At 39.8% G+C, this 144,179-nt stretch overlaps 3 protein-coding genes across 5 annotated transcripts in view; all 3 read right to left on the bottom strand.

Annotated features, from left to right (window-relative positions):
* crp (transcription factor cropped) overlaps positions 1-8,984 on the bottom strand; it is a gene marked incomplete at its 5' end in the record, with an annotated part of 388,544 nt that extends 379,560 nt beyond the window's left edge. The window contains one exon of the mRNA XM_071598987.1: positions 8,565-8,984. Coding sequence (XP_071455088.1) covers positions 8,565-8,984 — 420 coding nt within the window. The remainder of the gene's footprint in view (positions 1-8,564) is intronic.
* Positions 8,985-79,573: 70,589 nt separating this feature from the next.
* LOC139700165 (MBT domain-containing protein 1-like) lies at positions 79,574-136,034 on the bottom strand. Of its 2 annotated transcripts, none has more exons than XM_071598735.1 (16): positions 135,845-136,034; positions 135,249-135,391; positions 134,861-135,065; positions 125,271-125,431; positions 120,001-120,279; positions 119,342-119,471; positions 112,238-112,372; positions 111,827-111,944; positions 111,605-111,729; positions 106,766-107,031; positions 105,926-106,159; positions 104,286-104,529; positions 85,612-85,782; positions 84,512-84,678; positions 83,047-83,205; positions 79,574-82,935 (listed from the first exon to the last, which is right to left on the bottom strand). In XM_071598735.1, the coding sequence occupies exons 1-16, from the start codon at positions 135,864-135,866 to the stop codon at positions 82,768-82,770; spliced, it is 2,727 nt and encodes a 908-aa protein (XP_071454836.1). In that variant the 5' UTR covers positions 135,867-136,034; the 3' UTR covers positions 79,574-82,767. The 2 variants fall into 2 exon arrangements, with proteins under 2 accessions (XP_071454836.1, XP_071454837.1); XM_071598736.1 differs by having other exon boundaries at positions 125,286-125,431.
* Positions 136,035-144,046: 8,012 nt separating this feature from the next.
* The window catches only part of LOC139698930 (gem-associated protein 8-like), a 6,474-nt gene continuing 6,341 nt past the window's right edge, over positions 144,047-144,179 (bottom strand). For both annotated transcript variants that reach the window (XM_071597897.1, XM_071597889.1), the window contains exon 5: positions 144,047-144,179. This exon is cut by the window's right edge and continues 156 nt beyond it. In XM_071597897.1, the coding sequence (XP_071453998.1) occupies positions 144,157-144,179 (23 nt within the window). In that variant the 3' untranslated portion in view covers positions 144,047-144,156.

Genomic DNA, 144,179 nt, shown 5'->3' with positions numbered 1-144,179 from the left:
GGAAAGATAAATTTGCAAATTGTACCCGCAACATGTTTCATGAAATTTGAAATCGTGAAAAATCGGGTGAGAACCTCTCCTTTTCAGCGCCGTACACATATATCCATCCTCTTACATGGATTACTATTAGAAGAACCGAAATGGCTGTAATTATATCATAACAGCTTATAGCAGTATATATCGGCTGATACCTCGGCATCACGGCAGTATTATGCTCGGATCTGTAGGTCTTCATAGAGGTGGTCCATTTCCTTCCACCCAATTTCCCTAGCCACATGCTGAGCACACCATTTAATCTTTAGGCTCTATTTCACCGATTCGTCTCCCTCACACCCTTTCCTTTCCCAAACTTTACAATCCATCCTCACCCAACTACAAGCATTCATTTGTTTCCCCACCACCAGCCGCACTCAACGGGAAGAACTTTTGCATTTTTTATCATTAATTTGTGACATATATCGACACAGTGGCGCACACTGAGAATCCAATTCTTTGTTACATAAAACCTTCACTGGATGATAAACGCATCTATGAATAATTGAAAACTCCATTTCAACCGTATATACTTAAGCCACATTTAAGACCGTATGAAAGCTTTAACTAACGAACTGCTCGCAGAAAACGTACACGCAGACGAAGGGCGACAGTTTGCACGACAGGGTAACTATAGCGAAATAATGCCCGAACCAGTCATCGCTTTGTCAACGGTGTTACTAGGAGGCTAACTAACACGGAGAAACAGCGTTTGGTACTACTCACTACAAACATTTCATTAACAACCGCTTCTGGTTTTACTTAATGTAATTTTTCTATCGTGAGAAACAATGGGCAAAAGAATACTTAGCATTCGCATTCACAATATATTTACTCGACAAGGATTTCGCTGACGCACAGCGCAAATCATGATCGTAAGAATGTGGCATAGCAGCGTTTCTTGCCCTTCCTCACTATTCACACCGAAATTATAGAAGAGCCCCCAGGAGAAATATGAACCATTGACTCATAGTCAACCATTTACGGTCTATAACATTAAGCAGTTCACTTAGTTTAGGAGAGACTATTTTATTTGAGCTTTGGACTAGCGGACCATCCATCTGCACAAAACATCCATCCAAATTGACAGTCGACAAAGCAGCCGCCAGTGGCAATTATATAAGTTCTCTTCGGTGGCGGAAGGCTGTTGGTTACCATCGTCCTGAATGGCGGAGTGAAACTGGCAATTAAACGTATTCACTACCACCAAATATGGTATCTCTATAAGATTATGAGACCACTTCTTCCTGGATATCAGGCACGTACCTTTTATGTCCACGACAAAAAAATGGGACGGAGATGGATTGGATGAAAACCAGTGGAATGATTTATCTGAGCACTGGACGAAAAGCGAAATACAATACGGCTACAGGACAGAGTTTTGAGGAGGCATACTTAAATTAGAAAGATGAGGAAATGCTAAGGATGATGCAATTATTATACAAAACGAGCTCGCTTAAAACAAATACGTGGCATAAAACTGATATAATGAAAAGTAGAACGTGGATAATAAGGCAATACGTTAATAAAGAAATTACGCAATAAGGAACTACGGGAGGATAGGGAATAAAAAAGCACGGATAAAGTCAAAGACGATATCATGTATATTAGGTAATAATGATATATTGAGAAGTAAGCGTGGAATGGAAAAGACATAGAAAGAGAATTTGGGAAGGAGACCAAGAGTAAAAGAACGTTCAGGATAGAACGGTAGAGATGTTTGTTGCTTCCTAATAAAAAGCCGAACTTCGTTGAAAGGCGTGGTCACATAGTTTAGTAAAACTGGAAGAAACGACCAAGAGAAAAGAAAAACCAACGACCAACGGCCCGCCGAAAAATATTATTCACCGCGAAGTTCACTGGGGAAGTGTGTATGGCGCCTTGCGAACACGAAACGAAAAGGCAATTAAACATTAAGCAATCTGGCCCACCTCCAGGACTGTGGCTATTGTGGATAGAATCAAATGAAATGGAGATTGAATCGATACGAAATTACTCCACTAGGAATAATGTCACGCGCCATTTTACAAACGGGCGAAGTGACCTCTTGAATGAATCCCGATTCACTCAGCCGTAAAGTGCTAATAACACAATCGAAGAGAACATGGGATGTACTAACAAGTAACAGCTCATAAAAACTAAACATATATGATTGGACATATTCACAGCATTGATAAATGAAAATTATACCAATGGATCACACAACTAAAATGTTTTAAACATTCACACCATCATTTACTTGGGGCAATAAAAATATAATTAGGTCAAAAGCTTAATCTTCCCATTTCACATACTATATTTCTCCAACATCCAATACTTCTGGCCTCGGCAATAATAAATTTAAATTATCGGAATACCAGTTCTGCGATAGTTACGGCATTATTGCTGGAAATGACATCTAGACAGGCCATCACCGCCATCCGATATTCATTAAAATTATTAAATAACATTCAGAATTCCAGCCAAGTACCGCTGAATATTAAACAGCTGATGGCTGAAATTGGCGATAATGATACACACTTTGTCCTCGTTTCACAACTATGCCGTTTTGGAGTTTAACCCACTTTTACAACAGCCCAGACATTCAAGCATTCCCATGACGAATGGACAAAATAATCTTCATTAAGACACAACTCAGACGTTTCATTGGGCAAGCAATATGTGTCTACTAGTAAAACGACTACGGAGAAGCTACACCGTTTTGTAAACATCACAACAGTACGAGACACAGCGAAATGAATACGGCACAGAAAAGAGCTAACGCAACTGACCGGGAGTAAACAGAAACTTAAGGCAAACAGTCTCGGGTGCAATTTTTTTAGCGAGAGAAATAAATATTAACGGAGCCCTCGCGGTTACTCCCCGTTCAAATGAAACGGCCGCAATCAAAACCAACAGCGACTCCCGTGAAACTAAGTGCTCTCTGCAGTGATTACAGCAATATGATACATGATACGGTCGTAAGTTCTTAAGAGAAATGACACCGAGGTGCGGGAGGAACGGCGGCAAAAACGAAGCGCCCGGTGAGAGCGAGAAGTCCGAAGATGAAAAGTTGGTTTACGCGAGGGGCTCGTGTGCTCGCGTAAATTCCAATCAATCACACCTCGGGGGGAAGAGCATCGGAGTCCACACTACCGCGGTTGGCGACCGACTTGGCAGACGAGAAGCGGCGTGAGGGATGACGGAGATCGAGAGAGAAAGAGACAAATACGCGGAGACGAACGGACAAACGTGCACCAGAGAGCGCGAGAGTGCGTGTGTGTGTCAAACAACGTGAGGGTGAAAGGGATTTGAGACAGTTTGGGTGTGCTTTCCCTTCCAACAAATCACGCGGCCGTGCGCGAGCATATACGCGTACAAGCGCGAGCTTCAAGTTCGCGGCATCGGCTATAAGCCTGGGGTAATCACGGAGACTTAATTCAACATCTGCGCGACCTCCCCACCCACCACGCTACGGGGAGGCGGGGGGGGGGGGAGGAGGAGAGCAAGCAGAGGAGAGCAGGTGGAATGCGACCGGGGTTGGGGGGGGGAGGCGGTGGCACAAGGGCGAATCTCATTGGCAGGAGAGGTTGTAACGGATAGAGGAACATAATATATAAAACCAGTTCGGGTGTTAATGGACAGAATGACTACCCTGCAACGGATGATTTTCTTTGATTTGATCACTAAAATACCGTTGGCTAACAGTAGGTGCGTGTCTTTCATGACCATAGGTGAATTTTTCTTCAATAAAAGCAGTACGCAGTGACGCGAAGGTTGAACAGCAAAAAACGAAACTTCACTGAACATAACCAATAGTAATCTTACCTACTACGCATTTAAAGGGTAAAATTGTGATTACATGCTGGCCAATAAGAAAGATTTATGAACATATTATGACATACAGGGGCATTTTTACCAAAGGGGGATCCAAAAACTCTTGGTCTTAAACATCTCATAGCCATAAAAAAACTCAAATGATCATTTAACGTAATAAAGCCGTAAAAAAATGGATGATATCTCATGACAATTTCAGTTCTTAAAATGTTTGACATTATAAATTCTGCATACACAGAGAAGTTATTAGTTGTACAAATTAAGCAGTACAACTGTCAGTTGTACAGAAGTAGTTGTACAACTGACCAGTAATTATTACAATTTTTAGGGTTTTGCTTTTTCGTTGTGATTTTTAAATTTTGGACGCATCCCCATGCGCTCACAGTGGCCGGTTAAGAGATCAAATGCAATTTAAGGGAGGCCGCTATTCAATGCATAAGTGGGCAATCGACGCGACTACATAAATCATGAATGCCTCCTAAATCGTAACTTCCGCGGAACCGAGATGAGTATACAAGTGGGGCCACGATTTGCATTTGACAGTCTACGTTTCCCCGGAAGCAATTGAAACGTGAGACAATTCCTTAACCCATACCAAACACGCCACATGATGTGACGGCAAAATGCAATTTCCAGTGACATAATAAAAGCCCTTACAGGCAATATTTCCATCCCTGGTCGCGGCGAAAAAAAATACCAACGCAATTACAAGGAAGATTGAATTTAAGCCTTTCGCATCGCAATACTTAAGTGGAGTGAGGTGCAGGGGAATGTAATCGTGAACGAATTTTAATCGTGAGGTAACAAAAAAGAAATGTTGAAAACCACGACTAATAGCTCCAACAATAAACAATTCAAGAGAAGATGAGGATCGGTGAAAAAAAATACGCGGGAAGCTCTGAAAGTATCACCAATTAGCAAACGAATTGCCAGAGTGGGCACCTCGACAATTACTGCCGAATGGATGGGAAAGTGGCTGCGACGAGATTCGTTCCGACAAAAATAGAATGGGTTCCCTGCGAGCACCATTCCCATCCATATAATCATCAACGTCACCTCGTTCACCTTTTCACGATTCTCACAACTTATACCCTTCTGTAGGAAGATAAAACACTCGGTATTCCAAGAGTTGTCAAATGAAAAAATATGACACGGGAAGCAGAGCAAGGCAAAGTTGAAGGATAAAACGAGACGGAGAAAGAAATGGACAAAAGGAGGGGATAAGTAAGCAGAGAGGATCTTTATTCAATTATCCAATCAATCAAAACGGGACTTAAATCACGAGAGGGACAGCTGAGGAACGAGAAGAAAAATAGATTTCAGAGAGTTGGTTCGGTGGGATGACGAAAAAATAAATGATATATGTATTAAGTGCCTTGATCCAGCCCACACTGTGGGTTGAGTATGCTAAAAGAAGTGGATGGAAGACGCCCATTCTCCGCAAACTGAAATTTCCAATTGGCCGAGCGGGAGATGGAAATGATAAATGAGCGAAACTGGCTCACTTCGACGATCCCTTCTTTTACCTCGAACTGAAAGTGATCATCAATTGATATCAGCATCACAAACAGCTCAAAAAACGGAACTAATTCTATTTCTTCTCCAAAAATGAGCATTTTGACAGGAAGGATCGGAATCCTCAATCTCGAGAAATGAGACTCATAAATAGCACTCATGGAAACTGTTACGCGAATCTTGAATTTGTCACTCAATATCATGAAGCATTTACGTATAGTCGTTATTTTAAACAGTAAATAGTTCTGTATCGCGTCCTATTTTTAAGTTGAACTGATTCACGAGAGGAATGCGGTGGCCTGCAAGGTCCTCATTCCCCACAAAAACGGCCTTAGAATGGGAAGCATACTGAGATCTGCAGAACTATCTGATTCGCCCATCTGATCCAGACACTACGAAGAACAAAACCGAAGCAACGACGCAATACAACGAACTACGCCATCTACAGGAGAATAATCCATCTTTTTCCGAGCCAATTACCTTAATGCCCTTCGCACGCGTTCCATCTCCACGGACATGTCGAAAAGAACATTATCCCTCTAATGGGATGCGATTTTATGAAAATCGTATCGATGTCTTCCTTCGATTACCAATCCCTCGGGCGTTCGATTTCGGAACGACCGTCCCACTCCCTTAATGACAGCACACGATACCCAACAAACGTGGTGCGCCCAGTCCACGTAATGCAATGAAAAAATATGATAGAGAAGAATGCATTATATAAAACTCCAAATGTAATTTTCACGACTTTTCCCCCAAAACTTCCGGTCTCGACGGAGAGAGGGTGGTACCTCTGTGGGTTAGACATATAGGGGAGAGATAATGATTACTTAAGCTTTAACGGCAGTTAAACCACTCCGGTGTTACTAGGAAAGAAGACAGCAAAATGGAATGGGGCGGAGTGCAGGACGCGGGAGGATCAGAAACAACAAAAACCACAAAAAATAGAGGTATATACGCTTTCATTCTTGGCCTCAACAAGATGCATTACGAAGCATGTTACTCATCAAAATTCCCTCTTCTACAATTCTCTAGAACTGTTCATTCCAGTTTAAAACGATAAAAAAATCGGACAAAAACTATAGCTGCTTTTTTTCGAGTACTGGAGACCCTTTACACATTGATTGCTGCGGGAAGAACTTGAGCGGGCACTGGAATATCAAACTATTTTATTTTCGATGCATTTTCTACGACTTTGAGACCACGATTAAAACCGGCGGTATAAGGAGAGAAACAATAACGTCTCAAAAGGTCAAAAATGTACCTACGTGCAAAGACAAAAGCAGAATTATTAATTACCACTTTAAAATTAAGGACGCAGTTTGAAGTTTTTTTGGCAAGTTTCTTACCCTTTGAATTACCAAAAAAGAACATTCGAGCAGATTTTATCGCAAATTATTACATTTCAACCAATCAAGTGCGAATAATCAGGACGCGAGCTCACCTGGCGAACGTATTATTTAAGGGAACGCATTTCAACAACGGTCCAGATGCGAATACACGAATGGGGTAACGATTGATGTGGTCCCTGGATGACTCTAGCAACGTTGACGGATTACAGTGGGTTGAATCAAATTTCGTCAAACATCCCTGGAACGTGGCTTTTAGGTCCCGACACACCTTACTTAAGAGCGCATAAATAGCTGCGAGAAGAGAGCTGGGCGAACAAGGAAAATCTTGAGGGAGACGGAGGCGGAATAAAAGTGATGGGGGAGGGGAGTCCAGAGACGCGGAAGAGTGTGGGGAGGCGGAAGGAAACGTCCATGTGGCCGGGGAGCGGATAATTGGCAGTAGGCGGTGTGAGGGGGACGGCACGGGAATTATTAAGGGTGTCGAAGTACAGAAGGGCAGACCGCCACCGAGGGAGAAGAAGAAAAAACACCCAACCGCCCTCCCTCCCGCTGCCCCCAGACTCCGCCGCCAGACGCCACGTGACACCCCGAGCACATTACCCACACCCCCCACCCACTAACACCAACCCTTTTGGTCACACTCACACACCAGGGGGCGCGCGCGCGCGACCCTCATCTATCCCCCCCTTAACTCTCACTCCGCCCATCCCACAGGGTCCAAACCGACATTTCAACCCATTTCCCTCCCCCCGTAATGACCTAACGAGGGCGTGAGGAGAGGGGTAGAGAAAAGTGGGGAGAGAGCGGGGGGGTTAGAAACTGAAGAAGGACGGTAGGGGGAGGAGTTGGCGAGAGGGGGATGAGAAAGAGATGAGGACGCAAAAATTGAGCGATAAAAGGCAGAGCGGGGGGAGGACCCAGAGCGAAGATCAGGAATGGGGTCGGGTGGAGGAGGTTGGTGTAATGGGAGTGGGGATAGAGCCATTCCACACTCCATCTACGACCACTCTGACATGACCCAAACCCCAGCTCACCCCACCATTTCCTCGCAGACTTCCTCGCCCATCCCTCAAAACGAGGGCGGGACGGAATGAGAAAACCCTCTTCGTACCCACATACACACACACTCCCCACGGCACTGACTGCGTCGAATGAAACGTGCGCACCACAATAAACGGGGAACTCAAATCGAAGGGGAATACGATAAGCACACTGCCAAGAGTATTAGCAACACGATCTAGGAATTCAGTGTCGGCAGACATACATAATCGTAAATCCGTTTAATTTAATTTTGCGGATTGTATTCGAGTCAAAATACAGCAGATTGATTTATATGTGCTTACAGGCGTTACTTATTGGCGCGAAGGCCCATTCATTCTGTGATAAATAATATAATAAGTATTGCACCCAGAATTCTGACTGCATTTTCTCTGCGGCGCTCCTAATTTATGTGAACATATTTAAAAGGAGGATTAAATTATTATGCCTACAAAACCTTCTTCAGATGAAATTGGAAGTTACACTTACGTGATCTTATAAAAATAAGACCCCCTGATCTTTATTAGTACTTTAAAATATTGCAGATTAATTTCATATTTCGAGTCATCCTCTATCCGCATTAAATCATTCATTCATTGAGGTAAGAAATCAAACACGATAACTTCACGGAATAATTAATTATTTCATTATTCTGAAGGCCGAAGAAGTTTGGATTTCTAAATAAAATGTCATAATGACTACTCGTTAGTGAAAACAGATACTTTTTCTTTTGTGCATTTTAGCATTTTTAGTTCGTGTTTCTGGAGGCGTTATGCATCTCGTATAAGGGAAGAGGGAAACAGAACTGACCTTGCTAAGTTTCTCTCCCTCGTGGTGAGGCAGCAGGGTCCTCAGCGACTGGAAACCGGCGTTGATGCTCTGCATTCGTCGCCTTTCGTTCGAGTTGGCGATCTCTCGCCTAATTCTCTTCTCCTGCTCCATTGGGCGGTGGTGGTCGAGAGCGGACGGGGACTCCGATTGGTGCGACGCACCGCAGTGGTGACTGTGATGATGATGGTGGTGGTGGTGGTGATGGTGGGCGCCGGCCCGGTGGGCCGTCGGGTGCGGGTGACCCTCCTCACCGGGGGCCTGGGGACCGGACCCTAGAGAGGAAGACGACGAGGACGACCTCCTTTTGCAGCGGCGACCGCCGACGGTGGCGAGGGCGGGACCCTGCGCCGCCTTCCGGAGCGAGCGCTGGTCCTCGGGAGGTCGGCTGTTACTTTGTCCCTTCCTCCCCCCGGCGTCTCCCCGCCAGTCAGGAAACTCCCCGCCTTCTCCCCCACTCCCCTCGCCTTCTTCCCACCCGTCCTCCTCCCCCTCTTCCTTTTCTCCGTCACTAGGGAGGAGCCTGGAAGAGTGGCAAACTATTTATTAATTCACATTTTAAAAATTAACATCAACTTAAAACAAAATATAGAGCATTTCTGAACGTCATCGTTCGCGATATTAAATTTTAGAAAATTTTCAAGTGCAAATTATCAAATGCCTAATAAAAAATTAACAGATTCATTACACACGACCTAATTTTCGATACGATGTAAAATACGCAGACCATTTTACCCACTCCTGCAAATGACGCACCGAATAAAACGAAATTTTGTTTACGCATGTGCCTGCATTTAAATTATTTGAGTTATTTGAGAATAAATTAGCATATAATATACGAAAATGGCAAATATAATTATTAGTTGGAAAAATCGACCATTTCAGTTGAAAACAATCCGATACTCAAGTTCTCTCTTAGAAGAGAGTGGGACTATTAGCATGGGGAAATTAAGAGACACAAAATACAAAACAAAATCCACAATACATACTTTCTTCGTCAAGAATAACATACCAACGGCTTCTACATATGGCATTAAATCTCGAAATGATTATTTAGAATTTTGATTTAGTCATCAAATGGATTAATTAAAGTGAATTTTTTAATGCTAAACTTAATTTTAACTTCCTATGCACACAGCTTCCGATAGTGGCATTTTAATAATACTAAGACATTCAAAAATCAAATCAATGTTTAAATAAAATACTGAAAAAATCCTCCCCTATTTCCCAGGAATATTTCCCGAATAAACAGTTTACGGGCACTTCGATCCCATCGAGCGCCGAAAAAATTCGATAGGAAAAAAGAAATAAAAGTTCACTTGGAGGAAGAACTGGAACGACAATGCGATGGTTATATATGAAAACATAACTTGGCCGAGCATAAAAATGTAAGCTATCAAAAAATAGGCCATCGCCATTGCATCCCCTGCCTCTTGTTTTCCTATTCCCCCACCCAAAATTCTCAAAAATAACTCCAACAATAACACACAACCCCAAATCCCCGTCCCAAACAACCTAAACTAAGCGGGAGCGCCGCAAAAACCCAGCGGGAGACTTCCTCAACAAAAAAACCTTCCGGGATATGCTCCGAAAGAGAGGGAGAGATAGAGAAAATAAAAAAATAAAACTTTCCTCCGTCCATCAACAACCTTCAGCGACCCCACCTTCCCAACCCCTACTCTCTCTCTTTCCCAAACGTGAGCGGTGCGTATAAACGTTCCGCCCCAAAGGATTGCCGAGAGATCGAGGCAGATACGGAGAGGACAGGAGAAAGACAACGGTAAAAAACACATGTACGAGGTCACTATCGAGAAGTATGCGGGAGTGGAATGTACGAGCGTCACCTTCGCCCCATACGGGAATGACATTTCATTATGACCCTCGAGATGCCCTTGTATATATGCCCAATGACATTTCATTATGACCCTCGAGATGCCCTTGTACATATGCCCGAGTGCTTGCAATTCAAACAGCAACTTTCCGAATGGGGTAACCAACGATTAAAGCGCATTTCTAAGTAAAGAATATTAACAGCGCTTATTTATTTGTAAAATAAGTAGCCAAACATGCGGCAGACCTCATCATTTTGGCTACCCAAAAGTATAAATGCATTTTTCATTCTAATTACAACTAAGCTCAAATCAAGGGCACATTTGAAAATCCGTATGTTATTATAAAACAATACAGAGACTAGGTTAATTATCTTAAACTGAAAAATTAAACGAAACAACCGCACGATTTATGAGCTACACGTTCATAAAAGCCGACATATTTGCTCGTTAAAATGCAGCAATTTCTAAGTTTAAAAATGGTCAGGAATGTTTTTTAAACTTTGAAATTGTTGCATTACAAGCCATAAATGCGGACGACCCCGTAAAACTTACTGTGGCGGCATCTGCCACTGTTCTTTGAATCATACTTGATCGTACTAACATTAACTGAAGAATTCATAGAATGAAGATCACATTATTTTCTTTTACATTAACTTCTTCTAAACGTGCGCAATTCTCTACGATCACCGAAGCAATGCATTTCAACCACATTTACTATTCTTCAATTGGATCATCTCCCGCACCTTGCCATCGACTCCCAGTGACCACGGCTACACATTACACTACACAGTGCATAAACAAACCAAAAACACACACAAGCACCTGGGTTCATGACCGCCGAGAAGGGAAAGTGTAAACACTAAAAGCAGGGGAACGCACGCTAGGGGTCACGGACGAAAACGAGGGTGTTCGAGAGAAATATAGGTGGGAGGTGGCACGCCCCCCACCCAACCGCGTGATCTCCCCGACCCCTTCCCAGAGCCCGAAACCCCGCTCCTCCCCCCGCCGTCAAACCAGCAGTACCGGGCAAAATGCGCGCATCAGCTGGCTTGGGGTAGGTGAGTCACAGACCCATGCATGGCACTAACACACAAGACTCGACAGCGGGGGTTTCGTAGGGGGAGGGGGCGGGGGGGAGGCGCTCGACGACGGCGGATGGCAGATAAAGGAGCCCTTGGGATGGGGAGAGTGTGATGGAAAGGGAAGAGTGAGGGAGGGGACCGGCTCGAAGAGAGAGAGGCGTGGGGAAGCGGGGACGCGTCCGGCAGGGAAAGCCTCCTCGTTGATGGGTGGGGGTGACCGGTGCCGGTGAACGCAACGAGGGGGGCGGGGGACAGAGGGACTGGGCGACGCAACGCCCGTTTGCCCCCCACGTTTCATCTTCGCGCGTGGGCGGGCGGCGGGAATGGATGGATGTGCGTTCGCGGCAAGAGGGCGTGCGACACCGAAGGGCGTGAGAGGGGCCGATTCGGAACGCTGAATAAGTGGAGGAGGCTGCGGGGAGAGAGAGAGAGTGAGTGGGCGGAAGCGAGGTTTCGGGAAAAGGAGAGAGAGAGTGTGTGTGTGTGGGAGGCGGGAGCGGTAAAAATGTAACTCGGACGCCAACCGAGGCGTGGAAAAAGAAAAACGGGAGAGGCAGGATCCGAAGATGTTACATCCGCGCATTCGTCTTCCCAAACGTCCCTCCCAACTCACTAAAGGGCCATATTTCTCGCCGATAGTGTCTTATCGGTGAAATATCCGTGATCCGGAATATACTTATTCCCCCGTCCCGTCTCTTGAGTGATCAAGGGCGGTCGGTGACGCGAAAGACTTCCTGGGGCTATCAGTTTGAATGAAATAAAAACCGTAGCTGTTGAATAATACCGGAAGCTATTAAGAGAGAAGAATAAGATTTCAAATCCAGCGTTAAAATACTACGGGTCTCGACCATAACCTGGGTGAAAGGACTAGGATATCACATAGGACGAAACGCCAATAAAATTAATAGACACGAAGTTCACCAAAAGGAAAAAAACGAAAAGTAACCATGCCAAATGAACAATATGGGATATTATGATAACATTACAAATGTCAATGAATTAATCGAGAGAAATATCTTCACTGCCCAGACTGATCCTTACGCACTTGACAACGTCTTTGACAACTTCACAGAACTATAATGGATAACCCTTCCCATAGCTGAACTTATAGAGAATGTCTAATTATCCTTAAAAGTGAAACTGCTAAATAAAAGGAAGTACAAAAACCTATTTAAAAAAATATTATATTGCAATACTCAACATAATTTCTAATTATTAATGATGAAATATTAACTAATGATAAGTATACTCGGTTCATGAAACTTCTCTTTTCATAATGTCTATGTCAACAAGGTAATTTCAGCTATAACTAGGATCCTCATTCCCTTGTCAGCGGTTGTCACATCCATAGTGATTACTCTTCAGAAATGTTAAGATACTAAAAACCAATTTGGCTGAGTCAATGCAAAAATTGAAAATTGGAATACTGCCAACGGAAAATTTCAGAAGTGCAACTATTTCTCTGGGAAAGCAGATAATGGTGCGCTGGACAAAGGAGCCCTACTATTCCATATTTGCTTCCATCGAACAACCATACTTCGAAAACGCGTCAGACCAGCGACGAAAAACTCGCGAACCTCAATCCCCCACCACCGTCCCCATATCAGTTTGTCAAACCGCCTCGGCGAGCCCGAGAGTGACCACCACCGCGTGCCAGGCACGACCCGACTCGACCCGTCGTCACTAGCACACCAATCACTTCCTCCCCTCGAAAAAAATACAATAAAACCGCCCCCAACCCAAGATAACAGCAAATAAAAAATATTAAAGAGGAAAAAATACTCGGGCACAGTCAGTATTAATAAATCCTCCTACACTTAGCGAAGTCGGGAGGAGGTTTTCAAGTGAGAAAAGGGATTGACGGGAGAGAGAGAGAGTGGGGGGAGGGCGGGCAAGGATTGGCGGAGAGAGTGGAGAGGAAAAGGAAGGAGGACCGTCCGAAAATTCACGGCGGGGATCCAGGACGGCGGCAGGCGGAGACGGCAAGATAGTCGAGGGAAGAATAAATAAGCAAGCGGCGAGAGGAAGAGAGGGGGGGATGTGCGTGGGCGGATTAAAACGGGACGAGCCCGAGGGTAGCTTACGAAGTAGCCAGAGGTACGGCGGCGGACTGAGGACAAGAGGAAAGGGGAGGGAGGGGGTGTAAAACGGCGAGGCGGGAAAGAGTGATAGGAAGACGCCCGACCGCCTCCGTCGAGAGATTGAGGACGGATCTGAATGGGCGAGATGGATAGGGCGAACGGTAGGGAGGAGGGAAAGGGGTTGGAAGATAGGGGAGCGACCCACGCACGTCAGGAAGAGGAATATTTATTCGTGGCAATTTGGACCGCCAGGAATTGGGCACGACTGCCCGGAACCCTTTTAAACGCTCCAAACAACCGGGGTGGAGTCGTGTCCAATTCTCGCCGGCGTCCATCACATCTAGCGAGCCGCCGCAGCCGGCGACGTCTTCCACCAATGCGCGTGCCCTCTTCACACGCCGGCCTCGGCCAGCTCGCGACTCCCGATTCTTTCGGCCAGTCTTGTTCATGCGGGGCCTTGTGCAACGACACGGACGTGGGTACTCGGCAAATCTCGAGCGGAGAATTTAGGACGGCGAACCATTTAATTGTTTTTATTCCCGATAACTTTTTTAGAATCTAATAGGCGGGTTTTTTTTCCTTAAACTAGTTTCCACTTATTGTCCAGATTTGATGAAAAGGCGATTTTCTTTGGATGTGTTCAACGCGAGTTCGTCCATCAATTTTTAAGATAAACTCTCTTTGGATGTGTTCAACGCGAGTTCGTCCATCAATTTTTAAGATAAACTCTCATTGGATGTGCATATTGGACGAGAGGCAGAATGTACGCGGATTCGAAGGAGGATGTTTATTATGATGAAGGATGCCAGGCTATCTTTTGGACGGAGCTAAAAAATGTGAGGGATGCTTAGTTTGAGTTCACCCAAAACCAACCTAAAACGGTATTCTTCCATATAAATAATTTAATATTCATTTAAATAGTGAAAATAAAGGCTAACTTTTACCGTAAAAATAACATGTTGGCATTATTTTATACCTGAACCGCTTTAAATAAATTTGAGATTCTCTAGTGACCCAGATGTCTAAGCCTGTTCCCTGAATACAAATGATGCATGGAAAACATTTCCAGGCACCAACTTCAACCCACTTCGCCCAAACGAAAGATGGTCTATTCAAAAGACAGTGGTACGTGATAAATATTCGCATCCTTCGACAGTGACGGCGTTTGATTCCGAAGAGTGAGGGAAGGAGGTAGATAAACGAAATTGATAGCCGGGGTTCGGATTCCTTCCTAAACAATCCGAACCTTCTGACATATTAAACAACAAACCAAAACGTTAATTCCATAAAACCATAGTTGCTCTACCGAATTGAGAGGCAGCCGAGAATTTCCGAGGTCCTGAATTGAAAATTATACCAAAATATAATAATCGTCAGTCCGCGAATGTCATTAAAAATTTGGCAACTAATCGGAAGTTCATATTCCATTTCTCAATTTCAAAACCGTCATACATAGTGAACTAATATATATATATATATATATATATATATATATATATATATATATATATATATATATATATATATATATATATTCTGTTCTGTTCCTGAGTTCTGTCCCTCTCCTCCTTGATAAAGGTGGCAACGACCACCGAAAATTCGAAAAATAGTGAGTCTCTTTTTTTGTGTGTTTCTGTGTTTTTGTCTGTGTCCACTAGTGCTAAGTGTTATACATTATTATTCACGTCCGTGAGTCTTTCAAAAAGTGTTATATATATATATATATATATATATATATATATATATATATATATATATATATATATATATATTCACATTCAAGCACGAAATCCCGCCAAACGGTGAACAAATACTCATTTATATAGAAACAGATATACGGAAAAGGGATAGGAATACACATAAAGGACGAACACAGGAGAGGTGGGGAAGGCGGAATCAAGCAGATCACGAATGCAAAAATATTTCCTAGACCAGGATTTGAACTCAGGATCTTTCCACTTGCCGGGCGGAGGCTCTTAATTCCGCCTTCCCCACCTCTCCTGTGTTCGTCCTTTATGTGCGTTCCTATTTCCGTCCTTTACCTTATATCTGTTTATATATATCTATATATATATATATATATATATATATATATATATATATATATATATATATATATATATATATACACACACACACACACATATCAAACGAAGTAGAAGGGGTGTGATGCAAGCATTTTGCAAAACAAACAACAATATTGTCTCATTTGGCAAAAAAATAAGTACGATCGGCAATGTATTCTTCAGGTACAAGGGATTTTTAGGATTAATGCTGTACAATACTCGACAGCTTTCCAAGCTAAGTGCACGCTTTTGCCGGTGCAAATCCCTTTCAATATTTATACAATGATCTACAAAATCATCAAATGAAGGCAAGGGGAAACTCAACTGGTCGACACCCTCGCAAGTGTGTCAGTGTCTCTCATCGTGAATTTATATAAAAAAGGGCTGCGAAAGGAAACCAAACGAGTGCGAAAAGCACTTAAGCTCCCTTTTTTCATCCAAAAGCCTTATTCCACAGTCCCCGAGTTAATTGAGTCGCTGATCCAGAAATAGAACATTCCGAAAGAATGTTAATTGGATATAACCGGAGAGGTTTATAAGACACGATGAAGTAATTATGAGAGAAAATACAGCAAGGGAAGACGAAAGGAGAGGCGGAAATGTCAAGGCATCGGATTAGTATTTGGGTCAAACCCTAAAGAGCTAATAAGATGAAGGAAATGAATGAACTGAAAAGGTTTACTGATGGTGTAACTAGGCGGACTTGGTGATTTCTGTCTAAGAAAGTTCAACTTTGCCAAAAAGTGCATGTAATGTCAGCCTCATAAAAAGCTAAGTTTCGCAGACTACGTTTGACTTAATTTTAGGAGAGTTCATCGACTGTAAGGAGTGCGGCACACTAAGAACGCTGCAAATCTTAAACTTTAGAAACACGTCCGAGAAACGAAAACGGATAAGAAGAGCAAAACAGGTGTATCAAAAACGAAGAAAATTTTATTTAGATCGTCGATTAAAAAAGAAAGTCAAGGGAGACTGTCCTTTCATAAATAAATGTATCAAAGAAAGGACAAATAAAATCAACAGATTAAACAATAAATTTCAATAAAATAAAAACTGATATCCTACTCCAATCGGTAACCAAGAAAGAGGAAACATATTTCATCAAAAGGATCAAAGGCAAACATTTGATTTGACCAGTGTCGAGAAACGCCTCGAAGGAGAGTTAGTAATATCTTATTATATTTATACTTGATTTTTCATAGCATCAAAATTTAGCTTATTAAAAACTTTACGGGAAATTTGCCTTTTAATATATCTCCGAAGCATAAATTACTGATATTGTTTGTGAATGAAAGCAAAATGTTTAAAAGCTTTATCATTTTCAAATGAAATAACATGCACGTTGAAACTGGCTTATTTACCAATCAGTTTAACTTTTTGCTTACACTTACGGATACTTCCATATGTCCGACACGACAGCAATTAGAGCAGATAACGTACAAACGACCACTGCACAGAAGGCGAAACTTCTCCTTTTCAACGCGTCATTACAAGACTGACAAAGGTGTATTGAAATCCTTGAGAAAACTTTGATAACGCCGGGGAGCTCAAAGCTTTGGAGGCGTAAGCCGCCTCATCAAATCTGATGGCCCTATGTCCAAGAAAATAAAACCATAGGGTACATTCAAGGAAGTTATACGGTTGAAACATCGTTAATCCCCCAACGTTAAGACCCAAAGCGCGACTATGAACTCTTTACGGCACGATGACGGAGACGCAAAGGAAGCCATCATATGGGCTTGAACGAAACGCACCGATAAGACACACTGCATGCGAGAATTGATACTACAGGGAGGGTTCCGTGGGTAATGGGACGGCGGGCGAAATGGTCGTAGCCCTTTGGGGATGGATTGGAGACATTATGGTGGGGAGGGAGGATTTTGCGGGAGCCGGAAGGGAACTCACGGCGGCCTAGGGATAGCCGCGGGAGAGACTGGGATTAAAAAAATTAAAAATTGGAGCAAAAAAACCGCCAGCGCGACCCGTTTCCTGGTGCGGCATTTAAAAATACGAGAGGGCCAATGACCGAAATTCGCCATCGGAGAATCTGTTGCCAAGAAGAGTGAGAGTGGACGAGTGACGGAGGACGAGAGACATGTCGCATGTTAGGAAAAGGGGATGCTAAGCACAGAGAGGCCAGCAAATTACACGCTATACATCCTTTGGATTGCAGAACGTTGCCGCAACTACATGCTCGCGAAAACCACAAACAAAAATTAAACAAGAAAATGTTGATTACAGAATTAAAAACAGATTATCTGAAAGCTATCAGAAACGCTCATAAAATATCACATTACCGGGGGCATAACTGTGCGTAAATAAACAAAAATACTCCTCAACGATAAGACCGATCAATATCTTCAAAGTTTTTATAACATTATTTTCCTGTTTACACGGCTATTGTTAATTTCTCCAATTCATTAACAAGCCAGATAACTGACTGCATTATGATTGTCAAAGTGATTTCTTCATCGGATCTCATGGCAAAAAATAAATGCTCCAGCTTTATCAACGAAACACTCTTATCCCATTTCAACACTCCCCAACTGCAACCCATTTAAAAAGAAATCTGCATATAGGCCAATACGCCACGAACGAGAAACAGATGCTGCTAGGCTATTATCTCGAAATGTTTCGCACACGAACTAGCAGAAAAAATATTACCACGTCCAAGTCGCTGAAATATTTGGAACACGCGTAATTCATCGCGAATGCTTTCCTTAAAATCGAAGTGAATCTGTGTGTTTTATGAGCTCCTCACCATCTGCTCCGATACTCGGCATAGACTATTGCTATAAATTCTTAGAGAAATGCTATCGTTAAAAGCAATAATGTGAGGTCAACTAAAAGAGTCCTATCTAAAATAAGCCACTGAAAAGGCAAATTAAAGACCGATGTGCAAATAAAACGCACATAGCAACCAGGAATACTGCAATCAAATGATCTCGTTTTTCAGACATCAAATCTGGTACGTTATCATTAGCAGAATGGGAAGGTGCCGGCTCCTGGAATAAAACGAACGGGGAGAGTGGAGCCAATGGGATATCGCGTGTTTTCCATCCCAAGATAAACCTCACTGCATTTCCGTGACCGCGGAGAAAAACGTCGAGAAAGAGAATCGCAGAAATGACATAATCAAAGTGATGCCGTGAGGAGAGCAGCACTGCAAAACCACTCCACCGGCCATCCCCCTCCCCCACCACCCCCCTCGCGAAAGAAATCCAATGGCAACGCCACGGAACCCCGCATTTATTTCAGCGGATTCCGTGCGGCTGACGACGTCTGGGGGTGGGGGACGGTGGGAACCCTGGAGAGGGGGGTTAGAGAAGGGAGAAAATAAAACCGACAGAGGGAGGGAGGAGGGAAAGACAAGCGGAAAGCGTCATTTCTTTCATCCACACAGCGGTGTCTCCACGTGTTTTTGGGCGACGAGGTCGACGTCGGAAAGCATTAAAAATGCACGCCGACTGCACTTTTTCATTGCCACCATCGCAAAACCCCTTAAAAAACACCCCCCCTCTCTACCCTCCATACACACACAAAACCCATTTAAAACCCCGCTTCGCTCCCGAAAGCTCTCCCCCTCCTCCCCACACACACAACTCATTCTTCCCCCACCCGTCGCCACCCAGACGTCAACATTACCGCCTCCCCTCAAGTCTCCTATAACAGCCCCCCCTCTCCCCACTACCCACAGATTCGCGAACGAAAACAAAAACTTCCGGAGTAAATGAATTAAAAGCACACCGAAAAAAACTCAAAAAAAAAGGGTGGGAAACACAGAAATGCCGCCGTAAACAAAACTCGTGGAGAGAGAAAAAAACGAAGGGGCGGGTCCGCATGCGTGACTCGCCGACGACTCACGATAGGGGGATTGGGGAGTACACGAAATATATGGGGGATGAGGAGGAGTGGGGTAAGGGTGTCCCCCACAAAGGCGAGAGACCCGCCCACTCCCTAAACCGTTAATCCCACCCCCCATCCAGGGCTTTAAAGAGGGTTTGCGCTGAGCGGTGGAATGGCTGGAGGCAAATGCGATGCTGGGTGCAGGGTGAAAAATTGGTGTGCGTTGAAGAGACTTCTGAGGGGGGGGCGTTCTGCCAAAGGCTTGGGCAGGATAGATAGGATGTCTGGTGGATGGGGTGAGAGCGGACGGCAATGGAATTAAAGCAAGGGCAGTGAGGGAGAACGGGGCAGGCAAGCGTCGGTGAAAGCACGAGATGAGGAAGGGAGAAGGTAAGAGAGAAACCAGACGAGGATCGCCCTGACTACGTACGGTTGAGGAGAAAAGGGCGAATCCTACGCCGAAGATAAAAAAAATGAGGAGGCGTGAGGTAACGAGTGGCGTACGAGTTGCTTCTGTAAGCGAGTGAAGACGGGAGACGGCAAGCTTTGGGACGAAACCTACTTCCCATATCTGATTAGATTTTCAGTCAAAGAGAGGGAAGGAAAAAAAGAGGCTTAATAAATGGGGAACTTCTTCATTAAAACCCGCGAAGAGGGAAGGGAGTAATTCCTCCGGAGATAAGATTAGGACATAGCGAATTCTACCCCCTTTAAACTTATACCGTGGGAAACTTCAGCAAGAGCCTCACCCATACAACAGTACATCCAAAATATTTCTCAATATATTTATAAGTATACGAACTTAAATGCTCCTTTGAGTCAAATACAAAGGAATGTTAAGAACTACACACAAAAATCACACATAGCAGAGGGTCGGATCTGTTCATTCTTTTGCAGCAACTTTCCTAATTTTTAAACGAATATTGAGATAATATCAGAGGCAAAATTACAAGCTTACTAACACTTCGGAATCGTATTCGTAACACACTACGATTGCGGCCTCTATTAATTCTTGATTTTCTTCTAAATCACCCCTGAACACGAAGAAATTTCAAATTTTCAGAAATAACTCTATTCCCTCTCGTCAAAAAGTTGTGCCTGTAAAGAATTAAGGAACAACCCTCTCGCAATTAAGACTACGTAATATATTTCTAAAAACCATCAGGTGGGCATACAAAGCCTCTTAATTCTCAGGATAAATTCAATCCAACCACCCGGTCTGTCGTCGTCCGCTCCAGATTAAACGGAGTTTTTCATTCGATCGAGTGCACCGCCAAGCAAGTGAAGCCACCACGGCCGATTAATCTCTCCGGAGCATTTTCACCCGAAGAAAAGGAAAAACAATGCATTTCGCATGCACCAAAATACACAATCGGATATACGCGCGCACGATTGACACAGCAGCGGCGAACACTAGCGTGGAGGCTCCAAGGGATGGAATACCCATCTCCGTACCAATCAAGCCCACGCGGGGCTCCCTTATTTCACTCGTTTCCCTTGGAATAGGAGGGTTAGAGGCATTCGCTGGTAAAAAAGGGACCCGCTTTGATTTGAGCCGCTGGCACGATGAGAGCACGCGAGGGGGTGAAGTGCAATTATCGCACGGCAGTCGAAGTGCACGGGCGTAACGCGCTTGAAAGAACCCATTTTATTACTGGCGGGCAGATCGGCACAGACGGAGTGAGACAAGACTCGGGAACATAAGACAACAAACCTTAAAAAAACTTCCTTTTATTTTAACTCTTGGGAGTTCTAAAAACCTTAGAATGTTTGCATTAAAAAAAAATTAAACCTTTCGGGATCTCCTCTGGACCAATTCCATGATATTCGTAGAGAAGAAACTAAAAAAAAATGACTAAAAGTCACAGGACTACCAATCCAGGGAAATCTTGAGGGAGCGTGAGATGAAAACTGAACAAACTGACAGAAATATTACATGAAAAACTCGTGCCCAAATGAAACAAGCAACGCCCAGATGTGGTGGCTAACATCTATTACGTCGAGGTATATTGCATGTACAATGTGCCCACTTTAAACCCGTTACAGCCAACCATTTCGCGCACACGCAACCGCACGGCGGAAAATATTAAGTGCGGAATAATAAATAAAACCGCTGCGGCGTTATGACGCCGCGCATCGCCTGCTAAAATATACTGAATGAGGAAGCAGCGAGACGCGCGCTTTTGAGCCTGCGCGCACATCGTTCGCAGCCGTGTTGAACACGCCTCCGTGCTCACAATGAGATTAAATCGAATTGCACGGGATGTCACACATGCCCAAAGAGTTACGAACCAGCGTATTCCTTACTCGCGACTTGGGCACGTTGATTACACACAAATTATTGGCCTCATGCAAAACTAACCACGGGAGCACGCTTTAACAATCCGTCTCGAGAGTTGCACAGCTAATAAGCAACATTGCCTCGGGCGCTCCAGGGGAACGCACTACCAAGTTCCCACAATCTTTCTCCGCGTACGCGGGGAGTTCAATATAAAACACCTGAACACAATTTATGAGCCGCCATTACGTTGCCATGGAGTCTACTCTCCACTACATACCAATGTACATAAAAAGATAATAAGCAACTTCGATCCGGGAATCGATACTTAACGAGATGAAACGATTGATATCCCCGGTCCTAACCATAACGCATCAAAGCTTAATAAGCCACCCCGGCGAGGGGAGGAGCTTTCCTTTTTACGACGAGGCCACTAACTCCCACGGAATAACATGAATCTGAAAAGAGAACTCGTCCACTAAAAGAGAGTGAGAAGAAGTGGTAAAGGCTACAAATCTAAACACTTGACTCATGAACGTACGTATTCCACAGTTTTACGCCCGTATAAAAACAGGCTCGAGCGCACCAAATGAAGAGCGCGACAGGAAACGACACTTTTTCCCCGGGAAAGAATACGAGCGAATATTTTCCCCAAGACATATATCGCGTAAATTTCCGTAAGATCACGCCTGACGGTTAACTGTCAAAGAGAAGGACTGTGTACCTCCGAAAATCGTATTTATTTGGAGTCGTCATAAACAAGTCAATGAGGCACATAAGAGACATTTTGTTCCCAAATGTTACAGACATCCTTAAGAACAAATGCCATTTGTGTATCGTAGTAAAACCTAAAATGGTCAGGAAATTAAAATGGTCCGTCGGCAAATTTGAAAACATCAATAGCATCAGCCAAAGGAGAGATTAAAAGACGCGCGAGAAAAGCGACCTTCAAAGGTAGAGTATAATAAAACAATAAGATAATCACCAACGGGAAGAATGAAAAAAGCCAATAGCAGCATTTAAAAATATTTGTCCTTTTGGTGTACCTACTAATGACCGTTTCCTAATGTGTATCCACTACATACGGAGTTAAAATGTCAGTCATACGATTTTTTCCATTAGCCGGTAAGCATTAGCATCAAAGAAAGATTATAACAAGGAATAAAAAGGATAATTTAGTCGAAACGTGCCCATTATATTTGACATGTTGGAAGAAAACTACTTTTCCAACATCCTAATCTTTAAAAATTAAGCGTAGATCTTAAAAATTTCATTTGCCAACACCACTCAATACTCTACAAGGTCTTAAAATAGTAACAGAAAGCCTGAGAACAAAGAAAACTAACGCCAGTGAAATGCGAATGAAGATGTGAGAAAAGGAAGGACCTTCCTTCACTCCCATGAGAAGGTGGCAAGCGCAACTGAAAATTTTGAATACGTGTGAGTTTCTTTTTTGTGTACTTCTGTGCTTTTGTTGTTGTGCGCTAGTGCTCTCTCTTCGTGTATACATTATACATATACATATATATATATACACACACACACACACACACATATATATATATATATATATATATATATATATATATATATATATATATATATATATATATATATATATACACACACACACACACACACACACACATTTACATATGCCTGAATAAGCTCATGCCATCTCTTATTCGTTGGATTCCTAATTCTTCTCATTCGAATAAAATTTTCCGGACTGTTACATGTTCCCCCACTTGGAAATCATGAACATAACCCTGCGGTACATACAGTTACAGTGAAAAATCCCCTGGCGACTCTCCTTAGGGGTCGAATCTTTCCGCGCGGGAGGCCAAAAACGAGAGACCTTTGCATCAAAGAGGATGGCGCTCGAGAGCGGCGCCAAAAGCAGAGAGCAAACGGAGGAAATAAGTCGAGGCGACAAGGACGGAGGGTGCGGTGCGTGTTCGCCCATTAGAGAGGACGGAAACGCCAAGAGGCAGAGGCAACAGCGGCGTTTAAGAAAAAAATAATAAAATGCGAATAAGCTCGCAAAGGAGGGAGCGAAGAAGAGTGGGGAGAAAGCGGGGGCGTGAGGAGGTGAAGGGGAGACGGAAAGAGGTGAGAATTGCCAAAGAGACGAAACCCGAGACGTCGCCTTAACTAGAGCGAGAGGACATGCAACTCGAAAGGTTAGGAAACGAAAACAAACACCCCATTTCCTCGGAGAATTATTTTTTCATCTTTGCTGCTCCATCACCGGGTTAGCGAAGAAATGGATTCCGAAGTGAACAACAAAGACGATGAAATATGATAAATTCTCAATCGGGAACATTAAAAAATCCCTTCGCTCATTCAGTGAGCTTGATATCCAACAACGAAGAAACTCTTCTTTCTTTCCTGATTTTCTTTGGAATCCCTTTCAATTTTCTAGTGGGTTTACCAGATTTTGCCAAAATAAATCACCAAAACAAGAATACTAGCGGTGGTGATAGGAAGAAATATTACTGAAATATTGCTAACTATTCCACTTTATTATAAATCAAAAGAAAGTCTGTAAAATAAATAACCTAAAACGGAAGAAAAGCATTTCTAAGCAACAAGGAATCCATAGAACAGGTAGCAAATTTCATCTAAATAAGAAAATCGCAAACATTGATATGTAGAGTTACATGGACATTAAATCGAGAGAACCTTAAGTAAAAACATGGGGCATCCGAACACAATCTAGTAACCTGAGGGACATTTAGTAATTTATGAAGCAACTATAACAGCAGCCGGGATCTTCCTGCCTGAAATGTGCCGATAACTGATAGATACCAGAATTTTCAAAGGTATATTACCTATCAGGCTATTTTAGTATCAAATTAAGTTAAAATTCACCACCCCGAGAGGTGAAACTGTTCTTTCACTAGGGGTCCACGCTCATGTTCATACCTCCTTTGCCACAGTTAAAACTGGAATGACGCAAGCGAAATTTACAAGTGAGCTACAAGGAAGCGCTGCTTACTGATCGAGAGCAATGATCGTAAATATCTTCTGCCCTATAATTTACGTAGCGCATGCCTATCTTGGGAATCAAACGGCCAGTACCCCGTGGCCAATAATTCAACAACGCACGCAACATCGTCAAGAGCGGCTGAGGGACGGAAGAAAAGAAAAAGAAAAGCATTCCGCGGCATCGAGTTTGCCACGGGCATCGTGGGTGGACTCCGGGGCGAACGAGTAACGGTTTTTTGAAGATGCTGGGGCAACGCTGCTACCCGAGAAAGAGGCCGGCTCCGCAGACAGACATGAGAATATAAGGGGCATGCGGAGGGGAAAAGCGAGGAAGGCACCCGTAATTGTCGTCTAATAATAGAACCTCAGCCCTCAAGTGGCCGAGGAGGGGATGGGAGAAGAGGTGCCGAGGGAGGCGGGACGCCGCTTGGCATTTTCTGCTATGATGCCACGCACCCTTTTCACTCCATCTTCCCTTCCGCCCTCGATCACCCTCGCCTTCCTACCTAACAACTTTCCACGCCCACCCCCCCGATTTTGAACCGAACACCACGACCCCAACGCCTGCATCTTCCTTCCTTCCATCCCGACGTTCACTGACTCCCATCCTTCTCCACCCTTAAACCCTTGGCCTCTCCGAAGGCGCTCATCCACAGTCCCACACACTGCCGCTGGTCTTCAAAGGGCTGCTTTAGTTTATTCTATCCCCTTTGACTAAGTTTGAAGCCTCAAATTAAATCCGAATATCGTGTTACCAATTGAATCGTTTGTGTGGAAAGCGTTGGGGGCCTTCACAAAAGGAAGCGGCGCTAATTGGCAAGGAGATTTTGAAAGGGACATCCCAACGTACCGTTAAGGATCTCGCACTTATTGAAACTTACGAGGTCCATTTAAGACTTCAGCAGAGAGGGCAGGATATTGCTTCCATTACGATCTCATGAAATAAACAATTCGGGGAGTTCCCTCAAATATGTCACATTCGTTGAACTAGCTTTAAGGCGTTGCTTCACTACAGGGACTCGATTCCGTTTACGGGCGTTTTCCGTCATTTTAACATCGGCAACTTGTATCGCTTCTAAAAGGTTCTTCATGGTATTTTGGTGACAGTGCATTCTTATGGAATTCCAACGCTAGTTTTCGACCCTCCCACTCTCAATAGAAATATATCACCTGAAGAATGACTACGTTAGCATTTATAACTCTAGTTAATGGGTAACCATTTTTAATGATTAATATGAAATAGGGAATTCTTAAGAATGATTCATGGTTTCATACACAAGGGGAAAACTCCAGTAATAATAATCCATAGAACACACCACGGCATGATCGCCGATTGGGGATAAAATAACAGACACCCTCTGTCCTGCTAGCACAATACCTTTATTTAAGCCATACTATCCCAAGTTACCCCCTCGTATCTTCGATTAATCCAGAGAATTATGAGCCAGCTTATTACTGAGCGTTAGACGACGAATTCACAATAAGACCTGGCAAATAAAAGAGTTATTCCAACAGGCATCGCCTGGTATGGGAACCAATAATCCAACGGATTACGTCGGCGGACAAACATCCCACATCAAAACTGCTTTAACGAGATCGCCAAGCTGAACAAGCGAAACGGAACGAACAAACAGGTTCGGAGGCGCATCATTTCTCGAATGGCACCAGGATTGGCTTGCACTTGAGATAATCTTGCGCCTGGTGTCCCAAGAGTTTAAGAGAAATTAGATAACATTGCAATAAAGAATAAAACACGGAACCCAAAAGCCAACGAGCACCTAAACACGACGTTCAATATCTGTCAAGCCACCGTAGAAAGCAAACTGGTGAGAGAGGACTACGAAACAAGACTACCGAACAAAGTATTGCAATACAGTGCACGAGCAACATCAGAAAAGTATCCTCGCACTACCAAGAAGGAAATCGCCGGGTCAACGCATCCGCGGACAATAGAGAAATTCACAGCACCCGACTTACAAATGCTTAGACTACACGCAAAACATCTCATTATCACTGACACGAATACACTCACTCGTATGAATACAATATGCATCGTATTTCCTCCCTTAATTTACCCCTTCCTTAAACGAGTTCACCGCCCCAACAAGGCACATAATCCAATTTTGCAAGACCAAAACTAAAACAAGCGGAGGGTGACTCCAGAAAACATAAACACAGCTGTTAGGAAAAATTAAAAGTCGTTCCGCGCTCAACGGGGAGGGTCACGCAGATTTGAGTGACGAATAAAAATGTCCGATAAAGCGAAGGAGGACAGGATATGAAAGCTGGCAAAACTAAATGGACGCAAATTACCTCAGCTGTCGTTCACCTCCTCTAATGACAACAACTACTAAAAATAAAGAGAAAATTGCATTTGCTGGAAATAAAAAGGACGAGAGGAGGTCCCTCAGAGTCTGAGACTGCAAAACCTTACGGGGTATGTGTTTTATCTGCGACTCTTTACGTTCCCATTCCGGTGTCGTGAGCCAAGTGGGACGGCGACCTAATCGCGATTGTGTACGCGACGCTCGACCGCCATACAAGTCTATCCCTCAACCATCACCTAAACCAATGCACCGCCGACTCCGCTCGAAGTCAATGAGCACATAAGTAAGAAGGATGCATAATCCGAGGGACATGATGAGAGATTAAGACTATTGGAAAGGGATAATTAATGACAGGGTGTGGAGCGATGAACATAAACGGGAGTCGAGATTGATGAACACTGATGTGGATGCCAATGGGCGTCTGTATTTTAATCGAAAAACGTTACAGAACACGCTTCTTCACATCAGTGTAGAGGAACAATTGCGTGTGTGTACCTTATGGGAATCATTACATTTTAATAAAGAAGATATAAAGAGAGGGATTTACACGAAATCTGATAGATCCTCCCGCGGTCATTGCAAAATTACAAAGCATGAAAATAAGGATTTCAAAATAAATCGCACAATCAACAAACGTGATTAGGCTAATGGTAGTTTGGATGACAAGCGTAAACGGATTAATATAATTAACCAATTTCACGATTTACCACATAACGCTCGTGAAATTTCGAATATCAAAACATCGTGGAAGTGTATCCAAAAGCTTAAAAAAAATAACCACTTCATAATTCAAATTCATGCCGATAAAATGTCATATCTTCATCACCCTGGCGACCGAAATTTAGATCAAACAACAAGTGCAATGCATTTCCACAACCCTGTGAAGTTAACGATAAACGTGATTAATGCACAAAGATATGCAATTGCATATTAAAGAGGGATAATTCTTCACGACACACACACAGGAAAACGTTTCAGGGTGGTTTTTCAATTAAAAAGTGTGAAAACTGAAGTTAATCATTGGTTCGTGTAATAATATTTTACAGGAAACCAAGAGAAAAGAGGCAGAGGACGCGTGAGGAAAGTGAGACCACATGAGTGCACGATAAAAGGACAAACGCTTAAGATTTCGGGTAAACATGCCGGGGATGCCTTGGGTACCTACGTGACAAAACACGATTCAAAAGGTAGAAAGAAAAGACTCGTGGAGAGGACATAATTAACCACAGAGACGACGGCGAGGCAAATGGGCCTGACGATGTGCTAAAAAGAGATCCCCCGGAACCTGAAAACAGCTCGGTCGAAAACATGTTGAATGCTATTTAAAAAAATTGTTACATTGAGAAGTAACCAAGTTTGATAAAATAACAGAGAACACACACTAAAAACACGCTATATGCAAGCCAAAATAATTCAGGCTGACAAACCCCTCAAAGAACTCGAGTAAAAATCGGCAAGACAAATGATTCGTTTCGCGTGCTCCTTTGGGAACAATTTTTAAACAAGAGGCGCTCTTTCCAGAACTCCAAATATTAAAACATGGCCAATGCGTTTTAATCTTAAGAAATTTCACTCAAGCCATTTCGTCATAATAAATCCTGGTTACCCACGGGCGTTCGTCACAACATGTGCCGAGGATAACGGTAATTTTTGTCAATCTTAATTTAGCTAGCGGGGACATGCAGAAAATGTAATGTTGTTGCACTACACTAGAATAAATAAAAAAATAGATTAAGCTATTGGGCAACTGGAACAAAATACCAATCTTTCTACAAAAAAAATCCTAACTATTAAACTGAAATCGATTATTTCATCAATGACAATACAAGAGAGACCATTCAACATTAAAGACAGTGAAACGGCAGGAGAGGTTACGAGGCACTCGAAGGGAGTACAAGTGTGATGCAAGAAATGACTAAAGGAAAAGTTGGCTTCATTTCCGTAAACAATTCACCGAGTCTTGCGGCCCACACCTCTCCCTGTTTATTATATCAAGCAAGAATTTCAGCAACCAAAAAGTACATTTTTAGATTCATATAAAAGACAAACAAATGATATTTTTTATATCACTCCCAAATACCGATATCGGCGACAATGCCGCTCCATACAAAGCGAAACGAGTTATCATTCATCTTACGTCCTGGCAGCATTCTGCCAATACCCCAACCGTGACCTAACGTCAAATCCAACTTTTTACTTCCTTCTGAACGACCGTTCTCGAAGTGGCTCCGGCAAGGGTGCTCTCTCAACCCTTCCGAAAATGCCCACCAACCCTCCAGGAGTCTAGACGCCCCGAAGGGCCGAGCGTGAGGGTCGGGCGACCGGGGAGCGAGAAAAAGACAAATGGAGCGAGACGGAAGAGGAGTACGTAGGAAGGGGGACGCGATGAGATATTCGAAGACGTCAAATAAAAAGAAAATAAATTAAATATCTCGAATGGGAGAGAGGATTTAAAAATAACGGAAGAAGGGGTTACTTCCACGGTTGCAGGGAGGTGGAGATGCGAGTGGGAGCAGTACAGGGGAGGGGGTGGAGACGTACGGTCTCTATGCTGGTGCGGAGGGTGGCGGATGAAAGAATGATTAGCTTAGAAAGCAAAAGCCTACTTACTTATCCTTAGCCAAAGCATGATGAAATAAAATCAATTTCCCATTCTAAAGCCTTGTACAAATGACCAGGATAATAAACGGTGGGCAAATTAAAAAGCTAAATATACAACATCACATTTTAAGGGCATTTAGTTCGCATTTAAAACTAAAAAATGGGGTGAAATGTAGAAATTGAAAAAAAACAGTACCCTTCACAATACGTTTCTAGAGGACTCATAAGGATATTCATTTTTTTGACGAAGGATAAAAAATGAGCAGTTCTCATTAACATCACTTACGAAATCCATCGTAATACCCAAAGGCAAAGATTGATTAATTCTACATAAATTCAAAAAACCACGCCGCTTTGATACGTCTCTTACAAGTTTACAAAATATAAGAAACGACTGATTGAACATTTATAAAATGGTATGATTAAACTAAATAGGCAATGATTTCGTGGCTCGTGTTCCAAAGTCGAAATGGTCAAAAATCAATTCCAACTGAATGAAATTCAAACACTCCTTTTCAAGTACACAACTGGAACAGGACGCATAAATAATAAGGGAGTTCGTTTATTTTCCATGGCTTTATTAGAAGAGTGAGGCGTAAGTAGCGCAAGGTGAGGAACGGGTGGCAGGAGTCGAGAAGGAAGGAAAAAGGAAACAACGCAATACGCATCCCCCCGACCTCTTCATTCTTTCTGTCATACATATGAACAAGCGGGTAGATCATTCCAACGACGCTCCTAATCAAGCGCGGATTCCAAACCTAAGTGTACTGCGAGAATTAATCCCTCTACAACCAATGCTTTCTTCAACATCAGTCTTACATTCCTAAGAATGACTAGCAGCAGCCCTGCATTTTTCTCTCTTCAGTATCAATTCCCTCACCTCCCGATAGCTCCTCCGTTTAACGTCCTTAATTTGTCCTATGTGGGGGGCTAAATACATGGCAACTCGAAGAGGAGGGAAAGTGGGAAAGTTTTCAAAAGAACGGAATGGGGAGGAGTGAGGTGCGGCGGGGATAGGAAGAGGCAAAAATGGGTCAAGGAGCATTCTCGGAAAACAGAGAAGGGAAACGGAAAAGAGCTGGGAGAAGCTAGGGGCCAAGAACCGACGGGGGTTTTAAAAGCGTGATGGGGCGGAGAGCTAGATCTAAATCTACACTACAAAGTTTAGTTCCCTCTTTCCGAACTTTGCGAGGCTATTAGGAGGGAAGCCAAGGCTGGTATTACATAAAAGTCGCAGTTGGACTCAAAACCCTCGCCTTATAATATTCTTCTTATGCATCGACGGAGAGTGTAAAATTACGTAACACTGTGACAGAAATGCTCGATTAAGTTTTCAAAGACGAGTTCCGTTTTAAAATACTACAAAAAGGGTAAATAATTCTCGTATTACGTGAAAAGGCGCAGTGCAATTTAAGGTGCGTCACTCAATAACATTTTTAAAAACAACAAATAAAGTGTCAACGTTTGAAATTTTCTCACAGATTTCTTTAAATATAATGGATCAGAGAAAAAATACAAGCCGTCTTTTACGATTAAAATAATGGCACGCACACGACTAGAATTAAACTACATTTAAACAGATGAGTTTCTAACCATGATGCACTAAGCCATCATAATACACTCCAGCACACAAGATATTCGCACTAATTTAGATTCAATAACACTGATTTCTCTCAGGCGATACATGCATCGTTACTCAAATATTCCGAAAGGATGCGACGATATCGGGATTGATCGCCGAGCCTCCCGAGTGCTATCGATCATATCGATCAACAGCGCGATATATAATTCTCGTCAGCACTAAAATATATTCCGTTACATCTCGAAGGGGAAAATGCACGACGATAATATTATCAATTAATTAATCAAACAGTTGGGTGGGCGTCCGAAAACAAGCAACGAAACAGATAATGCTATCACAGCTGAGACGGGCTGTTGGGGGGACGAACCATCACCAACAGCTGCGCGCCAAAGCAGGAATTCATGAAAAACCCGACGCCCACGTCCAAAGACGTCGACAAGATAAACTCAATCAGAGGAGGGAAGGCGGGGAAACGCGAGAGATGCAGAGCGGACAAATTGCTCCCCAGTCATCGTAAAGACGTTGTGAGACCACCGGTGACGTATATATTAATTTGGGAAAGGCAAGCAAAAAGGCTCATTTGCAAGGCTTGTCCTTACCCCTTGAGGCCACCCCACGCTGGTTTCCGTAGGCGTCAAGGAGATTAAGGACCGTCGAAGACACATATTCCTTACCGTGACGTGATAATTTTACCGCTGGTATTATAATTAAGAATGTATATAAGACAGAACGTTTGTCAGAGGAGTTAAATGACTTTACTCCTCTGTGCTATAGACTAAAAGGTCGTTTATTGAACGAAGATTGATTTTAATGGGGCATCGGTCAATGAGGAATTTATTTGAAGAGTCGGAAAGCGGGGAATTTTCCAGGCTCAATGAAGGCTCTAAAGGCTTGCTAAACGTAACGACAGAAGTTGAATCGCCCGATTAGCGGAAACTAAAATATGGCGACAATATACAAAAATAAAAGAGTATAGACGGCCGTGATCATTTAGAGTACATATCCTTTGCGCTGAATAATAATATAGAGAGCAAGAAACATCTCAGGGGGAAAGAGGGTCACAATTAGATGTGTAACAGATTACATCATCCGCACACCTACATCACGTGCAGTAAGACCTTCGATTTAAGTGTCTGAAAAGTTGGTCGTGTCATTCTGGGCCCTTTATTAAGCCGTTAGGACCTAATTCGATACCATGTTTAGTGCATCAAAGGCTTAACCGAAAGCGAAACCAGCGTGAAAAGTTCTGACCTTAAAAAAACAGCTAGGAGCTCACATTAAGGACGATGCGCGAACGACGGATGAATGAGGTGACGAAACGCAAATCGAGTCGGCGGCGACCAGAGTGAAACGTAAACATACTATTCCTGAGCCGCACTAGGGAAATTGACGTCAGCTTCGAGTATGATCTAAGAAAAAATAAAATACAACTTCTAGGCGAGTTAAATGGCATTAAGTTTTGACTGACTGACTCCCTTTCGCTTCACAACAGCAATCTGACTTCAAATACTGCAAAAATCGAATAAGATACATTTTAGGCGTTGGCTTTTCGTATGAACCAACTATGACGGAATCGAACTTCTCGTATCGTGCGAAACAGTATTCGACAGTTTACACACCACAGTTCGCTTTTGATCGCAAAAAAGATGCCTCGCATTTTAAGACGGAAACCGCACTTGAGAGATCAACGTGACTCGAAAATATCTCACTGGTCAACAAGCGAGGATACGATAAGATTGCAGGAGAGGCTTGCATACGTCAAATCTCCCCCGAGCGATAATTACCGTCTTCGCCAAGAGAGCTAGCGAAATATATCACTGAAACCGAACAACTCGTGACCAGAAAAATCCCATCCCGCCAAGCCGAGATACACCCTAGCATGACACCTGCCTAGCGCAATAAATTTTCCAACTAGTAGATCCATCAGCTGATTCTCCTCCTTCCGAGTAATCTTATTGATTCTTACGCTACTGATAGAACAACAACACAAGCCAAGTGAGACGCCATTTCTTCTAAATCAGCTGATGCGTGATAACCGTAAGCCAAGCCCTCGAAGGTAGGGTTATCTCAGACGAAAGCAAGTTGCGAAAAATTCGAACCTTTTCTCTGAGAAAAATATGCAAAAATAAAGGTCAAACTCCATTCGCGATTCCGCTACAACTGAAAAGCTTTCTTTACGATCGGATAGAACTCTGCATGCTATGCTCCAAACGCCTATTCGAAGACCAAACCAAGACTTAACCAAGTTAGGAAGCATATACAGGTATTCCTACAATTATTCATCAAATAAAGCAATGCTCCAGTTGAGTGAAAAATTTGTTCTATTAATCTTCCTCTTATTCTCGGCCCCACCCGAAAACAGACTACTAGCATGAACCGCAACTTAACAATAAATCTGCTCTTAATGTTCCACACCTAAGCAGGAAAGTATGAATAAATGGATAAAAATTGATGAGAGCATTCTCCTTTCTTGTTGAGATAAAAATACCAAGGCTAATTGCCTGTCATGATTGAAATACGCAAGATCGCCACCACATCAAAGCTTGTGCGAGGATACATTTACCGCGCCTTTCAACTTGTCATATCGATTACGGGACTAGGATTCAAGCGCCGTCACCTCGACTGGAAATGCCATAGGTAAAGCGCGGCTGGGAAATTAGGTCGGTCACAACGAGCTACGACACTCCCTTGAATATGCGTGCCCACTCTATACTCACTTTCAAGTGGGGACACACAAAGCCGACTATTCCTGGGCTAAATAATACCAGGGGATAAACAAACACACACTGAGTCAGACTGGCAAATATGTCATGTCATTACACAAAAGACGAGGGCCCGCAAATAACAGCATTACCGTTCGATCGTGCAGCTAAGTTAACATGTACGATTCCACGAGGAGAAAAAGCTGGGGCAGGCCCTTTGTAATTTAATAGCAAGCATCGAAACTCACTGCTGAATTACGCCATGAAAGCTCTCATTAGCGAAGGAGCAAGTGGAAGTTTTAAAAAATGGCTCAGTCTGTCCTGAAAAGTGGACTGACTCACGTCATTCTCCATTAATGGAATGGAACACCAGGAACATTGCGAGAAAATGCCGAATTTGTTTATCCTGGGAGCAGAGAAAGATATCGACGGCTGTTACTGTGGATAAAAATATTCATTTCACTCGCAACTACTAAACCACTCGACAGATATCGCGGAAATCTAAACAACGTGACCACGATGGCAAACAGCAGTACTTGCAATGTTAATCGATTTTGCAAGTAAAGAAGAAACTTTCGAATTACAAGGTACCATGTCATGTTTCGGGCAAAAGAACTTTTCGATCCACCCTAGTGCACCCGAGATAGGGGTGGAGAGTTCCGCCCGGGAGGAGGGAGAGAGTGCTGTAAAAAAAAACAACGTTCGTGCAAAGGCAATCCCGGGTCATCACCCCAAGTCCAGCCCTCTCTCCCCGACGTAAAGTAAACAAGAGGTCGTCGCAACCCGTAAACACCGCCAGCCACCTTTCATCATCACAGGGTCCAAGGGAGAAAGGGAAGGCAAAAAAATGTAGCCAAGTTGACCCGAATACGAGAAAGCGCAAGAATACGGAGCAAGATGAGAAAAGGGAGAAGAGATGAGTGATGAACGTCAAGATGTGGCAGGAGGAGAGAAGAGAGGCCAAAGTAAGGCATACAAATGAGGACTACACAAGACAATCACCACTTGGCAGCGGTGAATGACTCAAATCAGTGAAACGTAGCGACTGGGAAATAAAAAAAACAAGGCAAAACAGTCAAAGAATGGAGAAAGTAGGGCGAAGATTAGAAAAAGGAAATGAATATTACGATGCGTTATCTAACGCTCGCGCAACGGAAAAACTTAACTATCATCGTGAGTCATTAATGTTGTGCGAAGAAACTGAGAATAACCTAATAGAAGGAGTGTTTTTTTTCTGTCCACCTGCATACAATATGTTCAGGTTGACTCCGGGAATGATTCAAAAGATACATAAGATTTACCCAAGCATGGCTTTGCGGCTTCGTACTGAATTCACAGACTCTTAATTGCACCATCATATATGCAGGCCAAAACAAATGGACACTGAAACAGTAAAATCGCTAAGCAACGGGCTTACTTCCCGACAAACAAACTTTCGGTTTGATAAACCCTATAGCATCTTTCGTTTCGGACAAATAGCTTAAATATGATGATGCTGACCCCTTACTTCCTCTATGAGTATCTTCCAAAAAGACATTTCGCTGAAAATACATCAACCCATCTTTAAACATCCTGGCATTTCGATTATGGTTACCATACTTTTAAAAGTGCCCTTTATTAAACTTGAAGTTCGTAGGACGAGACTTGACAATCAAGACTGCCATTGGAAAAATACAAGAGAGTATCGGTTGGAATACCTACAAATACGCTGTGTTTCAACTAAGTCTGGAGCCGAGTTCCTCCATTCGGATAAATCCCAAGACTTGGCCACCCATCCCACAGCCCCCTCAGCCGAGACGCAGTATTTCGACCGCCACGGGGCGAGAGAAGGGAGACGGGAGAAGGGGAACCGAAGAACCAATTCCTGTGACCTCGCACGGCGGGAATCGTAAACGAAGAACAAGCTGAAATGAAATCTCCGTGGGAACACTTGTATGCATTTACGAGCAACCTCCGACTGGGCCTGACCTCCACTGTTTGCATGCGCCGAGGATTGCTGGACCACACACAATGGATCTGCGCTATTTGCACCAGTGCGTGAGGACTTGCTGCGAGATTAGTGCATAAAGAAGGCACTGGTGGCTATTACGAACTGGAACAACCTCCTGGGAGCGGGAAACAGCTGTTACAACATGGTAGTCACAAGTATTTATTTATTAAGCATATCAGCGCTATCAGGACAATGGCCGGTGACGTGTGAGTTCGTAGCAAACTGCATATTTGGTGTTGTCTCCGAGATTTTCCGAGTCCCAACGTAAAAATTACGCAGAAACTCTATGCAATACTTAGCGTAAATACCGAACAGAAATAGAACCACATCCATGTTTTACTTTTTCTCTGATTCCCGAGGGAGAAATAAAATAACTAATGAACATTACCTTGGCAACAAGGGTATATTTTTCGTAACGAATGGTGATCGAGAATTTGTCGCCTGCAACATCTGGGAGTAAACTTTCAATGCGAACATCATCATGCCCATACGAACGAAAATTATAAGTACTCGGAATTCCGGACCTACGTTTTCAAAACCCACAGAAACAATGGAAATGATCTACCCTTTTGCATCATACCCTATGATTTACGAAGGGGTTTACAACAGCACCGATAAGGCATAAATAAATAACCTAAAAACGATTAATAACTATTTTTGGTGGCATTTAAATCATTTGCATCCAAATGCGTAATTAAGCAAGAAATATATTAATGGAAGGATTAAATCAGAGACATACGCAGGACGCTTTATTCCCATATCTTGCAAGGCGTTCATCATGAAGGATTACAGTAGGGTCATTAAGACTAACACTTAACTACTCATTCCAAAGACTTTTATCATTCTGATTTATATCGTACATCGAATCGGAGAATGGGTACCCGCTCCGTATTACAGGACAGTTCCAATTAAGATATCAGACAAATGTGTGCGTGCGTATGGTGCGTAGGCTTTTAAAGGTCTCCATGAAGGGAATCAAGACTGCCATTAGCGTCACCGCACACAACTACTATTCCATTAAAACTTCGTATAAGTGAACATTTTCTCGTCATGGCCTCTGTGGCACCTATTAGAAATAACATGGGCAATCAACTGACAGAAATACTTATTTAATATTGGCACAATTTCCAATTGTCGGCGCAATGTTAGCCATCCAACGATAGGCCAAAGAGGAAAATAATAAAAACATACACGGAACTGGGACATTATTACGTGGCTGTCAAATGAGCAGCAGCTCTTACAAGCAAAATGCGGCCAAAGTCGACGATAAGACTCCAAACTTAAATCTAAAAAAAAAAGAGAAAGAAATGAATACCCCCACTGGAGCAGAAAAGTATAGCACTGGCGTATTCCACACGACCACCCTTCCCAAAGAGGCAGCGAACATTTTCCGTCGCTGCAGCGGGGGAGGGGGATGCGGACGAGAGAGGAAAACACACACCCACCGCCAAAGGAGTCAGCTGAGGAGGGCCAGGGGCCAAAATGAAATTATTACGTCGCGTCGGTGAAGTTGGTTGAACCTTGCACGCCCGTTTCCGGTCACAGAGAAACGAGAGCGGGGCGGCCGAAATGAAATGAAAAGCACAGTCGGTCTGTGGGTCCTTGTCCCTCTACTCCACCCGTCCCTCTCTCTCCCGCCCGCCGAGCCTGCCCGAGTGCCGGGCCGATGCCCCCCTCGGGCCGCGTTCGTCATCGGGGAAAGTGCGACCGTTTGAACCCGGAGTTATTATACGTGAGGGGGAGATCTGTGCCGCACAGCTGGTGGAAACGCACGCACGCAACGAGGCCCATGGCGGAACGAAAAAATAGTCGCGGGAGATGAATTGAGGGGAGGTTAAAAAAAAATAACCATAACGACTTAAGTTAAAACTTTCGCGGGCTTCAAGCACAAAAAATGCGAAGAAAAACACGAATGAATGCGCCCTCCGGTGGTCACGAGAAAAGGAGTTGTACGAGCCCGGTTTCGGAACTAAAAATTCTAATAATAACCCCCAAAGCATTGCGAAGGAGGAAAGGTCCCGTCAAAACATAAAAACGACGACGGTTACAAAAACACTTCCAAAGTTTACGCGAGTGGGTAAAAGAATTTAGAATTAAGTCAAAGTTACGGAAAATGGGGAGTTCGAGTAGGCCATAAACGGGGAAATTTGTATGATTTGCTATTAACTGACAAAAATTTCTTTTATTCGGTGAATTTTTAATTTGCAACAGCGCTTTCAAATTGTGTGAACGTCGCAAATAATAAAATTAACATTTCTGGTAACAGCTGTGATAACAACATAGGATTAAAATACTCGCGACTAAATTACCGGATTTGTAACAATTAACCAAAAATCAATGGTTAACCCATGGTCCATGTGATAACCGTAACAAGCCTCCTTCGTGAGAGGTTGATACAGTCGAAAAATAACTCAAGTCTCAATTATCATCGATATTTTATCTCTCACGGTCAGAGAAAGAAATACGATACACCCCAGGCAGTTGAAAATTAGCCCTCGCTCCCTTTTCGAAATGTTGTGGCAGGTATTTAACGGACCACGAACTGAGAACGGAAAATAAAACCCATCAAAGTTTTACCTTCGAAAGAATTTCCACGCAGTAACCAGACGGAGAACAGTCATTATGTTGTCAAGTTTCCGTTCTGGGACAGTTGAAGAACAACAACATATCAACGTTTTACTTCAAAATCACAAAATATCTCACAAAGGAACGATATTTCGACTGACATTGTTTTATTTTTTTTACTATAAAATAGCCATAATCCCGCAGGGTTCATGCCCTAGTATGGGTAAATGCGCCCACGGGGAGAATTATCTAAAGAGAATGTACGTGTACTAAATAGAATGTACTGAACTAAAGTGTACTGAAGAGAATTATTACGCGCTCCCAACCAGCATAATGTTGCGCTGCTATTTCCCTTCGCATCATACTGGATCGGATCGAATTAAACGATCCAGTCGAATTAATTTTTGGTCCAACGAGGGGCAACCACAATCAAATCGGATTATTCGCCCTCAAGTTCAAAGGGGGTTCACTAATTGCAAGGGTTCAAGGTTGGAAAATGAAAATAGCAAGGACAGACTAACGCAAAAAATGTATTGATATCTGGCCGATTATACTTATTTAATAATCTAAAATCTCAGGAGCATAATTAGACAGCTCGGGGACTCGGAAGGCGGGAAGAGAAATTGAACACGGACCTTAAAGAACCGCCGAGAGAAACGGGACAAAATATGTACCACTCCTGTGAGTCATGGACCTCGACAAAAGGCGTGTTGCTGAATAATTAAATGGAGAGGAGGTTGAAAAAATAAATCCCGCGTTTCTACAATACTGCTCGCACGCGAGATATACAAGGGTAGAGAATTAAAATCGTAGGCGGGGGGAAGGGAAGGGAAGGGAGGACGGTAGGTGGAGTTTTACCTGCGGATGAATGAACCGTGGGAGTGACTCCGCCCCGACTACTAGAGCGGGGTCATCCTATCAGGAGGGAGGGAGGGTGAGAGAAAGAGACAACACTCCGGGATCTCCCCACCTCCCTCCCTCACCACATCGCCCCGCACGGCCCACGTAACACCTCCCCACTCACTCACACACACTCATACACGTTACACCCATGCACAAACAAGACGTGCCCGCCCACAACCCCCTCAGCCTCTCCTCCTCCTTCCCTTTGCAATACACGACCCTGCACGCCCAGTTCCCACCCCGCCCACTCCATACGCCCCGGCACTTAATTCACGGTTAGGTGGTGTATATATCCTCCACCCAGACGCCCACAAGAAAGAACGATTCCCGTGCACGAACACACGCACACAAAAATCTTCCAGACTCAAGAACGAAGGAAGAGCAGGGCCTCTCTTCTCTTCTCGCACCTAACCCTCTTTCAACTCATTTCTGCCTCATTAAACCACTCAACGGTCTTAAAGAAAACGAAATCGCACATCTCGAGGGAGAGAACCATATCTGGAACTCGTAAAATGTACACCGAATCCCAGCGTTGACACGTGCTCAAAGATTCAATATCACCGTGATGCACTGTCGGATCGGTGAGTTGGCGAGTGGACTTACCGCCCTGACGGCCCGGGTTTGAACCACCGATGGCAGATTTTTCCGCGGTAATCCAATCCCTACTCGGTCACCAGGTGGACAGCAGACATCTGAATGTCGACTGTCGGATGAGAAGCTCACCTTAACACACCTCGATGTTTTGTTTTCTACTTTCCACTATTCCACCCCGCTCCCCGATATCCGACCCGCTAACTCCACGCGTCGGTTTACCCAAGGCGTGCTTCCACTAGACAACGCAACCAGGACGAATGAATGGGCTCGAGTTACAAGCAGCTTCTCGAATGGAGGCCTGAGCCCAATTCAGCATTATCTTTGACATAATTTTCAGAGCGACCTTAACCTCCAGATGCCCTTTGCTGCAAGACTATTCGGGGATACATCCGATACAACAACAGTTTAATACGGCGACCCTCTTGTCACGTGGCGTCTAGGTTTCAACGCCCAAGGAAGAGAAAGCAAGTCTAACAAAAACGCACATGCTTAAATTCACGATTCGTCAAAATATCCCGACTTATGTTCACATCTGGATCCCGTTATAGAAGTTCCCAATGAACTACAAAAATTACTATGGCTTTAGAGAAATAGAAAAGGCATGAGGACGTAAATGTAGTCATCAAATACAAGCGTGCATTGTATAATTTGAATATAGACACGTACTAATCCGGCGAGTATATGTATTCAAGGATTCGGAGCTTAACCTCCCCGAAAAATCACACACATCCGTACTCACCAAATTTACCCGACTAAAGGAAGAAAGAAAAGCAATGGGCTGTATAATATGATCAACCGATCAATTTAAACTAGACTAGTTTTTTTAGGGTTAATGATGGAACTAAGTGTGTCTGATTGAAACGAATGAGAAAAAACGTTCTCAAGGAACTTCGTTCACGTGCCAACTAAATATGAACAATAATTGAGAGAGACTTCTCAGAGACAAAGCGAAACAACTTTCGCTTCCAAACGGTTCGCCTTGCCCCTCCCTAATGAGATGGAAAAATCGAAGAAAACAACATCCCGCTCACCTTCTGAGAATTTCGCTTCCTACAGCTTTTAAGAGCAATTTTTTGGTTAACTGAACTGGTTTATCTGGTACGAATACCGATAAAGCCCACAAAAAGCAAGAATTTTTCTCGGGGAGCTCCTTGCGCCCACTCCAACGTTCTCGGCAGTATTTCTTCGAAGAGATTACAAGATTCGACTCCAGGGAAGCAAGAATTCGACTCCCCCCCCCCTCGTCCGATCCCCGAGTGTACTGCAACTGCAATCGACCTTGCTGTCTGCCTGCCTGCCTTCCAACGATTACCGTTAACCGCCAAACAAACGGCTGGCAACGAACGAAAAAATGGGTTTTCTTCTCGAGTCCCGTGAACGAAATAGCAGTTTCCCACGACAACCAGCAGAAACCCAAGAGATCCAGCCGTGGAAAATTAAGGCAGGGCGTACTCGCAAGCGTCCAACCCTCTCCTTTTGCCGTCCCCTCCATCAAATGTGTGCCCCTAATTCACAAATAAGAGCCTTCAGAAATTAATTGATGGTGTTGGCGACGACTCCAGACAGTAAATGTTAGTTGGCGAGGAGAACACACTTTAACAGCTATCGATGTGGCGCTACTGCTATCAAGTAGCAGGGAAGCACAATAGACGTCGGAAAATCATACAATGCTCACAGAAATAACTTTAATGCTGAACCACCCACCCAAAGCAGAAAATCTAAAACATTGCGCAATTCACTTCCATAGTTTAGCATAAAAAAATCTGACGAAACCACAACAACGATGTTTTCCACATTTAGCATTACTGAACGCCATGAATACTATACTATAAGTAAAATACCTCTTTAGTTTCATCGCCACGGAATTAGTTATAACCTGAATTATGGCACATCAATATGGATGAAAAAAAATACGATTTCGCTTCGACACCAAAATTATATTCATTATTACGTACAAAATACGTGCACGGAAAGCATTTCAATAAAAAAGAATCGATAATCAATTGAAAAGGGGCGAAAGGTCAACAACATTCAAAGGTACACTTAACGATGCAACGTGACTCTTGTAGCAATCAACAGTCAGTTAAAAAAACCAAACAAGGCCCCCGATAATGACCGCAAGATGCAAATAAAAAGACCTAAAGAGGCCTCGGTCAAGACGTTAGTATAGGGCTGTTTATCTTAGAAATCCAAAGTTGACCTTGACAAAAAGAAGTTACAACGTTCATCATGACATTCAATGCAGTTCGTTTAACCGACTTATTTCATGTCAAGAGGCTTCTATAATACTATCGCGTGCCGGAATCACGTCGACCAAAATTAACAGAAGCAGTTGACAGCCAACGCAACATGGCCATTCGAATAAGGGAAGAAAAGAATGGGAGTGCAAATACTACAAGGAATCGACGTCGTGACTCGTAGACGTGAATGAACGGGCGAGTTATTTCAACATGATGTAATAGTCTCCACAAATACAATCCATGCATCAAACTACGACTATTCCTTGTACAGCCGACACAAGGTAGTTTATCAAGTTGAACTCCAGGGCTTAGCGGCTGTCTCATACATTGCTCAACCTAAGAGGATTCAATACAACAACTTGGTCATCCCTAAGCACACGCCTTAGTCCATAGGTTTACTACTCCTATTTCACATTATATTCTCATTTTTATTCGCAAGCCCCAAACGATCATCGCCATAAAAAACCAACGAGATACACGCAACCGCAACCTAAGCGGATAATTAATTTCCCAACGACATGAAATGGGCAAATCATATTATGCACCCCTTCGGATCGCCCTACATACGAATGAATAACAAATCGTGACGGATAAGGGGCTCGACTCAGTATTACCCATGAAGCATACCAGTTTCAGATACAAATGGAGCATGGTGACCTCACTTGAACTTAGCTCTTTCTCCTTCCAAGACAGAATGAGGTAATTAGGGGCAAGTTGATACGTCGATTACGACCTACAGCCATGGCAACTTCCAACTCGCGGAATATTCCGCGTGGGGGATCCCTCTACTCATGTCTACTGAGAGAAAAAAAGTGAGATGACGTAAAGATCTACTAATCATTCCCTTGCAAACCGCTGGAACGAAAACTCGAAGTAAATCATGATAGAAGCACCCCGAGCGCACTTGCAGCGAAAAAAAAGTCGGCGTAGTGAATCAACCAACATTCGATAAAAAAATATCACCCGCCGCCAGGAAACGCGTCATTAATGGGATGACGTGACGGAGAGGATAAATTTATAAGTCGCGAACTCACAAGAATACACCGGTCCGCCAAAAAAAATAAAATTTCTGCCGGCCCCGTTCCCACCCCCGCCACCGCGGAACCGCGCTCCTAGACTCCCCCTACCTCCCATTCCCTTTTAACCCCCTCCGCCACACCCCTCTCCACACCATTGGACTGCCGAGGCGACGGGGAAACGGTTCCATCCTTGACACACTTCCACCGAACCAGACGGACGAAATGCCTTACTGCCGTACACAGCGGCGGCGTGGGGCAGAACAGCTTTGGGGAGGGCCGGGGGAGGAGGGCGGCGAGGGGATGGAGAATACCACCCCCCCTCCCCCCCAAAACCACCCACAGTCACCCCCTACCCACACCCCCGCAAACTAAGCCCACACCCAGCGGACATCCCACGCACCCACTCCGCGCCATCACAGGCGCCGGCCGCGCTCATAACTGCAATCCCCGGCCGCCCCGTCGGCCATTTTTGTGCGCGCGAAATAGTTTTATCTCCGCGGCCGACATGCGGGTCACACACTCCATCCGAGAGAATCGTCATAATCGAGAGGGAAACGGGAAGTAGGGAAGGGGAAAGGAACAAACAATAGGAGTGGGAGAGGAGACGGTTAACAAAATAACAACGGGCAGCGTCCGGTTTTATTGTGCTGACAAAAACTGCCTTCTGCATGACGATGGACGGAATGAAAAAAAAGGCAACAAGAAAAATGTGACTACTCTGTGCATGCGGCGAGGAACACAATCCAGGGGACGAAAAAAAACTTTTTTCTCCGAATTTCCTTGCAAAAAGCCAAATCAATGTGTTTAACTGAACTACAAAATGCGGCAACGTGGATTTACAGCACATGTTCAGCAACTCTAGAAATACAGGATCAAACGCCACTTCCAAAGCCTATGTCGTGTATCTCCCACTGGAATTTTAATGTGATCTTTAGCGATTAAATTCATGCCACGACGTACGCTGATGAAGATGAACTTGTGACACTACCACAATGAGCACGCCGAGTGCATTCAAATATCGTTACGACGGGCTATTCTGATTCAAATCCAACACGTAGTCATGCAACAACCTACTTTTAAAAATCATCTTCACCAGATTTCAATCGGGGATTAAATGCTCAGTACGGTATCAAATTGTGCACGTACTTCGTTGCATGCCCTCACATACGTGAGGAATTGAGCAAGGGAGTAAATATATTTCGCGACTCCACATGCGCCCAGACCGGCGACTCTCCGTCGAGTCACCCGAGTTAGCGGGAAAGCGAATAGCGCGTAGAGGAGGGATGAAGAGGGGTGGTGGGTTTGTGGGGAAAGGGGGGGGAGTTATACGAGGGGCTGATTATAGAAACATGCGATGCAAAAATAAAACAGACGTGCGGCACGTACGATCGGAGAGACAGATGGCGAACTGAACGCGGGCTTATTTTTGTTCTCTTTCAGATGTTCGGGAAACCCGTTCTCCCGCGGGAATGCAGAAACGCCGGTGCTGAATCACTTCACGTGGAACAAAGCACTTTACAGCAGATGCCACGGCTCTGACTCGAACCAGATTAGACCCCGCCAACGTAAATCCCCGCACCAGGCTCGGAAAGAAACTGTCAAAATTACAAAATAATCACCCTGGGCCTTACTGGACGGTATATTCAGGTCAATTCCAAGACTACAAAGCAAACATTCATCCAAACTAACTCAAAAAGAGCCTGACATATCTCCAGATTAAATATTAACAGATTTTATTTCGATTTGTAAGGACGGGACGTGTAAGAATAGCTAAGTACATGCAGTCCAAACATAGACCGTTCGCAATTTGTGCTCCCGATTTTACACACGCATGAATGACAAAATATTACCAAATCGATATTGAAAATTCAACTCACCAAACAGTGGTGTGCATTAGAGAAGAATTATTCTGTAAACCAGCTCCGTGACAGCGGAAATCCCAGGTTACTATTCCACAATAAGAACATAATGCACTATGGCACACATCTTAGGCACCGATTTATGTGGTTAAAACGAGGCACCCGGACTCAAATGAAATTATGGCCACGGAAAAACGAGAGCCCGCCCAAATTATTGCCGAAGGCTAGTTAAAAAAAAACGAAGAAATCAATGCGCCGCTGTTCCAATTTTCGTCGTATTAATAAGGCAAATGCATCATTAGACCGATGCGGATCCTCAATGAAGGACCGAAAAGTGGCACTGGAACGACAACTTCCGCACTTCGCACAGGGGCAATCCAAGAATAATGGCCACGCAGAATTTGCACACAATGGCGAAAATCTCGTCACAGGCGAAATGGAGAGGGAGGAGGGACGTCAGAGAGAGAGTGGAGGGTGAAATCACTGAGAAAGGAAAACGCAACGTGAGGATAGGAGGACGGAAGGGAGACGGGGAATAAATAAAAAAAATTTTGAGAAGGGCGGAGGAGGAATCGACGGGAAAGGGAGGAGTTAAAAAGGAATGAGGAAAGGGGTGTGGCAAACCTATAAAGTCTGAATGCCGTCTGAAGCGCTGGCATTATTCCCCCATCCCCCGCCTCAGACACACTCGCCACCTCCCCGTTCGACTTGACCCCTTGTCTCGAACTGGAGACCGCGCGCACGATTGTGTTTTGGCGGGGAAGCGGGGTGGGTGGAGAGGGGGGAGAGGCCGGGAACCTAGCGGTCGGGAAAGGTCGTGAGGGGGGAGAAGGCAGGCAATTTGGCGGTAGTGGCGGAAGAAGGGCGAGGGGGGCATTAGACGGAGTGGGGAGGAGGGGTGAATTCGCGCCGAGAGTAGGGAGGACGAAGAACGAGGTCGACGGGCGAGGATAGATGGATACCCTTTTTCTTCTCCAGATCTCAAAAGGGGACCAAGCCCACGACTACTTCGACTATCAACTCACTGACTCCGCATGACCATGGTGTCGACCCTTTCCCTCGCGTTCTTCAATCCAATCTGAATAAATAAAAAAAATACACTGCCACTCCAGGACTTAATCACTTGCTTTTCTTCGTCCAAAGAGCCATGGTTAAATAAACACAACCAATAACTTTGACAGATAGGCAGACCACCCGCTTTCCCTTTCATAAACGCCACAGCAGAAGGACTTCAATTAACTATCATCATAAAATTGAAAGATAGCGCGTCCTTACAGCCAGGGTATGATAAAGATTCCCTTCGCCTTCGTAGGCATTCCGCTCTCATCAGTCAGATAGTCCCTCCCTCTTTTTTGTTTGTTAAAATCTGAGATGAATGATTATAAAAAACCTTACGAACTGTACCGTACCTACCACCGTATTACGACCAGAACTAATATTAAACTTTAGGTACGCATTTCCACATTCACTGCGGGCGAAAATTCAAAACTTCCGTCGGCACTCGTTATCACTTTCATTCATTTTAACATAATTCCCTATTCACCTTGCAATTGTTTTGCGGGCGCCGTTGGAGAGAAGTCCGAGTAAGAATGGCCAAAACCAACGGATGCGAGAACAAGCAATGACAGCCTGTCAACACGTTTGTGGCATTCATTTTAAAGTTTTAGGAAACCCCATCAGGTTCTATCGATGGACGCAACCTGCCAGAGCCGTACGGAGGTCTGATTGATGCCGTCCGCGCAATAAAAAAAAATAAATCACGTCGTTAGGTGGCGACGTTTATGGAAAACTCTTTGACAGAAAATATAACCCCGAATAACTACCAACACCAAATCCCATCGAGGGTACCTTCTTCGCATTCGTGAAAAAGTGCAGGACTACATACGCCAAGAAATAAGCCGACACCCTTGGTTCGAGGACTGTAAAAATTTAATAACGATATCCGGTTCAGAGCTTTGACCCAATTTCGCAAGCATCACACTTTTTGCCCTCGGACGAGAAATTAACCCAAGAATTCGCAAATTAGATAAAAAGGGCGCCGTCAAGGCTGATGACTTTTTGGACAACAGCACCATAAAAAATAGCCACTTTAGGAACGATAACAAATAGTCGAATTGCTTCAGAACGGAAAATACAGTATCGATTGCTATCAAAACGAAAAAGCCTCAATGTAATTTAAAGTGTAATCAACTCACTGAACAACCTTAACCTTCTCCTCGGGGGCTTTTCCGTATCTGGCCGGTACTTTCGCTGCAAAGAGTAGATCGTCGAGTGTTTCGGTTGAGGTAGAGATCATAGACGCAATCCCGAGAGGAATGTAAAACCCGGCCCGCAAGAAGCGCATCCAACACACACACATGCCCTGGACGTTACTGTATCGCTCGGCCAGAATATCAGGACATCCGAGGGAAAAGGAATCCGGGAATGAGAGCAGTTGGGACAGTAGTATGACGTGAAGGGGCCGACCCTTGCAACTAAACACCATTTCCCAATTGTCCCTCACGGGTCGCATTAAATACGGAACTACGCTCATCGCAAGACAATGTGTGACGCCAAATTCCTGGAAGACTAGGCTATTCAGCACACCAAGGAAACAAAATTCCGACCTTGCTAGCATTTAGTTCGGATATTTCATTCTTCAAAACTGGTGTGATTAAATCTAAGTTTCCTAAATGAATAAAATCGGGAAATTCTAAAAGCAAAAATGATCGCGGATATATTATTATTATAAGTAATCTATCGGTTGAGTTAGGTTTTCGATGAACAAAAAGCTACCAAACAATTCTCTCGTGTAGATAAGAAAATGAAACAGCTAAATTAACAAATAATTAAATAGTTCTTGCGATCTAATCCTAGTATTCAATGCCTCAGTCAAATGTTCTAGTGAGTTTTGAGAAACCAAATAAAAAGCCAAAACTGCAGACACCACGTAGCCATGTAAAAGCAGCACCAACAGGTGTTTCGTCGAATACGTATTTTTTACAGCATACGTCAACTCCCGAGAATGGGAGACGGTGATAGTAACAGCAATTGTGAAAATAAGATTAGAAGCAATAGGAATGCAGTATTCTGAGAGAATTAGGATTAAAGGGACGGAGCGATTAAGTGATATAATGAGAGAGAAGAAAGTAGTCTACGATAAGCGGTGAAAACTCAAGGCTCTTTCGACACATTTTTTGAGTCATTGCGGAAAATTGAACGGAAAGAACTATAGAAAAAGACTCCGAATGGGACTCGAGTAGCAAATAATGGAACCCGGAAGAACTGATATTTATATATATATATATATATATATATATAAATATATGAATATATATTTATATATATATATATATATGAAGACGCGATGATGTAGCTGATAGGAGGGCAGAATGGAGGGCTGCGTCAAACCAAACCCAGGGATGATGATCGCCATTGATGACTGCCGCGTCTTAAATCCATTATTCAACAATCGTATGCCCCAGAAAAAGAAGCACAAACACCCAATGTTGACTTCTTAAGGCAGGAAAGGCAGGGAGGGCTTGGGAGGAATCCTTATTTACGTTGACGGCATACCAAAGCGAAAGATAACATAAATACTACCGAGCAACATGTAAGCGTCTTTTAGTCCAACAAACAACAACACACGCCTGAAAATATGAATTAATACATTGGGGTGCAAGTTTATCAATTCCAACGCAGACACAACTTTATTTTATTGGGTTGTTGAATTTCGCCCGTGTATTCCATATATATTTCTGAGGAAGAATGTGTAACGCGGACCAAATCTTGGCCAAGGGAGGGAGGGATAGGGCAAATAAGAGGCATAAACAACAACACACGCCAAAAATAAGAACGCCGGCGTCGCAACGATCCCTTTTTCATGGCCAAGAATGGTATAAAAACCAGTAGGAAGTTAACCTCCACATTCCAGTACCCGGCTTCGTCGAAAGAATTCCTACAAGGCAAAAAGAAAGCTCCTACGAGGAATGCAGCTTAAAAAGAGTGAAATGGGAAGACAAAAGGAATCCGGAAAGGAAAAAAAAGAGAGTAAAATACGAAAAAATACCGTCGAACGCGATGCGGAAATAGAAAATACGTTCCCGTACGTCACATAAACTTATTGGACGATACACATCCAATTTATGCCGGCGAAAACCCTTTTTTGAATCGGCCCATTCCTATTCACCCCACGCCGTGTCACGCGTCGCCGTACCAAGAAAGGAAAGGTCTACACCTTTAAACCTCAAGACTTCGAGGAGGGTCCAATACGCCTTTTTTCTCAAAATAGAAAATCGATTATTTAAAATAATCCATTCAAAACTCTCGCTAATCACTAAATGCATACCGGATGACTAATAAGGGGCGTGCTGAAATAATACATAAATAGTCGTCTTTGTTTCGGGGCGAGATTGAGACTATGGAGTCTCTTTCACTTCCTAGCCCCTTGTGTAGAAAGTGGTTACGAAAGAATAATGAGGTAAGAAACCTAATGAAGGCGAAGAACTAGTTGAGATGGAATCACTTTCGATAGCAATTTTCTTAGATAACAAATGAGGCAACGATCTTAAGTGGGTGTCAGAATACATTTATATCACTTCCCACTGCATTTTATTCGTATTTCCGCACCTGGTGTCATGAAAAAGACGAACAACGGAAATAAACGTTTACCTAATACTGACATATTCATCACTCTAACTGGCATATTACACAATTTAAAATTTTTTAATTCTCAGTTATGAACAAAAACTAAAACATGGCACTCAGATAAACACTTTCCGAATCCCGTGAATCGAAGAACCCGCTGCATTATTCTATTTAACGATTGATTATTCGATGCAATTTGCGTCGATGCACTGGCGTGATCCAGAGGTACTTGAAAAAGCATAAGCGCATGAGGAAAACGCCTATGCGTTCAAATATTGTACCGAACAAAATTTAAATGAATTATCAACCACACATTATTCTTTGCTAAACCCACAAGAACGCACATAGCTAAGCCCGAAAGCATTAAATTTTTCTTTCCTAAACCTGCTCGGCTGCTAACCTTCATTATTTACCCTAGACTCCTCTCCCTTGACCTAATAGTTGAGCATCATTGCGCTTAATCCGTTTCGCCCCGACTTGAACGTGATATTCACATGAAATTAGCGATAACCCATTGCAAATTATCTAATCATAAAACTAAGGATATGAATTTATCCTCGACTAAAATTATAGAACTGTGCTGTATTGATGCACGGAAAGGTGTTCTTGAGACAGTTCTTACTCAATATAACTGATTATTCTTATTTAATTTAACTAAAACCCACTCGGCAATCAGCACAGAGTCACAATTCCCTGGAAGATCCGCACTTTGAAGTAGCAAGCCGCCTAGTTTGTAAACAGGTCCTTCTGTAAGTGTAACCGCCTCCGACCAATGGGACCGAGAATAGCCTTGGCCTTTACCTTAAAGATAAATAAAAACGGGAAGTACGCGACGCAACATTCACTCCATTAAAATAATAAATCCGACGGAGATTGAGTACTGACAAAACAGACGGACGACATTAAAAGTTCAGCAAAAACTGAATGAGATTAGAACATTCTGACGTAATGGGAAGCAGAAGAGGATAAAGACAGATCGTGAGAAGCAGAGCGTAAGCCGTGGGTGCACGGAGGAGGAGGGTTGGAAGGGAATAATGTTAAGGCGGGTGGGGGGGGGGAGATAAGCTCGCGAGGATTAGAGGGAGCGTGGGGCGGTGGCGAGAGGTGGGAGGGGTAAGAAAAAGGAGGGGGTGGCGTGGTGGTGGTGGGGCAGACGTTCCGGTAAGTGGCCAAGGGACACCCCGGTCACACACACACACATCCACATGCAGCCCGAGACTTCACCGTCTGCACCGAATGCACGTCCCCCACCCACCCGCTCCCTCTCCCACTCCTTCCGGCCACCACCTCCATTAAATCCCATCGCCGTCCTTACATCCCACATAAAATTCACGCCGAGTAACTGCCGAGGCATAGGCGGGAGGGAAGACAGGATTTCCCTCGCCGCCACGGCCATTACTTTCCAAAATTCACACCGCGATCCGATTATAAAACGAATAAAATCCTACGCTCACCGCTGAACAAAGTAAGCGACATCCACAAGGGTCTACCCAAGTGGCATACAACGCGGACTTATACGGTAGAAGCGAAATTCAAAAATATCCCCAATTTGCAACATGTGGCTCGATTCCGCCGCATTTTCTTCACATTTGCCCGCAAGACACACACGACTTTGTTTTAGGGAACCTGGTGAAACCAAATATCAGCACAATTGGCGTAACAACGGAGGAAATCCACAGCTTTGAAATGATAAAAGGCATGATTAATGCACCTAAGGAACTAGTTAAGATCCATTTCCCTTGGAATTTAAATTTTGTAATGCAGTGGAAGGGAGCCGGACACAAATTGGTCGACTCCACTCGTTCTTGTAGAGAGCTCGAGGTGGGTTAAATGAAAAACTACGGTTTAATCAACTCAAAGTTCCCCAGTTTCATCGCGAGTCGGAATTTCCCCGTAATAACTGCAGAAGAATTGAATTCCTTCCGAGCACGAGCATATACGAACACACATTCGAATAGTTAATCACGTGCGCGCGCGCACAAACACACACAGAGGAAACCGGCAGACAGAGCCGCAGTGTGAATCTCTTTTTTTAGCCAGCACATTAAGGTGTAGACAACGGCCACGGCGAAGTCTCTGTTCTTGTCTTGCGTCCAAGAAACAGTGGCAAGCTCCCGTCCAACGGGCCCTCGATCCCAGGCTAAGCAGCGCTCCGTGATACACTCGAATGTGTTGGAGGAAAGGGGGAAAGCAAAGGATTTAAAAAAAAACAAAGAATAGTCAAAAAAAGGATAATGCACCCTGGCGAAGTTCCCGTTTTCTACTCAGTCCCGTTTTAATATGCAATAAATAAACTGACGAAAAAATCCGACATCGACATCCATACTGCAGCGCAACTTTAACTCAAAACACGGGAACAGGCACGAATGATAACTTACGTTTCATGAAGGAAGCGCTTAATCATCATTAAATTATATAGAAACATTGCCCAGATATGACATGACGACAATTCTGGGAATCCCAACTGAAACATACATCGGTTGAAAGGTTCCGATTGTTTGTCTCTTGATGACTTCGCGACGACCCCAAACACCATCTATAATGACAGATATGTATACAGGTCTACGTCGTACGTCGTCGGGTCTCCGTGGACCGATTTTCAGTACCCACATTTAATTTAACGCAAATCCGGACGTGGTATACGAGGGTACGTATTAGGGTACATCGCGATGAGATAACGCGGATTATGTGGCATTAACACGAAATTAATGAGTAACAGGAGCGATTGGAGAAAGGAAACAAGCCTGTCCACGAAATCTCCATTTTACCATTCAACGCCGCATAACACATTAGCTCCATGAGTATCCAGGCCCTTGCATAACTGAACGGTAGGGATTATTGTAGCGTAACTTCCTTTGCGCACCTGCGTTTTCTATAAACGGAACGACCGTTCCAGAGGTGAGATAAAACGTTTTTAAAACTGTTCCGAGGTCAATGCCAAACTGACAATAGACACTGCTTCATATAACATAAATGTTATGAGCATTTTAACAGTTGAATGTCAATCGCATACTATCCGATATAGGAAACAACGCGAGTCAAAATTTAACGAACAAAAAAAGGTCGGCATTGATATTATAAAATTAATATTAGTTTGATTGACCCCGTCGCCGTGATGACATGGAGAATTCACAGCACCTTGGATTTAAGAAGCACAGCAGGAGACTCCACAATCAGAAAGGAGCCATTGGGTTAACTAACCACTGCACCTATCATCTGAAAACAATCACGAGTTTCTTTCCAACTTCTAATTATAATGATTCGATCAAAGAAAATGCCCATTCTATACCTACGTTTGTACAATTTTTCAAAATATCCGAACTTACAAATTGCCATTTCAAGATGCAAATATAAGGGTTCGTCTTGTAAAAGGGAATCATTTTTGCACAATAACACCACATACGCACACAAGTCAATCCAAAACATTGGGGAATAAGGATCATAATTTTAAGCGTTGAGAGAACGAGAACGACTTTGACCCTATCAGACAAAAAGAGGCGGACCTTTTGCAAAGAAGGCAAACCAAACGAAGAAGGAAGAATTAAGTGTCTGAGAATCGAAGGTGTTGTCTCACGAACGCCGAACGAGACACGACGATGGAGAAAGGAGCGGGAGATGATCCGAAAAGGGAAAAGAGATGTGAAGAGGAACAAGTGGGAGGAGAGAAAGCGGCGGGGAAGGCAGCCGACCGAAGCTCGGAGGGCGCCAGCGGAGGAGGAAGGGCGAGGAGGTGGATACAAACACGCATTAGGGATGGCGCGGGGGTGTTGCTTGGAAGGAGAGGAAGTGAATCCTCGCGTAAGGAAAGGGCGTAGACTGAGGCGGGAGGGGGACGAGGGACGCGCCTGGAAGCGGCTAAGAGAGGGGGGGGGGCGTTTAAGTCGCCGGCACCAAGACTAAAAATTTTGGCAGAGGGTCGGGGGACCAGAGGAGGGGGGGAAGGGCGCGACGAGCCAGGGTGGGGGCCGAGGCACGGAAGGGGAAAAAGTGAAGTGTGCTAGAGGCGGGAGGAGCTAAATTTACCTGTTTGGAGGTTGCTGCGTTTATTTATGGTCCGCCTAACTTGAGGGGAGGTTGGAGAGGGGGGGAAACGAGGAGTGGAAAAGGCGAGATGATGATGATGAGGAAGAGAGCACGAAGGAAGCTGAAAAGCAGAGCTCGAATTACTAACGCGGGCGTGAAAGGATGCATAAACGGCCGCCTCTTACAGAAGGTGCAAGCAAGCACAAGTAGACTTGAGTGCATGCACAGTGACAGTGTATCGCGATACGGAGAAGCGAGGGGATCCGGTTCTTGAAAGGTGTCACGCTCACGAAAATGTCGGTGATCTACCGAGCCCACATGAAAGAAAAAATGATTTTTTAGCGGGATGTCAAACCCCAATCAACGAGTCAAGATAAAGGGCTGGGTTTCATTGAAAAAAGGTTGGTACACCAATGGAGTTAACGACCAGTGCGAATAGAAAAAAAACAACCAACACCACCACCACGAACGGGTATAAGAAAAGCTTCTTTACACAAGTAATCTAAGGGAAAACGAATCGCACGACCAAAATTTGCCGCGCCACGGAGGCAAATTAAAGCAAACGGAAAAAAATGCAAGGGAGCAATCACCGACTGAAGGTAAATCGAGTTAAACCGGCCGGTTAAGTGAATAAAGCCCCGGCACATATAGCGAAAATACAATTACGCTCGCTGGCGCGGGCAAGCTTGACGCTGCTAACTACGTTAATGCCTTGCAGACACATTGACCCCGGGAAGGGCTACGCGTTATTTTTAATTCTCCGATCGTGTCGCTTCATTCATTCGGAGCTGCTGCTGACCCCATCGTGGTCTCTGCAGCCACTGGAGCAAAAGAATATTACGAAGCCGTACCCAACAAAGTCACAAGTTTAATGGTTTATGCTTAAAACCTTGGCAGAAATTTCAGTAGTTCTCCATTAAATTACAGTCAAACTTTTGCATATTTTACACCCATATTTTCCACATCACATCGTGTAAAACTATGTCCCCTCATTGTTTGAACTTATTTTAACCAGCGAGAAACTTAACAAGTTATGGCCAACACTATCCCAAACTTGGTCCAAGGTGAACGAAATTTGAAGACGAATAGGGCACAGGAAAAAATATCTTTATTCAGTTACACTGATTAACTTAGGTTGCGTTGCAGATGACATAATATATTACAACGGGTAACGGAATGCATGAACTATCCCTCAACAAGGTGAATCTCATACCAAACAACGCTTAACGGTGGTTTACTAACTGGTTGAACTTAATACTCTTCTGCGAATTTAAAAAATACGTCTCCACAAAACGCAATACATCCTGAAACAATCTTCGTTCCTGGGAAGTAAAAATTCTTCGCAGAAGCGGCGGCTTCCGCGGCAGTCTCGAGCGCAAACATCGGGGCATCGGAGGAGGCAATTAAAAACACCCCCCCCCCGCCCACTTTTCCCTTACATCCTACCGTAAACTGCGCGCAATCCCCGAGTTCCAGAGTAAAGAGAAAACCTTAGAAACGGTACGCGTAACAGTTTGCGGCACAATTGGCACAAAAACTCACGCGCGAGTCGACGCAACTATGAACAAGGTTAAGACTTGCTGAGACGATTGTACCGAGAGGAGATGGAGGAAATGCGACAGGGGTCTGGGAGAATCGAGAGATGGGGGTGGGGGGAGAGAGGAGGGCGGTGCAGGTCAAGGCAGAGATGAGAACCCAGTAGCATCCGCTGCAGTTATGAGACTGGAAGATGGCAAAGTGTGGGAGGAAGATAGCGTCTCGGAAGAGTTGGGGCAGGGGGAGCTGGGAAAAGAGGGGAGGTGTGAGAAGGGGAAAGGGGACGCTAGGAGGGGCTGGACAGAGACGGAGTTAAGGGATCAAGGCGGGCTTACTTTCCCGTGGGAAGGAAAGCCCCCCTACTGTCGCGAGGTAGTTAAAAGGCGGCGGGAGGGAATGAGAAGAGGGTTCGAGAAACGAGGGGGGGTGGACGGGAGAGCAGAATGAGGAGAATAGAAGCCTAGGAAGAACGGGGAACTCTTCTGGGGAGCGTGTGTGGTAAGGAGGAGGAGGTCACGGGCTGCGAGACGAACTAGGATTCTATCCACGAGGAGGAGGGAAAATAATTAGACACCAAACGAATACGTGGAAACGCGGAGAATATGAAATCAGAACGGTGTACTGTGGCCAGCCCAAGTTCGAAATTGCCGTCAGGACGCAACTGATTAATCGAGATATGAAAGAAATTTTTACTGATTTTTTTCTCGGAAATAGAACGGAGTCACACATTAAGGGTATCTATGGAACTGGAATGGGATAACATGGAAAAGAAATGGGTGCATCCCTAACACGCTAGGCAATATGCCGCCATATAATACACCATCGGTTAATCAATCCTAATTTTCCGGCGCGCGGCGTGGGATGAGACGGATGGATCAGCACCGTCTTCCGTCACGTCCATGTTTTGCTTTAATTATTACAGAACGCTTTCAGGGCGCTTGTGGCCATGACGACGGAGTCATGATGCATGGCCATTTCAGGGAGGGAGAGAGAGAGAGAGGGGAACAGTCACGGTCTGGTCACGACCACCCCCGAAGCGACAAAATAAATTCTTGGGGCAGAGGAGACTCAAAGGAGAGGCCAACTGTTGTAATGAATGACCTGCATGAAATCGAACTGGTAGAAGGGTCACATCTGGACGAATCAAGAGTTGCTGCGACAAAGGCACTAACCATACGTAAGCATTTGACGAGAAAGGCCATGTGTTACGTACCGGACCTCATATAACTTTTTGATCAATTTTTTGCTTACAGAAAATTGATTAAATGACGTACGTTTCTTCTATACCAATCTCATGGAATCTCTGGTAATTTTACCTATGCTCTTAATTTTCATTTTAATTAAAACAATATTTCCTTCTCCATCAAATTATAACAAAAAAGTAACTGCTGAGTATTTATAGTATTTAAATTACTGTCTCAAACTTTACTTTCTGAAATCCCTGCTTAAGGGCAAAAGAAACAAAAATTACACTAAATTATTCTAATAAATATTCTTAAAATAGGCTAAGCGTCGAAGCCATGGTCGTGTGTCATTAAAAAAACAGCTCGACTGCTTTCTTTGTTCTCAGAGCAATATCATTACATTTTAAAATTAAATTTAAGTCATTTTTGAGAAAATTTTTCATTTGATCACTTCATTATAATGGCTTATCGCAATTTCCATCGCATCATTACACCAGCGTGTGGCTAGCAGCTTCCACAGTGCCTTGCTGTGACCAGAATATCGAGACGCGGCGTCAACCTGATGGGTCCAAGCCCTTCTGGTGGCGTCTAAGGATGAGTTGGGGATGCCGCGCGATTGAGATACCCCACGAAAGTACTGGACCTAGAAGGAACACAGCGAAATGTTCAAATTAAATGGGAAAAACAAGGGTCCGGCACGTTCCGACACACGCAAACGCGCATTAAGAGGCCGAGCAATTTCGGCTCTGCCCGTTTTGAGGTCCATACAGGGAAGTCCTTTCAACCTACGCCATGTTCACACTCAGCAGAGGCCAAGGCGTCAGACAGCAACGGATTGGGATGGGAGTCATTTTTCATGACTTATCCTGTGACGAACCGGCAAAAAATTCGCCGCGGGCGAGGAAGATAGGAAAACGCGGCAGAAAGAATATGGGGATGAGAGAGGAGGGAAAGGACTCGGCGGAGGCGTGCCCCAAAGAGCACGACCGACTGAAACGGCCCAGTGACATTATGCACCACGGGCGAAGAGGCACGTGGATGGCATTCTGGCACCTCTCCACGCACAGTCACCCTAAGTGAAGGAGTCTCCTTCACTCCGAGGCGACATCAACTCGGCATCCCGAGCGCTCAGAAATAGGGGCTGTGCGTCGTCACGGAAACCTCTCTAAAGAGTCAATGCATCGACGCTGGAACATAGAAATGGGGGGCATCACATTACTGCGGTCCTTCGTGATTTCCACGTGATCACGCTGTGCACCACACCATCCCCTACTACACGCATGGACGATAGTGATGATAGGTATATATGTACATATACATATAATACACTTCGGATAAGCATATAATTCAGTTCATACGTTTCACAATCTCCCCGACGACGGTAAAATAAATATAAAGGAACGATATTCCAAATGAAATATCCCACAGCTCAAGCGTACATATATAAGCCGATGCGCCGCAGTTTTAGAAAACAGAAACCAAAATCTTTACCCTAAGCCATCAGGGTCACATCAGGAATATGAGCACAGATGAGAAAACTGAGAAGAAAAAAAAGCAAAAACGTATGAAATATGAAGAAGGCATGATTTGGTTATTTCTACATCCTTTAAGAACCGGTACACACTTTTCCTCATAGGCGGATTGCAGAAAAAAACAACTCACGAAATTCAGGCGTTTTACCTGTTACCGTTCATTAAACGGTATCATTTCATACCGTCGAGAATATATTTTACAATGTAAAACGCTCGAAGAACTCCCGGAGAGTGCCTTTCGAGGGAAGTGGCAACCGTCAGGGATATTTCATCGGACGATAAATATTCCAAAGGGGTAATGAATAATTAAACTATTTAAATACAAATAATAACGCGGCTCTGCTTAGTTAAATGATAAAAATAAGCTATGATTGTTAACGGCAGCCACATTTCAAATGCCAATTCACGATAAGCAGAACATTTTTACCCCAAAAAATTAAGTCGAAAAAAATCCGCTGCGACTCAGGTAAATCATAAAAGCACTAAAGATAAAATCAAAACGAGGTCCGATTATTTATCTAATATGCGTTATAAGTATGCACACATAATAAAACGTTTTACTAGGAAATGACCAACGGCCGTAAATTTCCTCTCTTATTCTTTCTCGGGGCATGCATGTAACAGATGCAAGCAACCAGTCTGACGAATGAGAGAAAAAATGATCCTTCATCGATAGAAAAATCATTTGCGATTTGAGTAATATTAATCATAATAAACAATCGCCACACGAAATATTGAAACAAGTAAAAAATACGCGCAAGCGACAATTGGATCTGGGCTTTCGAAATTAACGTACCACCGCTCCAAACTGACACCCCCCTCCAAAAAGAAACACGTGTTTTCGGCGTTCTCCTTGAAGTATTTTTAATACGCTCCAATCCCCTTATTGCCGATGCACCCCAAAATTGAAATCGCGAGACCACATCTCCACTTATTCCACAGCACCAGCTTAATTTCTTCATTGCCTCCTGAGCAAGCTCGTTTTTCGGCAATTGCGCCCACCAGACCGTCAAAGGAAAGAGAGAGAGAGAATAACCTTCGTAGCAGCCCCGAAAAAATCGCTAAACCGTTTCACAGAGACGGGTGAGAGAAAGGGAGATGTTTGGGGAAGGGGGGAGGAGGGGGGGGCAAACTTTCGCCCTCGGCCAAGGTCAGAACGGTACAAAAGCCAGCTCGTAGGGAGGGGGGGGGGCAGAAATCTCCCGAAAAAATTCACGAAAAACTTCAGGCGTCGAAATACCGACGGAATGAAAAGATGGGATAAAAAAATCATAGCAGGCAAAGCAGGAGAGGTGCGCTTTTAAGTTCAGGATAATGACCCGAGGAGTGGGTGCACTTCAGACCTCTCCCAAAGCAATAGCTCGCGCAGTCAAAAAAAAACAAATAATAAAGTTGTACCATAAATTCCCGAGACCCGATGAAGCGCCCTCGATGGGAGGTTTACCCCCTAAACACTTATACGAGAGTTAGAATGCAGCTGTTTTCGCTCCCAGGCGGCCAGAATTTACACAGGGTCTGAATCGACAAAAAAAAACGTAAAACGGACAGATAAAGGAAGTGAAGAAAATCCTCTGGGATAAGGAATTACGTCGCCAATTTCCAGTCAATAAGTGGATATTCGATTATACCTCTGGATGGTGATGAACGATGAAGAATCGTTTCGCGAAAATCTGATACATAAAAGACTCAGAAAAACGGACGAATTCGAGGAAACGAAGAAAGAAGACAAGCACTTTTTGAGTAAAAGGGTGGGGGGAGGAAGAGAAAATCTGAACAGCGGATGCCACGGTCACCGCCACGACTATGACGGGACTCACGAACTCACGGCGGCGCAAGGGAATCCGTCCATTTTCCCTCAACACTGAAGTCCTTCGAACTCTCTCCCTATCTCGGAAAAGCGTAAACGATCCTCAGTGATCCTTCAAAACCCAAGTCCCGCTATTAGCGAAACCGCCAGTAACGCCCGTCGAAGCTGTCGCCATTTCGCGGCCATTTGCGAGAGCTTACCTCACCGAAAATCCCTAAGTCAATCCTGGAAAATTATCGCCTTCAAAGCACCGGAATGAACGCGACACGGTCCACGAACGTGATTTTCCGAGGCAGAGATTTAACCATCGAAACATGGAAAAATCTATAAGAAAATGTCAACACACTTGAAAAAAACATCTAATCTCCTGGAGATGATTTATATAAAAGCGGCTATGAAATTAATCACTCCGAGGATATTTCCATTGCCCAACCTATCTGCGACCACCCTCATTTTGTTCCCCACCTCCCCAGAATCAATTTTACAAGTCGACGTGATTGGGTGGGTTAGCTCTCTCATGTTGCACACATTAAAAGAGATCACATGTTTGGATCGCGTCAGGCGCTCCGAGAATTGAAACATGAAATAAATGGGCATTTTTTAGAGCGGCGGAGACGGCATCTAATCTATCCAACGACTAAGAGACATATTAATAGCTAATAATGCATCCAAAGAAGACACGTCCTGGGACCTCCACTAAACCAACCCTTTCCGGCACCCTTTTCCCCCCTCGCTTGTTTCTCCGTCGAAAAAAATACTCCACGGCGCTTACGACGCAACACCAAAGCGGGCAAACGAGCAACCTTCCGAATTTTCAATGCCAACGTGTGGAGGGGAGTGGGTGGGGGGGACTTGGGAGGCAAGGGTGGGTGGGTGAAAGAGGGTGGAGGCGATGGGATGAGCGGGGGGGGGGGGCAGGGGAGGCGGGGAAGGACCCTGAGAGCACTCGGGTGGAATGGTTCGTAATCACAGGTGGGACCCAGTCATAACAGACGCGCGCGTGGAGGGGATCGTGGGGAGAATACGAGGCGGCGAGGGAAGGGGAGAGAGGGCGGGAGAAGGCGGGGGAAGAGGAGGGCTTTGGAGGGAGAGTGTGTGTGGGGGGGGGGTGACGAGACGGGGGTAAAATTCGCCGCGTGTTCGGGCGCTGAAGCACGAAAGAGAGGAAAAATCGGCCCTTCGTCTGAACATTAAAACCTTTTGGGTGTGAACTCCAACGGAGAGAGAGAGAGAGGACCTGCCTGTCCTTGTGACAAAAATGAATAATATCTCTTGAATAGAACGGCAAATGATGAAGAGGAGCAGGAAGCAGAAGTTAATCCATTTTTAAAAAATAGCACGGCAGTTGCAGACAAGGAATAAAAGAGTTTTGGAAGTTGCCCCTCCATTCAATATTTCAATTTAAAAAACTGCGAGCCCAATTGTCGCTGTCTCGGCAGAGCAAAGCCAAGCATAGAGGCTAAGAAATAGGAACCGAGAATGTGCAATATTGTCCATGTATTAAGAATGGAAAATAAGTGCATCAGACAAAAGATGGACACCATTACCATGTCTCCGCTTCATAAGCATGGAATCACAATCACCTATTTTAATAAATGTAACTTTGGTACTTATAATTGGAGAGACTAATGTAAAAATTATGTTTTACTTTACCGATCCATTGTTAAAAATTCAACATTGCTCTGTTAGCACGCTGGAAAATATTACAGGGGATTATGACTGTTTTAAACTAATTTTTCAGAAAATAACCATTATCACTTAACCGTTAATAACACAAGTAAACCACGATGCAATTTTATTTTTTAAACGAAAGTGGAAGTTACAACATACAAATCATATTATGCTATAAATGTTTAAACACTGTTCATCTACATTAAAATAATGTCAGGAAACACTACAGTCTAACTAAATGTTGAGCCCACTTCCAATGAGTTAGTCCTAGTATTAAATTATATCCCTTTTTTACCTTCAATTGTAAAAAAACTATTGAGTTAGTCCTAGTATTAAATTATATCCCTTTTTTACCTTCAATTGTAAAAAAACTAAGTTTCAAGTGAAAACTTTGAAGAACCAAGCCCATTCATACCGGATCATCGGTAAAAATATCCTTTCGAAACGTTTTTAAGCGGCGCTCGGCTATAAAACGCTGAGGCCGACACCCATAAAGCTACTTCCGTCAAAAAACTGTAGGGAACATCTGCTAAATATTCCTGTGGCAAACCAAAACCAGACCTTAACTGGCCATGTAGAAAGGAGGAGACGGAAATGGAGAATCGAAGAGAGGAGCGGATGATACCGAGCAGCCATCAACCTTCATCCCTCAACGGAAGATGCGTTGCCCCACCCCTTCGCCCCGCCAGCATTTCCCAGTGACATAGACAAGATGCACGCACGTGCCACGTAGACGCCGAGGAGCAGCCAAAGACCTATCTCTAGGACCCCTTCCGTCCCGCTCCCCTCATAGTAAGGGAGGGGGTCACAAAAATAACACCAGACGAGAAGGGGGGGAGGCGGGTGGAAGAAGACGGAACCATAGGACAGAGCAGCGGAGGGCGGGCGATTAGGTAGGAACGCAGGGCCGGGAATAGAGATGCTGGGGACTTCAAACTCGGCTCGATTAACTAAGGGAAGCCTAATCTACAGCGAACCGAAATTAACACTTCCAAACAGATGCAAAATTTTATTCACAAATATTCGGAAAGTCAAACGTTGATGCTGTTGTGATCGAATTGACAATTGAAAAGAGAGAAAAAACATTTTCAATAAGATGTATGGAATATTTTGTAGGTACTTCCCTGAAACTCAATTGTGCGACACAAAAAAAGTAATGAATTCATTTTTACTTGGAAAACTAGTCCCAATTAAACTCTTCACGAGTGTGAACGCACCGAGATGAGCGCGGGGACGAATGAGAGGGAGGGAGGCAGAAAGGAAAAACTCGGATAAATTAAAACGATCTGTCGCTATTTCGACGAGGGGAAAAGTTTGAATCAATTATCCAATATCACGCGAGTGGCTTAATGAGATACAAAATTTATAAGGGCGAAAATAATGAGAGAGACATTTTGAAGGAGTGCCAAACATCATCCGAAAACAGCAAGCAAATCGTTAAAAAACATCAGCAAACAAAATGAGTCAATAACTCGCCATAAAACATGGGAAAAAGCTTCGAGTACGGCGGAGAAAAAACGCACTGATTAATATGGAGAATGGTACGTACATTCGTTTCGACAGGACAGAAATGACAAATTCATTTAGCAGGGGAAGTTTGATTTATTATGGATACAACAAAGACAAGCCGACAACAACATTCCACCTTAGGTGTCGAAACTGAGGGATATATTACAGTGTATCAAAAATGACGACAAAATATTGCAGCAGAAGCAATGCGACATTGAAACAAACATTAAAAAAATAAAACTAGATAGCATTCTCTCTCAAAACTAACCGAATGAAATATGGGAATTTTATAACTAAAATATGAGCTAAATGAAATCTTCCAATAAACCATACACCAGTGTGTAGACAGGATAAAATTTTTCCTGTGAAACACCACATGAATAACGAGGACCGCGGGTGGGCCCGATCGAAAAGGTTTCACAAGTATTCTCCGGTCTTAAACCGCATTCGCTGCAGGTGAAAATATCTCACAACGGCGATCAAAAATTTACTTCCTGAAGTGACAAGGAGAATAGTTGGCCAGATTGCACGGGCGGATGCACTTCTTAGCGCGCGGGTCGTGCGAGCGCAAATATTTCGGCGGGCGGTCCAGGAGTGGATGCGGTAAGTGGTAGCAAGCAGGGGACTTAAAATCATTCTCCCACAGCTCGACCGCGCCGCACCAACTTCGCGAGCCGGAGGCAAGAGTGTGCGCCGTCTCGCACTGCCATCTTGCATCAATGGGCAACTCGGGGGCGAAGGTGATTTTTTCAAAGTCCGAAATAAAAGGGGAAAGGATCGAGGCGACGGGGAGGGATACACGGGGGAAACACGCGGACGCATGCACTGACGTGTGCGAACCCAGGAGATCTCGCGAAGGAGTGACTGAGGGAGGAAGATGGGTTGGGAAACGGGGATGGCAGGGGTTCCGCGAGAGAGAGGATGGAGTTCGGGAAAAGAAGAGGAAAAAGAGCCGATGGGAGCAAGAAACTATTGGGAAGAGGGCACGAGCCAGCGAGCACGAGACATGTCAAGGGTCGGGGGAGGGTAGAGATTGGGTCGAGGGGAGCGCATCCCGAGGAGGAAGGGAGAGGCGGAGGTTGAATTGACCAGCCGACAGGTGGCGAGAGAGAACGAGGGAAAACGTTGAGCAGTGAGAAGAGGAACGGGCAGAGAAGAGGGATGAAGTGAAGGAGAATAAATCCAGAAGAGTCAAGTGGAATGTCACCGAAGGGAAGAAGGCAACAGCCGTTTGAGTGAGGCAAATAAATGGGAGGAGCTCTCAAGGGAAACCAAGGATCTGTGTGTATTTTTTCGAAAAAAAGCAAATAGTAGGGTGATGAGTGTTACATAGTGGGAGAAAGGACGAACAACCCATCTTCTCCTCCCTGCTTCCCTCATATGTTACCCAAAACCTTCCCTATTCGTACAAACTATAAATGAGCGATCCGATCTAACCCGTGCGCAGCTGTGACTACATCACCACGCTGGCAGGAGAAGGGGAGGGGGGCAAATGCGAGGAGGTGCGATAACGACACTCAAGTTGACTACAGCAGTGGATCATTTAATCGCAGCATCACGGAATGAAAAAATAATGAATCCAGGACCATGGACCTTGAAGGTTTCCAGGCTTTCCAGTACCGAAATTAAAGCTGATACTAATATAGCCTTAACTTACGATTCCTAACGCTAAGGACAGCTGCATCGCGGGAACAAGGGAGGAACTACGGAAGAGGATACGTGGACGACTAAATGCAGATGCATTTATTACGAACTTATTCCGAAAGCTGACATATCTTAATACTCGGTATATACATCAATGACGATTTTTGAACAGTGACCTCGAAAAACATCTAAACTCCCATAGAGTATTGAAAAATTCACACACCTGGTAAGTTTTAAAGAAATAACATTCAGTTAAACATTCTTTTCAAGGATAAACAACAATAAGAAAAACAATTCCCGTTATAAAGTTAAATGAGCCCTTTCATCTCGGATAAAAGATACGCACAGTTATATGAAAATGAAAAAATGAAGGATACACGAGCATTAAAATCAAATACGGCCGCCGCTGCAATTGGGTAAAGGTAGTAAAAAAAACCCTCGCAATTTAAATTACAACGATTATATGTAGTCTGAAATATTTAAGACAACTAGTCCGACTGCAAAAAATAAAGGAGTCGGCATGAGATAGAACTGAGAAAATGGTAGGTGCGCTAAAAATTTAAAGAAGCCACAAAAAAAATAAATCGCAAAAAACACCCGATCGAATAGTGCTAGGCTAATGATCACTGAAATCGGCAATTGTTTCCGTGAGCCCACCACGACGGCCCGCGTGGATAGAGCGTCATTTGCCTCAGCGGCCTTAATTCCCCGACGCGTGATTAGGGAAAATAAAAGCAAAACTCACAGCGGAGGAGAAAAAAATACAAATCATCCACGGGGAAAAGAACAATTTTTTTTAAAAACAACTCCAATCATAATTCCGCGTCCTTCGTGGTTTGATCGATTCGGGAAAGACGGACACGGCAGCGGACGACTTTTGGCAGAGCAAAAAACATTCGGAGACAAAGAGAGAGGGGGGATGGTGCGGGGTGGCAGATAGAACGTGAGCTGCGCAGCCACTAGCAAAACGGGGAACGAGGCAATTGACGTGGTCCTAACAAAAAAAGAGCTCTTCTTTGGGCTCACGAGTGGCTCTTCATCTCGCCTCAGTAAACCCACGGGAAATTAATAGCCCGTGGCCCCGCGGTAATTGGAGGGGCCAGGGAAAGGGAGAGCAGCGAGGTGGGGCACAGGAGGGTGCAAACCAGACTTTTTAAAGGCTACGCCGGAGAGAGGGAGGCGGGAGAAGGGGAAGATAAGTCGGGACGGCGCTGGGGGTGGTGGGGGCGTAAACGCGAAACCACCACCACAATATGGGAAGATCCGCGGAGGATCACATGGAGCGGAAGGAAATGAAAAGCAGAATAAAAATGCACTCTCGTCTCCACCCCTCCCCCTACGCGCCTCGTCCGAAGAACGAGGTTGCGGAAAGAAGAGTGAAAGGTGACCGTAGTGTGAAAGGAGTCGGGGAGATGGGGGGGGGGGGTTATAATTGTGAGAGAAACAGGCTGATAAGGGCACATGAGGATCGATTTTTTGGGGAAAAGCACGGCGAAATAGGATAAAGAAGTCAACAACAAACGCCCAAAACAATAAGAAAAATGGCCGGGGTAATCAACGAACATGGTCTTTTAAATCGTCCTCCCCGATTGAAAAACAGTTAAATGCCTCTCAATGGCACGCTTATCGTCCAACAACGACCACGAATAAGGGCCACGTCAACGCAAAATTTAGGCTAAAAACAAAGACGAGATATTTAATACAAACACTACTTTAAAATCCCTTCATAGAATGACGAACTTTATTGAAATTCACGCGATCAACAATAAGCACCAAATTACTAAAACAAAATTTGAATTCTAATTGCCCTTACTAAAATATGATTGCAAATATGTTGTCCCAATTCAGGCGCGATTATTGCTGCCTATGATACGATTTTATGAAAGAAAATGTTTAAATTGTGTAGTACTACTTCATATGAAGGCGATGGGTGCATCGAAAACTTCTCAGAAGAAGACCAGGAACATCAAAAAGACCAATCCATCAAGACCAGGGTCATTCAAATTCTTACAGTCATTAATGCTCACACTACACTGTTTTAAAACAAGCTGAGTCTATTTATATACTCAGAATTCATCCGAAACCAGCACTTTTTGGCCTTTACATCGGAGTATTAACATTAATTAATAACACAATAGACACAATTACAAAAACCCCCGCCCAAAGTGGAGAAAAACCCACGAAGGGGATCGGGATGGTGCGGTGGCTAACGTACTAGCTCCCCCCACCCCCCCGAGTGCCCGGATGCGAACTTTCATCAGTGGTATCCCGATCCCTACTTGAGGTGCTTTGTGGAGGACAATTGGAGTGAGTACGCCGTCCGTCGGATGGGACGTTAAGCTGCGGACCCCTTGGAGCCTTTCGTTTAGAGTACGCTGATGCCGGGTTTCTTTTCACCCTTCATCCCTTCCTGTCCATCCCTAATGGTGCATTTGACATCAGCTGTCGGTCACCTCCCCTGAAAACTACTAAAACCCACCCATGTCGGAATCGAACCCGGTAACTTTGGGTTGGCAGACGAGGACTTTACCCCGTCGCCACCGGGACCGTCAACTGGAATCTATTGAGTGGCATATTCAAGGAGGTGCATGAACCACGTATTAATATTGCGCAAAATGTCTTAATTGCGAAATGACATTTAATTCTCCTTAATGTCAATCCTCGGAAGACACAAATTAGACGGCAACGCACTTGACACGCAATACACGTTCTTGGAACAGGACTGGAAACGTGATAGACCCTGCCGATTGATGAGACAATAGCAATATCTAAGGCGACAGTCCTCAAACGGCGAAGAGGAAAAATCGACAGCGCGACACGGCTGTGAAGCGATTACAAGGGGCGGAGAGAAGGGAGCAGCAGCCAAGAAGCACCACACACCGATGCGGAAGTACAGTCGGAGCCAACGGGAGAAGCACAGCTGGGCGGGGGGGGGGAGAGGGAGGGAAGGGAAGGAAGGTAGGTGTCGGGAACGGGAGTTCTAGACGTTACGTCAAGAAGGCGCTAAGATGCCGCCTTGGCGTAGGCGACAGCTCCGAGGAGTCACGTGACCACCCATTACGCAACTCTCCACACCACCCCCCCAATTCCTCTTCGTCACAAGCCATCCTCACCTTTTAATTTCATCCGCCACCCATCCACAATAGCGCACGCCACCGTTCCCACCGCGGACCCAGCACCCCGGCCCCGCTGACGCGACCGATTCTTCAAACGCGCCCCGTACAAATGCGATTCTCTGAAATGACGACGGGAGGTCGTGTTCCGAGAGGCGAGAAGAAAATGGGGGTGGCAGGGAAATGAGGAAGACAAAGTGCTGGGTACTAATGGAAATACCTTATGGACTAAGGGAAGTAGAAAATAATGAACGGAAAAATGTAAAAGACAGGGAAAGAGGCAGGAAAAGGATCTCTGAAGGAACGAATTAAAACTTGCCGGCTAAACCCTGTGAAAAATTTCGCACCGACAGCCAATGGTTTCCCAATACCCCAAATCAACAGATGGTTGAAAAATCTTCACTTAAAAATTGAGTTAAAAAATTGGCGGAAATACTGAGCATAAACGGGTCGAAGGCGCGAATCCGCTCGAACCGTCTCCGCGGCTCGTAAGGTTTCCTCGGGGAGGGAAGGAAAGAGTGGGGGGGGCTCATTTGCAGATGCCACGTCATCATGATAAACAGAATGAATTCCATTACGCAGAGGAGAGTGCCGCAAATCAACCACCTGCCCGCGCGCTGGTCCAAACCAACCTTCCCCGCCCCTTCGGGAGAGCATCACAGCGTCGCTCGAGTGGTGCGAAACGGTTGGGGGGGAGGCGCGCTAAAGGGGCTCGAACAAGTTGAGAAAACATCCGCTCCGACTTCATTCCTTCCCTCGTCGCCCAGAGATTTTAATGCACACAGATGGCGAGCCACGCCGTATTCATGAGTAAACACGAGTGGAGCTGAACCACGTGACCTCAGTCGTTTGTCGATGGAGCATTAATGACGCTGAATTAAGCACAGGAATATTGCAATGAGCAGAACTTTCGACGATCATTGTTCATTCTCATCAATCAATAATACAAGTTGCAAACGCGTAATATGTGTATATATATATATATATATATATATATATATATATATATATCTATGTCGTCGTGCAAGGTAACTTTTGGACGCCGTGGATTACAGATTTAGATCACAGGTGCCCTTGATCACGAGTAATCCTATGAGGGAGAGTCAATACAATTTTACTAAAGAGAATTAATTACACCGAAACCTGGTGGGTTATAAATCATCATTGAGGGGGAAAAGTGTTGTTATTTTCCTTATTAGAAATGTTCTCATTCCTTATACTTAATACAACTTATATTGTTCAAACTGTCGTTTCAAGTCAAGCAATAATCTGTGGAAACGTTCTATTTAAATTAATCATTACATATACTGGGTATATTGATATTATCAGTTATTTTTCGAAACCATAGTAGGAATTTAATAAAGTGACGTTTAACATCACAAAGCAATAATCCATGTTAATATCGATTGTACCATTCGCGTAGACTCCTGCGTTTCAATCGCCTTGCCAAAGTTAACGCAGAAAATATGAAATAACCGGCTGTGCACTCGATAAAATGAACTAAAAACAGGCATCGGGCAAACATGCAAGACGATTTAAACGTATGAAATTATTTCAATGAAGAAATCACATCCTCCAGCGATCTGCTAAGCACTTTCGCGCAGTTCCGTATCTTGGTGTCGAGCAATGAAAATGAAGTTATCCATTTGCATTATCGTACAGTAACTACGTAAGTATATATATACAGTAGTACGTCGTCCAGCGGACGTAAACTCTAGTTCAACACCGTTATCGTGGAACAACATGTTTAAACAAGAAAGCACATGCGAATGCAGTAGTTGAGTACGTCAATGAGAAATATGACTCCTTGCGGGTAAACGAATTTAACATTTCAGGAATATTACCGAAGAGAAAAATATAAAAATATTGCGCTATTACCCTTATTCAAATTAAGTACACGAATTGAGGGTTTCAGTTCACTGCTGCACATAAATGCTGTGGAAAATATCAAAAGGCTGCTGTAGCTTTCATAGCAATATCATCATACGATTAAGTTAGATATAAAGTACCCTGGTAGTATTTTCCAAAAAAAACAAGGCTACAAATACTTATAAAGAAAAACAAACGCATTTTTTTGTTGCGAAATGTGAAACATACTATACTCCATGGGTATCCAATTGAAAGGGAATAAAAGCGTAATGCGATAAGTTTTAGCTTGTATTCTAAATATAGATTATGAAATTTTAGGTAGTAAGGAGATTTGTTATTTCCAGCGGAGGGATTACGCCAAAGAAAAAGCGTAGTACGGATAGGCACCTATCAAAGCGGGTGGACATTCCGCTCTCTCCCATCCCTATACCACAGCGTCATCAAAAATATCTTCAATAGATTGCAATTGCATTAGAAGGATCAACGACTCCATTCAAACGAACTGCAAGTTTTTTTTCCCTGCTATCGTTAACACAGACTCGGAAAAATCACTCCAGAAGGCCCCAAAACGGGTAAAAATGTAAAAAAAAGCGAAAGGGAAAGAAACTTGAGGAGTGGGACCGTAAGGGTGAAGCAAATTCCTACGTGATTATCATATGCACACATGCTCGCGCCGTAGTGTAGAGCAAACAAAAAAAAGCTTCTGATACTAGAAGAAAGACGGGGGCGCTTGATGAGGTGGCCGAAGGGGAAGAGGGAATGGGCAAACCCAATGGCGCGGAGCAAACATTATTCGGCGGCGAGAATTTTCCACGAATAAAAACCGCGAGGGAGGGGTGTGGAGGAGGAGGAGGAAAATACTCGACACAAGTGAGAATGGTAACTTGATAATTCACATTTCTAAACAATACGTCACAACCTGCTTTTTCCGCGCCATCGAGACTGAAGCATGGGGAGCTGGAGAAAGTCGGGGGCGTTGGCCATGGGGTGGGAGTTTGATTGTTTCTTTCTTAAACTACTGACGTAGGAAAAATAGCTGGTAGACATAAGATGAACAAATAAAGAAGGGATTAGATCAAAATCTCACGGAAGGTCCACTAAACTTATCAAAAATTATCGAGAAAATATTGTCGCGGGAATATCACAGATAAACTAAGATAGATATTCCCTCATCCACGAAGAGATCAGATAATGGCGTGACAAATACTCAGAAAAATAAAGAGCCTCGAGTTTACTGCTATGATTGAAATATTTCTTAGAATATCATTGGCGGATTAGATATCACAATCAAAAACACATTTTAAAAATTCCACATCGACAATTAAACGCTTCCTTTCAGCAAACAACTTCCACTGAAAAATTATAGCTGAGTAAAATTGAGATTTTTATTAAAGGTCCCTACTGTCGTTTCCCTCCCTTGTGCAACCTTTGCAACCATTTCCAGCAGTTCCTTGGTTATTGTTCCCTTGCTCGCGCGTCCACATTTACAGCAAGTACAGTTATTACCTAATATGTATATTTATTCTCAACCCTCTCACCTTCTTTGGCAATGATAGACAAAACCACCTTGTAATTGGCTAACTAAAATACAAAAATATGGTTGTTCTATAAATTGTTGGGGAATATCAACACATTAAGGACTGTACCGGATCTCTGTTTAAATAACGACTAAACTTAACTTTTTTGGTTCATTTGCAAATTGAGAACTCCAACATGAATTCCTTTCTTTCACGTAATAACCGAAATAACAATAAAGCCTAAATTAAATTCCTGATAATTTTATATAAGTGAAATGACAACATTTATATTCGATATTTTCAGGCTTAACCTTGTGGAAATCACCAAAAAGATAAATTAGTTGGCAATTTTTCAGAAAAAACACTCGACAAGCAAGTGAATAAATAAATATTCCTTCAAACAATATACTGATTATTATGTCGGATTAATAAAGTGGCGTAGAAGTAGAGAAATATCTGAAGTCGCTTCTAAAAGGTAGAAGTTAATTTGAATTTCCCTGCCTAGATTTCTCTTACGTCTTGGAATGACAGTGAGCCTGTTAAAACACAAATCGATCACGTGGTGCAACTTAAAAGTTCCATATAAAATTTGACAACATTTTAAAACAACTCGCAAATTCACTGGTGGCTTTGAATAAATTACAGAAGTCACTCTTTGAGTCACAATATATCCGTCAAAGCAACGATAGCTGAATAAAGTCACTGTAGGGAGTTAGCGTAGAGAGTAATGAGAAAGGAAAATCTCAAGGACTCATAAGGAAAGCAATCAACATATAATTTAGGACGAACGAAAAGTTAAAATACTCGTCGTAATTCGGAGAGTGAGACTGGAAATTAACGAAAGATGGGGGAGGGGGGAATAAGTATCATCAAGAAATAGAATGTCACTAAGGAACGAAACATGAAATGACGAGGGGTAGCAACAATGTCGAAAATAAGAACAGAGAAATGGTGGACGGAGAGAAGGAATAAGAGCGAGAGAAGAAGGGAAGAAACGCTCCAACGTCAGGCAAGAAAAGAACGACATACAAGAGGGTTCCTCCACCCTCGCACTTCTCACTCTTAAAAGCTAGTTAGAAGTCCGTCTAACTTTCTGCCAACTGCGAAGAATGAGAAAAAGCTAATCTACATTTAAAAAAAAGGGGGAAGTACGTAGAAAAGAACTGCTTGCTCACTCTCGTTCCCCCTCCACAATCTCGCGTGAACTTGAGCGCCCACTTCATTCATTAATTTCTGGAGATGATCTAGTCCTGCAGGGTCTGTAGGAGAGGTCTGACCATGCAGACAGACGTCCTGCGGTGGAGTTTTGAAATAAGAGTGAAAGACAAGTTGAGAGTCGCAATTAACTTACTCGATACCCGAAACCCTCTTTCGATTCCATGGTACCTCCTCCACTCCAGACCACGTATATAAGATGAGGTAAGGATGACCGGTCTTTGCACTAACTAATGCACTGAAAAAACTGGAACGCCGCTGGTTTATGAAGCCGGAAACGAGACCATTAGCATGACTCAACTCGGAGTGTTAGCACACTAACAAAAACGAATGGATAACTAACTCCTTCATGAACATCACACACGCCCTTGGCGACCGATTATCAGGACCACAAGCATCCGGTTTGACATGCGGAAAGGAGGATGGTGAGGATTCCATACGATAAGAGATATCTTGGAGAGGCACGTGACCTGACCCTGCCTCAAGCCCGTCTCCGGAGAGTTGAATGAAAACAATAAAAGATGCAAGTTTTATTTCCAAAGGTGGATGAATCACATTTAACCCACCTCGTTTAGGCATTTCCGGAAATAAATTTAAGATTAAAAATAACATAAACAATAATGCGAATAAGCCAAATGGAACCAGTTAGGACTAAGATCCAAGAAAGGTACTCGACAAAAGCCAGAGGCAACGGTTGAAGAAATGCGAAAAAATCGTCCCTGGGTTTGAATGAAAACTAAGATGGTAACCTTTAAGTACAATTATGTCGATTGTTCATCATTCCTGGTGTGAAGTCACCCTACCGCCACACAACCAGTCGGTGGTTTGCAGGGTGCCCAAAACTACCTTCACTCGGGCTATGATAAAGAACTCATAATAAACATCTCCCTCCCTTTCCCAAAGAGAGCATTGGAATTGCATGATGATTGCATTAGTTAACAGAGAAGGCGACCGTTCATTTGATTTAATTCGGGCTTGCACAACACGGGAAGGTGGGGATGAGGTCAGAGTTCACGGTCACACAGTCATGCCATGACCTCCCAAACTACCTTCTAGGTGTATCAAAGGGAATACTGCGGAGAAAACTCATATCTCGAAGGGCACACATAGTCCCGAACTTGACTAAGCAAACACACCTGGGAGGGACGGATCTAAAATACTAACTTATATCATACACTGTAATTCCACGCCATTAATCGAATCTTTTGGGTATTTCAAACTCAGTGAGAACGTACGAGATATGCTATCTAAGCTGACATGCGGCAGGGTAATAATAGCATAACCCGCTAACGTGAAAAAATTGACGAATGAATCAAAAGTCGCTGGAAAAGAGGACGCTAGGATACTGGAGAAAGAGTATAACATTGCCGTAAGCATTTTCTCGGGATTTCCTTCACAATAAAATAGGAAAATATTAGTAAATGGTCGCAGAAGATAGACAGTAATTGGGAACAACATACAAATTTTGAAAGGATGAATCTGATGAAATGTGGAATGGGGCTAATTGTAATTAACATTTCCATTTCGTCCACACTGATTAGCGATAACAATTGGGGCTTGAGAACCATCACTAATCTACGTATAATGCCCTATTTCGTCTTGGACCCATTTAATGCTAGAAAAGATCTAACAGAGAACACAAAATTTGTGTGCATCTCTTAGATTAAAACTGTTTTAAGGAGAGCTGTGGTCGCCCAAAAGCACCGAAGATTGGGAGACCGTCTTACGGTATAAAATAACTACAAATGGCGCCAAATGATGGCTCAGGCGGTCGCGAAAACTGAGCATCGAGGATTGAGACCGGAGTAGCTTGCGTGAGAGGGTAGCCCAATTCGAGAGGGTGCTCCGATGAACAGGGGAGGGGAGAAAGGGAACGGCCAGCGGGGGGGGGGGGAGAGGAAGGGGGAGGGAGAGAGAGCACGAGCTTAGTGGTGACATTCCTTTCAGTCATTAGCCCGCCTTTTGTTCGCTCCCTCACCGTCTGTCATCTGCCAACCTGTTTAGTGAAGTTCCTCCACGGCAAAGGGGTGAAATGAACACGAGCTGAAAGAAGAGGTAATCAGGTGCGGACCCTGAATGTACGAAGGTAAAACTTGTTAAGTATCCCGATACAAAACCGGTAGGAAATTAGGAAACGCCGGAAAATTAAACCCGGCATTAAATGTGGCGTAATTCCGAGGTGAAATTGGATATCCATTCAAAATATATATTTATTTTGAGGAAATTAATGGATAATATGAAATGATCGGGTGTCAACATAAGTTAAATAAAGAGAATTTCAAATGGCATAAATACCGGGAGTACAGGATGGGAAATTTTCCAGGATTAACATGACACAACATATGTTTTGCGGAGAAATAGTCGCACAGTTTTAAATCCATCACTTACTACAAAATTAAAACTATAAGATCGAACTAATTACAAACCTGGAAGTCATTCGCATCACTTTGAACTAAATTACAAAAGTTTTAAGGGTAGAATACAACTAAATATTAGCCACCAATGACATTTGCTAATCCAGGGAGTTTTACAGTGGTTTCGCTATTCCCACCACACGCCCTTGCGGCGGCTTGCGGGGTATTATGTAGATGTTAAGTACTTCATGAAAGGCAAAAATGATGCAAGCAGAATGATCATAATTGGGGTTTTACTAAATATAATCTCTCCTTTCCATGAACAATATACGGGGATATAAATACAACGTGGGCGAAAACAGGCTTAGAACACAAACATCACTGCTAACAACAACGCGTGAGCTTTTTCATATTGCAATTTAATGTAAATACACGTGGGGAGAATACACTGCCACCACGAACAACAATAATTATTTCACGATTAGTACAAAGGGTCACATTCCATTATCAAGAGTAGAGCGGCAAACGGCCAGGCTTTCTTATTGTATTAACACGCTACGTAATGAAAACGAAAAATTGATCCAAACACTTATCAAGCCAATTCTACATTCTGACGCCTTTAAAATATGTTGGATAGTACGTACAGCAACTTATAAAAAAATTGTACTAAGAAAAATGAATATTACGAATAATCAACATTTTTATCCGGCTATAATGATACATTCAATTCCCGCAACTAGGAAAAAACGAGACAACCAAAATTTACGCTTGCATAAAGCATAAACCTCCCCCTCCCGTTTCCACCAAAGGGAATCCCCTCCCTCCTCGTAGTACAAACCAGCCCTCCCCTCCACACCCCCTCCCATTTAAATCTCCCATACCTCCTCCACGAGCCCCCTCCGACTCACACAGGCCATACAAACGACATCCTCTCCCTCCCTCGTAAGAGAGAGAGATAGAAAGAGAGAACCGACGGCAAGATGGGAGCGGGAAGAGCGAACACAGGGAGGGCAACATGGGATGGATGGTGGTGGCATGGGCATGCGCATGGGGGACGACGACGCCAAGGCGCGTGTTCGTCCGTTGCAGTCGCAGTGGAGCGAGTCTATACTGAGAGCGGGATCGCTCTCCGACCGGCCGCCGCCGCGACAGGATACGGCGTATGGGGACTGGCGAGCGGGCCCCGCCGAGACGCGGGAGAGTGCAGGAAGGACGACCTAGGCACGGAGGGAAGGGGGTAGGGGGCGCAGAGGAGGTGGGGGTCTCCTTGCGGGATGGGAGTGGGGAAGGGCCAGACGAAGCGAGTCGATCATCAAGCGGCGGCGGCGGTTTAAGAGCTCGGCGGATGCTAGAGACTCCCTCCTTCGCCTTTCTCCTCCCGTCCTGCCGCCCCTGCCCCCCCCTTCCTCTACTAATGCCGTCCCGGATGCCGAGCGGCGGGACCGATCGCGATCATGCCTTCTGCCCCCCCTCTTCTTCGCCAACACACCGGTGTCCAACCCCCCTTTTTTGGTACCACGTACACACAGATACAAACACTTGAAATCCAAAGCACGCCCGCACTCGCTACAACGCAAAATAAAGTGCAGCGGCCGGAGCTGCAATCCCGCCTAACACGAGTGGAAACACGGCGGCAGCGGTGACGTCATGCCGTCCGTTCATTCATCATCACCATCATCATCATCATCCACCTACACACGCAACACGCCCTCTCAGTCACTCGCTAAACCCCACTCTCCTTCCCCTCACACACAAGTTCACCTGCCCCTCCATTTACCCGTGCAAAAACCCACACAACGGTGTATACGGCCAAAGGGCGTTGCCTTTACGCACGTTGTGATATACGGGTACCGTGCCAAAATGCATAAAATGACACGCGAGACCAAGACAGGCTCACCTCGAATGAAGGGTGCCATCCAAATCCACAATAAGAGGAACATTGATAAAGATGCTTTATTTTCATGAATATGAGTAGATTCCAAAACATACCAGCTAACGAAGAGTCACAATGTGACCCACCAGTAACAACTAGACGCGTTAGAAATATCCGAAAAATATTCACAGAACTGTAAAATTTCCGGGGAGTGCAGGCTGGACAGGACATTAAAAGATATTTATCAATTAATACATTGGGTTGCCAAAAACGTACAGATCCATACCCCACGTACGAAATTCCACGAAAAAAATCCTAACCAACAGAAACGTGAACGCTTCGGTTTACTTGGCCATTACAGAATCGTGGGCGAGGGGACAGAAACAACATCATCGCTTCTAATACATAAACACACGTACTTTCGCACCTCATGCTCCTGGAGAAAGTGATCACCAACTAAGCCTATTGAAATTAGAGTGAGCTCAGTAAAGCTTGGAGATAAGCATCGCAAAGGATGCTCTAGTTGACACAAGAAAATAATATTAGCAGGGTCCATATTTACAACTGACATCCTTAGAATGACCTCAAACAATAAGTACAATAACCTCAAAGTAATAATGTAAAGAGAAATATTAGTGATTATTGTATAGCTTCTAAGACACGAACCAGCAAAACATTTACTATGTACTGACATTTTTGAAAGATAAAGCATTTACAAGAATATAAATACTACTGCACCCACGAATGTAGGACAGCATATCAATATCTATGTGACGGCCGCTTCCATCCCTTTACTACTAACACGACTGTCCCTAAATTATATTGAAGACAATTTCAAATCATTTTATAAATCTTTTCCAGCAACCGGGTGGTCTCCATGACAACGGTCAACTGGCTCTTTTAAGGCGTGGTGTTTGACGTAATAATGAACCAACGCAATAGTTAGCGGGGAGGTATGCCGTTATTTAACATCATACGGGCTACACTCATTTTAAGATGGGTATCCACACAAACAAGTATATCGAAAATGTGGAGAAACCCCAATTTTAGAGAAATGCGTACAAAATAAGACACTTGAACGCTGTTTTACAGCTGCAAAACGAATTAACTTCCCAAAATGAATCCGGAACAACATTATTACATGCAACATCAATACGCTAAAAATGTAATTGATGCACCAACGTGTTAAGAATATAAAATGAGCGTAAATAAAATAATATAATAAACTCTTATAACTCTTAATAAAATAAATAATTCTATTACTATTTCAAGAACCATGACAGAACATCCCAACAATGATGCAGAAGAACAAAAATCTATATTTCCAAACAATCCGTAAGTTCATTTAGAAATCACTCACTCACTACAATACGGCAGCATTACACTAACCATCTTTCATTATTTAAGCCAAACAAACAGTACCGTAAATAGCATGAATAATGGACTTCACCTAGGTACTACCACGTGGTGTATAGGACCATACAAAATTGCGTAACTACACCAAGCGGCACAATTTACACTGCATTAAACACTTTTAAGAAATATCGAATCTCACTCGCTTCCGTATTAACTTGTTCACTGTAAACACAACTCCATAACAACATATCAATGACATTAATAACACATGTTCACCGGGGACATGGCGCAACGGAAACAGCTGACCAACCGGCACTCTTGCTGCTTGGGGTTAACTAAGCCAGCGGCTTTACAACAAATAGAAAAGTGAAACACAGAGCCTTGCGATTCACAAACATTGACTAAAACGATGTCGCTGTCTCATTCGTCACCAATTCTCAACAAGTCGATCATCAACACGATAGTAAACACTAATGCTGATAGTATGGACTACCCGCCCACTTCGAAGGCGCGTTGTCCGAAATGTGGTAAGGCTTACCTGCCAAGCTTGCTGACGACTTCCTTCTCGAAGTGAAGATCTTCTAATCGAAAATTCTCTCCATTGATAACAAGTACTGACATATCTTGATCAAACCCACTAAGATCACTCTGTATTAGATCCTTTCTAACACAGAAAAAATGACACTTATTGTACACAAATACCTACGCCACGCCGCCCTCACAGCGCCGTTCAGCGTTTTGTAAGGATATCTTTGGCGGGAAACAGCTGAACCGTTCCGAGAGACAATCGAGTATCATTACGCAACCACGTTTTCTAAATTAAAAATTAATATAAAACGATCAGCATGAAATTCTTATAACAAGTAAATAAATATATTTCCATATAACTTTAATGGTTTATAAAACTTTATGACTCCTAATTAAAGAATATTGCATGAAAACATCAGGAACTATTTTTTGTCTCGACATCCATCCGACGTACTACGACTGACTTAGAAATGGACGCGCGGGAAGCTTCATATTATCATCTGCCAGCTGTTCCTATAAACACTATATCGTAGATGCATGTTTATCGACGAATAGTGCATACAAACATTTTATATGCATGTCATTCATGAATAATTGCAACCATATGCCTTTTTGACATTTTCATTGACGATAATTACTTTGTATATTTCAAACCTAAGCACGCACGTTGTCGCTCGGGTAACATTTTCCAAAACAAAAACATTGCATTATATTTATTTACAATTTCCTAATTTTCATTCTCCTTTGATTCGTAGTAGCACCTTCGCAGACCTAAAAGTGGCCAAAACGATAGATCCTCGGCAAAAAAATGCTTCCATATATCCTTTCGTTATTAATGTGAACATTTTGCAAGGAAGGCAGCAGCGGAACATTCAATTACTAACCATTTAACTCAACTTAAACTTTTTCATCACCCTCGAGTTTTATTCGGCGTCACCATTTCACGTAAAACGTCTAATAGGGATCGCAGTGCCATCTAGCGGCGATGATGGTGAAACTCAAGAAGTCAACTGAAGGCGCGAAAGTTCGAAAAGAAATAAACAGCATAGTGTAAAAATATAATTTAATAGGCTCAATTCACACTTTATAAGATATACTGACATAATTCATAACACTCTAATTTTGTAATTACCCCTGACTTCAAAAATATATGGAAATCATGTCCCCTAATGAATATTACAATCAATAGATCTAAACCTTTACCTTGACTAATCCACACTGACAATGTGGAAATGTAGGTGAATTATTGAGTCCATTTTTGTAAATTGAAATTACTCACGTGATTAACTGAAAAAAGATACAATGCTACAAGTGTACAAATGTTATATAAATATTTTGTATGACCTGAACTGTTCACAAATATGAGACTATTTTGCATGGAAAAACATAACAGAGTACAAACACAATAGGAGAAAGACATTAAATGCTGAATAGGTTTAACAAAAATAATCCAAATTATGAATTATTTTTTTCTGACATATTAGTCCTCCGTGATACCTCAATCTAGCATAACATAGTAATACAAAATGGCTTAATTATACATGACGAATAGAAGCAACGCTCTTATTTACTGAATCAATGAATAAATATAATAGTCATTTAAAGGATTACTTCATTTCTTCCTAAGAATATGCACATAAGTGAGAACAATTCTCCTGGTGGCGAAAAAACAGCATATATTAACTGTGAAGGAATACTCTCTCCTTAAGAAGATTCATAAGATATTATTCAAAAAGAAGATTGGTGTATTTAACATATAAAAATAAAGCATATGATTAAAAGGATAGATCATCTCATATATAAATGCTTTTTGTACACTATACAAACATGTATCATGACAGTGATGCATCAAAATACAGAAATCTTACAATTGCCAAAATATCTCAAAATAAAAAATTCTAATATTAAAACAGTGATCAAATAAGAAATGACCACGATAAAGGAAATTTCACTTTCAAGATTCACCTATTCCTGACAAGTATATATTTTATTCAGCTGCATAAAAGTGACAGCAAATTTTGGCCTGTTATTTTCCAACAATATGTGATCACCCCTGGCAACAAACACTTTCATGAACACAATAATAACTGTGATAGCACAGTAGAGAGACTTAGAATAGAAATTTGCAGAAAACATGATTCTTCATCCATATATGATGAGCATTCTATTTCCATGTATTAAAAAATCACTGAGATTGTATGTATCAATGATAAGATCCTTCAATTAGCCAATGCAATCGTCTGACTGTGATGGGGAGTTTCCATTTGTCATTACCATCAACTTAAGCATAATTTAAATTCAATGAACCAGTGAGTGATGTTCTTTAGAAAGTGAGCATGTAAAAAACTGTGAAAGGCATAATTTTGGACCATAATAATTTATGTAGTAATCTAAATCACACTGTCTTCCAACTCATGTTTACAATTTAGCATAAGTAAAATCGATATATACATATCATTTGCACAGCTGACAGTATTGCAACTAACTTAAATGTAAACTATGGAGAGGAATGCCTGCCTCATCAAAATGTTCAAAATTTGTGAGAGAATAAAATGCTCTTGAGTAAACATTACACCCATTCTTCTCGCTCTAGAGCTACGTTATTGTAATGATAAGATTATCAGTGAAATGATTTTTATGTCAAACTTTTGGTTTTGAAATGGTTCGAAAATAATGGTAAATACAGGGAATGAAAGATATTTTATCATTCAAAGACTCAAATATACTATTTTGAAATAAAACCTTCAAGAAACTTTGACCAATCCTAGGATGCACACCTTATATTACACATGGTAAACTGTTTCTGAATACCCAAAAGCTTTGATTTTTTCGACAGTTTACAATAAATCATTTGTCAAGACAAGAAAGATCACCACATATGTTTAAGCAACCAAAAAAATTAAAAACTTACTAATATCATACAATGAGAGACAGTGAGGAATGTATTATTTCAGCTGAATTATTTAACTTTCCATCTACCAAAACTCTATACCAAACAAGTATCACAACATATTTGAGCCTTGGAGATATGACACAAAAAGCATAAAAATGAAGGATATAATTAAGCCATGGAATCAACATTTTGCAGACAGTAAAGCCAAGTCAATTATTAATCCAAATTTTCCTTTTCACAAAAGTGGAAAGCTTCAAGGCCTGTTCATTTTATCAAGAGTTAATTATTACAAGATCATATTCCATTGACATTATAAATCTTTAGCTGTGCACCCCAAGTTGAACCATGCTTAAATATTTTAAGTAGGGAATTTGCATGGATTTTGGTGAAAAATTAAATGACTTGCTTTCACCTTAAACAATACAGACACTCACTCCATACAAAGGATTTCCATCACAATTAAGTATTTCAAATTTATTTACTAAAATATTTGGAGCACCAAATCTGTATATTGCAGAACCTAATGACAGGTTCATGATTTGAGAAAAACAAAACGTACACCGCATCTCAAACCAACATCACATGACTGTCGTGTGAAAGCATTCCCAGTTCTCATTTGTTGACCATTTCTCACAAAATTCCAAAATTCACCATACATATTGGTGTCAAGAGTGAATTTATTAAATTTATGATCTAATACCCTTCTAGTTGGGTGAAGATAAAAGCATTAGAAATGTGCACAAGGCAGTGCATAAAACTGCACAATGCGTAGATGAAAAATAAATTGCATGATCCATAGCATATTAAAGCGAGAGCTTAAGATGATTGTTTAGTACATCCTATAAATTATTAAAAACTGGAAAATATATTTCTACACATTAGATTGAGGTTTCACCATTATGACTAGTAATTCCTAAAACAGGATGAATTAAGTTTTTGGGACCTTAGATTAAAATCCTAGTGAGTGAAACAAAGCAATAATTCTATCTGATGGTTACTTTCAATTACATCATTCCTTGTAAATTCATTAAAGGAACATTGTTATTATGATGGTGATCTTTAAAATCTACATGAAAAAATACTTTGCCATGTTTGTTGAACCTCCTCAACCATATGAAACTGTATTTCATACTTACATGATGTTTTCCTAAACTAAAAGTCAGTTATAGCTAAAAATATCTTTGGGGAAATGTATACAATCCCAACTGCAAATCATGATGAGTTATGGTAAACACTGGCTTACTATAAAAAATGTCACTTCCGCACACACAAAAAACCTAGCAAAATGTAATAGCCAAATTCACTTTCTCATATGCCTGCACATTCACACGCACACACACACATGCCAATATGTAATGTAGCACTACTCCTTGAAGACTACAGATGTTTCTTGAAGCTAGCTTTCAACCTTTGTTGAGCGGGATTGACCTTCATTTTTAGCTGCTTAATTAAGTTATAAATCTTTAAAGATGGTCCAACTATTTTTCCTGTTATTTCCATGACTTGGTCTTCGGTGAGAGATAGTAAAGTTTTTCCATCTACTTTCTGCAAAAAATAAATTTGAAAGATGAAACATAATTATATACACACTGCCATCTTTTTAAATTTGAAAGGAGAATTTTAAAAATGAAAATGTCAATTCTAATAATAACTTACCTGACGACTAAAGCAGTCACAATATGTGGCACAGTCATTGACCCTGAGGAACTGAGCAACATCAAACACATTCCATTCGTTGGGAACCAATGTTCCGGTTTCTGATAACCCGGTTGAATCAACCAATCGTGGAATGAACTTCCCACTGGGACTTGTACTCTGAAAGGAAAGCATGTGAGCAGATGAGTATCAAATTATTTCCCATGAAAATCAATTGAACTAGCATAGAATAGCCTTTAGAATTGACCTTCCAAAGAATTTTTCAAACCATGAGCACCTTTAAAATAAATATAACCACTCATCCTTCTCTCTCCCCCTCCCATGCCTAGAACTTGGTCTTACTTTGTGCTAATTTTATTTTTCAATTCTTCTCCACACCCCCATATCAAAAGCCTTCAACATATACTCACCTTCTCACTAAAATTATTAAGTTTTAAAGCCAAAGAAAACTACTTCCCATGTCAAAATTTTTACCGATCTGATATTTATTTACATCCTTAACTTAGGTTCCTATCTTCCCCTTTACATAAGCCTCTTTGATTAACATCATCCTTCTTTTGATGCCTATACCTACTTCTTTCCCCACCTTCTAAACACTTTGTAAATAGGTTAACTAACTGTTGAACCTTCTCTGGTTTATGCCCTCTCAACTGTAGTGCTATTCTTAACTTTCTTATTTATTGATTATCAAATTACCTTAATTTTCTTATAATTGACAACATCTTAACTAAGACTGGTTCTGAAAAGTGCTCAACAATTATTTGCAATACTTTGCCTGACTGGCTAACTTGAGCTTGGATATCCATCTGAATCACTAGAATAGTTCCTTGCCTTTTTTATTCCTAACTCCAGCTCATCTCAAACCTCTGTTATTATTTCCTCTCCGTACATACATTGAAAAGTAGGTATGCTAATATACAACCCTATCTCAACCACTGCCCATTGTGATTCTCGATCTGCTCCCCATATTATGGATGGCATTGCATGTAGGTTTCAGATGTCTCCTGTCCCTTCAGTGTACTCTTTTATCTTCTGCAAAATTCATTAATTGTGCCCATTTCACTAGTCAAATTCCTTCTGAAAATCCACATAGCAAACACTTATCAATCAACTCGTAGATATATTTAAAAAAGGCTCGCTGGATTTAAAAGAATTTTTTGATATCATAGCAATAATAGTTTTTTCAGAGGAACCATGGCTACAATTCAGCACCGTAACCAACAAAGTTTCACTGCTCTCTGAACAGAATCATTATCATTTGGATTTATGATTGATACTATCTAATAACTTAACTTAGCCATGAAACTTTTCCCTTGCTCTAGACAGTGTCTTCTTCTCTATAATTTCTCAAAATGATTAGCTCAGATTAACGCCTTCATAGATTATAATGACCATAAACATAATTGGGCATCCCTTAAACATTTCCCTCATGAACATTCCCAAATAAAAAAAATCCAGTGCTCACATTAATATAGGAGGTGGCAGTTCGTTCCCGAGGCAATTCTGGTAGAGAAGTAGGAGGAGATGGTTCAGAGGCCACTGGCAGGGACTGGTCTGGCCCAGCTGGCTCCTGACCCATCTCAGGTTCCATGCTTGGCAGCCCATTTCCTTCCGGTATTGCTTCAGCTCCAACTGAAAATTTGCAAGATGAGAGGGATACGTTCCATAACAAAATAAATATATGTACTTTTCACAAATTAACTGAAACATGCGCATTAGAAACCAACTCATATTATACATGACACAGAGTCACAAAAAATTAATCTTCTAAAAAATATTTAATCACAACCTAGAAGCATCAAATATAATTGTGTGATTCTGGGATGTTTCCGGTCATTGAACCTACATATTTTCAGCATGATACACTGTTGGAAACAAATTTAGTATAATCATACAAGTAAAATGCAGACAAAAAATGTAATGCCTTTTGTACATGGCAAATTTATATGAACTAAAATATTACTACTAAGGAGTTATAACTAAGAGTGCATACAGTATAACATTGAGTACAAACCATATGGGCAAAAAGTTGCCTTTCCTAATGAGTACATGCAACAAACAATGAAAACTGCAAAAATCAATTACAAGGTCATAAATAAAAATTGAATGCAAGACTCCTTCCATGACAAAGATTTTACAAACTATTAATTACTCATTTTAAAATCAATTAAGTTCAGAGCAAAAGGTATTTTCAATAACTGTTCGCCAGTTTCCTTGTATTACTGCAATGTAAAAATTTTTGTGTAGCATATTAGAGGTATTTAATTTGGGGAGATGATTTTAACGGGATAACCAACCATTTTATAAAAAAACATGATCAATTGGTAAATCAATAAATATTTAGGCACATCTTAAGAGAGGACAAACATTATATTCTAATGTTAACAGCGGTTAACATACATAAATACGAAAACAAACAAAGAATTATTTCTCTCTCTTTAAAAAAATATTTCTGTACTGAATTATTGGTAAATATGCTTTCAAACATTTTAATAGCTTAACATATACTATTCAATTGCATTTTTCATCAAGCTGTAATGTAATTGTAAAGAAAAATTCAGCAACCTGAGTGGTCTTCTGATGTCAACTTCGTTGCTTGAGCTGGCTCATGGTGGAATCGATCATTTAATCTGACAGGTCCTGAAATTGGGCTCTTTCGTTTCAGGTGTGGAGCAGCACCCTTTGCTTTTTTATGCCGTCTCCTGGGTTTTTTCTTCATCTTCTTTGCTGATGATGCTAAAGATGAACCACAAGATTTTTCTGTAGCAATACATTTTAGTGATTCAAAAAGTTGCATATTTTTTGTACTGTTATTAGTGTGGTGGAGAGGAGAAAAATTATTATTATGTCTAATACAGAAAATGATAACAGTTAGCCATTACAAAGCTGCCATTAATGTGAATTTCAAAACTCCTAGCATTAACGTTTACCAAATTCTTTTTATGATTTGCTGTTAATCTTCCATGAATTACTTGCCTTACTTCCAAGAATTACTGATGCACACATGCATGCACCATAAATCCATGTATATCCACTACAAATTATAAAATCCTCGGAACAGGATTATCCAACTCTTTCCTATTTTTATATTAACCATTGTTATTTGTTTCTGCAATTACCACTTCAATACTGATTTCTTTTAGCTATGCCCTTTCCTTCTGCTTTGGCAAGTGCTGCACTGATATATAAATAAATAAATTAGTAAAATTAACAAAATTAAATCAGTAAAAATTACACCTTGGAATTCTCTACGAATTCTTAAATTCCATGATTGGATATCATAACATAGTATCAATATAATCAGGTGTACTAAAAGATGGAGTTAAGGATACTTTTATAAAGGTAAAAGGTAAAGGTTTACTCGTTGTTTACGAAGACTTTTAAACATAAGGTACGGACTATTTGGCAAATTACAGAAATCCCTACTTAAAAATATGAGTTTCAACCAGAACTAAATTTCATCAATGTAACAGTACAAATGTTGAAACAGTTAACTGCTGATTGATAGCAAGGAGCTACCTACCTCCATGATCACAAGTGCTAATCAAATTACGAGAACATATATAATATTTATTCTCACATTTGCCAAAAAAAAAAACTTTGCTTTAAACTAATATCCATCAACACATAGTTTCATTTATGGCTAAAGGAAATATTATTGAAGATAGTCAGTCAAAATTGTTTCATCTCCAAGAAAAATCCCCACTCCCTTTGACCCAAAATAATTATAATCCATGATAGCCAAAACATTTTACAAACTTGATTTACCCCAACTTAAACTTCAAATATATTTCTTTCACGCTCATTTCCCTATTTACATCCATGTAAGTTTAAGGAATGGCCTAAATATTTTGAATTGCAGTGTACTGACATCAAAAGGGTTTCCTTAATCCAGAAGATAATTGCCTAATTGGTTCATGTACTTTGATCTAACAAGAAAACTATCTATAATAAAACTTGGTACCACTCAATTTTTTTAAATGCACTGGGTTTTCAGAACAAACCAGTGATTTTACCATGTAATTGGTAAATGTAATGTAATTGTAATGTAAATTGAGTTCTTCCTTTAAGATGCGAATACCTGACGACCACTTCATTCCACATGAACATGATACAATAATAATACTTCATTTGTCCAGCGATTTATATACATATAAGAATAGGGGATGTTTAAATGGGAATAAGCTCCTTTCTTACCATAACAAACATAGCATTCTGTTTCGGATGCTACAATTATTCACGGGTTTACAAAACTAAAACATTTTAAGAATATTAAAAAAAACAACTGAATAAAAATGTTTTAAAGTAGAAAATACAATATACATACATAAAATCCTCACTTCTAAACCCATTTTTCATGTGATTTATATTGTTCCTTCATACCCAAAGAATTTTAATATGCTGCCTTACATGAAAAACTACAGATCTAAGGGCACATAAGAGCACAAGTAACCTTTGTCTTTTAGCACTTTTCCTTTCAATTCCTTCCTACCTCTTCCTGCAAATTATGGTATACTTTAACAATTATTATATATTATTATATTCCGACCACAGGGATAACACATAAAATAATGCCCCTCGTCACCTGACTTATTTTGTTAAATAGAATAAAATCGTTTTATGTTAAAGAGCACAAAAATGAGAAAAATGACTGCAAAAAAGGGAAGGATGGATGCAAAATGAGAACGTCACTAAAAGAGAGTACTTTCAAGAAATAACACCCTGTTGCTTAAGGGAAGTAAAAAAATAGTTGGATCTAATTGTTGTCAATTTGAATACCATGAATACATTTTTTCCAACATTATCAGTGAATTTCGTTTAAATGAATATACTTTGTAACTTCCACACAATTTTTATTCGTACTACCGGTTTCAACGCAACGGCGTCATCATCAGGTACCTGGGTACCTGATATGACGCCGTTGCGTTGAAACCGGTAGTACGAATAAAAATTGTGTGGAAGTTACCAAGTATATTCATTTAAACGAACATGAACCTCCACAAAGTTGAGCCCGAGACCATAGAATTCATTATCAGTGAAGTTTAATGTCATCAAAACTTCCTGCATTCAATTTGTAAAATTAGCAATGTCTCAATTAACATTTTCCTAGGGGAATTTACTTTTATGCAACAACACTGGCAACTCTTTCAGAGTGAAAACTAGCTTCCCAGCTAAGTTTTCAAAAACTCTCCACACAATAATAACTGAAATTATTTGTCTCCATTTACTCCAAATGCTCTCATTTCATGGTTTTTGAAATGACCAACTATTTTGAAAAGCATATTTGTACATCTGAATATACATTTCCATTACTTGAGCCAGAGGACAGTGGCTGACCTTTAACCTCTCAAATTTAGACAAAGAACAGAGGATATATGTGTCATGTCAAAAAATGCAAGAATTTAGAATGTTTTCCAGAGATTGAAATATCAGCTGAAAACCGTTTTTTAAATGGAATAAATACATATTTATCTTTGGAAAAACATACAAAATAAAACGTATATTTTTAGAACATGAAAAAGTGCTCAAGGGCATACAGAAATGGGGTGAGGGTGATTACATGGAGTACAAGAGTGAGCTGAACAGGAAGGTAAAACGACTGTTAGGATGTATGAAAGGAAAATTCATACACACTATTAGATATCATAAGAAAAATGTTGATCACAGAAGAAAAATCAGTTATGAATACAAGACTTCTCAAGCATAGGTTGTTTCCCATGAACATCCATGATTCTAATGAAGTAAATGAAAAGTGAAATTTTCATTCTCATTAACTCTGTCTTGGTCCAAGGTCATAATTTAGTAGTTCTTATTACACGGTCGTAATAAAAGAATTCCACCAAGTACAATGGTAATCTGACAAAGCAAAAGGTGAAAACAACAATAAAAAGAATTTGCTGGAGGGGGGTTCGGGTTATTTACATAATTTTAATTAGGCCAAAGAAGGAAAATTATATTTTACTTCATACGTTATTGACACACTTCAACACTATTTAATATACCAGGAATGATGTAAAAGTGTTTATATAGGGAAATGACAATGATTCCCTGGTCAGTCATTTAAAATTCTATTCACAGCAAGACACAGAGACAGTGACTGCATTTAGTTCACAAATTCAACTAGGCGGCAGTGACCACATTCTTCTCCTTTTTGACACAGTTAGAGGAACTATTGGATAATCATCTTGGGATAGACCATTTACAAGCATAGTAGAAAACAATTATACATGTATATGTAGATTATTTGATAAAAATAAAGTTTCAAAACTTTGTAAATACCCCAATTATGTGTAGCATAAACCTAACCCATGGCTACTCAATGGCTGTTCTTTCAACAGAGGTTTTGCTAATTGTGGGGTTTTTCACGAATGTAATCCCAGTTGTTGACAAGGAATACGTACGTATACATGGAGGAAATTCTAAGATTTACATCAATAATTGACCTGCAGAAATAGTCAGTACCTAAGCAACCCCTCGTGCTTAGTCTACTTTTCCTATTCCCAGATGTTTTTTGTTGACAACCGTTGCCACTACTGCATAGCCCATCCAGACAGACCAGGAGATAATTTGTCAACACAACTTTCCAGCCAAATGCTGATGCATACAAGGCTGTTTCCATTATGAGCGGCAATTTTTGTTTGTTAACCACACTCAATCAATTGCTTTTTGTTAATGTCTCCTGCATACATTGACAACATGGCATGAAAAATATAGAATATACACCTTGCAATGCTCATGTTTTTTCCCTTTGTAAATTATTATATACTATATTATATACACACATATGCATTATCTATAATATTTTTCATTAGAACAAAGTCATCTATAAGACTTCTCTTAAAATAGGTGTATCCACTTAATTTATACTTGTAATTCTAAATCAAAATGAAAACCCTCAACAAATTATATTAATAACTATCGTGGTATAATTCTCATTAATCTTGAAGAGATTTTTTTTTTAATTTACTCTAATTATGCTTCCACATAAGACCAAAAATATTATTGCAATAGTTAAACTTGGATTAAGGATACTCATGAAGAGGAAAATTTGGAAAATCACCTCACTTAACAGGAATCCTTTGTATTGGGTCAGCAGCAGATAAATATCATTGCCACAAGAAAGGCTTTGCATTTTACACTCTACATTCATGGATTAACAAACTATATATGCCAAAATTGAAAGCCAAAATTATTATGCCAAAGAATGATTGATGGCAAACTGCAGAGATGATATGGTAACTATGAGCATATGGTTGTGAATGATAAAACCTAAGCATTTAGAGGTAATCTACCACAAACCACGTAGCTACATATTTAATACACACAACCAGACATCCTCATTCTTGAGAAATGTCACTGATAACAAACTTTATCTACACTAGTATTTCTTTCACTGGAGTCATTATATGCCTTTATTTATCAACATAGGTTGGCGAAATTATTGCTATTAGGAAGTTCTCCCACCCAAAAGCACAGCATATGAGAAAAATAACTGTTAGCATGAATATTCACCATTTTGTTATTATCTTTTAAGCATCTTGTACCAAATTATTGATGTTACTAACTCAGCTTACTTGTTTATTTTTTTCTAAATACATTTATTTACTCCTAAAAGTTAACTTTTTAAGCAATTATATGTGCTTTCATAATCATGGACATACCTAATGTAAATAAACATCTAAATGCCTCGAGCTTCTATCCACTATTGCTACCTAATTCATTTGAAACCAAGTGTACCTACCATTGGCTTATTAATTTACAGCGACTACTGCCATAGTTTTTCATAAATGATACAAGTGATACTGAAAACCATCAAAAAATTTGTTGCCACTCAATCATAAAATAACAAGCATTGAAAAGTTTGGTAGTTTCCAATGCATCGCTTCTTTGTTGACCAATCTTAAATTGCCCTCACAGTTGAGATATGAGATCATAAAGTTTAGACATAGACACAGAAAATGATATCACTATGTATAACTTAAGTCTAGGTATAAATGATTGCAAGATGGGAAAGACATTTAGGGATTTGAAAATTAGCAAAATTTTGGGACAGAGAACATCCATGACCAACTATTCAAGAGTTTAGGTAAACTGAGGAGCTTATATATGTTCAAGGATTTATTTGTAGCATTTTTGAGTTAATCAGGCCAATAGGCATTGCTAGATTAGGATTATTTCTATCTCAAAAAAGGGTAAGCGACATTACTTGTAAGCCATACAACAGGTTGATTTTGCACATGGCAAAGTAAATCCTCATTGGTACAGACTATATGGGGCCAGGTATTGTCCATATTAAGGAAAATCTGGGTTAACCAGAGATTTGACATATCAGTCCAGAGAGGATTTTTCTCCACAATTCATGCACCCACTTAATTGCAAATGACTTTGAATGAATTTTTTTTATAGTAAACAAGAAGCCTCAAGTGTGACAAAATCTTCTGTAAAGTTGACATAACCTTATTTGAATAAAATACTTTGAAAAAAGTCCTCGGAAATCAGCTAGTCAGTCTTAAGTAACTTCAATCAGCAATTTTTGAGTGTTAGTAGCTACTTTAAGCTACATTACGATTATTATCCCATTTATTCAATCTGATCACTAACGTTAAGTATTACGATCAAGTTTTTATACAATATATGTAATTTTAACTTTAGAAAATTTTGCCAGTTTTCTTCCGCAAATTTTATTAGTGTAAATGCAATAATCAATCTTCTGTTCTTTGGCAAGCTTACATTATTCCTTTTGCAGAAGAAACACACGCGTAAAATTACTCATGTTTAATAATTTAAGGATGTTACAGCTAATAATTTTTAATATGACAACCTATTGTTAATAGCAATTGAATTCTGCTTAACTTAATTGAATGTAGCAGTATTGTTTGTATACATACAAATGAAGTAGAAAAAATTAACAGCTATTGAAGAATAAGTAATGCTGCGAGTGTTTGTTTCAATTCTCATGATAATTATGATATAAATTAATTATTTAAAATTTCATGATATGAGTTAAAATAACACATATTATAACACTGAAGTCATTTTAAGATCATTCCTTGATGAATTTCCATCTCTTAGATGACTATTTTGGTAATACTTAAAAGATAGATAAGCTAATGAAAATATAATAAAATAAATTTTATTGGTCCCAGGACTTTACTAAGTAAAATTTAGGACAATAACAAACAATTAGCTGTTTCAGGGTTCTTCCAGAAACTCTTCCATACTATAATAGCATTAATCAATCAGGAAATGCTTGAGATATTTCTTAAATGTTCCCCTAGAAGGAGCAGATTTTATGACTGGTGGCAGATTGTTGAAAATTTTGATGGCCACATGAAAGGGACTCTTATACGTAGCAGAAGAGTGGCAGAATAAAGGACATAAACATCAACACTTTGTCCAGAAAATTCCCATGTGTTTGAGCATTGGTGATTAGTTGTTTCATATTATCATAAACATACGTACATAAGTAGACAAGGTAAAGTTAGATTTTTTAATTCTTCAAAACGAGGTTTGCAAGTTTTCCATAAGGGTATTTTTGCTATAGGTTATACCCAATACATCTTTTTTGCATTATAAAAACTCTACAGAAGCCAGGTGATGCTCCCCATAAAATAATTCTGTAGCTCATATGCGATTGAAAGTTGCCATAGAAAACCTCTTTTAATATATTTAAATCTACAATGTTCGTAAGATTTTGTAGGATAAATCCACTTTTTGCTGAAGTGGAACATGGAAAAGGCCATTGGCATGGATCCCCCAGTTTAAGGACTCATCAATAGACAAACCTAACAACTTGGCACTGCATACCCATTCTACAGGTTGGCCTTGTAAGCAGAGGTTTAACTGAGGCACTTCCCTTCTTTTTTTAAATTGAATATAATTTGTTTTTAGTACATTTACAGACAGCTTGTTAACCTTATACCATTTTTCCAAGAGCAATAATCAGCTATCAAGCTTAGCTTGCAACAAGTTAGGGTCCTTGTAGCTCATTGCCAGAGTTGTATCATCAGCATACAGAACTATGTTGTTTTCCTCCGTGTATCTCGTCAAATCATTGATACAGAGTAGAAATAATAAACACCCAAGAATTCTACCTTGTGGTACCCACACACTTATTGTTTCTATGGGTTACAAGTGATTTATCATAATGTTGTTCACCCCAATGCCAGAAACCTCCAGCATCTGTTTCCTGCCCTTTAAATATTATTTAAGCCATTTATGGGCGATTCCACTGATCCTATAACATTCACATTTTCTTAGAAGAATTTCATGGTCCACAGAATCAAATACATGTGAAAGATCATTGAATACACCAACAGAGTATTCCTTTGAGTCACAAGAAGGTATTATCTTTTTAGAAAACTTGCAAGAGAATATAATTGGTACCTTTTTCCTCTTGAAATCCAAATTGTTCCATACCTAAATTTTATTTTGAATGATACACTTTATAAGCCCGTCTCTCGTTTAGGTCTCGATTTCAGAAAAATCAGTCAATATGGACACTGGTCTTAAGTCAAGTTTTATCTTTTCTATTTTTAGATAGTCTGGAAACTTGCCATTGCCATTTGTGAAGGACTCATTTATTATTAATGTTAAGGGTTTACTTATTGACTTGGAGTATTTTCTTACAATCATGGTAGGGATATAGTTGATTCTGACTAATGGTTTACTTTAAAGGCTCATGATGCACATCAATAAATCATCCTCTGCTGCGGGAAAGAGGACCATAGAGGATATCCTAGAACCGGAACACCATGCATCAAAACTTCTGTTACTCATTATTCCATTTTGTAAATTCAGAGGCACATTAACTACAAACTCAGCTACTTGTTTAAACTTGGATGGAATGATTCCCTCCCCATTTTTTACTGCTAGAATTCTTTTCTTGTTTACCTTTCCCCTGGTTACATTATTAACTACTTTCATGATGTTTTATCAATATGCTCAGATTGGCCGATGGTTTTGTTGTAGGCCGATGGTTGATGTTTTCCTTGACTGAGGCAGTAAAGACTTTACCTTTTTTTATAGCTCTGGAAGTAGTTAATGAAGCCTGGATCATCCTCTCCTTTCCTTAATGCACATAATTCCCTAAATTGTTGCTGGCTGCTCTCACCTCATCTGTCACCCAGCACTTAAGTTTTATTTTAGCCTTTCACAGGAACTATTCCTCTAGGAAAGAATTCTTTGAAGTTGAGTTTTACACTGCTTATGAAATAAATATACATTTCTTGTACGCCCTTTAAATTGTGCAAGGTATCTCATGGCATCTTACACAAAAGCTCATGGAAAGAATTTACTTTATTGATTCGGTAATACCTTTGATAGTTCTTGTACACCACCTCCTTTGACCATGGGATAAATACCATTTGCGCGTAATGGTCAGAAATGCCTAAGTTGACAACCTTAGAGTGATCATTTTCGCTTAAGTGGAGATAGTGGAGATTAGTGACAACAAGGTCAATACTTTTGGAAGAGGTTGCAATCTCTCTGGTTGGGGAGCCGATAAGTTAAGTCCATCCATACAGACATAAAATTTCACTAAGTTTAGAGAACAGATCATTTTGGTAGGATAAATCAATATTGAAATCATAACATATTAGACCCTTGCATTTTTTCATGACACTTTGTGATAACTGCTAAAATTCAAGAAAGAAATTGCTGACATCACCTCCAGGGGTCTTTTTATACACAAATATCACGTTTCTCATATTCTGAAAACTTGTTAACTTGATTGCGATAATTTCTACACATCCTTCTTTAGAAATTACTTTTTTTAATGAAGAGGCCTTAAATGAATACTCGTTTCTCACAAAACTACACACGCTTCCATTTTTGTATTCTGTGCGACAAAAGAAATAGGTCAATCTATATCCATCAAAACAGAAAGATTGGATTTATCACTTTTACACCAGTGTTCACTTATGCAGAGAATCAAAATGTCGCATTCACCCAATGCCAAATTCATTCTCCGCACCTTGTTACGGATACACAATGTTTTGGCGTAAGATGAAATAAAAGTAGTTTGATCCTCGATTTACTATTCCAGTCCCACCGGTTGAATGAGGTCAGAGCCAAACCTTGGAGCCAAATTTTGCGGAGCTATCCAAAACGAATACCGTTTAACAAGGATATTTTCGGGCCAGTCAGCTGGGCTTCTCAAAGAATGTATTTGGTAGCTCTCAGTGGATGTACAGAAAGACAAGTAATCACCCTTATTTGCCAACTGTTCTATTTCCATATCACCTGAGAATTTTCCTTTAAGGCATTTAACAATATCTGTTGAAATTGTATTCTTAGAAAATCACCAAGCATGCAAGCTGTTCATCCTAGGAACACCAGTGAGATTGCAGCTTTCCGGCTCACAAACATCTGCAGAACCTTCAATCCTTCTTTCTTCGACAACATTGGGGCCGAACTACCATAATTTCATGATGATCAGGGGATAATAGGGCACTTTAATCTTCACTGCAGATTGTTTCACTAATACTGTTTTTATTAGAAAATATATTTTAATTCATATCGCGATCACTTGCCCCAAATGTGTTCACGCAACCGCTTCTCGTGATGTAGGCATTTCCTTCGCAATGAGAAGGAAGCATTGTAGACACACGATGCCAAGTTATTGATGTTTTCCTTGCTGCTGATTTCCACTGGAAGTAGTACTTCCTTAAAGGTACAAACCTTCATTTTGGTACTCTTCTAAGTCGAGTTGGTTCTTTTATCAAAGAGGGTTCTGAGTACCTTGTCTGTTTCAGTAAGGGATTTGTATGTCACATTTTTAATTTTGCCTGCAAAAGTAACCTATTCTTGATTTTTGTTGGTAATAGAATCCGGATTACTTTTTAGACAGTTGAGTTCATTCTTCAAGTACTCAACATCAGCAGCAATGTTGCTTAGCGACATCTTGCAGGATCGGCAGGAAATGCACTTCCAGTATATTTACTGGTCTTTAAATAGGGCTTCTAATGTTATTTCTTTAAGCCCTGTACATTTAATGTTAAATATTTGCAGACACTAGTCACACAAAACGAACTTGTCATTAATTTTGATTGAGTTTTTGCAAGAGCCACATTCTCCTCTATTATGTTCATGCACCATTTTACATCAAAATGCTACTTTCTGTAAATGTATTCCATCCAACTCTAAGTGAGTTACAAATTAAGGAAACATATTAGAAGATATACAATAATTATTATAAAGGAAAATGAAAAACCACCGCTGGAAAAAATTTAATTCCCTTAGGATGTGCAAGTTCAGGTAAAGTTTGGAGGATGGGACAAATATGCAGGGAAGTAAGACTAGGTTTTCAACCTTCATTCATTCCTTTCAATTTAAATGGAGGATAAATTGTAAGGGATCCAATTGAAAACCTTGATTTAGAAGCAAGGGCAGTGGAAAGCCATCAAAGCAGCTATATTTGCAGATGAACAAACTTCAGGAAGACATTTAGCCAAAGAATGCTAATTATTGTCGAGTGCATTGCAGAACGAGAGTGATGGTAGGATGAGAATTAATTTTAAGAAAATAAAGATAATGAGATTATCAAGGAAAAGGAATCATTAAATGAAGAACACAATGTATTTTTCCAGTGTTCTTCATTTAATGAACATGAACTCCCACAAATTTGAGCCAGAAACAATTGAATACAAGGAAAAGGAAGGCTAAGATGAACATTTAAATATAGGGAATATCTTGGGTGAACATGGACAAATTAGTTAGGGCATTAAAAGAAGAACTGCATTAGGTAAAGATGATTTCACAAAGAGTCGAGTTGATGAACAGGGCCCTAAGTAAATATGTAAAGAATTGCAAATAAAGTGATCAACTAAATGGTTTGTTTCATAATTGAGGCCTAACTTATGATGCATGAAATTTACACATCACAGCCTGTTCCTTTCGCTTTGCCATTTCTAGTTTTCCAGTGTAAAGAAATCAATGGTAAATATGTTGATGTGTAGAGTAATATTGTACCGCTTGATTGTGAGTCAAAAAGATCAACACAGACTGGAAGATTTTGAGATGTGGGGGTAGAGGAGGATGGAAGAAGTGAAGTGGATGGCCAAAACACAAGCAAAGATGTTCCAGGCATGGTAGTTGAAGAGAGAAGGTTTTTGGGAAAAATTCAACAAAGGCAGGAAATATCGATGCATGGTTTTTTCAGGGGTGATGGGCACCTGTTGCACTCTGAAGACTGCAATGGAGGGGAGAATTTTGGGTAAGCAGAGTACATGTAAAATCAGAATAGGAATGTTGGATAGAACGAAGGGAGACACGAATCATATGGAGTTGAAAAATGCTCATTGTACTGAAGGGTACACACAGAGGTTCAATTCTACTTACTCCCTGATTCCTTCACAAACCTACCTTGATTGGTAGGCCACTGTTTATTAAAATAAACAGTGAAATCTAGTGAGAGCTTCTTCGACCCCTAGAGTCTATCTTTTGGTTGGTCAATATAGAATAAATCACATATTTGTATCTGATGGTGTTCTTGAACATCTACTTATCTTAATGTGAGAAGAGTGTACCATTTATCCTTAGTTATTTTAGGCACTGATATTGACCATTAGTTTTCCATTTGCAAGTTCTTCATGCAAGCAATGCTTGACTACTGGAGTTACTTTCTTGCTTATAAATACAATGAAATTGCCTAACACAATTTTAAGGTCTTCATTCAGACCCAATCTACCTCCTGTCTTGGTTTACAATCTTCAGGATTGTAAATTGAGAAGATGTGCATTTTCGATGCTCAAACAGGACCTCACACAATATTCTGTCTGATATCTCTCAGCAGCTATGTTATCTTTATATTTATTATGGATAAATAAACCTACCCCTACTTTATCTTGCTGGTCTTTGCTTATGCTGCACTATACATACACATACTTGCCACTGTGCTACAGACATTTACCTTTCTTATCTGTTTCTTGGAGACTGCAGAGTTCAATATTTTTATTATTTAATCTTCAGCCACTTATTAATTTTTTGGATTAAATGAGGTTATACTCCAATTAGCTATTTTTAGTATGCTTATTTTTCCATTTAATAATAATTTAGCATTATTTTTATCTTTAATAATTTTCTTAAGAAGCAGTCATACTGTTATACTGATATAATAGTCATTTAGAATTTCCAGTGATCTATCTAGGTGACTGCACTAGTTTGATAACATGAAAATGGCATTTTATTGGCTACAGATTATGGGAGTAAGAAGTTCTTGGAACAGATTGCCACTGTAACTTATTAATGCAACAACTAAAGTTTTGAAGTATTTCTTTTTCAACTCTGTAAATACCCATTCAAAAATTATTTATAGAATGGAGGACGTTGCTGTTATAAATCTATAATAGCATTTCTGGTGCAAAATTACTGATATTCATCATTTATAAATGCAATTCGATGCATATTAGAATAACATGTAAACAAATAAAACATTTAACGAACCTACACAAGCAAAATAGAATTAAATGCTAGGAACATTTAATTGCTCAGTTCACATCCATTACTTTAAGTTTTCATCATCTAATCTATCACTAGACCTAGTCAGAATTTTGGCATCTGTTGACCATCAATAACCAAATATAAGAGACAAATGCTGAAATAATCCATCAAGTTCATTTTCTTACCAACCATGATCAATGCAATTCAAAAGATAAATCCAAGCCCAAAGGTGAACACAGATTTTTTAACTGAATGTCACAATAATCCTTCTGGTGCACTCACTTTCTGCAACATTTTACCAAGCAAGTGTTTAGTTAGGAATGAGATTGTAAAGCATCCCCATTTCATCTTCTCGATATAAATAATGCAAATGCTATTCCTTTAACTATCTTCATACCAGGATCCACACTTTCATGGCAGCCAACCAAGGAAGCATTTCCTGTTATTCAAGTTAGTCAGGCATCAAAAGAGAAGAAATTTTCATTTTTTATCCTTCAACTCAGATTCCACTAGTTACTAGTTTCCCCAGTTAATTAGAGACTTATGTATGATGCTGATAAAGCTATCATTAAGCACCTTATCCAGCTGTTGATCTCTGGACCAAAATCAATTGAATAGCTCTGATTCTGTAACGACCAGAATTTTTGTGTAAATGTTTATGACCAATAATGGTGTTACAATCTGAAATAAAGTCCTACAGAAAATAAGTGATGGAAAATATGTACATCAAGAAATTATGTATGCACAGGCTGACATGGTGGAAAATGTGCTTGGCCACAAAATATAGAAGCATTACGACTTTTGTACTCACGCAGATGATGACTCACAAAATATTACATGGCCATTGTGGTGGCAAAGGTCGTCTGGTTATGGACTAAAGTACATTACCTTCTGCCACACACCACCTTTTTATATTGCATGTAATGCTTGTAAAGGCAGTGAGGCATTTAATTTCAATTCTTCAAGGCTACTACTATCTTTGCCTTAATCCAAAGGAAACACCATGTGTTGCCTACATCCAAAGGATATTATAATATGTTGCCCATAATCAAGGATGTCACTGGCAGCATTCAAGTTGGAAGATTTCTCCAACCAAATTTATCTCGTGCACTGAGACCTCTATCTAAAAAACTCCTATGGGGTATGAACATATTTTTAAAACAGAGAGATTATGCTGTTTGGAGGTTGATTGGCTGCACAGGGTCTATCCCAAAAATAATAAGTCTTTCTCCATAATCTTTTTCGACTCAAAAGTCAGTATCCGCAAAGAATTTGTGTCTCAAGGACAGAAAATGAAGACTAAGCTTTATGTGGAAGTCCTCGAAAGGAAAAGAGTGCAATGCATCAGAGAGGAGATCGTTATTAACTGGAGGCTGCACTACGGCAACATCCCATCCCACATCATCTTCTTCTTCTTGACTGAGAACATGGCCAAACACAAGTTGGCAATGCTACCCCAGCCACCCAACAGCCACAAAAGGGTGTTTCGTTCCAAAGAATAAAAGGAGCTTGAAGAATGGCAAGTATACAGCAACTGGCAGAGGCACAGGCATTGGTATATCGATGCACCAGGGTGCTACTTTAAAGAATTTTGGTAATTTGTACTTTGATCTGCAATAAATTTTTCCAGCTTTATTCTACTTCCTCACCCTATGTGACTACCTCTTTGTGAAGGCGTCCCATTCGTCTTACCAGTCCTTGGGACTATGAAGACGTTTTGTGTACTTCTTCGTTGTCTCTTGGTGGCTTTTATACTTCAGGGAAGTCTTCTTAGCACTTCCTTGGCTTCTTCCCTGGCGGAAGTGATTCAGGGGTGCCCAGGCTAGCGATGGGTTGTTTGTGGCGATCCCACAGCCAGACCTGTGCCTCGGAGATTCTTCGGATAACAGCAAAGTCCGACTCCGCTGCTTTTCTGAAGAATTCTGCGCTGCCTTCGGAAGTAGAATGTCCAGCGGTTCCAGATTCCCAGAGCGGTGCATGCTTGAGGCGGGTTCGTCGTGACCCCGCCCCAATATACACCGAAGTGCAGCAGTCTGCACTACCTGGACTCGGGCAAGACTCGTCTTTGGCACTCCAGACCATACCGGTGATGCGTACGTAATTACTGGGAGCACGCACGCCCGGTACAGTCTTCTCTTAGTGTCCGCGCTTAGGAATCGGCCAAGCCCTCGGTGAAGAATTGGCCTAAGTCGACTCATTGCCACAAAGCCCTTGGCGCGGGCACGCTTGCACTGGGATTTCCAGGTGAGCTTTCGATCCATCAGCACACCAAGATAAAGGACTTCAGACTCCCCTGGATATTCCACTTATTTTTAGGATAGATGATGTACTACATGAAGTAATGCATCAATTTATGATCGAATAATGGTCCCTTTCAAACTTACTCCATTTCCTTGATTTCCATCTCAGGACAACATTAAAAGAATGTTACATGTCTTATAGGAAGATACATCAGAACAGGATAATGACAGATAGTGCTTATCTCCTTCAAATTATGTACAAACAACACTGGATTATTTTACTTGAAATTAAGTCAATGTTTTTATTGAAGGAAAAGACTAATTTTCTTCAATATTTTCCCCATTACCAAAGTTATCTTCTTCTCCAGCAAGAGATGCAACAGAGGAGAGGAGAGTGAAATGATCGTTTGGCTCATTTCTCAATTTAAAGCTACCTGCTTCCAAGACCACTGTTCTCTCTGGGAACAACCACTATATTAGAAGCCACAATAATATAAAATATAATTTCCAGGGCCTAACTTTTGAGTGTCTTTTAAATTCCAACATATTGCAGGGCAATGGCACTGGCTGGTATGGGGAACTCATCTCCTCATGTCCCATTAAGAGATTTATACTTGGTGATCGGCTTGAAACTTGACTACCAGCTTAGCAAATCAAAAAACTCATCTTTGCCAGATAGGAGCAAAAAAGTTAAGCTTTTTGCAAGGAGAGGGTGCCAGTAATTGGCATCTATCTGCAAAAACTTTTTGAATGTGGCTTACTATATCCTATTCATGCCACAGGTTTTCTCTTTCAGGTGGGGTTCATGGCTCTGCACATTGTGGGCCATCCAACTCCTCTCCTATTTTTCAAAATTGTCATACACTGTTGATGCACTGCTCACATCTTGATGATATTGCCTCACTTCTTTAAAAATACAGTTATTGCTCCTTGGAGAATTGATTTTATTCTTGCGGTACTAAGAGGTGCATATCAACCAAAATCATTGTGGGTGCCTTTTTTAATTAAGGGTGGTTAGTAAAATCCCATCATAAACTGCTCCGAGTTTTCCAGGTTTGCCCGAAAGATTTCCTGACTCAAATATTCGTCATTAAATACAAACACTATATTTTTTACCGATTTGAATTACACATTCTAACAAATAAAAACTGGGTCTTAGTTAAATGATGGAATTTAAGGGTTTTAGATGTTCCTTTGCACTGCTGCCTGATACTCATATGTTTCACTGAGTTAATTCTGAAGGGTTCTGGCAAAAAATAACAGAATTCATAGCAGGAAGGAATCTGGAAATTTAAATAGCATCCAAGAATGATCTCAATTTTCCAACTGATAAACTAACAAGAGGAGAACCAGTTCCATGGATAGTGATGAGATTTCACTGAAATGTGGCAGATAGGTCCCCCTTAACTCTGAATACAAAAACGTCCCTCTTTCTGGGAACACATTGCCATTTTTTTTAATTACTCAAAATGAAAAAGTATCATTTGAAATGCATTAAAAAATAATTCTTCAACAACCCTCCAAAAATCTCAGGCCCCCTGAATTTTTCTGATTTTCCCAGGCAATAATTTTCTAGATTCCAATTTTCCCCTGTTCCTGGTAACCACATAATTCTTTAATAGCAGTTTTGCATATAGTTTTTCCCTAGCCCTTAATCAGGTGTGGAAATACGAGAAACGATTCTATTATACAACTAAATATTGATGCATTTCAACTGGGGTCATTGTTATTAATTATCTGCAGTTGAGAAAAATTCAATCATTTAAAGATTTTATATGTGATTGATGATAAAATAGTGGAATCGCTTGCTACTTCTGTAATCTTTGGGAAAATAAAACGTATAGTGGGGCGTTACACATAACCCTTTAGACTCATGTGCTCATCCTACACTAGCATGCTGCAAATAATATGCCAGAAAACAGCAATGAGACCAACAAAACTGATAGATCTCAAAACATCCTTCAACACTTAAAAACAAACTTCATATCATTTATCTTATTGTAAATTGGAGTTTTAAGATTACTGGTTTAGCTTAATATTAACAAATATAATAGCTTTCAGGAACTTTGGTAGACTGAATACTAGCAATTGATCAGTTGCATAGCTATATTCCACCATTTCTGCAGCTAATTAGTTAACTTCATGCAATCAGAAATAAAATGCACATGAAATGAGATATTTGAGTGTTTTGAAGAACTCTTCTTTCATAAAGTCCTTTAAATAATTCTTAGGAAAAAAGTTCACTTTTTTCAACATAAATTTTTAGTGATTTGAGGTTTGTCCAAAGGCGAGAAAGGATATATTCAACATGTAGGAGGCAAATCCTAACCATATTATTTTTATGAGGAGTATTTGACTTCTATGACAATTTGCTCTAAAGAGGTTGACTGTATCGTTATACATTAAGTCAAACCTTAATCCACGTAGACCTTAAATTTTCATAGATGACAAAAGAAAAAGTGCAAATCAACCATTATGGTATCATAGTTCATGATGCTATATAATAGCCAAAAATGCAAATAAAGGACTTCAAGAAAAACTAGAATTTCAAAATGTATAGGTTTTCACAAACACAAATACAGATTTAATAGATGAGGAAGGAAAAATAAATAGAATGCCCCTGTTCTTTATTCTTTAGGAATTTTCGTACAATTTTTCAAAGAAATAATCCTTGAATTTTTTAATGATTCCACCATCCACCCGAAATTTATTTAATTTTCCACATAACGGCACAATTGATAGGCTTCACATGATGCTACTTTTACAAGTCAATTAGTTACTTACTGCAGTCATATTATTCATGATTACTGTGTTTGCAAATCCCTTCATTTTGGAGCAACAACTATAATGCACCAAAACTTATAATCAACATTTGATTGCAAAATTTCAAAGACATTTATTAATTTAGTCCACCTAATAAATTTTGATTTTGTGCATTAAATCCAGGGTTTCTTTCACAGAAATATACTCAGATCTCATTCTCATTGAAAAGGAAGGTTCTGGAAGGGGAATTATATTTTTTTCAGAAAAAGAGATGCAAAGAGGATATGACGATACCACTAAATACTCAAAATTATATCATTAATCAAGTCATGATTTTTGCACTAACAAATATTAAAATTATATTCTAAATTCAGAAAGAGACAAACTGTTTAAATTAGAAAGACTTATACTTAAAATTAGATTCTAAATAACGATTTATATAAATAGTTGAAAATTTAACAAATACGTATATTTCAATTAAAATTAAAAAAGCAACAAATATATATTATAATTTAAATACAGAGTTAAAAAAATTATTGAAAATTCGTAAAAATAGTAACATAAATGACAGGTCCATTGGGACACAGCCATTTGGAGGGGAAGAGGGAGAAATAAAATTTTATACACGCCAAATACATGTATGTATTTTTCTATATTTAAATTGATGCTCAATATCTTTCAATCATTCAATTATCTCAATAATATTATAGTTTGAAAATACTTATTTAACTTTTGGCACCTTCAGACAAATTCCACCGTTGCCACTGGGCGTGTCAGTAAAACTTAAGTACTAACCTGTACAATTGGTGTTTCGGGGCCCTTCCAAACGATGACCTACTAGTTGACACCAACCAACAGGGTACACGTCTGGACTTTCACAATCCAGCCACTGATCGTATTCTTCTTCCCAACCATCAAAGTGAACCTTTAGTAATCGTCCCACTACTCTAGAAACTGTACCCACACACACCAAGCGAGGATCCATTAAATCTGCTGCCTCCAAGCGCATTCCTTCTCTAAACCCATGCACAGGCACATCCTATAAAAAACAAAGAATGTTCTATAAGGAATCAATCTTAACCATCACAAATTATGTCACTGAGAAAAACTTTTAAATAAAAAGAAGCATAATTAAAACTTTAAAGTAAAATAAATGGCATGATGTCCTTGGTATCCTTCGCATTTCATGAGTTAGAATGGAGTAGAATACCAGAGAATGAGGGGAAGATGGGGAAGGGGGACAGATCTTTTGAGGAGAAAAGAGACGTGGAAAAAATTAGCCACAGCTCTTGAAAGAAAACAACTTGACTTGAGAGAAAGAGGTTCCTTCCTGCACTATATTTCAGTGTGCAATCTGGTTTCTCAACTTGTCACAACCTAAGATGCACAGTATTATTTAAAAAACTAAAAACAATTAACTCCTGGAGCTGGTAGTGAGAAGTTAAGAACTATGCGGTGTATGCCCCAATTTTTCACTATGCAGCAAACATATCCTTTTCATAATGAATCCTTGGAAATGGCTTTCAGCAACTCAATTAATGGCGGCAGCATCTACAAAACGTGCAGCAGTTTAAGGAGCACACAAATTATTTTCTTCATGCAGGTTTTTAAATAAATTTACAATGTGTAACTGGGATGCTGACATGTTGAAAAATATTGTTTTCAAGCATTTTCAGAGAATCTTACAAGCCCATTAGTGGCCTCTCAAAACCCTTCAATTCACATGGTGAGAGACGGTCCAGATTACATGAGAATCCAGAACAGCTGGGTCCAGTTTATAGAGAGTTTTCTACTGTAGGAAAATTTGCACTGGAAGTATGATAATAAATGCAACAACAATATCCACCATTCCCTTAAGACATGTTTTTAAATGAGTAAATTAAGAAAGAAAAAGTAATTTCATTAATCTGCTACATTTTCAACCCATTACAAAAAGTGCTGTAAAACCTCTAACCTATGACATGCCCTGTTCCTCTTCCTAATATTAAACCAGTTTAAATACCAAGACTGACCACAACAAATTATTTCTATCATTACAAAATGACAGTCTATGCTATTAAAATCATGATAAGTCATTAAATGTACAATAAATCAATATTAATAACTTTCCTGCTCCTATCCTTATGCCTCTATTATCTAAATTCCCACAAAACCATCCTTAAATCCATGAGAAGAGCTAAGAAGTGATTATAAAATCGCCATTGATGCTACTAGCGAGTGACTTTTTACTGATAGTGACCATTTTTACTTGAGATTCATGGTAGCACTTACTTCTCTGAAGTCTGTTAGCCAATTGAATTCTTTAAGATTTTAGCTGAAGTACTGGAACCACAATTCCCCACAAACATCACATAACACCAGTGCACTATAAAACCCCATGATTACATTTAGTATTCAATCAAAATCAACATTTTAACATCACATTATAGTCTTACCCTGTTAAAAAGAGATACTGGAGCAGGAATAGCATTGCTTTCTTTCATGTACGACTCCCAATCAAAGTCTCCTGCTGCATATCCCTTGGGAGGGGTGAGTGCTATACTATTCCTTTCACAGAAACCTACGGGAAATATGCAAGGGGAAGTGCTGTGGTAGCAGAACCAATCTGATCCATTGGCATCCGCATCATATGAGTCAATTCTTATCATTATATAACCTTCTTGTAAAACCTAAAGAAAAGAGATTTTGCATTTGTTAGATAAATAAATGCATGAAAAATTACATGATCACAAGACCAATCAAAAAATACATATTTCACAACTCAAATTGAGGAATGACTATAATAATAAAAATAAATTAAAACCTAAAGTTTTGCTAAACTCTCAGTGCAATAATCTTTTGAAGATTAACAATTATTTTCTGAAAAACTTCAAAAATGTGTTCCTAATAACCTCTGGAAAGTTGGAATAACTCTCTTTTTATAATATGAAAATGTTTATGGATTCATTTTTAAATGAATAATAACATAAGAGTGGGGCAGGGTAGTTCAGTTGGTTGAGCACTGGACTATTGACCTGAGGGCCTGGGTTCAATTTTTAGGCTCAATTCTGGGCTCAATCAGCTTTAATTCATGATCACATACACCTGCCTACTTCCAAACTATTGCACTTATCATCAGCTTCATTGTTGCAATTGGTAATCAACTCATACTACATTGGTAGGTTTCCATGATTCCCAATAATTAAAATGTATTACTTTTCACAATATACTCATACAATATTAATATTGCTTTAAAAAAGGAAAAAAAATACAATTATCATAATGATTTGACTCACCTTCATAACAGTCGCAGCACAAATGGCAGATAAATTCAAAGGATCAATAGCTTCCAATTTCATACCCTCCACAAATCCTCCACCAGTAGCCACGGGATAAGGTATTGGGGGATGTGTGGGGAAAAGATCAACCTTAGCATCGTCAGAATCATATTGGTGTTTTTCACAGCGCTCCAGATATTCTGGAGGTGCAGAAATTCTATGCCCGACAACTTGCGCCCAGCCCACAGGATGTATCAGTGGAGAATCTTCATGGCACCAAAATCCTTTAACAACATTCCAAATGCATGTTAGTCGAAATAAATCTATACATATAGTCATTTCATCCACAATAATTGGAAGCAAAAAAGTAGTGCAAATTTAACCCGGGACCACATCATTTATAAAGCCCATCATTTGCACTTTGCAATCTAGGTTATGTTACATTTGTAGCAGTAATGAAAAGGATGATGGAGTTGCCCCTGGATGCAGAAGGTGCAGGATGATGAAATTATCACAGGGTTCAAAACCACCAACACGAAGTAAATGAATGGGCGTAATACAAAATTAGTATTTGTTCCTTGACACAAGAGAGCCTGACTATGCCATAGGTATAAGGCAATGTTTTCTTATTAATTTTTATTCTTACTTTTTCTCACAATGATTAATTATTTATACTTCCTGTCTCGTAAAATGTTACACAAATATTAATCAAATTTGCATAATTTCCCAAAATTTTAAGTCACATCAATGCTGAAAACAGGAAAATGCATACTTAATTCATATAATCCTCAGTGTGTACCAGTGGCATCACTAGTCTAACAATGTCTTGATTTCTACAGATTCAAGAACCACGAAGTAAAATATTTCAACAATGGGTATTAGTGATATTCCCATATTATAGGCATTATTGATATACTTTTAACACAACCAAGCATCCATAATCAACGGTATGATTTCTTTTTATTTTAACTACAAGACGCAACACGAAAGTTATGTTTTCCAACAAAATACACAGATTGCCACTAAATTATTGATTGAATATCTGCAGGAAAAATGTGAATAATGAGGAAAATTTTTTAAACAACCAAAATGATGGAAAACAACTAAAACAATATGGAAACTAACAGACTCCACTGAAAAATAGACAAGAATGCACTTAAGCATGAAGGTATTAGGTGTGCTACACACTGATCTGCCTGTTTGTCTATGTAATTATATTTTGATCTAAATTACTTCCTATCTATGCTTAGGCCCTGATCATAGAGACTATGCTAATTAAATTTAATTATCAGTAAAACATTGAGCAACTTGGGGTCAAAAAGAATGGTTGCAAGCCATCAATAAGAAGAGAGAAAAGCATTTTTAAATGCAAACACCAGTACATGGTGAACTCCTTATGGAAGTACTTCACATGTATGATTCAACCTCAAAAATTCCAAATGCCATTCCTAGGGTGCTTAAATCACTATTGCCAAAGAAGTAACGGGGAGAAGATTTGCTACATGGTACACTTGTTGATACAATGCTATTAGCACTTCTGGGGAGTATAAATGATTAACAACATCCATTGCAAAGTAAGATTTTATCAATGATGAAGCACAACAGGAGAAAAGACTGAAATGATAGTGATGAGGTGACTGAAATTCACTAAGAAATAATTGACAAAATTGGTTGAAATGAAGAATATGACAGTTAATGAAGACCCTGGTTAATGGGATGAATAAATCTTGGCAAGATGGGTGCAAGATTTGCTCTCGGTGAAGAATAAACTCAATTCGGAGGATGGTCTGGCACTTTTTTGTCACAATCCTGATGGATTTCTGCATTTATACACAACTGTTGATAAAGCAGGAATACACTACCACACTCTGGAAGCAAAGGAACATTCGAAATAGTGGGTTTCTAAAGGCAAAGATGGTAAATTTGGCTGACAAAGTGATGGCCATGTTTTTTTGGGATACATGTGGAATCATCTATGTGCATCAATTACCAGCAAAGAGGGCAAACGATATATGAAAAGCATTATGCATTCTTATTGCACTGGTTGAGTGAAGAAATCAAGAAAAAATGTCAATAGGAAAAAAATTCTACCCCATTGAAAAAATGCATGGGTGCACACTATCTGTTTCGACAGTGAACATTATGGAATTAAAGTTCATATAATTACAACATGCACCATATTCACCAGATTTGTCCCCTAGTGACTTATCTTTATTTCCAAACTTGAAATGAGGTCATTGCCAACACAGATGCTTATTTTGAGGTCCTAGCAAAATCCTACATCTTGGACAGTTTAAAAAAGTTCATTGGGAAAAGTTTATCCAGCTAAAAGGAGATTACCTACCCTTAATAATTTGTTTTTCATTTTTTTCTGAGGGCCAATTGACTTACCCACATATATGAAAATTCCATAAAACTGATATGAAAAAATCAGTTCAGGACAGGACTAAGCAATCCACTTACAATCGTTGATGATCAGTAGCCATCAGATCATGAAAGGCACTTGAAGTGCAGAAGACTACAACACTACAGAAAGAGAAGGTAAACCTCAGGCTATCCATATATGGCCTCTGCTTTGTGCAAAACATATTCAACCTTCACCTAGAAAAATCTCTTCCAAAAGTGAGGTTTGAAGGCAACACAGTTATCCTCAGGTATATGTATAGTCCTATAGGTGGAAAGGCCTAAAGACTGTTTCCATGTTTACTAAAAGCAAATAACATATTTATGATCAACATACTAATATACCCTGACATTCCATATGGTCCATGCACAATATAAGCACACCACATACAGAGTTCATTGCGTGGGAATCACCCTGAAGTATTAGTTCTCATGGGCTAACAGCTCCCTAGAGTGTTGTCATCTACGGTTGACTTCAATCATATCCTTAGATTTATGAAGGAAGTTGATAAAAAAACATTACCAAATAGAAAGCAAAGCGATGAATTTGGTCCTCTTCAGTTAGATTTGGATGCCATGAAGCAATGGAATAATAACTCATGGGTAAATAAGATTTGGAAGTAAGCCTTCCAAAAAATATGTTCAATATAAACCAAAAAACTGTGAAATTAGGAATTTCGAGCCTAAAATGAAGATTACCACGTAAAAAATATGAGTATGAGGTCAATGTCACGGGGGTATCATTAAGTCAAACAAGTGTAATTTATTCCTTGTGAGTTAAAACTGTTGCAGCTACATTCGAGAGCCATTTCAATCTTATGAATATCCATTCAAAGTACTAAATCTAATTGACCACATGGAATGAACATATTTTTACAAGTAAAACAATATCGTAACAATAGAAGGAATCAACAATAATTTTGTGCAATAATTTCATACATAAGAATATGAAAATGCAATTCAATGATGAACTAGTCTTTAAATTTACACAATTTATCATACAGTTTGAAAGTGTTAATCATTAACCACCCGTGAATATTGCCAGTGCTAATTTACATAAAGTAATAAATCTTATAAAGCATATAGAATGAATATATTTACTAAAAAGAGGAACACAACAAAAACAATGAGATTTCAAAGCAAAGACTATTTGATGGAGGGGAATGATTTGAGAGCTTTCAATACCTTGAAGAAAGAGTAGTAGAAGAGAGATTTTTTGAACAATTTGTGAAAAACGGAAGACTTTTCAATGTGAATGATAATGATTCCTTTAAATGAGGTGATGGCAAGGACTGGATTACTTTCAGGATGGGCAAAGAATAACTGCCAATTAGAAATTTTTCTTGTAAAACGCTGTGAATCAGAGAAACCTACATTATATAAGATAGCATACAATTCAGTAACCTTAAAAAAATAGACTGCAGTATCCTTCTTTTGTCTGTAAAGATACCTGAGGCCTACAGATCACGACTCTTCGATAAGTCCCTCAAATAATCATTTTAAGTACCTCAGTTCATTAATGTTTACTTCAGGGATCATCTAGTAATGTTTTCACAATAAATAGCAATGCATCAAACTAGAATCTAAATATTCTTTCACAGGCGTTGCTCTTCCAAGAATATCTTTAATGGGTTTTCAAGTGCATTCATCCCTGAAATTATGAGCAACAGTTACAACCAGAGTGTACGGTCTCTAGATCAAGGCTTTTCAAGATACACATAACAGTTACAGGTTTAACTTAGTGGAATTACTTCATTATGAGGCTAAAGAAGAAACTTTAAACTTCCACAATAAAGATTTAATATTTCACAACCATGGTTTTGATGCTGAGCATCATCGAAACCATGGTCGTGAAATATTAAATCTTTTTTGTGGAAGTGTAAAGTTTCTTTTTTAGCCTCATAATTTTCAAGATAGCTATGGATAAGGCCACCTATATAATTAAATGAAGCCTAGAGGTAAATATTAATAGGCTTTTTGAGAGATTTACATAAAAATTATTCCTTTGGTCTATTTCTTCATAACTCTTTCAGTGCCATTCATAATTGTTTCATTTTGTGTGAAAACTGCCATGCTATTTTGAAGGGAAAAGCAAAGTTTATGAAAAATGCCTGTAAAAACATTATTATCATAATTAATTAGCTGAAAGTTAATGAAACTTATATTATGAGGCACAATAAAATATAAAGTATAAAAATGATAATTATTTTATTGTTATTTAAACTTAGAACCATAGTGAAAAGTGTAACCTGGAGCAATGCTGATATATTTGGGCCAAGTCACCAGCATCACTGGGTTTGGGAAAAGTCACCAGTAACTTTGACACTTAAAGGGTTAAAATTTTAGATTTTTAATTGGATTATTATTTAATTTTGCATTACCCTTTTCAAGCTAACCATTACTGGGGATAATCAGGAGTTAACTGCATTTGAGAAAGAATAACCAATGACTTACCATTATCATCTGGAGCTGAATCAAAATATTTTACATGTAATCTCTTTCCTATTATTTTACGTACAGTTGCAACTTTTACATGTGATATTCTATTTTTGTCTACTACTTCTAAATTTATACCGCATCTGAAAGGAAAAATGTAGAAGGAATTTAATGAAGATGAACCTATGAGAAATGAAAAATATATCCAACAGAAAGTCACAATAATTAAAGATCACAAACCTAAATCTTGATTTAAGACTCTCATGCCATTTACTATAAATATTTGAAGGCAACGTTCTAGCTCCTGTAAGTCTCTTCACTAAGAATTCCTTCCAGTCTTTGTACTTATCATGAATGGCTAAAATATAAAGAGAACATTTTATATTACAAAACTGATGAATAAAAAAGATGGATGTTGGTACCTAGATTGTAATTTGAATTGGAGTAGTAAAAATCAGGCATAATGTTCTACAACAAAATCAACCTGACCACATTGAGAATTTGAAAATTTACACGCATTAAATTTTATAATATGAATTCAGGTTTACAATTGGTTCAGAAAAAAATTTCAACTACCTCACATACTTGTTTGTAATTTCATTGAATAAATAATTGTCATTCAACAAAAACCATAAATCTTTAGTGACTCACTCTTTGGAGGGATTAAAGGCTTTCCTCTTTCTGCACACCACCCCACAGGATGAACAGTAGATGAACAAAGGCTTACCCAGAAGTCCTTACTGTCATTCTGACCAAAGCCTTCATACCTTAACAAAACTTGATAACCTGCATTTGAAAAACAGATGTCAATTAGTACTTTGTTTGGAGCTGAAAATTGAATAAGTCTTTTTTGATGCTACCTATGCTAAAAGGTTTTATTAAAAATAAAGGGAAGACTTTAATGACATAAGGAGGCATACATTTTATTTTCACGTAATTTTTCTCTGGGTTTTCCCAACCTAATTTACACTTTTTAAAATTTATTGTAGGAAAAACTTTGTACATGATCTAATTTATTAGCTTTTAACACAGTATATAAGTTAAATAATAAATATAGTTAAAATAAGTCTTTTATGAACTGAAATTTTATTCATTCACTTCTTCCCTTGGGCCTTTATAGGTTATTTTGCATTCCTCATTTGAAGTTTCTTAACAATCCCAAAAAATAATGGTAAGCTATTTCTCAACCTTCACTGGTTCAAAGGAATATTCTCCCTGAGAAGCTGATACTACAATAAATATTGAAGACAGAGTAAAAGTGTTTTCAAAACATTTGCTTCATTCCAAAGAGTCACTGTCATTAATTTAAAATGGTTTTATAATGCCAGCAAGTAAAAATCTGAATGCCTGAAGCAAGAGGCTACCATAACCCAACTCTCTTTGCCATTCACCGACATCTTGCAGTGAATGTTCATCATTGTGAGAACACTACATTTTTCTATGCATCAGTGTAGGTTTTACAATACAGTAAACCCAATTATTTGCACTTTCTTACAGATCCCAGAAAAAAGTGTACAATTTGGGAACATTAAAAAACCAGGAAAAGGAGAAAATTCATTTTTACATGCTTAATTACTGAAATCATTGCCTCATCATCGTCACAAATAACATCAACTGCGATTACTTCATTACAATCAAAATAAAATCCTGCCTTCCTAAAGCAGCTGTATATTATAGATTCCTTAACTTGCTTCCAAGCCAATGATATGTACGGTAATTCATTCAGTACGTTCAATTTGATTGCCTTTATATTCTTGCCATAATCATGCAGAGATATGAATTTCTGTACAATTATTCTTTGATAATGCACCTTAAGGGAGTACATAATACCTAAATCCAATGGTTGGAGCTCATTAGTACAGTTTGGAAAAAATTGTAACTATACTGGCTGAGGTGAACTTTCGGTGGATGGGCTGACTTTCACTGTTTTGAGACCCATTTTCAGTATCCAGAACATGATGCTCATCTTCAAATAGTTCTATGGTTATTCATGTTTTGGAAAATGCTGTACACCAAGGAGACAATATTTTCATACATTTGACCTGGTATACACCTAGGACTTTTTGATGAACTAACCACTGGAGGCTTAAGCATCTCACACCCATCTGCATTTGCGATTAATAAGACCGTAAGTCTTTGTTTGCTAAACACCCGTCCATGAAGCTCTCCACCTCTCAAAGTGTGTTTTGCTGGCAGTCCCTTGAAAACTAACCCTGTCTCATTTGCAATTAAAATATCTTTTAGGCTACGGCCTTCAAGAAAATTATTAAATTCTGACACCTTCCAAAGAGTTGCAGTGTCGACAATTATACTTATACTGTCACCACACGGGTCGTGGTAGTCCAGGGGGTAGAGCGCTGGACTGATGACCAGGGGGTGCCGGGTTCGATTCCCAGGCGAGGCACTCTGGGCACCTGCAGCTCCACCCAAGCTTAAGTGATTTTTCGGGTACCAGGTCTTCCTGGGAAACCATAACCGGCACAGGGAAAGGAACTGACCCCCCTACCCTGATGTGTGAATTTCACACGCCATCAGGCTTAGTACTGGGTTAAGTCTACCATCACCTTCTACACCGACCTTCGGGTTGGTTACTGTGTTTATGGTTTTTTTTTATGTCACCACACATAGCCTTGTTTACAAAATGTCTATTTTTAAACCTATCCAGCCAACCATTGGAGGCTAAGAAATCTTTGATTTCCAATTATTATTAATTAAGCTACCAGTTAAGGTAGGTTTTGTATGGACAAAATAACCAAATAGTTCTCTTGTCTCTCCTAACAAAACACAACCTAACATGCTACTTAACTACTTGCTACCTGATGCCCCTCTTCATCTCTGTGTACTTCCTTCCTCCCTTCCAACATCCTTATTCTGTTCCTGCCCTTTCCTCATTTGCCTAACATTCTCCCCTCCATTACAGTCTTTGACATCCCACGCCTGATCAATACGCCCTTCATCCATTTTTCCTGCCTCCTAAAGATTTCTCCCATCAAACCCCTCTCCTCGCCAAACATACCTAGTACTTCCTCATTTGTTTTCTTCTCTGTCCATTTCACCTTCTCCATTCTTCTCCACACCCACATTTCAAAAGCCTCCAATCTACGTCTATCCTCCTGTTTCAATGACCACGTTTCTGTGCCGTACATAGCTACGCTCCATATCAAAGTTTTTATGAGTCTTTTCTTAATATCCTTACTCAACATCCCTCTCATCAACTCCCTCCTCCTTGTAAAAGCCTCTTTGCCTAGTGCAATTCTTCTCCTTACGTTCCTACTACTTTGACCAAGTTGGTCCAAAACAGTTCCGAGATACTTGAACTTTTCTACCCGCTCTAGTTTTTGCCCTCCCATTTTAATGTTTAGCTTAGCCTTTTTCTTTCTAGAAAATCGCATAACCTTTGTTTTATTAATATTAACTCTCATCCCATACCTGTCGCACTGAATTTCCAATTCACTTAGCAATGCAAACAGGCAAATACTTCATGATTGTAATTTATATTCTATAATTTCCCACAGACAATATGGGATACCAACTGCAGGGTTAGAGATAGCAAAAATTCCACTTGCATCCCTCAGCGTCTAGGGAATAAATAGTTCCTCTCAATTGCATGCTCTTTCACTAACCTTGTGTGTTCTGTTGTCATAACTCATTCTTTCTGAATGACCTCATTTGTGTTCTGTTCATCTGTTTTAAGTCCCCCTTTCAATCCCTTGCCCCTCTCCACGGGGGATCTGCCCATTACCTGCAATATTGTCTTCCACTGTCTCCACAGGGGGGAGAGCATTTTGTGTAGCATATTCACGTGGTGGTGGAGTTTTGCATTTCATCTTGTTGTGTCCTGGCTTGCATGTTGATGGATGGCTTTAGTGCTGCATCCTGGGGTACAGTTGTTTGTTGATTTAAGGTATGTGTTTGCATTGGATGAAGGGTTTTTTGCATGAGTGTGTGCACTGCTGTGGGTGCAGTTTTTCATGTTGTTGTTTTTGCATGTGGTATAGTTCCTTTGTACGGGTAGTGACCTAACAACCCCCGCCACACGCCCTAGCGGCGGCTTGTGGGGTATTATGTAGATGTAGATTCCTCTCGATTAATGATCTCATTACTGCAATGGCATCACACATACCTCTACCCTTCTTAAACCCTAACTGATCATCCCCTAAGAAATCATTTGCCCTACTCTCTATCCTCTAAATCTTTTAGTAGTTCCACAGGAATGTTTTTTACCCCCGCAGCCTTATTTGATTTCATTTCCCTTAATGCCCTTTCTATCCCATCGTCAAGTATGTCTGGACATAATCTATCTTCATCTACATCATGTTCCTTTTCTATGTCTAACCTTTTTGGCCTGAGTTCTTTACCATGCAGTTCTTCTATATATTCCTTCCATCTCTCTTGGATCTTTCTTGTGTCAGCTATTATCTTATCCGCCTTATCTTAACTGTTACCATAGATCTTCCTTTCTTACTTCCCGATAAAGATTTAACTTATCTGTACAGCGCACTGATTTCACCCTTCCTCTACCAACTTTCCATATCCTCCCACTGCGCCTTCCACCATGCTTCTTTTGCTTTATTTGTTGCCCGCCTCAATTTATTGTTTAATTCTTTGTACTTCATTTTGCCTAACTCTGTATTTACATTCTTCCATTTTCTCCACTTATCCATCTTTGCAATCATCTCATCCGTGATCCATGGTTTCCTTGTCCTTTTCACATTAACGGTGCCTATAGTTTCTTTCGTGGCTTTCAATATCCTTTTCTTGTTACATTCCCAATTTTCTTCGATAGCACTACGCTCTCTACCATCATCCATAATTTTCTCTAGAGCCAGCTGATACTCCTTCCTTGTCAATCCATTTAATGCATCTACATTCCATTTCTGAACCCACCACCCCTGCCTGTTCTTTCTGAAACGGACACTACACTATATAACAACTTAATTGTGGTCAGAGTCCACATCCGCTACCAGGAAGTTGTGCGAATTGATCACACTTCCAGAATCTGTGTCTAACCATAATATATCTAACTGATACCTTTCTGATTCACCTGGCATTTTCCATGCATACCAATGCTTTTTGTGGTATCTAAACCAAGTGTTGGTGATGACTAACCTCTGCCTCCTACATAACTCAATTGCTTTCTTCCCATGGTCAATCCTTGTACCTAAACCATAGTCTCCCACCTCATTACCATCTCTTCCTTTGCCTCTCGTCGCATTCAAATCCCCCATCACTATCAAATGTTTCCCTGAAGGAACATACCCGATTATCTCCTCTAACTGATCGTATATCCTATCAGCCCCTTCCTCTTTATGATTGCTTGATGGCATGTACACCTTATGCTATACCTACTCATGCTTTATCTCTATTAATAATATTCTGTACATTGCTTATTCCATGTTTACTATGCTTAATCCTACCTCTTTATTTAAAACTATGGTGACCCATCGTTGGCTATCGTCCCCGCAGCTGTATATTATTCTTAAACTACCACTCCAGTAATCCCCGCTACTCTTCCATTTCACCTTGCATAAACCTCAAATATCTATATTTCCTTTTTCCATTTCTTTCTTGATATCCTCTAATTTTCCTATCCTCAACATTGCTCTAACATTCTAAGTTCCTATTCTAATTAAATTGGTCTTCTTCTTCTGCATCTTCTGTAAGTTTTCTTTTGCAAGGGTTTCTTGAGATGACGACTGTAGAAGCCTTGCCTCTTCTGCTGCTGAGCACGACACATGGCTAATTGGGCCAAGTCCCGTAATTGCCTGGACTCCCATTCCTTATAATGTCCATCATTATATTCTTGGGAATAGTAATTGAGGTGCTTTCCCGTTGCCTTCCTCAATAGTGTTATTAATGTGACACCATCACTCAATGGCCACCCTACTGGAGTCAGATGCCTTTGTAGCCGCCTCACTGAGGAACAGATGCTGCATGGACTACCTTTCATCTGGCTCCTAATCTTCGACCTATCTGGAATGGGTGACCCTACCAGGAGCAACTATCATTGCTCCCACCAGCACAACTCTATGGGTCATCGGAACGCACAAGGCCTTCCACCACGTCAAGGTTGTAGCCCATGGGAGGGTGATTCCCAATATTGTGCGAATAAGCAATACTTTTCCTCGAATGATAACACCTTTCACAGGAATATCTGATGATGTATAAATTAAAAACAACTCTTCCAATAATTCTTCATACATCACATTTTTCCTTTCTTTAGACAAATGGACTGTCCTAATTTTCATGCTTCAGAAATGAATCATGATTTTTCACCATTATGTTCAGTGCAGAGGCCTGCAATCTTATATGTTTCACCAGATCAATACAGATTCCATCATTAGAATCAAATTGTCGCAGAATTTATTTTTTGCCCTAAATTGAAAATGTTGTTTTTCCCCTTATCGTTCCATCATCAAGCAGGCTAAAATTTATGACCCTCAGTAATTGAGGAGAACTTAACACATGAGAATCTGAGCTACATCACTGTTTAGCTGTTGCAAACAGTTTTCCTACTTCAAAACTGTTTGAAGAAAATATAATTATTTTTGATTAAGTGTAATTTTGATGCAATTATTCACCTTTCAATACTTTTAATTATCCAGGAGCCTATCACTGTTGTACCTCTCGCATCAAGGCAGTACAAATGATCTCAGTTGTCAGTAACCAATTCTTGCATTTTAAACACCTCCTTTCATAGTCTCTCTCAGGTCTTACCACAATTTCATAAATTATGAATCTAATTCTTAGTTGAAAAATGTATTCATTTCATTGCACAAATATGTTCCTGGCAACTGAGATTAAGAGTTCAAGTAGTTAACATTTCCATTATTAATACTCGCCATACTCAAATTTTTCCCTAACACCGTTCATATTACAGATCTCTCACGTCTTTTTTGACTATGTATTTACAAATGAAGTCAACGTAGTTCTTTAATAAAGGCTGATGTACATGAGCAACGGTTTTAGAATGTAAAATTTATTTTAATCCAGCAAACAGTGATGCAAATATCGGGAAAATAGAATTGTGTAAACAAAGGGTTCCACATAAGTTGAAAAATCAGGAAATTTTACGGAGCCTGATAAAAATGTCATAAATTTCAGGAAAACATAAATTCCATTAATGCAAACATGGGATTTGACTTTATGTAGAAAACCCTCACATCCCAGTATTAGGTTTAAGGCCTTTGATGACTAGATAGCAATATTTGAGAAGATACATTTCCATGTTGAAAAAATTCAAAAATTTATGATTCCCAATAAACATGTACATTTTTTTGCAGCCTTAATACCTCTTTCGCATCACATACAGTTTCAGCCACATATTCACTGAAACCATCAAGCATTTTATTATTTTCTATGAGATTTTTTTAACACTTAAATCTGATTACTACACTTGACTATACCAGCAGTAGCCTCATAACAATTATTTGATATTTATTTCTCATTTGTTTCATGATTCATATCTACCGGCTTTTTGTTTGAGTAATAAACTGATTTAGTTGCTTCAGGCAAAGAGCATTGGTGATGAGAGTTCAACATACCTTTTTCATTCAATTGTTTTGGCAGTGAATTGTCTTGATAAAAATATAATATCATGGATCAACTGGAAACCCTTCCCTCCAATTGAGATATTTCAAGAGCAGGAGCATTTCCACCTTTTGACCATATTTATTTCTATACCAATAGTAATTTAAAAATCGATAATAAAAGAAAAATTACAAAGAAGGTACACAGTTTCTGCTGAGATCTTACCTGAAATCTTTAATACAGTTGCAACCCAGAATGAGTCAGGAAATGATTCAGAGAACTCATCACCATCTGTGTTCTCAACTTCCACCTTCATGCCAACAATAATACTGTCCCAACAGTCAGAACTGGGTGCCTTTAGATGGAAGACAATACAACATACATAAGTCAGTGTCATTGCTTAATAATCAATGCATGAACAAATCAACCAAATACAAGGTTTGTATAAAAAGTATTAGTAACAATTTTTTCCTGATGTGTAACAAGTGCTAAATCAGACCATCGGTTAGCTGGGCACATGATCACAGATCGTACTGGCATTGACAAGATAACAGTGCACACCATTATCAATGAAAATTTAGCAATACAAAAGATGTGCTAAACTCATCCCAAAAGTCTTGTTTCTTTAGGATTTACATCAATAATTATTTCAGCTGCAATCATTGGCTTCAATTTATTTTGAAAAGCAGAACCTTAAGGCTTACAAAATAAACTAAAATTACCATTGAATCCATTGAAGTAAACGAAAAACAGGGTGTGTGAAAAGGGCAGTGGCAGTGAAAAGGGCAAAAACAGGGCATTAGTGGTGTGAAAAGGATAGTGTCTTACAATTTAAAAGGCTCTGATATGACAATGTGATATTACAAAATGACAACCATACTTACATGCTTAAAACATGAAACAGGTGCCGCAATAAATCCACTCTCTGAAAGCTGGCTTTTCCATTCATACGTGTTAGCCAATTCTGATGATCTTCCCCTTTTCCCTAATGGCGGTGACAATTCCTGCTCTTCATTCAAGTCCTGATAAGGAGAAACTGAAGTTTTTCTTCTAGCTCTTGTCGTGACAACAGGTGTTTCAGCTACAGGCACAGATGTCACTGGGCTTTCTTCTTTCTTGACCACCACTGGACTAGGTGGTGATTTAGGTCCATTCTGCTCTACCTGTATACGCAAATGGAATTGAATTAATTATAAGAGATATTCCAAATAAAAAATATCACGAAGACAATTGCCATGCTTCATTGTGAAAATTGACATTGTAATGAAAATCTTGCAAGTGATGAAAATTTATTTTTTTTAGCTCATTCATTTGTACATTTTACAAAAACTTTATGCAAACTTTCCATTTCAGAGTCTACGATACTGAGCGTCTCAGAATTTCAGAATGTATTCAATGCAGCAAACATGAAATATTAACAAATTTGAAAATATTTCCAAAGTTAACATGAATGAATTTGAAAACTCCCTTTTTGAAAATAAGTTTATATGTGTCCTAGGACTGGAATTTTGACTCACGATTTAACAGTCAGCTAGTTATCAGAAAAGCTAACAGACTCTTTAATTTAAATAATGGCACATCACACAATGAAATTATTTTATTTCAATGAAATTTTCATTATTGATTGTATTTCAATGCTGCATTAATGTTACCATACAATATTAAACTTTCTAAAACAGAAGACATTCATAACGATTGAGTACCTTCCAGTTTAGTTCTCATTAGAAAATTCATCCTACAACTAAATAAATTGGGTGTTTACAGTACTTAAGGTCCCAAAATTTAACCAGCCCATAGTGACTGAAATCATCTCTGCAGTTCAGTAGAAGCAGAAACAACCAAATAAACCATACATTAACGAAAGGTTTGCATAGAGTGGTGAAAAGAATGTTGTGAATTTAGAATTTCTCAAAGTGGAACGATGCTGAATCATTCACATACGCATTATTTTGTGTAGCCAGCAGTCAGTAGCTTTCATGCAAAGTTTTTGGAAAAAACCTGAGAATGCATGCAAAATTATTGCTGCATTATTTGAATTGATCTAAGGTGAAAATCAATTTTCAAAAATGCTTATAAATCGTTTGTATAAATACAGAAAACAGAAATGACTTAAATATCAAACAAGACTTATTGAAAATTTCCATTAAATTTTTAATGGATTTTCATATATTAATTCTTTTCCTACATCAAATAATAAAAACAATACAAAAATTTACATTTAAATTTCCTTCTAGAAAGCATACTTTAGTAAGTGGTCATATTATAATACTTTCTGAAAAAGAGGATTGATTAATACATAAACAAAAATGCAAACAATGATAGACTATTTGCCTTGCTGACCTCTCCACATCAATTCCTCATTCCTACAAGATGTTTCAACACCATTGATAGAACATACGAGATGTGGCAATTAAATAATCGAACTGATGCTGCTCCTGAAAAACAGTAAGTGTGCCATGGCAGGTTTGAGCATGTCTGTGCCTGTTAATGCTTCCCCCAAACTGAGCTTCATGGGCACAGTTGCACATCACTTAGTCTCGCAGTAGCAATCACTCATAGTAGTAGTAGTTTTAGGGGAGGCGACCAACAGCTGTGGTAATTTTCACCACTAAGGATGGACAGGAAAGGATGAAGAGTGGAGAGAAACCCAGCATTGGCATTAGCCTACTATTAACGAAAGGCACCAAGGCGTCCGCAGCTTAACATCCTATCCGACTGACGGCATACTCACTCAAAGTGCCCTCCACCAAGCACTCAAGTAGGGATTGGGATACCACTGAAAAATATCTGCCACTGCCGGGATTTGAACCCAGGGTAGGAAGCCAGTACCAGTACGTTAGCCACCACACCGTCCTGATCCCACAATCACTTGTTCAAGTCCTTGTGCCAGCTTCTAATCAAAAAAATTCTAAGTGTTCAGATGGAGCAATGAATTAACCTCAAGTTTCTCGTGAAACTGGGGAAAACTGCAACAGAAGCTCATGCCGTGTTGAAGGAAATGCAAGGAAGTGAATGATCATTGTGCCAACAAGTTTTTGAGTGGTTTAAGGAAGTAAAATGGCCAAAGATGATCCAAACCCTCGATAACCCTTGGCATCAAAAATGGATGACAGAAAATTGGTAATCACTATAATTTTCATCTGAAAGCCCAAGATCTTCTTGAAATCTCAGGAATTAACAAAAAGAAAGTGTACTTCACATTTTATATGAATCATTAAACATACACAAAGTTTGCACAAAAATGGTGCCAAAACTCACTGAAGATCACAATAATCGAGAATGAACAGTTGTGCAGACCTTTTAAACAACATTGATAATGATAATGAAAAGCCCAAACTCACCACAGCAAAAAAAAGCAAAAATGAGCAAATCAAAATCTAAAGCCATGGTGATTCCTTCTTTTGACCAAGAACTGGAACTGTCTACGTTTACTGGTTCCCCAAAGGTAAGACAATCAATCAACATTGTCACGTCAAGGTTCTGACCTCCATTCATGAATGAGCGAGGAGATAGAGACCCAATTTGTGAAAGAACAATTTCTAGATTCTTCACCAAGACAATACCTCATCCCACTCCACCTTGTCTGTGAAGGTTTTTTGATGCCTTTGTGAAATATGGCATCACCGTGTTGGACCATCAATCATACTCCCCCGACCTGACCCCATGTGACTTTTTTATTTCTTAAGAAGAAATTGGAATTTAAGGGGACAAGATTTAACAGTGAAGAAAATGTGAAAACAAAAGCGACAGAGTTTCTCAACAAGCTGACAGAAGCAGACTTCCAACAATGCTTTGAACTATGGAAAATTCATATGGAGTGTGGTAGGTATTGGCAAGGAGAGGACATTAAAGCCAATAAACCCTGATGTAATTGAACAAAAAAATGTTTTGTAGGACAAGTCCAGTTATTTCATTACCACACCTCATATTCTTAGTCTTCATAAGTTTACCATGCATAAATAACTTTTCTGACATCTCTATGACCTATTTAAAAATAAAATTGAGAACTGGCTTATTAAGAAATTTCTGCATCTCATCAACTCCTGGGTTTTCACGATCAAAATAATTTTCAAAATATCATGATTCAAAGGAAATTTTTGTTGATGAAGGAATTCCAATATCCATTTCCTTATTTAATTACTTCATACACCACACATGCATGGATGTTACCAGAAAATATTGACCTATTACAAAAAGACTTTCTTGATGTTTTCAAAGCTTAAAAGTTTGGACCTCTCACAACTCTGAACAGTAAAACAGACATTCTGCCCATTATGAAATATAACTTATAGTAGAGAAAAATCATACTCATTTTTAAGCTTTCTGGTGAACCCATTTTGACATCTATGAAGTCTATCTGAAAAGTTTCCAACCTCAACACGAACACAGCAGTACTCTTCAACAAAAGTTGAGGGATGTGTTTGGGCACACGTTGAATGGCACTCACCAACATTTCAGCCATTTTGGACACTCAATTCGTTGTTTGACAATCCTTTGAGTAGGTCATTGTGAGGGATTTTGTGAAAATGGAAAAAATTGAGCATCAACCCATCACTAATATTTGTTATTGAGAGGGAATATACCAACACAAATAAAAAATGTATTGGATGTTGTGTACGGGGACTCTGCAGCATCATTTATGACTGTTAAATTCAGGGCAGCTGAATTTAAATGTCGCTTTACCAGCTTGGCTGATGAGCATTCAAGCTGTCCAAAAACTGACAACCACTGATAACATTGAAGAAGTTCAACATATGGTGATGGTAAAAAAGAAACTTTGCACTTCCACAATAAAGATTTAATATTTTACCTCCTGGTTTTGATACTGCACATCATCATCAGGTAACATTCATCAACATTTTTCCAACTTGTATAGTCTGGCTCCAAGAGGGGAGTAAGGGAGAGGGGTTACGTTGAGTGTAGGTGCAGCAACCTATTAGTGGTCTAGGGGAGGAAGAGTGTATGTATTGGAAGGTTACTGGCTCAAATTTGTGAAAGTTTATGTTAATTAAATGAAGAACACTATGTAACACTCAACCATTCTTTGAAATAGCAGCAGAAAAAAATAAACACATTGTGTTCTACATCTAAATAGGGGGGGTGTTTGTCTCCAATGGTTTGACCTTTATTAAGGGATGGCCAATGATCATCACTGCCTTGGCGGGTGTGGGGTTGGTGCGTTAGGAGGGGGGGATGGGAGAGGTATAATTTTTCATTGACCACCTCAAATCTATCAGACTGAAGGGATTGCCTGATTTCCAACTCCTCCTAAGCATTCAACCTGCATCCTTTCATTTCAGTGTGAAGTGTTCTTTGATCCTAATATTGAATGTCCTCCATGTCTGTCCAATATAAATGGCGTTTAAGTCAGCACAACTGAGTTTACCCCAACCCTGCTTTGTTGCATTATGCCAATTTTTCTTTAGGTGAACCTATTATGTTTTTTAAAGTATGCGCGTTGTAAAAAGCTGTCTTGATTTTGTTTTTGGAGAGTATTTGTTATATCCCAAGTGGAATGTGGCCAAGAAATGGAATTCTTCGCCATCAGTGCTCGTCAAGGTTAGATGTGTGGTATATTTATTTCTGGGCTATCTGTTTACTTTGGCAGTCGCCATGGCTATAATTCACCAATTATACTTCAAATTAGTCAGCCACTCACTGTATTCACCTGGTCTGACCCCCTAGCAACTTTTTCTTGATTGCTAACCTTCAAGTTTTGCTAGAAGGACAGACATTTTAATTGGACAAGGAGGTTATAGCATACATAAATGCCTGTTTAAAGGAGTAAGATGCCCACTACTATTTAGAAGGGTTAAAAAAGTTAACTGAGAATCACTGGAAAAAGTATATTAACTTAAAAGGAGACTATGTCAAAAAATAAAAATGAATTCCAAGAAAAAATGTTATTTGTTAAGACGGAAACTTTTCGGGATACCCACAAACGAAAATTTATTGGAAATGAAGTTTTTGTTGGCAATTCCTATTTTCCCTGAAGAAGGATTTCAAATCATTCAAAAGAAGTACATTTTTAACTAACAATAAACCCACAACTTTGTCGATGTCTCCAAGTAGATAGCATACAATCCTGCAGAGTATTCTAAAATATGTCTGTTGCCAGCTAAGTAATGCTCAAAAAGTCAATTTTATTGTTTACCTGATTTGAACAAACCTTGGGAACAACAGCTGTTTTTTGGACGGGTATCTCTGCCTTTCCACTTTCACTGTCACCTCTTGCACAAGCCAAACTGCAAAATCTCCTTTCCTTGGTGTAAAATGCATGTCTGACACCCATTGCACCACACTTCTCACACACAGCTAAAAAATAAATCAGAATTTCAGACATTAAAGCATATATTGGCAACAACTAAGTAAATAATCAGTTCATAGAGCTAGTGCACATGAGTTTAACTAAACATAATTTTTTTTAATAAGAGATTTTCTATGGGGTAATGATGAGTGTATCTAATGAAGAGTCCTAATTTTAAGGGATGAAAATAAATCATGATCATATGACATCCTCATGAAATAGAAAGGCTAAGATAAACATTAAAGTTGGGGGCATAAACTAGGACAGGTATAACAGTTCACCAATAAGGATGTGTTTTGGAGGAGGGGGTAAAGTAGGAGGGACATTAAAAAGAGTTGTGTCATGCAAATAAACTTTTGCAGAGTTGCACCATTTAATGACAGGCACATTAAGTGAAGTTCTAAAAAATGCGTAGTGAAAACTAAAATATGGACCATATTTTTATAAAACTTGCAAACTTGGTCGTTTTAGAGGACAAGCAGAGATTGAAGGCTTTTGAGGAGTGAATACAGAGAGTAAGGAAAGCATAAAATGGGCAATGCAAAACAAACTAAGTTTTCCGAGGGTTAAGGGAAGAGAAACAGTTGTCAGGAGAAATTCAACGGACACTTGGAATGTGATAGTCCAACAAATTATTCCTGGACTACCACATCCCTTACTCCTTAAATAAACAAAAAAACTAAAAATTATAATAGTTGAATACCTTCTTTAAAACTAGTACTGCTAATACCACCAGATCCAATTAAATTACTTCATTTTTCAACATAAATCCAACCCTAAAAGAATATTTGTCATTGTGCTGGAATGACTGAACATGTATTTGATTTTGGCTACCATCTTTGCGCTACCATACAATAAACAGAGCAAGCAATTTTCCACATATTTTCATTTTGGATGCAACTACTTTCAATGCACAGGCATCATCTTCAGGTACAAAGTTTTTTTTAACGCATTCATTGCATGTACTCTGTAAGGGTTAAGGAGGGGGGAGGGAAGATTGTTGGAGGAGGAAGATTGGGGAGAGGCCCGTTGGGGGCTAAGTTGAGGTGGAAGATAGAGAATGGAGGAGGATGGAGAGGGAGGTTCCTACCACTCCCATCTCTTGGAGAAGAGGGAGGAAGGGAGAGTGCACAGCGGGAAGAAAAGCTTTTCACACAAAATGTAATCCACTAACAACCCTTTCTTCACATTTTTTCTCATTTCCATTTCCTCCCACCATCTTACTCTTTTTTTCCAAAGGGTGTAATAGAACTGGGATGAAATCACTGTAGTGATTTTTCTCATACAGATGTCTGGCAAAGAGAGATTGATTGATTTTAGCAGCCGAGAAAATTACACCAGTGTTCTTCTGGTAGTGTTAACAAAGGCTTCCCTGTTTCCCCAATATACATTGCACTATAGGCATTGCACTTTCATTGATAAATGCCACCATTTTTTAGTTTATCACTTCTGTCTGAGTTGCTAAGGAGAGAACAAAGATCATCCTCACTACAATATGCCCTCGTAAACTGACCTCTTTAAGAAAATGTTTGCTAAGACCTGACCCTTTGGAGAGCCTGAGAGACCTACTACTGCTCTATACCACATATTCCTAATGCATAGTAACTATTTCCCAATATTGTGATTAAATTTAAAACACTTCGCTTTTCCACATAAAAAACTTTCCATAAAAAAACTTTTAACAGTACCTGAAGATGTTATACCATAATGAAACCTAGGTCGTAAATAAAAGTTTTTTATGTGGAAAAGCGAAGTGTTTTAAATTTAATTTCAATAAGAAGAATTTCTACCAAGTGACGCCAGAAACTGTTTTATTATTTCCCAATATAAAAATATTTCTACATGGAGGAAAATTCCAATAAGCATGTTTTTTGAGCTGCGCATATCACTGGCTGTATTATTTACTTTGGTTTTGTGCAAGTACTCACTAGATCATTTTTTTTTATTTTAGCATTATTTTATCTGAAGTATTAAATGCGCTCAATACATTAGGTAAAGTAAGCTCAAGTTTCAGAAGTATTGAGTAAAAGCACAAAACTGATTACTACGGCAAAAATTTCAGGTATGAAACAAGGTTACTTTACAAGCTGTACAATTTCAGGAAGAATTTTTCCCTCATATTCTATAGAAGCACAGTGATATTTAAGTGTCTAGAACATTCACATTGAATTGAAAATGGCATATATTTTTACCAAATATTACTAAATTATAAAGCAGAAAATAGGAATAGATTGGAGGGGTTGGAGGGCTAGGAGGCTAATCCGCAATCTACACATGTTTCAGAGTGCTCAGGTGCAAGTGGGGGACGGAGAGTCCAGCTGGGCAGTGGGGGAAGATGGGTGTCTATCATCAGCTATGCTCTTCAATGTATACTTGGGGGAAATGATTAAATAGGCATGGGAAGAACTGGAGATAGGAATGAAAGTCGGCGGGGAATTCCAAAAATCAGTTAGGTTAGCTGATGACCAAACTTTAGTTTGTCAGTCAACCAAGGGGTTGTAAGCATTGCTGAATGAATTGGAAAATCATTGAAATAGATATGGGATAAGAATAAATGTAGATAAAACAAACATTAAGTGGTTTTCCAGAAAGACAAAGGCTAACATCTTCATATATATCCTGTAAGCCACCAAAAAGGTGTGTAGTATGGGGTGCAGCACCAGGAGGAAAGGTTAAGGGGTGAGGGGGTTGGGGTTTTTCATATGGGTGGGGGAAATCTAAAAAAAAAAATATATTCATAACCACGTGCCGTCCCTACCTTGTAGGTTAATACTTATTGTGTCGAACTGACTTCTGGGGGATTTCAACTACAAGCATTCTGGTCTCTTATCGTTCTTGGAAAAAATGACATTTTAAACCTGCCAATCTTGCAGTCTATCTCTCTAATCTTATATTCGTGATCTCTCCAACCATAATATGTTGTGGTTTGTATTATGTTCTTTATGTCATTGGAAAAGGACCCATCTTTAAATGTTTTTAATAAATTTAATCTATATTGTAAACGCCGCTGTGTAAGGGAAACCCAGCCTAAATTTTCTAAAGTAGTCATGCTACTGCATTGGTCATAACAATGTTTGACAAATCCCGCCCCCCTTCACTGAACTCGATCTAATTCTGAAATCAACTTTATCTTTTGAGGATCCCATATACTGGTAGCATTCTCTAAGTAGGGCCTGACAAGGACAAGAAAACATCATTCCTTTACTTTTTCGTCGCATTTACCTAGCACTCTTTTTACAAATCCCAATTTTTTATTAGCATGACCACATATTTCTCGTACGTGCTTTCCCCAGGACTGAACGAGAGTAATTGTTACACCCAAGTATTTAAAGGAATCAACCCTTGCGATTTTGGTTTGTTTCAATTTATAACTAAATGGGAGGGAGTAACTCTTTTCCCAAAAATGTATTACTAAGCATTTTTTCAAATTTTATTCCAATTGCTTGACCGACGTGACCTGGACAGTATTGGATGATACACCATCCAGGACGACTGTTTAAACATAATCTCTTAAGAATTGTCTAATACAGCATATAATACTCTCATATAATCTATAAGTTTCCAACTTCGGGAGTAACTTGCAATGAGGGACTTTATTGAAAGTTTTTTTAAAATCTAGGAATATCACATCAACTGGAATATTACTTTCACCGGAGTTCATTATATCATGAACAAAGAGTGTGAGTAGAGTTTCCTAGGATCTACCCTTACGGAAGCCATGTTGGTTATTAATAAATAGATCTTGGCTATCGAGGTACCTCATTATGGAACTAACAAAGATGTGTTCAAGAATCTTACAGGAGATGGAGATGAGCAATATTGGTCTATAATTAATGGGGTCCTCCCGGTCTCAGTTTTTAAATATGGGCTTTACAGAAGCTACCTTCTTGCCATTTGGCACGCTTTCTTCTGCTAATGATTTCTTAAATATAAAATCAAGATGAGGGGCAATTTCAGATGCTAAGTTGAATTTGAAAATAGGAGGGCAAAAACTACAGCAAATCGAACTTTATGTATCATGGAAGTGTTTTGGGCCAAAATGGTCAAATAAGTAGGGACATAAGAAGAAGAATTGCATTAGGCAAAGAAGCTTTCACATGGAAGAGAGAATTTATGATGTGGACATTGAGTTAGAATATAAAGAAAAAATACACGGTGCGGTGCTTAAATCCGGACAAGCATGAGTTTCCTCGAATGAGATTTCCTCACCGCGTTTGCAAAATCTTTCCCAGACTTCTCTGAAGCATTATACTTAGCCATAATATCGTAAACAGTTGATCTGGGTAACTAAAAGAATCAAACTATTTCCAAATATAACGTCCAGCTCGAACACTTTCAATAATAGCGGCTCTTTGATTGCACTCCACAATTGTCTGTAACATCTTGGCCATTTTGAGGTTATGACTGTTTACTAGATGCCTATAGCTTTCAAGACCGCAAATCACAACCTCCAGTGGAACTAAGATATGGTGGTAAATTCAAATTGAAATTTGTCTGGATTTAAGAGCCGCACCCTGTAGTTATGAATGACATGGAAATATGGTCATTGAAGCTGGATGATAGTTGTAGATTGGAGGTTATTGAAATGTGGATGAGAAGGATGGAGAGGTGAAGTGTACAGAAGGGAAAACAAATGGGGTAGTGCCAGGTATGGTGGGGGACGAGAAGGGATTGTTGCATAAATCATAAAATAACAGGAAAAATGGATGCAAAGTATATTGATTGACAGTGGGTTGTTGAAGTCAGTGATAAGAGGGGAAAATTTCGTGCAGATGAGGAAGGAGCAGGAATAGGATAGGGATGTAGGAAGGGAGAAAAGAAGTACACAGACATAGTAGGAGTTTGCAGTGAAGTAGTGCATTACATTGTGTTTTGTTAGGAGACAAGAGAATTGTTCGGCTGCTGTGTCCATCCAAAACCTACCTTAATTGGTAAATTACTTATGGTAAAATTACCACATTCTGCATTTATGTAGAAAAAGTTTCAATCCATTAAATGAAGAACACAATGCATTTATCCAATGTTCTTTATTTTGGTATGACTAGTTTCAACGCTGAGGCGACATCATCAGGTAAGCGTTGAAACTAGTCATACCAAAATAAAGAACATTGGAAAAATACATTGCGTTCTTCATTTAATGAACAAGAACTTCCACAAAGTTGAGCCAGAAACCATCGAATAAAGTTTCAGTCTTTCAATAACAAAAGGGGAACTACCTCTACTGTTGTTACACATATTGATTCTAAGAATATGGAATTTATGTACTTCTCTCTCGATTTTATATATTACACTTGAATGTAATTGTGGTAAAATGAGGTAATTTCAAGAAACATTGCTTCAGGCTCTTCTCTGGGTGATGGGTGACTTGGGCCAACCACAGCTAAAATTGAAGTGGTGAGATTTTTTTCTGGAAATATAACATTTGACTGATGCATCAAGGAAAGGAATAATTCCTACCATGGGTGAATTTCGCTTGCCATTTGAGATTAGTATAAAGTAAGCTCTTCCCTCAATTATGAAAAGTAACAGCCTCCAGGTCAAATTACCGTAGTGGTAATATTTCTTTTGATCACATTTACACATTCTTATCTCATTACGACAGTAGTGATATTTATATTTACCCTGCAAGTATAGAGAGACTAAGCCCCAGTTCAAATACAGATGGCACTCCAAAAATTGTGACAGGCAGAAGAACACAATAAGTTTCACAAGAAGTTGCCTCCTGAACACATGATGTCTCACATCAAATGAAGCAGCTTGATATAACTTGCTAATAAAGCTCATCAAAATTACCTATAGAAAAAATTACTCAATAAACATTGAAGAAGACACAATTTGGAATTTACAACTGTGATGGCATTTCTCTGGGTAAAACATTCCAGAGGTAAAATAGTCTCACAACCAGATCACCAAGTGGGAAATTCAAGGAGGGGCCAATCAGCCAGAGTGATGAATGTAGGGTAAATAACTGGAAAGTGAGAAGTGAACTGGAAACATAAAAATGCACAAATGCAGATGGGATCAGAGATACTTGGAGCCAGCAAAATAAAATGGGATTCAGAAAATAGCTTCTGGATCAAGATATACTACATATGTACTTGTAAGATAACAAAAATTTGGCAAAATTTGAAGTTTAACTAAAGAGAGACTAGATAGGAAGAGTGAAGTCTGGTTAATCAACATCAGCGTGATGGTACAGGTATTTTTGCCAGCATGTAATGATGCACCCTCTTAACCCTGGACTACAACCTTGGCGTGGTGGAAGGGTTTAGGCATTCTCATCCTAAAGTTGTTCTGGAATGAGCAATGATAATGCTTCTGGCAGGGTTACCTATGCCACATTGGTCTAAGGGTAGGAGCCAGATGAAAGGGAGCCCTCACAGCATCCGATCCTCAGTGAAGCAGCTGCAAAAGCATCTGACCCTAATGAGGTGCCCATTTGAGTGATGGTGATATGCTAAAAACACTAATTAGGAAGGCAATGGAAACTACCACAATTATTTATGCCAAGAAAATATGATGATTAAACTATGAAAAAATGAGTCCTGGTGACTGCAGAACATGGTCCAGAGGGCCGTGGAAATAATGACCATGAAAAAGAGTAAATATGAAGTGCATAACAACAACTTTCATTTCTTTTAAACGTCAAAATAAAGCCTCAGAAGATAAGGACATGGCCCACTGGGCCGTGTGATGCCTGGAAGAAGAAGAGGTAAGACTTCCATGGTGGTCACTGGTCAATGAACTTGGTTATTGTTCAGTACCATGACAAAAATAATGGCCATGCAAAAGAGTACACATTAAGTACCTAGCATAACCAAAGACTTAAAACCATTAAATCTCAACTTCCATTCCTTTTAAATGTCAACATAAAGCCTCAGAAGATGAAAGGCATGATGAGAGGATGCATTTACTATAAGTTTCGCCTACCAAGAAATAAACAAAACAATATTGGGACTACAAGTACTTGGGAGTGATACGAGGAACCACAGTAGATGAGTAACATGACTGTAAGAAAAATGGATATCTGGTACATAGTAACTTAGTGCAAAGGGTAGATGTAGTTGTAACTTATGAAAATGGTATTGCTATGGTCAACACTTAATGATAGTAGAAATGGCAGTCTGGGTGTACACTTGATTCTGAATGAGAAGGGGTGAGATCCATGTAAGGAAATACAATGTGTGACCCCCTAGGTAACTCTTAGCTTGTACAGGACTACAAAGCATTGTGATTGTAACTTGTTATGCACCTGCTTTGTTATGTATCTCGTTATTTTTATAAAAATGGATAAACACAAGCATGATATATCAATTTCATGAAACAAAATTCTTTAAAATTTCTAAGGAAAAGTATAAACCTCATGGATTAACTCAGTGATAGGGTACTGTGAAACTGAACAGTCAGTGCGTGCCATTGAATGTAAATATAAGTCCTGAATGTCAACAGTTTGAGCCAGTTTTATAGGGCTGATACATAAATTGTAAACTTGACGTGTGAATCAGCTAATTTAATCTAGGGTCATCATATTGGAAAGTGGGAATTAACTTGAAAGGGAGGATTTCAATACAGATTTGAGATTATATCTATTATAGAAAAAAGTTATTTATACACTTATTAACTTTAAAGACAGTAATTATTAGTGGTATTCCATCATTTAAGGCAGGTATTAGATGGACACCAATTGAACAATACAATTCTCTGACACTCCCAACATAGCACAACATAACATCCAAACTAGAATTAATCCTTCCTTCCTCCCATCATTCCGTCCAACATTTGTACCCATTATATCCCTTACACGTTTGCCTAGAATTATTCCCTATCATAATTTTTAACATTCTATTGAAAATCAAAAAGCTCTGTATCCACCTATCCTGCCTCCTCTGGGTTTCCTTAAAAAGTTCCTTTTCCCTCCCCAACATTTTTATCCTCACTTGTTTTCCTTTCTGTCCATTTCACCTTTTCCATACTTCTCCTCATACACACATTAAAAACATCCAATCTAAACTTATGATTCCCTATGAAAACCATGTTTTTGCGACATACCAAACCATGCTCCACACATAATAATAAATTACAATACCAAAATTCATTTCCAGTCAGCTTGGATGGAATTGGTTCAGTTTCTATAATTTCAACCGCTGGATTTTGATGGCAAATGGAGCATACACACATTAACTGTATGTTAAAAGTCCCTCATTTAATAGCACATAGAACAAATACCCTTTCAAGCACATCCCTTGTGCTGAATGAGGCATTTTGCACTTATATAGTAAATGATTTATGGGTCAGTGTGAATATTTTTACAGGGCACAACAGATGCTTACTAATGGTCTGGAAATTATGATCAAGTAGGAGAAGATTGACTATCAAATATACTTTACATAGAAACAATTAAAGAAGTGAAAATTATTCTAGCCTGATTCAAAGAATGATTATAACACAAAAGTTGAATATTTTATATCTATCTGAGATGAATTTCAATATTAACAAATTATTAGGTCAATATTATGTGTACCGGTATTAAATTTTAGTAGAAGGGTCTACCCATCAAATTAGTTTTTTGAAGTAGCCTATTCATCAACAGTTTTGATTCTCTTTTGTAAGTCAGATATAATCTTTTTTTAATTTCTAATTTACAAAATTCATGCTCGTTTTTCCATTCAATCTTCACGATTTGGGCTTATTATAAAAATTTAAAATGTCAATAATTCATCATGCATTTAATAGCCAATTTTTACCAAAATTAAACACTAGAGTAATTGTCTACAACAAAGTCTTAACCCAACTTAACCGTAAAAATACAATGGGAAGCTTTGAAGTCGGCTTACTAGGAATCAGTGGACCATACATCTAGGGCCAGTTTTATTTTGCCCATTGATGATCTTCACACTTCTTTAAATGATATATTATTTAAAAAATTCTTGTATTTTTATCATCGCCGTTTTCCAGAAATTCTAACCAGAAATTTTGAAGTAAAATTTCTGAATTAGTATATGCATTTTCACCTTAATTGCTGGTTTTACTGAGCGTCAAAATCCAACTTTTTCACTAATAGAACATATCACGGATTATAATATTTCAATTTGGACTACATTCTCTACCTACCCAAAATTATGAAATAGCATGGTCCACTCAAATAAACAAAAAAATAATCCCATAATTAATACAAAATTCGAATACGACTTAACCAATACTTCGACAACAACAACACTAAATTAAGATCTCCATTGTTATATGGAACCCAAATGTCTTACGACTCAGTTTAAATTGCTGGTATAAAATAAAAAACAAATCAGTTTAAGAATGAAAGAGAAAATTCTAATTGGACTTTAGTCTACTATTAAATGCTAATTCGAAATAATATGCGAGTTACTTACTTTACGATACCAATCGCTACTCAAATATTCAGATTTTTATAAATGTATGCTCACCCATTCCATCCTTCTGAATTGGGATTACACTTAAATCGGAATCACGCTGGTAAGCAATCGGAGTTTTCAACTTTAAACCGGGATGCTCCACCGGCTTAATTTTCTTAGATGGTTGCACAGTTTGAGTAGCTGCAGATGTCATATATTTTACAGGAGGTTCATCGTAGGAAACATAATCATCTAGCATCATGTAGCTATCAACATCCTGGATAAAATTACAATATGTTAATTAAAAACTTCCGAATCCTTCACAATGTTTTTCTCTCATCTTAGCGATAAGAAATTAGATCGCTACGTACTGTATTATTACGTGGAACCAATAACATACAGTAAATATTAGGGTAACCTAAATTCATGAAACACTTAACGAAAAATAATTTTTACTCACCAAATGATCTCTTGGCCTCATTTCTTCCATAGCAGGGCTATCAAAAAAGAAATGACTTCCAGCTTGCGGATTTAACTGATTTAACATCATTTCATTTGTGTCACTTTGCAACAGATCGTCTCCAATCCACACTAGTCCTAGATCTGTAAGTAAGTTTAATCATGTTTAAATACTGCTGACATACATAAATAGTACCACTGTAAACAAATGATACTAATTTCCCTAAACCAACCCTCGCGTTACATCCTGTACCAGAGATTTGAACAAAAATATGCTACTTCTGTCAGTACAATTCACGAAATTATTTGCTTGATTATTCTTTCACACAGCAACTTATGAACTTGGAAGGGCAGAATGCTTAAAATACAAATGAAGTACCATAGAGAGATATAATCCACCACAAATCGAGAAGAACCAGTAAAAATATACGTAAACATCGAATAAGATTATGGTCCGATCGAATGTTTATGATGCTCCGACTTCTAACAGTCACAAATACTAATGAAAGAATTTGCACTAAAATCGAATTCTAGCACGAAATTATTATCACAATGAAAAACTACTTCTCAATAGACAAATTAACATCATATTCTTACCATCACGAGTCGCCATGTCCATTACCACAACCCTAATATTCACTAATATTAAAATAAATCGTCAACAAGATTACGGCGAAAGAATGCACGGTAAATGTTGAACCTTCTCCCAAATATTTACACAGAAATACATCATATATTTTATCCAGGGCCTATAATGACACAGTGCCCTACAACAAAGTTACTACGATATCTCATCTGAACTACCACGCTAATCAATGCCGACACTAACACAAGATTAATTTATCCTCCAGTTAAACTTTTGGTGGAATTTTGCATCCCAATATACTCAGGGCAAGAAATAAAAACCTGTTTTATCTAATACTCTACCCAACATCAATATATCCTGAAAATGTAGTTTAACGATCCCTACAAAACATAAACAAATACGTCCTTGCGCTGTAAGCGTCGGGATTTTTCGCCGTCGAATTTAAAAGCGGTTCTTCGTTTAACAGTTTTCGTGGAACATCTGTTGTGATGAAGGTAATCATTTAATGCTTGTTTTTACCGATTATATTTCCAGAGTATTTAATGATGTACGTTTTCTTTTTCTTTATAGTGATGCAGATATATATCCGTTACAGAAAAACGGCTATAAATGGTCCAAGGTAGCGGAAATGAAAATTAAATAAACCATGCTATGAATAATACATCCAAAAGATTAAACAGAAAATTTATAGTGAAGAGCATTTGAGGAAGTTGAATCTTGCTTTTAATTCTAACATTTATTGTATTTTATTACCTTAGAGCGTACCTGCGTTATTCCCATGACTTGGTAAACAGGCCCCATCCATGACTATCAATATCATATTTCGTTAAAGAGTACGATATTATCGCAAACTTCTATCGGACCAGATCAGAGCAATAATAACAGTGCATTATTTGTTAAGTAATCCTGCTGAAAATATTAACAGCCATTGGATGAATGCTTTAATTATCATTTTATTTACAAGTAAGGGTATATAAAGCATCAAGTGAAAGGTAGTCCAGGAATAACCCAAGTTATGACAGAGAAGGATTGTGAGCCAGTGGTTATAGAAGAGGAAAATCATACAATAATCGAGATAAAGCATTCTGCTGGCAGTTGTCAACAAAATCCTGGAAGTAAGGAAGTGAATCATTAAAAATATTTAGAATATACTTTTTAAATAAAAAGTCATGTGCATTAACAAATGCATAAAAATATTGGAAATGCGGCAACGCATGAGAAGGATAAATATTACGAAACTGAATGAAATGAATGAGAAACAATTAACTAGAGGTTCCAAAAGTGAAAGTACTTGCGGTAGTGTTATACACGGCCTTAAATATATAGCCTGCATAACAGATATCTGAATAATTATTTTAGAAAATTGCTTTAGTTTTGTCAAAATCAAATCAAGAAAATATTACAACTTGTAACAAGGTGTGAATGTCTATTTTTGTGATGACCATTTTCTACAGAAAAATGGTAGGATGAAGAAATACCACTTGCCAACCAAATTGGGTTAACTAATTAAGGGTTTAAGAAATATTATTAGCATGAGTAAATTAAAAAAAAACGTATATAATGGTTGGTTTAAACTGCATCAAAGAAAAAATAACAACATATGAAATAAATATGAATAGGGGACATCAAGAATACGAGCAAATTTAAAAATATTGGCACTCACTGATAAGCCCAAGATTGGACTTACTCCATAATGACCACAAACCATAATTTAAAATTCATTAAAAAGTTACTTTGAAAATTACTACATCCTTTTGTTCTACCCTGCTGGGTACATTAGTTTTGCTATGGGAAATGTAATTCTATTGATGTATGTCATATATACCAGTAGTATATGTAAAATATACATATGATTACCCTGAATATGCATGTATACAGATGATTAAATAAGTGTTTTTAGGATTGTTTGCTATTTCTCTCTAAACTTACCTTTTATGAAGAGAACAAAGGCTTTAGCTGAGAAATTTTAGAAACTGTCGTAATGGAATATTCTTCCTAATCTCTGCAGCCCTAGTCCTGCACTCAACTAAATTCTCCCACATTCATTTCTGGACTCATCAGCACTACCCACATACTCTCCCTCTCATTTACCATTGGACACCCTCCTAATGCGAATCCCCTCCCCCCTTCCTACACAATACTATATATATATATATAATTCAAGACTGACCATTAAATAAGATGTGTTCATACTGGCCTAGGCATGGATTGCAGGCTTTTGAAATGTGGGTGTGGAGAAGGATGGGAAAGAAATGAACAGAAAAACAAACAAGGAAGTTCTAGGTATGGTGGGAAAGGAGAAGGGATAGTTGGAAGATATTTAAAGAAAGCAGGAAAGATGAATGCTGAGCATTTTGATAGGCAATGTGATGCTGGTAACTGTGGTGGAGGGGATTTTGTCTGGCAAATGAGGAAGTGGCAGAAATAGGATAGCGATCTTGGATGAAATGGCTGGAGGAAGTAAGCATATGGACCTGAAGGGAGGCTTTTCAAGGTGTTGGATGCCAGGTTATTTTTTGTTGGGAGAGGCGAGTAATGTATTTACTAACCATTGTATGGGCTGTGTCCTTCCAAAATCTATCATAACTGTTAGTATACCAGTAATGATAAAAGTATTTAATTTATTTGTTTTATTTTGGAAAATATTATCATAAACAATTTTTGATAGTTGCCTTTTAAATTAAACTACAGTTTCCTATCTTTAAACTATTGGTATATGCTAGATCCACTCCTTAAAAAAGTGTGTAAAGTTGGATGAATGGCATTTTTTGTGATACGAAGATTTTTACAGTTATAGTTGAAGCATACCAAGTGCTACAGTAATCTTGATTTTTGGTGGATACATAACATACATTTTATTGGCACCACCATTCCCCTCCCGATGCTTATCACCTTGGCCACTCCATTGCCTGATGAAAACTATCATTAACCGTGAAGTGAACAGGGAGGCCCAAGATGCGATACAGAAAACAAATAATTGTATTATATCAAAGCAAGAAACATGGAGAGTTTATTAAATAGAATTGAATTAAAACATCATTCGGATTGAATACCACTGATGACAGTGATGATTCTCTAATTGATAAAAGCATTAGTATGTTGGGATTTGAGGAACATAAGTTAATATCTTACATGGCAAATGCATGTTGTGTATCACTAAAAAAAGTTACAGAACAGAGAAGAAAATCAGAGTTGGTTTATGAAGTCAAAAGTAATGGGATTTTTGTAATTTCACGTAGGGCACTTTGAGTTGTTGCCACAAGGTGAAAAAATTAATAAAGAGTGCTACTTATAAGTTCAATGTAAAATGGTTAGGATCTCATGTGGAAGATGTTAGGTTTTGATCTTTGAGATGAATCTTCTCTCATTGGAAAGTTGTATTTATGGAGAGCAAAGGATACTTTATTATGAAAACATAGCATTGTAGGATATTTATTCAAGGGAGGAGATGGATTTTAAGATGCTCAAATAATGGCCTACCTGGGGACCTGAGAGATACTCAAAAATGGCTTTGATTTTTTGTAATGAGGATGCTCCAGAGACAGTCCTTGAATTAACCCAGAAAGATGTGAGTGAATATTGATTGGCATAGTGAACCATTTTTAATGTGTTATTATTATTATTACTTTTTATTTGCCCAGAGATCACAATACAAAAATACCAGGTGGGTGGGGTATGTACATGATATAAGGTACATCAAAAAGGAGCAAAGACACAGGTTCAATTAAGATGCATAAAAGAAATGATGCTCATAGTTACATGAATGTTTGGTACAAACCCATGAACATTGGCTGTAACATGCACATGCAATATAATTCAGAAAAATCATTGATCATTAATATGAATCAGACCATGACCATTGCTAGAAACTAAAAGTATGAACTTACTGGTTGGGAATATTGTTGGAGATATTTGTCAACCGAGTAGAACATATTGAGCTGTAGATATCTTTTCAATTTTTGCTTGAATGCAGCAGTTCCCTTTGTATCCTTGATACTTTCGGGTAGTTTGTTATATAATCTGATGCCCATTTCATGGGGTCCTAATTTCAATGCTTTAGTTCTCACAGTCCCACAATGGAAGTCATTCCTGCCTCTGGTGTAGTGATGATGATAGGCAGAGTTAAGAGAGCAAATTTAATTCATGGAAAATAGGCCTTGATGGAGCATTGTGAGGTTTCCTGGTGATGATTCTAATAGCTTTCTTTTGCATTTTAAAGATAGTTTGAGTAATAGCAGCTGATCCTCATAATATTATACTGTAGGTTATATTTGAATAAACTTCCCCATAGTACAAATTGAGTGGTACAGTTTTACTTGTAGTTTCATACAGGTGTCTTAATAAGTAGCAAGTTGAACTGAGCTTGTGTTGAAGGGCTTTTACATGAGTATCCCAAGAAATATTTGCACATTGAGAAATACCTAGAAATTTGCTTACTGTCACATGCTCAATTGATTGGTCATTGACTTTTACCAGCAGATCATCTGACACATTCTTATTGCATGTAAAGTATACTATTTTACTTCTATTTACATTTAAGTCTAGAAGGTTGTCTGTACACCACTTGTTTATTGCAAGTGTGACAGACTTAGGTTTTTCCACGAGGCTGGGATATGTTTGTGTTGATATTATTACATTAGTGTAGTCAGCGTACAACACTGGTATTATTCCATCATTATTTGGTAAGCAGTTAGGTAGGTCATTGATGTATATCAGAAAGAGGAGTGGCGCAAGGGTTGAGCCTTGTGGAACACCTTTGTTAACTTGGTATGCTTCAGATGAAATTTTGACCCATCAACTGATTACTCTACTTTCTGAGTGCGATTATGAATATAGGACTTCATCCAGTTTAAAGGAATTCCTCTAATTCCTATTCTGTTGAGTTAAATTAATAGTCAATTGTGGTTTACATTATCAAAAGCCTTTGACAAGTCAAAAAAAATTCCAAGGGTTTTGCATTTAGCATCTAATGAATTAAGTATGCTGTCGATTTCCTGACATATGGCAGTTGTGGTAGACCTTTCAGATCTAAATCCATGGTGAGAATTTGAAAGTAGGAAGTTTTTTTCGAGATAAGATTCTATTTGCATATACATGGCTTTTTCGAATATTTTAGCAAATGTATTTTGGATGGCTATTGGTCTGTAGTTGTTTAAATCATTGACACAGCCATGGTTTTTATAAATGGGCACTAGTTTTGATTCTTTTAATTGGGATGGGAAAATCCCTTGTATCAAAGATTCATTAATTAAAAATAAAAGGGGTGCTTTTATGGCTTCAAAACAATGATGAACAACTTTACCAGGAGTTTCATCTGGGCCAGTACTGGATTTGTTTCTGAGTGAGGAGACAATAGTTTTTAGATAGGTTTCAGAACAGGGCTTGGCAAACATTCACGATGGTGCATTTGCAAAAAGCACATTGGCTGGAGAAATAGGCAAGGAGCTGATGTGTAGTATTTGTTAAATTTATTAGCTAAAGATGAATAGCTAATGGCAGTGTTATTTTCAGGGTTACAAATTTTTGGGAGAGTGAGTTGTGGATTTTCTTACCTCTACAGTCATTAATTATTTCCCTTGCAGTTTTGGACTTATTATTGGAATTAAGTAACTTATTATCATTATAAGTTCTTTTCATGGTAGAAATCAGTTTACGATAATACTTTTGAAATTCCTTATAGAGTAACCTTTTTTCATGATTGTTTGAACTTTTACTGGAGATAACAAGTTTTTTAAGGAAAGTTGAGTAGTAACGGATCTCGTCAGTTAGCCATGGCTTACATTTTGTTCTATGAAATATTTTATGATGTGTTACTGGAAAACGCAATTCAAAATTTTGTTTGAAAATTGAATAAAAGTAATTGAAACCTTCATCTACTGACTTAAGGTCATAGACGTTCCAGTTTTGGGACTGTAGAAGGAGCAGAAAATGCTGCATATTTCCATGAGTAAGAGACCGCCTTAGGTAAGTTTTATCATTTAGGCTCTCCATTGGTTGGTTAGTATCAATACTTATTTTCACCATGCAATGGTCTGTTACTACAACAGTTGTTACTACTTTTTCTTGGTTAAGGTTGGTCACAGCGTAATCAATTAGGGTGGCGGATGTGGGAGTGACTCTGGTAGGATTATTGTTAAAACATTCCATGCCGTAAGTTTTGAACAGATTCAGCAATTCGGATCTGTGAGGGGAGTCAACGAAGAGATTACAGTTGAGATCGCCGTTCAGCACGAGTATCCGGTTGTTTGCATATAAGGAGCAAAAGAGTTGGTCCAATTTTTTAATAAATGTACGAAATCACCAGTTGGTGATCTATAGATGGAGATGAGCACAAGCAATCCCACTGGAGTTTCATGGAAACACACTGCACATTCAAAAGTTTTTTTCTTCCTTCACAGGCACGTCAATTGAGTTAATAGTACCCTTTATTCTACTATGCACGAATATGGCCGCACCTCGATTTTTATATGTGGTCTGGCAGAATGAGGACACTAGGGAGTAATTTGAGAGTGAAATAACCATTAGTTCTTTTTATTTTAACCAATGCTCAGTAATACACAAAATATCTGGTTCACACTCATTTATAGCCACTTCCAGCAGGTTTACTTTGGGCACTGAATATTAACTTGCACAATTGTTAAAGGCTGCCTAACTTTGACTATCCCTTTGCGGAGGTCAGGCAGGCCTTCAGAAAAAAATACCTACTGACATAAACATGTTTCGGCAAAAAGTCTGGACTTTCCACTACATCCATTCATGGAGTGCAGAAAATTCAAAAAGTAAAAATAATTTGCCTTGACCAGGATTCAAACCTGGATCTATGTCCGGCTGAGTGCTTCAAGCCGAGGCACCCTCTTACAATTCAAAATTTTGGGGGCTTTAAAGGAACAAGATGTTATGACATAAAGTCACAGGTATTTGTAGATATGCCTATCAGCGAATGACTCCGTTAAAAGTTACTGTCTTGGCATCTCCCACGATTCTCAGAAATTGTTTGGATGGACGTTATTTTTGCTAACTTTCTTAGCACAAATGAACTATCTATGAACATTGAAATCTACAAAATTTTTAGTTGAGACTTATGAAATAGGGATAGATGGACATTGCCCTTCACTGTTTCAAGTGATAAAAATTGGTTTGCTCAAAGATTTCAAAAGCTGTCAGTGAAAATGCATTTGGCTGATCTATCAATCCATAAACCATGAATCTTTTTTTCTTGCTGCACACTTTTGTACCTCTGCATAGCCATTTGCATTCAAGACTGAATCAGATGTATTGCCATGAAGTCTATGGTTGAAACTTCTCTTGCATGCCTTTCAAAATTTAATTACATTCCCTTCCATTAATATACACCATCTTGCACATCACCTTTATACAGTATGATGTGTGTGGCTTCATAGATAGATAATGGTCTTTATTTGGGCGAAATTGAGACCATAGATACTGAATCAAATGATTCCTTATCTTCCAAGGTGTGAAACCATCTTAATTTCATTAAAATGGGCCTAAAGCATATGCAAGGGACAAAAAAGCTTCTCATCTTCTTTCCAAAGAATCAGGACCTATATGCTGCAGGAACAGCAAATTTATGGCTTTTATACACCAAAGATGAAAACCTGAATCAATATTATCCCAAACTCATAAATAATTTCGTCCTTGGATTATTTAAAAAGGAATTATGACACAACCTACTAATTATGAATTAATAGCTTCAGTGAAGATAAAATTACAATAAATTGACTTACACATAGGAAATGTAACTATTTTATATATTTCGAATGATTCCAAAATGAAGGCATTGGACTGGTTTCAAAAGTGAAACCCGACAATCCCGATCAACCTTAAGGATAACTGTACACCAGGGAGCTATTTACCAATAATTTCTTCTGCAAAAATTCAAATAACGTTTGCACCTCACGTTTATATGAAAGAATTGGATGGTACATTTTGTGATATCAATATAGTAGACTTAAATAAGGTCATATGAAGTATTATTGTCCTTAGAATTATATCATTATGGTTTTACCAATGGAAATAATGATCTGGTAGGAGAAATTGAATATCAATGAAACTGAACAAAAGAACTTTTAGACATAATTATCGTTGCATCTGGTTTTTTAAGGTACATGTATGTCATTATAAGTATAATAAGTTGTTGTCATTATTATTGGTTTGCTTACTAAACATTAACACAAAACCATTTACACCAGAAATTTATTTATTAAATACAGCAGACATTTCATTTATAGCACATCTAAAACGTAAAATACACACATTCATGGCTTGGGTTGCCTTTGATTGCACTTCATAAGGTAAATAACATTTACATTTTTAATGGAAGAACTG

This window comes from Hetaerina americana, unplaced genomic scaffold (genome assembly GCF_022747635.1).
Source record: "Hetaerina americana unplaced genomic scaffold, ioHetAmer1.1.p SCAF_10, whole genome shotgun sequence".
NCBI classification, from domain to species: domain Eukaryota; kingdom Metazoa; phylum Arthropoda; class Insecta; order Odonata; family Calopterygidae; genus Hetaerina; species Hetaerina americana.
This window is presented reverse-complemented; position numbering and strand designations above follow the sequence as displayed.

Coding starts and splice junctions, on each gene's coding strand:
- LOC139700165 (XM_071598735.1), bottom strand. CDS start 135,866: ATGGACATGGCGACTCGTGATG. Junction 135,392..135,844: donor GGACATGGCGACTCGTGATG/GTAAGAATATGA, acceptor ACTTACTTACAG/ATCTAGGACTAGTGTGGATT. Junction 135,066..135,248: donor TGAGGCCAAGAGATCATTTG/GTGAGTAAAAAT, acceptor AATTTTATCCAG/GATGTTGATAGCTACATGAT.